A 143,870-nucleotide genomic window follows, 5' to 3' on the forward strand; every position below is an offset into this window, starting at 1 on the left:
GTTCAGGACAGAAAAGTAGGGCTGGGCTTGTAGAATTAGGACACACCTACCTAAGGATCATAGTCTGTGTAGGTGCTTTAACTCTCTTCCACTCCTGAAGGGCAAAGACCTGGTGTCTTATGTTAGCTTACTTTGCTCTGTACCCAGCACTTACTAATAGTGGGTACTTATTAAAATAAATAGTGAAGTCTTGTGAGCCAGCATCTGTAGCCAGATCGCCTGAGGTCCTGGGCCTAAGAAGCATCAAAAGCACTTTGTGCTTTGCAAAGCCCACCCTCTTTCTTCGAACACGCATATCTCTAAACTCAAGGAAAATGACTGGGTACCCTGTTAGAGGAAATTGACAAAAGAGTGTTTCAAAGATCTGTGGCTTGGTTGCAATATGGGAACATTCTACCGTAGATACATATTCCAACCCTTCTCTTCTTGGTCTGATAGTGGTTTTGTGTTGATGGATCCCCTAAAAAAATTCATTCCCTGGTGGTTGAGCCACTCCAAATCCTGGATGCTTGTACAAACGATACGTGGTCTATCACATAGCCCAGGTCAGAAAACTTTATAGCTTGGCAATACTAGCTAGAGTTTATTCTCTATAAGGACAGAAGGTCACTTTCATGCCAGGATGGGACAGTGCAATGAAACCTTGTTTTCTGCAAAAGCCTGGATTCTATAGAAGATGGCAAAACACACATACACACACACACACACACACACACACGCATGAAGGCACACACACTCACTCACCTCCATGCCCCCAAGGAAGATGAGATTAGCCAGTATCTGATGCCATATTAGCAAATGGAAGGAGAGGAGGAAAAAGGAAGATGCCAGAGTGTCTGGAAGGTAGATTTCCATCAAATCATCCATTTAGAGACTTCTAGTGAAAGCTTTTCATTTACTGTTTTGAAAATTCTCTTAAGCAACTTGCTCCAGGTCACACAGGTGGTAAAAGAGAGTCAGGGTTTGAACCCAAGGCCTGTGACTCAAAAGCTAGTGTTCTTTCCGATATACTATGCCACTCCATAAGATTCTCTAGCAGATAAGAATAGCCAGGCTTTGTAGAAAGCAGTGAGGTGGCACAAAGGATAAAGTGAATGTCAGGAAGACCTGAGGTCAAATCTGGCATCAGACGCTTACTAGCTGTGCGACCCTGGGCAAGTCATTTAACATTGTTTGCCTTAGTTTCCTCATTTGTTAAATGAGCTGGAGAGGAAAATGTCAAATCCCTCTGTATCCTTGCCAAGAAAACTCCCAAAAGGTCTCATGAAGAGTTGCACGTGACTGAAGACGACTGGACAACAACAAAACCAGAAAACTTCACCGAACCACCAAGCCTTACTGATAGTTAGCATTGGCGGGATGTTTTAAGGTTGATTATTATTAAGGGATTATCATCTCATTCCATCTTCACCATAACCCTGAGAGGCAGGTGCTACTATCTCTCCCATTTTACAGATAAGGAAATAGAGGTACATGCTCTATCCACTGGGACATTTAGCTAAGAGTTGTTTCTTTATGCCTTGAATCATTAATAGAAATAGAATAACTGAAGTCATCTGAAAAGGCAGTGGGGAAAGATAGGAAAACCCAATTTACTCAAGAGCCTCGGCCATAGATCTCCAGGGTAAAGTAAGCACTTTGCTGCTGCAGGTAACCACAGGAATCACAGAATTTCAGAATTGGAGGGGGCCTCGGGGGCTATGGATTCTAACTGAGAGCTGAAACAGGAGTCCATCTCCCTCATCTTACAGATGAGGAAATTGAAGCCCAGGGAAGATGACTGATCCAAGAACCCAAGGTCTCTAGATGAGGGAACTCAGCATCTGGCCTGACAATTCACTATGTTTGTTTCTGCCGGTGCTAAGTAACAACTAAATGTCTATTAAAGACACGTTTTTCTTCTGCCTAAAAGAAAAGGTAATAGTGCTTGACTGATGACTTGTCAGGGAGAGTGAAGGGTTCCTAGGAAGAATGGAACTGCTTCAAGAGGAAAAAAAGCAGGGAAAAAAACAGATTTGAGAGACAGAAAAGAAATCTAAACTATTGCAAGGAGTCCAGAAGAATGTGGAAGAGACAGAGAAGGAAAGAAAGCTGAAGGTAACAAAAACAGCCCAGTGAGGCCATGTGCTCTGCTAATATTGGGTTATACAGAAGACAGAGAAACATGCCCCAGGAAAGAGGAGATGAGCAGAACATTTGGGGCCACTTCACAGGCTTGCCACCTTCTCTAGGAATTGAGGTGCGCTTGATCTGCACCTTGAACAAAGCTTGGGGGTTTAAAATGAAAGGTGTTGGTGAGGGAGAGGGGGAAAACCCTTCAGGCCCATAGTACAACCTATTCTCCGGGATCCTAGATGTAGAGTTAGAAGAGATTTCAATCCAATGGGTAGACGTTACAGGAGGAAGATTTCAGGTAAATATAAGGAAAAACTTCCTAATTAATACAGTCGTCCCACACAAGGGAATAGATGAGGAAAGTAAGACCCAGAGAGGTCAAATGATTTGTCCAAGGCCACACAACTAGCAAGTGCCTAAACTGAGCTCTGCACTTAGGTTCATACAGTAACTATGGTGTAAACAACCAGCCTAATGTGCTCCACCTGTCAATGATGTTTAGTTTTCTCTTTTTCCTCAACAGCAACAGAGAGATGTTTAAGATGTCCTTGCTGGATGTTGAGCATGCCTCATTAGTGAACAGCCTCTGGAGCTTTGGAGGAAACCAGAAGAGCCTGAAGTTCATCCAACGTTGCATCCGGCACTTCCCCAGCTACTGCATTCTGGGGCCAGAGGGGACTCCAGTGTCCTGGAACCTAATGGACCAGACTGGAGAATTGAGAATGGCAGGAACCCTGACCAAGTATCGAGGGTTGGGCCTGATCTCCCATGTCATCTACCAGCAGATCCAGGATATGGACAAACTGGGCTATCCTACATACTCCCACATTGCTAGCGACAATCAAGGCATGCAGCGGATAGGCGAGAAATTGAAAAACAAGCTTGCACCCTGCTGCTGGCTACAGTGGAACTGTGAGCCCCTTGGGGCCTCTGCTGTCAAGGAGAGTGAAAGCCAGAGCAGAGGCTCAGGCTCCTCCTGAGCAGGGCACAGGCTCCTTCTCCAGGAGTATATGGGAAAGTGGTTGGATGGAGTGTTACGTTTTTTTAACCAACAGGCCTCTCACTGTAGAGCATCAAATTTAAGCCAACACATTGATTTCTTTGCATAAATCTTACCATGATAACAAGACGCTTGGCTCTCTTTTTCCTTGGGCACTTCCCTGACCCGCCTCCCACCTGGTCTTTCTGTTAAAAGGAGGTTTAGAAGTTCTGGGCACCTATAAAGGAGGGGGTGGGGAACGGTGTCTAGGGGGCTTAAGACGTCACAGTAAATACCCATCTCTTCCAGTTTTAAATGATCTCAAGTTGGTAACAGCAATTACCTGCCCTGGTACCCAGAGGGTAGGGTCTGAGACACCTTTGGACTCAGATGGCTGGAACTCTAGACCTGGTTCTGCTACCCACCTCCCTGGGCAGCCTAAGGCCAGGATCATAGGGCTGGGAGGGACCTCAGAGGCCATCTAAGTGAACCCCCTCATATTACAGACGAGAAGACTGAGGCCCAGAGACAAGCAGCCCAAGGCTGCATAGGTAGTAAATGGGAGATGTGGAACTGAAACCCTAGTCTTCTGATTTTCAATCCAAGACAGTTTGCACTGCTAATGTGCTAATGTACGGACCTCAGTTTCCCACTCTGTAAAGTGAGGAGCCTTGAAGATCTCTAAAGTGTCTTCTATGACTCTCTATCTCCCAGCCTTTTTCTTCTCCTGCTTATTTTACAGATAAGGAAACTGAGGAAAACAAGGTGAAAAGACTTGCCTAGGGTCACACAACTAACAAGTGTCTGAGGCCAGATTTGAATTCTCGAAGATGCTTTTTCCTGATTCCAAGCCTAACACTCTATCCGCTGTGCCACCTGGCTGCCCCTCTATGATGGAGGTGCTATTATCCAAATTTTACAATCAGGGAAACTGAGTCTGTCAAGCGATTTACCCAGTGTTACTTAGTAGTATCTGAGGTAGGATTCAAACTCACATCTTCCTATACAGATGAATTAGTATTATTATTAATTATTATTCCCTATTTTACAGATGGGGAAACTGAAGGTGAGAAATCAAGTGTCTTGCCCAGGGTTTCAGAGCTAGTAAGAAATTCACGTCTTCTGGTTCTAGGTCCAGCTCTCCACTCTATTACGTGTTTCTCTTGTGGCAGCAGCAGGTCACTGGGTATTCTTCCAAGTCAGGAGAGAGGACAGGCTGGAAATGCAAGGTGTGAGGGAAGGCGGTAGACACACTAGTTCTTGTAGCTTTGGACACTTAGTTTTTCTAATAGCTGTCGTCAAAGTCTCTGGTCCCACGCTTTCTTGACTATCCCAGGGATCCTCAAAACAGCTCTTTTTAATCCCATTCTCTCTTCTTTGGTACCAGGGCACCTCTTTGGTACCTTTTGGCACCTCTTTGCCCTGGGCAAGCCCACCACAAGCAGCTTCTGTCTTTTAGAGGGCTGGAGCTGGGGGTGGGGTGAGGCAGAGTCTCAGGGTGGAGCCCCCCTTGGGTGATGATTCTGACTGGGTTAGAGGACTGCTACTGAGATTTCTGCTCTGGGGACCAAGCTAGGAGGGTCCCTGATAAAATGAGACACCAGACCAGGAAAAGAGGACCTCAAAACCCCTCAGGGGATTTAGACTCCAGTGTAGACGCTAAGGTCTGGGTTTCAAACAACTTGTTCAAGTACCCCTAGCTCTGTTTGCGCCAACAGTACCCTAAGGCATTTCCCTGGCCACCCAAAGGAGAATCCCTTGAATTCATTCCAGCTACTCCTCACAGTCTGCCTTCCAATAGCAGCATCTGCCCAGGTTTCGCTTTCCCTGTCCTTCTTGACATTGGAGAAATCCAATGTTCTCAGGTTCTCTTTCTGTTGATTTCTTAAAAAGTCAAGAAAGTAGGCAGCCAGTATTTACAGTACTTCTCCCCTCACCCCCACCCACTCCCCAACTCTGGGATAGAACCAACACTTCCAGCTCTGACGCTGTGGATTCAGTTATAGGGTCATACATTTATGGCTGGGAGGGTCCTCAAAATAATCTAACCCGAACCCTTCCTTTCGCCAATAACGTGATGGAGACAGAAAGGCTGCCGGGTGATTCGTCAGCCTCCAGGTCCAGGATTGAAGCCCAATTCCTCCGAATCCAAATCCAGCTCTTTTGGCTGAATCTTGAGTAAAATGAGGTAAATTCAAATCTTGGCTTTCAATGCTCACCACCAGTTTGGCTTGGGGCAAACTATTCAGCCCCACTGGTTCTCAAAGTCTGCTCGTGGGGAATCGGCCTCTGTGCCATCCCAAGGGACAGGCCATGGCCCCGCTCCTTGGGTCCCTGCTGACCCTGCTGATGCCGTGGCTGGACTGTCTCCTGCCCGCCTTCTGGGCGCTGCCCAACGGCGGCGGTGGCTGGGACAACCTTCCCAGCGTGGAGCTGGGGCTGGTTTTGAGGCGCAGCTACTCCGGATGCCGCGTCACCAAGGACAGGGAGTACCTGATCCCGGATCAGGCGCACGTTGGTGGCCCACCGGGAGATCTCGCTGGAGACTCACTCTGAACTCATCCAGGACTGGCTCTCCTACATCTACGCTTTAGCCGTCCCTATCAACTCGGAGGCCTCCTTCCTTCCCATCCTCAACAGCAAATCCTCGGCCACCTGTCAGCTAACGAAGACTCACTACGTGTACGTCGAGATGGTCACCAGTCTGCCACAGGCCCACCACCACGTCTACTCGCTGGCAGCCCAGCCTTCCTGGACCTTGGAGGAGGTCTTCCGGCAGCAGATTCTTGACATCAGTGACCATCTGGAGGGCAATCACAGCCAGCAAGCCCGATACCAGGCTGAGCTCAGGCTGAACCAGGAATAAGACCAGTATGGGACTACTGGAGTACGTCTGCTGGTGACTCATTGGCAGCGCAGGCCAGCTTTACTTACACAGGCAAATCCACCGCCCCCAGTATCGGCACCCACGTCCTCACTGTGGTGGAGGCTGTGGCAGTCTGGTGCAGGAGGACCAGGTGAGGTGTGCCTTCCTGGAGAACAATGCCACCCAGAAGGTGAACATCACCGCTTCGACTTTGGCCATCTACAACCGCTTGCAACTGGGGACCAATGTGACCGTTTCTGAGCCAACAGTAGTGGGAGTATGTGAAGAACACGGTGACCTCCAAGATCCACAGCAAGAGCTGCCGACCCTTCTACCTTGGCATCACCCTCCAGAACTGGCAGGAGAGCATTCCCAACAGGCTAGTGTCCATCAGCCATTTCAGGACTGCCCCTGCCCTTCATCACTCCCGAGGCCCTGCCAGAGCTCCCAGTACCCTTGGTGAGGCAGCTGGCTCTCGGTGCAGGATGCCATCCATCAGGGCTATGCAGTCAACACCTACCTGGGCTGCTTGCAGCCCAGAACCTCCAATTTCAACTTCCAGGCCAATGCGGATGATGGCTCGTGCCAGGAGGCCTAGAACAACTTCACCTTCGGGGGCATCTTCCAGGAGTGACAGCCAGTGTCTGGGACGGACAGAGAGGCATTCTGTCAACTCTACCGTACCTAGAACCCCGTAACTGGTTGCAGCCTTCTGCCCCCAGAACTACACTGCGATCTTGTTGAACAGTGAGCAGTGGAACAGCGATGTGCCTAAGATGGAGGGTGGGCAGCAATGTGTCAGCTGCTATTGGCTCTTCAAATGCTGTAAGAACCAATGTGGCACCCACTACTACCTCAGCAGGGTGGCGTTTATCTGCCTACTGGTGCACTCCCACCGAGATGCCTGTACTCCCCAACTCTGGCTTCCTCTTTGGGGGATTGTACACCAGTATGCAGGGGAACCCACTCACAAAGACCCAATTGTGTCCCACCTACTTCTACCCCCTGCTGCTCCTTGAGGACCTGAGAGTGTGTGTCAGCAGCAACTTGAGATGGGAACAAAGGCTGCCATTCCCTTTGGAGAATTCCCTTCAGCTACCAGATGGGCAATCCTTTGACTGGCTTCTGGCCAGGGCAGAGCCCCGGGATCCTGAAGGAGCTCTTTTATCGGGACAGCACCACAGACTAACCCATGAAATGCCTCCCCCCTGGCTATAGCCAGCATAAGGCTTATCTCAGTGAAGGGTGCCAAATCCTCTATTGCCTTGAGGCGGGTAGGCCCTTCGTCCAGCAGTTGGCCCCTATTCACCTCCCTCCCTTTCTCCAGCCTCCTGTGCTAAATGAGAGCAACCCCAACACTGCCACCTTGGAAGACTCAGATGGAAGCCAGGTTTGGGTGAAGTTAGAGGACACCTCTGACCCCTGGCACCTTGTCAAGGGCCGTAAAGAGGCCTAATTCTTTGAGGACCAGGAGCCTTCAGGGCCCAGTGGGGGGGGGGGGCAGGGCATTGCTGGAGTCTGGATGTCCCTAGTGTTTGCGCTGGTGATTGCTGCTGGCAGAGTGGTCTGGGGTATCAGATTCTACAAGAAAAGGCAACATCTGGAATTGCAAGGAGGAAATTTGTGTTCATCAGGGAAGGAATGTAGAAGAGACCCAGATCAATAAGGCATGAGTTTCCCTCCCCCACCCTTACTTTACCCTTACCTTCCCCCACCTCCCAATCTCCACACCCACAAATTCTCCTTCATTCTCCTCCAGTCTTAATAGTACTTAGAATGCTTCTTTATCCTACCTGTGGCCCTGCACTCCATTTGCCTGGGGCAGGAAGTTATCAAAGCTTCAGATTCTTGCTGGAGGCACCTTAGTAAAGCAGAAAGTATGCTGTGGGGGACGTGGGCCTCTAACAACTTCTGAGGTCTTTAGGTGCTTTCTCCTTTCTTGGGTCTCAAGATAGACAGACAGACAGACAGACACAGACAGGCAGACAGATAGGCAGACAGATAGATAATTTATTGTTTCTGCCCTCGGGGAGCTTATATTCTAATGGAGGAAGAGAACACATAAAAGGGACCTAGAAAGGGGATATAGTGGGGCAGGGGTTTGGACAATGAAAGCGTGATTCCTATTTTGAAATGCTTTGGTCTTGAAATGCCTGTGTAGGACAGATACCCTGCTTGGGGCAAAGAAGGGCTTTGGGCTAGGTAGAGAGGGGTTTGAAGACAGATCATAAGGTTATTAAACCCCAGAATAAGTGATTCATGGAGACTATGGATCCTTTTCACTTTCAGCCTCCAACCCTGGGAGTTTTCTAAACTAAAGAGCAAACCTAATTTGAGGGTCGAACATAAGCTTAAAAGCACATGGAAAGGAATCCTGCCTATTCTTAACAAATGGCCAATCTAGCCTCCACTGGAAGACCACCACTGAGAGGAAATACAAGGCTGCTGAGGTGGCCCCTTTCATTCCTGGCTAGCTCTAATCTGTAGGCTGTCTTCTCTTGTATCAAGCCTAAATCTACCACTTGGGAACTTCCTACTTCTTCCCTTGGAGTCCAAGTAGAACAAGCCAGGTCTCTTTTCCGTGGGGCATCTCTGAGTACTGGAAGGCAGGTATACTGCCCCCACCCTTAGTTTTCCCCTCCCCATACCCAGTTCTTTCAGCTAATCCTTCTGTGTCCCTTCAGCACTTTTTAGTTTTATTAGCAATCCCCTCAAAATTAATACAGGTCTGGTTTTGAACAAGGCATAGACCATCTGGCCTCAAGGTCCCTTGAGATGTAAGGAATCTCATTTGTCCAAAGGGTAAGGCAATTTAAAAATAATATTTCATCTTGGTGAATGGCACCTCTGGATAGTGGTTTTAATTTTAGTGTGACTTTCTGTAGACCAATTCTGTGTCTCGGTTTCTTCACTTGCCTAATAGAATAATAAAGGGATTATGGAGAATAAATTGTACTGGAACTGGCAGCACCCAGTTAAATACATAGGCAGATCCAGTTAGCTACAAAGGGCTGTTTGGCAGGGTTATCCTATGAACTAAGATACCTGTCCTGGCTTTCTCTACCTCTGATTTGTGTTGGGTGTCTGAATCAAGTCTTCATTGAATTGTAAGTGGGTGAAATGGGCTTTGGGTCTCTTCTCTCCTTCCCTGCATTCTTAAGTAATAAGGAGTACCAAGACGAGAGGCATTGCTGCGTCGTTCTTTGATATCTAACGTCCCATCTCATCTAATTTCCACAGCAGAGTGATGCCATAGCTAACCTGAGCCAACAAGACCAAAAACCTTGTGTGTAAGGAAACTTGGACTTCTGGGGATGCTCACGGAATTTATGGGGGCTGAGAAGAGGCAACAAAGGAAGGAGAGTTAATTAAAACTCTCGGGGCTCAGGACTTGCCAGAAATCGCTTCTTTTTTTCAAAGCAAGTCAAAATTATTCCAGAAATATCTTAGTGAATTTAAATGCCTGAACTTGGTAGAAAGACCCAAAGGAATGTTCTTTCTTAGCTGAATTCCTTCTATAATCCTGTATGCTGTCATCTAATTTAAAATATTTTAATTCAACTCAACTCAATATTTATTGCATACGGTATTCAGAACCCAGTGCTGGGTGCTGGGAGGAGACATTGAGTTAAGGTAAGAAGTGGTCCTTGTTGTGGAGGTGATGGTCTAGAATGGGGACAAAACCGGAACACAGAGAAGGATAAGGCAAATCAGTTGGGCTAATTATAAACTTGGTATTTTCTGAAGACATCCATCCACATCTGACGATGCCCAGCACTGGGCTGGGGGCTGTGGCAGCACTGTAGAAAATTGTATGTTTTCCCTAAGGTTTATTGCGGGTTTCTACTAGTTGAAAGAGAAAATCTAGGCAGTCCATTAAAAATAGAACGTCAAGTCACCGTGGATTGGGTGGGGCCTGCTTTAATGAATCCCAAATGGATTTATCTTGAATAATTATTTTTAAGGACATTCATTGTATATATGTATGTGCATATAAATATACATATATATACACATATGTCTGTATAGAAATACATATTATGTACATGTGCACACATATATAAATGACAGTATCTCACCAAACCAAAGAATGGGCATGGGATGTGGAGTTAGAGGACTTGAGTTCAAATCCATGCCCTGCCACTTAATTACCTAAATAACCTTGGGGCAAGTCACCTTATCGTTTTAAGCTTCACTTTCCTTACCTGTAAAATGAACCAGATGGCCTCTTCTAGGTCTAGATCTATAAGCCTATGGTCTGTAAACGGGCATATAAAACTAGCTATAGCCCTTTATGACTGTGATGCTGTGAAGCGTTCTCAGTCCTTCTCATCACATGGCCTTGGGTGCCATTGATCCTCGTTGAAAATGAAGGATGAACAATAACCTTGGGTCCAGGTCTCCGTGTCAAAGACCTCACATTCTACCAAGAGTAGGGGCAAGAAGGACGCATGTAAGTGTAAGTAATGCTTGCGCGCGCGCGCGCGCGCACACACACACACACACACACAGCTACAAGGTGATGTTTTTCCCTCCCTTGGGGGAGGAATCTCAAAAATACGTCGAATTTACAAATTGCTTAGTGCTGTCTCACTGCCTTCCTAGTGTTACTTTATATTGCTGCTCTTCACACATTCTCCCCATCCAGCTGGCCGTCTAGCTGTTTCCTAAATAGAATATTTTTTTTTCTCCTGTGCCTTTGTATACAGGTGGTACATAGCATCAGGAACACACTCATCATTATCTCTAGGAATCCTTGGCTCATTTCTTGGCCTTCTCATGCTGTGCCCTTCTTGTTTTTAAAAATGTCTTTCAGTAATCTCTTTTTAAAAATCATTTTCATTTTTTTTAAACCAGTAAACTTTTTCAGGGAACAAAGATCTTTTTTCTCTCCCTCTCTCTTCCTCCTCCTGGAAACAAAAACAAAACTCTTCTAACAAATATCCACAGGCTAGCCAAACAAATTCCCACATTGGCCATGGCTGACAATGTATGCTTCCTTCTGCATCCTGAATCCATCACGTCTCAGGCAGGAGGCATATGGTCTGCTTCTTCTTTGGTCCTCTGGAACTAGGGCTGTGGACATATTGATCTGAGTTCTTAAATCTTTCGAAGGTGTTTGCCTTTATAGTGGCGTTGTGACAGTAGAAGTGGTCCTCCCGGTGTCTGTTCATTTCACTTGGCATCAGTTCATCCATTTCAGTAAATCTGCAGAATCCAGCCGGTATCATAGATTCTTGTGGGTACCAGTGCAGGAACTGGGCTGCTATCCTCAGTCTCACTCCAGCACTAGCCAAGTTCTTTTACAGATCATGAGGACTATCTCAAGATCTAAGAATGATTATGTTGTGGCCAACCCCTTTCATGTATATCAGTGGTCCCAGCTGTAGCAGCCTTAAGCCCTCCTTCTTAGAAGAGAGGGGGCTTTTCATTTCAGCAAGCATTTATTATAAACCCACTATGTGTTAGGCACAGGAATCCGATTTCATTTAATCACAGACAGAAGCCAGGCGATGCTTTTATTTGGAGAAGCTGGGATGAAGGGAGAAGCCAGAAAGGGTGTGTCATTCTTGAAATTCCGAGAATCTGCTGTTCTGGAGCTAAGTGTTGGCAGCTGGAAAAAAAAAAAGTCCCACCCAGGCCTTCTCTTTGTCTTCCTGAAGGCTGCCTCTGCTACTGCTATGTGTAAGGAATGAGAGAAGGGGTCAGAGAGCAAAAGGGGACTCTGGAGTAAAGAACAATTGAGTTCAGTCGTTTGAGCTATCTCAGCTTTAGTTACTTCATCTGTAAAATGGAGGAGGCAGGGTGATGTGCTGTGGATTGGATAATAACGTTAATGATAATTCAGTGTCCTTTGCTCTGTCTCTTGTAAAAGCTAGGTGATGAGGTGCCTAGCACACTGGACCTGGAGTCAATGAGACCCAAGTCCAAGTTAGATCTCTGACAAGTGACTCTGGGTGAGTCACTTAATGTTTGTCTATCTCAGCTTCCTCATCCATAGATTTGCAGAGATAATAATAGTACCTACCTCATGGGGTTCTTGTAAGGACAAAGGGAGGTACTATTTAGAAAGTACTCTGCAAATCTTAAAGTGCTATGTAAATGTTAGCTATTATTATTAATATTATATTTCAGTCTTTACAGTGACCCCTTATGCTCCATACTCACAATAATCAAGTCTCAAAGGATCTTCATTTTAGAATTAGAAGGAACTGAAAACTGATGGAAGCTTAAAAAGGTTTTACAAATACTTTGTTTTTATACCACAATTATTTGTGGAAGTATGTTCTCACACAATTTAAAATAGGATAACGAACCCTCTCTCATCACAAAGAAAGGACTACCCCATACAGGGACTGACTGACAACACCTCCAACATTCTGCCGTAGGAGGCCCTACCTCTCTGTGGAGAGGTGCCACTCTCCATTTTTAGCAAGGGAATGGGAATGGGAATGGGAATGGGATGGGAAGCAGAAAGGGAAGACTCATTTTCAGGCAATTAACATCTACTTGTGATAGAGAACATTCAGGGTGGTAGATGCTGGGTAAAGACAAGGGGGCAAGGGACTTAGGATCAGACAAAGAGAATGGCTAATGATAAGTAATTGCAATAAAAATAACCAGAGACATAAAGCATGTTACACACACATTGTTTCATTTCGTATGTATAGCAACTGTGTGAGGGGGATAGGAACTGAATCTGTGATTTCATGAGAACACCCAGGTGAGGAAACTCTCTTTAAACTAACGCAGGTCATCACCTTCTCTGCAATTTCTAGATTTAGAGAATTGCCCCGTGCACTGAGAGGTAAAGTGATTTGCCTACAGCTAGTGTGTGTGAGGGATGAGACTTGAATCTAGGTCTTCTTGGCTTGGAGGGTGGCTGGTTGTCCTTCGCTATGTCACATATTATCTCCATTTTACAAATGAAGAAACTGAGGATCAGAGATTCTAGGTGACTTGCTAATGGTCACCCATGGCTGGCGTCAGGAGCCATATTTGAGTTCAGATCTTTCTAGACTTCAAAAGCTACGGTTTTCTAAATGCCTTCTCTTTCTGAATTGGGGGAATGTGAGGGGAAGGGAGGAAGGAGAAAGGATGTCACTGTAAGTTGGAGTCATAGAGTCATGTGGGGTCAGAGCTAGCTGGGGCCAATGTTAGTGTTCCTTCTCCCATATTAACTTCAAATTTAAAGCCAGGACTTAGGTCTATGTTATATTTATGGGATAAAATCCTAGTGACTTTCTCAAGTTAGGAACTAGGTGGGATGGAAGATTCAGAAAAGTTGAATGTATTGAAATAGAATGGAATTGAAAGGATGGATGAATGGACATTAGGTTTGGAGTCCTGGTTCATTTTAGTCCCCATATTTTACAAGGAGACAAGAGAGAAAGAGAGTCTGGCAAAGAAACAATATATAAACCCTTCAGAAATCAGGCTGATGAAAGAAACTATCAAAGATTAAAGAGGAAAAGTCAGTTGAGGGACAGCCTCTTGTCTCTTCCAGAGACTGGGTGCTATCCTGGCTATAATGTGGGATCAGAGGTCAGGATTTTGGTTCTCACCCTAGGCACTAGCTGTGTGATTTTGGGACTTCAGTCACGTCCAACTCTTTGTGACTCCATTTGGGGTTTTCTTGGCAAAGATATTGGAGTGGTTTGCCATTTCCTTCTCTAGCTCATTTTTCAGATGGGGAAATGGAGGCAAACGGGTTAAGTGACTTGCTCAGGGTCATGCAGCTAGTAAGTGTCTGAGGCTGGATTTGAACTCAGGAAAACAAGTCTTCCTGATTCCCAGCCCAGTGCTCTATCCACCCCGCTACCTAGCTGATTTTGGGACACAGTGTCCTTGATACATACAATTACCACCTTGAAGGGCTGTTGTGGAGAATGCACTTTGCAAAGAAACTTTAAAAGACTTTATGAATATGTTACTTTTTTGAGTAAAATGAAGGTAAGTCCCCAGATCCACTGAGTAGCCACTCTTCCTCTCTGCCAAATGTAGCTTGTGGACATGGGCTTCCCTGGTAGCAAGTAGGACGGGAACCGTTAGGATGGCTCAATGATTCCGACAAGAGGGAGAGGTAGAAATTCAATTCATCTCAGCTTTTTAAGACAAGATGTAGCCATCAACCACTTGATCAGCTCAGGTGTAGTCGTATTTGTGAGGCTGAACCGGGTCATCACTCCAGATCCCTCTAGCTCTCATATTTTCTCTCCACTACCTTGTCTTTAAAATAAGCATAATACCGGCTGAGGGGCGCTGTACCGTGTGGCTAGAAAATCAGTCAGCTTTGGTGTTAGCAAATCCTAAGGACAAGTCCTTTCTCTGACACTTAACTTCTTGGTGTAATGCAAGATAATTGTTTAAAGTTATCATCTATAAAAGAATTGCTGTTCAAAGTTAGTGGAGGGATTTTTTCACACTGGGAATTCCTACACTAATAAAAATATAAGAATGGATCAGAAAACAAAAATATCAAGCCTGCTGAAGGTGGGTTTCCTGAGATTCATGTCAACTCTAAGACTTTTCCCCTCCTAACATCTGAAAGCCATAATTATAGCTGGAAATAACAAATTAAGATTTTTAAATGATTGTATTTGCTTAAAGTGAGGTCCACTTTCTGGAAGGAGAATGAATAATAACTGGGATCTTCATAGTGCTCTAAGGTTAGTAAAGTGGTTTCTTCACAACTCGTTGGGGAATATACTGCAAGCATTTGTTTCTTCATTTTATAAATTAGGAAACTGAGGCCCAGAGAGGTTAGATGACTTGGCCGTGATTGCAGCTAGTGACTGTCAGAGGCAGGATTTAAACCTTGGTCTCTCCTGATAGTAAGCCCAGCACTCTTTGTGAATGGTTAAGTTTCTTCATGGTTGTGGGGCTGCAGTCTCAGGTCTGTGTTTCTGAAGCGGGCATGAGGGGATAGATGGTGGGTGGTGCTCACTTGGCTGGTCTGAAAAGGGGAGACAAGTGGTGGGGGGTGCTTGGCAGGAGGGGGCATCTCATTGGCTTTAGATGGGGCTTGACTCTGTATCTAGTCTTTGGTCTGCTTTGTCTGAGCAACCACTGTATGAGTCCTTAGTGGAGCCCAGATGTGCGATCAGGAGCCTCACCAACTAAGAGGGAAGGAGGAGAGTGTGTGTGTGTGTGTGTGTGTGTGTGTGTGTGTGTGTGTGTGTGTGCGAGAGAGAGAGAGAGAGAGAGAGAGAGAGAGAGAGAGAGAGAGAGAGAGACAGAGACACACACAGAGAGATAGAGACAAAGTCCCTTTCTCTGTCTCTCTGCCTCCCTCTGTCTGTCTCCGTCTCTCTCTCTCTGTCTCTTTGTCTCTTTTTGTCTCTCTGTCTATGTCTCTCTCTGTCTCTGTGTCTCTCTGTCTCTCTCTCTTTCTCTCTCTCTCTCTCCCCTCTCCCTCCCTCCTCAGCCTTTTCTAGGGCTAAATGCCATTAATTAGGCTGGGGCGGCCTCTAGTGATCACAGGCTGAAATAGCCCAGTCTATTAACCACTGCTGATGGGGAGAGACACTACTTTTGTGTCACAGAACATAGTGTCAGAACTGGGACAGACCTTAGAGATCGTCTGGTTCCAACTCTCCAATTTTACAGATGAAGAAACCGAGGCTTACAGATATGAAGTCATTTGCTCAAGGTGCCACATCTAGGTAGTGGCAGTGGTAGGAGGGACACAGATTTTGAGGAAGCAAGGTTGTGCAGTAAATAGAATGTTGGACCTAGAGTCCAGAAGAATGGAATTCAAATTCAGCCTCAGACACTTAGCAGTTGTGTGACCCTGGCAAGTCATTTAATCTCTGTCTACCTCAGTTTCTGCATGTGTGAATAAGGGTGATAATAGCACCTGTTTCCAAGGATTGTTGTGAGAATAAAATGACATATTTTAAGGGGCTTTGAGAACCTTAAGGCTCTATTTAAATGCTCGCTAGCTTCATCCTCATCATCATCATTGTCACCATCATCTTTTGGTCCTCGCCCTTTCGTTTTACAGATGAAGAAACTGAGACTTCAAGCTATGAAGTGACTTGTCCAAGTCACACTGCTAGTTGGTGGCACAGCTGGGACCCTTGTCTAGTGCTTTTCACTACAATAAGCTGATTACTCTCTAGGGCAAGTGATAAGTGACTTTCTTAAGGTCACAGATTAAAGTGGGGCAAAGGTCAGGGTTGAAGCTCATCTATGGGACCAGCAGCATTCAGGAGTCAGGGATATGAGCTATTCATGACAAGAAGATGAACTAATCCCACAGAAAGAGAGGAAAGCTAAGAGCCAAGAAGGACTTATGCAAGACTTCTGGGCCACCCAGACCTAGTCACCAAGGGAGGGTTAGGGTAGGGGGAGAGAGAAAGCACATGACTTAATGACTCAGTAAATAGGGGATGTGCGTTGTGGACATTAGCAAGGCACCCATAATCAGAAGGTTGGATATGCTAATTAAAGAATCGTTTAGGAATTTGTAAAAGCTCAGGGAGAGGTTGGCTACCCTATGCCTTAGTCCCCCTTTCCCCCTCATAGCTGAGATTAGAACGCCACTAGATTTGGGTCTGAACCACAATGGGCCTCAGCTTGAAGCTACCCCTCAATAATGATTTTACGGCATCAGATTTTACGGTACAGATTAAAATCGTACCCAGGTCTAGGTTGGCAATTAAAGTTTTCAGTCTGAGGCTCAGGATAAAGGACAATATCCTGTAAGGGGGCAGGAGCCTGGGCTGGACTCCACCTGACAGGACCGAAGGGTTACCTGTGCTTCCCCTCTAAAGATGTCGCACCATTCGGACCTCAGGATAATGGTATAGAGACGCTCCTGTGTACTTCTGTTCTCATATGCGATTGATTGCCTGCTGTATTTGGCAATTTCCATTGTCCTTCATACAGTCATTTCTTCACAGATCTCATCGTGCCCCTAAAAGGTATGCTCCAGTACAGGAAGAGGCTGAATTACCATCTCCTAGGGCTCCTGTGGGTGTTGGGCAGAGACTACGAGCTTTGGTTCTAGGTTTCTGGTCCCAGGAATGCCATCTTCAGATTCCTTGTGAGGTCTTTCACAACTAGAAGTGAATGGACATTTGGAACTAATGATAATTAGTCCTTACTGTGCGAGCCTCTTGCACATGATACAGTACCCAAGTAGATATCAATGAGAGACCAGCCCAGGGAGCAATCCAGCATTTGCCTGATGGTTTAAAGAGAAGCCTACCCTTTCAGTGTCTTCCTAGGGACTACACGCTTGCCCAGCTGTGGACATTCTGCTCAGTGGTCTAACAGTGCTAATGGTTTGCCTAGTGCACTCAGATGATGCTATCCCACCCGACTCAATAAAATGTAACTCAGGGAACCCAATGTTGTATCACTTGTGAAGTTCCCTTGTCCCACCTAACACAGAAAATCAGGCTAGAAGAAAAAAAACTATTGTCTGGATCCTGTAGATGGAACCATCTTTTTTTTTAATTAGGAATCATCATCATCTCTAATTTTCCACACATCAAAGGGAGAACAACAGGTGAAACTGAACACATTACATACTATACATGACACACATAGAAAAAATTAAATTATTAAATAGAGTGTTTCAGGTCTCTGCTAGGCCTCATGGAAAATTCAGGGATTTCCTGTTTCCCAACCAGAGCAGGGAGATGGGCTCAGCTGTGGTGCTCAGCTAGCCTTAGTTCCAGTGCTTAAGGGTGATAAACCGTTTGACTTTGTTTCAGGAGGGCCTGAAACCATCCCACTACCTTTTAGAAGACATCCGTGTTTATGAGAAACTCTCATCTCCTTACTTCTCCAGTAGACAAGAAACCCAATACGACCCCTTTCATTTTCCAAGGGAAGTAACATCCAAAATATATCATTTCTGTCTTTTCTCTAATTCCCAAGACGCCCACAATCTCACTTGCTTATTTTTCCAAAGGAGACAACAAAATCATCCCACTTATTTTTCTTCCACACTTAAAAAATGATCTGCTACTTTTTTCTCTGATCCCATCATTCTAAGTTGCCCTCACAAGGTGATGAGGGTGGAGGAGGGGAGGAGGAGCAGGGAGATGATTCATCGATACGAAATCATTATAGAATGTCTACCAGACTTTTCCTATACTTGACACCAGAAGATGCAGGAAAGCTTTTTTCTTGCTGTTGATAACTCTATTCACCCAAAGCCTAGTGTCTATAAGATCATATTATGTTCATGATTAGGCCTTTGGACCTGGCCCTTCTTAGTCATCTTCTGAGGCCCATCCAAACAGATTAAGTGGTAATGTCTTGACTGACCCCTATAGCCCTCACAGGCCCTGGTGGTCCAAGGAAGGAGGGGCTCTTCCTTCAATTTGGGGGGAAAGTGGGCTAGAAATTAAGGTGCACAGAGATCCACAAAGAGCAGTTCACTTTTAGTGATTAGTCCTCACATTCTGGGGGTACATCCTACTCATAGCTTGTAGCACCCCATGTACAGAATAGACACAGTAATATCCAGTGATGCAGGCACTAAGATTCAGGCCAAGAAGTCATTCAAGTTAAGGAGTGTAAACAAAACTAACAAAACACACTCTACAATCAACTTTTTTTAGGTCATCATCAACTTCTTCTTCAGTAACCCAACCTAGATACATGCTCAGGAGACCTTAGAACGAAATCAACCTCTTCATTTTAAATATAAAGAAACTGAGGTTCACGTGACTTGACCAAGCTCACACAGGTAGTAATTTCTAGAATCAGAATTTGAAACCACATTCTCGGATCACAAATCCAATTCTCTTTCCACCGTACCACACTCATGCTACCCTATGGTTAGTTCTGTTTCAGGAGGCAATGTGGCATGGGAGAAGGGAGGGACAGGATTGGAATGGAGACCGGGGCATTAATTTTAAGCAGATATTTAACTCCTTGTGAGACACTGGGCCTAGTCACAATCTCTGTAGGCCTTAATTTTGTCCTCTATCAAATTAGAACAAACAGATGAGATTGATATCTAAGGTTCTTTCCAGTTCTAACATCCTATGGAAGGTGTTAATCTCATTCATTAATTTAATGCTGAAACACACACGCACACATGCACGTGCACACACATGCATATGCACACACACGCATGTGCACACACACACAAACACACCTTCAAGTCCTTAAAAAAAGACAAACCTCTTCCTTATCTACAGGTCTTCTCCGCATTTTTTTTTTGTGTATGTGTGGCTAGGTTGTAAAATCTTTGAAGGAAGCAGATTCTCTCTTATAGCATACATAAGGCAGGACATTGATTCATTAAAAGTTATCAGCACTACTGTGCTAAAGACTTTAAAAGATACAGAATTCCACCCTAGAAGAACTCGTGGTCTAGCACTGGAACACCTGCCATGCTCAGTATTTGCAGAGTAACATTTCTCCTTGGTCATCCTCTTGCCTCTTCTATTTTGCAATGAATTCCCTTGCCTTTCCAAGACCCCACTGTCTGGTCCAAACTCTGCCTCTCACCTACCACACATCCAAGATCTCTTTTATCCAGAGGCCATTGTAGACTTCCTTCCTGGTCATCTCTGCTGGATTTGCTCACAATCAGCAAGTTCAAAATTGATTACCACCCACTAAGAATTTCTAGTCATTTCCTTTTTCATTAATGGGGAAAGCTTTTTATGGACACACACACACACACACACACACACACACACACACACACACACACACACGGCTGTGGATATTGAGTGCCGGTGATGGTAACAAATGATTCCCTAACAGAAAATGGGAAAGTTGTAAACAGGAAATGAAATTAAATGGCCAAAATCAAAAGTTCATAGTTTGGCTCCCTCGCCCCACAAGAGGAACATAAAGGACTAGCTTTTTCCCTCCAATGTATAACTTCTGACTCCAGCCAGTTCGGTGTTCACATTGCCCCATGAACACATCAAGAGTAGTCTCATTTTGTGACTTCATATTAAAGGTTTTCCTCTGCCCATCCAAGGTCTGCTTATCTTTGGAGGCCAAACTGAAGTGTCCCCTCCTCCACGAAGTCTTCCCTGACCACAGGAGGATTCACTGATCTCCCTCCTCTCAGCTCCTATAGCCCGGTGAAGAGAAATGCATCATCTTTTCTCATCCTCTGCTTGCATTTCCAAAATTACTTATAAAATGTAAGGTAAACCCCTTGGGCACCAAGGTCTGATGGCTTCATCTCTACCCCTCAAGTGCTCAGTAGAGGTGGTAATTCATTTATTTTTGGACATGTTAGCCTTTGGCAGAAAGAAGCCTAACTCTATCCCCATACCACTTTTAGTTCAAATGGATAGCTGACCTGGTTAACCTCTGTCCAGAACTGAACCAGATGAAAGGAGCACTGACTTTGGAGTTACAGAACTTAGGCTCAAACCTCCCTCTGTAACTATTACTCAAGTGACTTTAGACAAGTCAGTTTCCCTCTCTTATTCCTATTTCCTCATTTGTAAAAGGTGCAGGTTAGTTGTTCAGTCATGTCTGACTTCGGGATCCCATTTGGGGTTTTCTTGGCAGAAATAGTGGAGTGGTTTGACATTTCCTCCTCCAGCTCCTTTTACAGATGAGGAAACTGAGGCAAACAGGGTGAAGTGACTTGCCCAGGGTGACCTAGCTAGTGTCTGAAGCCAGATTTGAACTCGGGTTTTCCTGACTCCCAGCCCAGTGCTCCATCTACTGTGCTGTCTAGCTGCCTGTGCATGTTAGACTAGATCGCATTAAAAGTCTCTTCTGGCTCTAAATTCTACGGTCACATCTTTCAGGGGTTAAACTATTTAGTCTGCTTTCAAAAGTACATTTCAGATTTGATGCATCCACATGATACTAGAAATACTCATCTTTCAGTCCATCCTAGCAACATAGTTCTGTTTCTTGGTCCATGTAATAAAAGTCTATGGGAAAGTCATGGAATTTCACAGAATTTAAGAGCTGGGAAGGACCTTGGAGGCCATGTTTTGCCACCAATACATAACAAGAATTTTCTTACCAGATTCCTGACAAGTAGATATCCAGCATTTTTCCTGAAGACTTCCAATGTGTGTTGGGAGCAAGGATTGGGGGTGGGAGGTGGAGGGAGAGGAGGAAGAAACTATCCTTATATCATTCTGAGTCCTATTGAGGATTCGTGATGATTCAGACATCGTATAGGGGCATTTCATAGAGTAGAAAGACAATTTTAAGTAAACGGCACACCCCAAGATGTCTTTTGCAATATAAAACTTGCATATTTCATCCATTCTAATAAATCAATTAAGTAATCTACAATATATACCACCCTCAGAAGTAATACAAGGATTTCTTTCCCAGTATTCTACAATTCATATTTTTTCACTAATGTGACAGGATTTACCACCACCCCACCCCCCAAGCCTTCCCTTACTTAATTTGTTATTTGGACTTGCAAGTGTTTCAGCATCACATTCACTGGCCTTCCTACCTTGTAACAGAGAATGCCTTTCCCTTGCCCTGTGACCCAGTCCATAAATATGGCAACTAAGGTGTGTCATAAGCTTTTCCATCTGAATAGCACACCATCTTTCACACATCAAAACATCTCAATTGTATTGCTCATAAGTATATTCGATCACCTAAAAAAGTCAGGTTATGTGGTTAGTATGTGCCTAACCTAGTGCTTAATAACTGTAAGCAACAGATACTTTATTAAGAAATTAGAAATATGTTATTCCATCACTCCAGTGAGTAAGGTCACAAGACTTGGAAGTCCTTTCCTGCAGGAGGCCAAAAGGTGTCTGCAGCTTTCCTCTGTTCCCTAGCAATGATGAGCGGTTCTTTGCTGCTCCACATCCTAAGGTCCTTGTATATTGTCAACAGGTTGAGTTGAGCAGTTGCACAATCACCTATACTCTCTTAATTGACCCAAGATATAGAATTATGCATTCATAACATGGGTCTCCTATCTCATGGGAACATGCAAATAAGAGGAAATTGGAGTGGAGTAAAGTGAAAGGGTGATCTTGGATATCTGGATTGCCTAGAGATCCCCATGATCCATTAATTTAGTGATATGGTGAAGAAAACTATGTGATAAAGCATTGTAGACTCAGGGGCCCCCATACGGAACCAAACATTGCTCATGGTTCTTGAAAGGGTTGGTACCGTACTCAGACAGAATGGACTTTTCAGCATGACATCCTTCCAAGTGTCACCAGGTTGTTTTAAATAAATAAAGGCTGTCAAGAGGATGAGAAAGATGAGAATTGCAGTGTGAAAGCCACATAGGCATCTCTTCCATGCGATGAATGCCACACTACAGAAGAGAGGAGAACCAAAGGGAGAAACTACATCTCCTGGGCCTCGGCAAGTTGTTGACTCCCACTGGCCGGGACTCTGTTCTGGCCAGGAGATGAGATCCAACGGAGGTCGTGGATGGACCTTACTGTCCACTGCATGAGCTCCTGCAGCACCTTCAAGCCCCACAGTTTCTTTTCCAAGAAGGTTCGGGGACCACCACCATCTGGCATCTTGTCGGTCTCTTGACATGGGGCCTGATGTCCCAGCAGTGCCATCAGCTCCTCTATCTCGTAAGCAAAGGCAGACACTTGGAGCAGGAGCCTGTGGATGTTCTGGTGGAAATCTCTTTCTGTGGGGGTGAACTGTACCTTCTGGTCCTCCAGGACTTTAGTCAGGAGCCTATGGAAGGTACGATAAGCTTGGAGATTTTCTTGTAGCCTTTCTGCTTCTGTCAGCTCATTCCATCGGTCAGTGCTGGCTGTTGGTACACCATCCACAAAATCCAGGTCGATATTCTTGTTCAGACCCTGATATTCAACCTGGGCAAGGGTAGGGAGGAAATATAGGGAAGCATTCAATCTTCTAAGCATAAGTATGCCCTTAAACCCGAAAAGAAAAAGTCTGTCTTGATAATAGATACCATTTGGGATAGAAATTAAAAGGAGGAAGTCCTCTATCTAGAAAGCCAGAGCCTATCTGTGCTCGTGAAGGTGGTGCCAGGGCAGGTGGTGCCAGGGCTCCTCAGAGGATATGATTAGGGGAATGGGAAAGTCCCTGAAGTCACAGAGAACAACGCGTCACATGAGCTGTTTTCACACGGATGACTTGAGAGGTTGTTCAGATTCTCCCTACTTAGGAACCTGCACAGCTTCTCAGGGATTTAGTACGTCCAGCTCTTCATTTAATCTCCTAGGGAGCCCTTCCTACAGCTAAATACTGGTTTGTTTGTTTAAGGGGGTGGGAGGCAGGGAGAGATGTGTAAGGCTTCAGCGTGCTAAGTCCATGACCAAACAAGAGAGGGATGTGCACTATCATCATTTGGGGGAGTCTGACTTGCTAACCTTTTTTAATTTCGTGCAGCTTTTTTCCAAATTAAGAAAAGCCACTCTTTCGCCTCATTCTACATATAGAAGACATTTAAAAATGCAACTGGAAAAAATGAACTTTAAAAACAAGGCTAAATTTGGAAGGCGTAAGCCACACCCCGGTACTTTATGTAAAATGCATTCACATCAATTCACAAAAAAGTTGGAAGAGGCACTTGTATCATCACACCTAGAGTTCTCAGGCCATTTCTTATTGGATAAGTCTCCTAAACAATTCTGAATTCACGGTAGGAGTAGGGGGACGGAGGAGAGAGAGGACATGATACAATGAAAAAAAACCCAATAGATTTGAAGTCAAAGAACCAAGGTTCAGACTCCCAAACTTGCCACTGCGTTACCTTCTGGCAAGTCTGCGGCTTGCTGGCCTTATCGTAAAATGAGGAGTTTCAACGATGTCTAAGGTCCCTTTCAAATAGGAAGTCTATGATCCTATCAATTAAGATCTTGGGTGAATTGAATCTCCTGTGACGTTTTCAGTTCCCCGTAGCTGCCTAGGCATATATCCCTAGAAGGATAAGAGGAAGAAATATTGTTCCCCTCACTTTTACATTCCCAGACATCTAGGTGTTAGGAAGAGGGTGGAAAAGGGCATTAAAAAGGAACACAGGAGAGGAATAACCCTTTAAGAAGGCATCCTCATTTACATCTCCTTTCCCTCAGAGCGCTGGCAGTCTCCATCCCTGCCTATTCATCACCTCAATAATCCCTGCCCCCCCTCCAAATCAGACCTGAACAAACCCTAGATACCAAGACTTCTAGATAAACCAATAAACTTTAAAACCACGGTTTGCATTGTTTTCTGATGTTCAGTTCAGTTTTTTGTTTTTTTAAACAGGCAGTGACCATGTTTTTCCTAACTGCACTTAGTAGTGTTTCAAGTTCTCAGTAACTGTGATGAGAAACAGAGACAACAGTAGCTGGTGTGGAAAGGAGCAATTCATTTCAGTTGGATACTTACGTAAGACTCCAGGAGGGAATTCAAGTCTGAACGGATCTTCCTTGCTAGCCAGATGGAACGGGTGCAGAGGTTCCGGCGGTGGGGGGTTAGCGGGGTGTGCTCTGTGAAAGCCATCCCTTTTAGCCGCAGTCTTCAGAAAACGGTGACCGAGTTTAGGGGTTACATCCGCATGAGCTGTGTCTGCAACCGAAGAGGTCTTTGCTCAGCTCGAATAACTACAGAGCCTTCTTAGCTTCTGGGAGTTGTTGCGGGGGTGGGGGGGGGCTTCCCCCAATCGTACACACAAAAACAACAAAGTCCTTCTGGTTCTGAGGTGGCAGCACATTCCTAGATACAGATTTCAGTCCCTACAGAATTAACAAAGGGCACTTTTTACCCCATCAGCCTTTTTCTCTGCCTTTGTCGTTGCTCCCTCCCAAAGAACTGCATGGCATACTGTTTTCCTGTTACTGTTCTCCCTTTTCACTTAGCAACAAAGTCATGATCACTGGAATCCTCTAAGGAAACTCCCGCCTGATGTAATTTATTTTATATAGATAGTTTATTTCATCAGAGGATTGTGTAGTTTTTCCAGCCTCAGTTTTTGTTTTAACACTCCTCAAAGAAACCAAGTTTCATTTTGAAATGGGCCATTCTTCACATACAACTCCTGAGTTTAGTTATCTTTAAAACCTAAGATTTAAATCCATTTTGGATACGAATCAATCAGAAGATGAGTCTGTGAATCTCTACCCTGTGGCCTTCACTGTAGCTTCTAAAGCACAAGGATCCTTTCAACATTGCTTGATAACATACTTCTAAGGCAGCTGCTGAAATAAGGAAAAGTAGTCTTGTTATTAAAGGTATTTCCTCCAGGTCCTTAGTGTTATCAGGGAGATGTGAATTTATCATGTGTGTGCACACGTGTTGACACTGGACACCATCATCTACTAGTCAGCTAAAGAATATGAAGTTTAAAGTCTGATTTCCAAATGAAATTCCACACCATCCACTCTAGGTCTAACCTTGCTTGGCATCATGCCAAAGGATCAGTACAAAATTGGCCAATTCACCAGGACAAGACCTCAACAGTTGGTCAGCAGCATCTGTTTCTCCTTATTGGCAAAGAAGATCATTTTTAGCTGAGATGTAATACAGATGCAGGGAGATGAGGAAGTGAAGGTAGTTACCATAACAGATAGCTCTCCCTGTGCTTAAGGCTTAGACCCTCAAATATATGACAGAAGCAGCATCGGGATCTTCCTTCCAATGCTTCCACATGGGGCTCCCAACCATAATGAAATATACTTCACCCATGCCCCTGGAAGTTTGACGATCCAAGGGGATTTCCTATAGTATTCTGGGCTATCAGCAAGCGTTAACAATCAAAAACCAAGATTCCAGTCAGAACCGAAGATTTAACAGTGACTCCCCCACGCAGCCAATAATCACTACTGTCCCAATCTCCACTCCCACTGCCACCCGAATGTTCTAACTTCTGTCAAGTTACTGCCTTCAACTTGATATAACCTTTTACCCCTGGGATCACTGCAACCCCATACAACCAAGGAAGACAAGTTGCTTCCATGAAGACAACTTTTATTTTTCTTCTTTATACATTTATTTTCATTATGCTTTACCTAGATTAAGAGAAAACAACAGAGTTGAAAAGCAGAGTATCCCTTTTATTGTAATTTTTTTACATAACTTTTCCAACCTAGGTTCAGTTAAGTACCTGTCTCTCCCATTCAATTGAGAAGGGTCCTGCGTATCTCAACAGGCAGAAAGAGAGGTCTTTGAGAAATAAAATATTTTAAATTGATCCATTACTGCTTTTTCCTTGAATACTACATCTGGGAGGAGGAAAGAGGACAAAGAAGGAGAAGGGGAAACATGTTTGTCCAATGCCTTGGGACCAGTTGTGTCCCTTCTATTCTTTGCCCCATGCAGGTGCAGAACTGGTACAGGTACTTCCACACCCTAAAAGCCCAGTTCCTCATGGCCAGTCACCACATCCAAACCTCTATCTGAACCCCATTTTAAGATGGTGCCTCAACCATATGAAAATGATTACAAGATCTCTCTCTTAACAAGGAGAAAACACAGCTCCCTGCTCGACTTGCAGCCTCACGTCAACCAGTCATCTGCTTCTGAGGTGCAGTGCAATGTGACGTGTCCATTCAAGAGGAGAGCACAGGGCTAAAATAGACACAATTTAAATATAACAGAATTGGATTGTTTCTGGACCAGGGGTAGATGTGCATGTAAGGCTCCTTGGAAGTGCACTTAAGTCAACTTTAAGGAGAGAGGGGATGGAGGAGAAAACATAAAGGGGGAGGATGCAAGATATTAGTCTACTTAAAAAAGAGAACAGGAAATCAACTCCCAATTCCATATCATGTGTTTTTCCCCAAATGTTCCCAAAAGGAAAAATAAAATAAAGCCCAGGAAAAATACAAAGTTTATTGCAAACTACTACAATAATTTAATTGAAGCAAACTGCATGCATGCGAGTGGTGGCAGAGAAATGGACAAGGAATGAGAGAAGTAGGAAGTTTCTAAGTGTTAGAACTAGTCAGTTGGGAGGTGAATCTGACACCGCTCTCTCCCTTTCCTCAGACAAGCTACGTGTGGAGTTTGCTTCTGGTGGGGTGGCAGTGGTATCTGTGCAGACACTAACCACTACAATTGAAATATATTGGGAAAAAGCAATGGGCTAAAAACAGATGAGGGGTGGAATGGATGCTAGCCAACGGTAGAGCCAATGTAGACTGGGCCTTCACCTGGGTGGCCCCATTTGATCAGGTTTCATGGCCTTTTCAAACGTTCCCAGCATACCAAGTCAACTGGCCACCCCCTAGGGCTTGAAGGGAAGCATATTCCCCATCGGACCCCATCCTCATCCCCTTTTACTCTCTACCCCCACAGTCAAGGGCCTGCAGATCCAAGAAACAATGGGGCATTTGAGACTTTGTCTACTGTGGGAGCTCCCTTCCCCATTCTCCTGGCAGGCCTGTTCTGGAACAAACGGCAAAGTCAAGCTTCCTTCAAAGATGGCATTTTGGTTCCATCCTTTTCTTCAAAGGGGTGGGAGGAAGGTGGGAGAGAAGGGAGAAGGAAAAAAAAAAAAGAAAAATCAAGATAGAAAATGGAAAACCTTTGTATTTTTAGTGTTCATGAAAAACAGTTGTTCCTCACCTTTTCCAACAAGCCTTCTTTTCCTATTTCTCACAAGGGTTAGAGCAGGCCTTCATACCCTAACACTTGAGATCACACAATAAAGCCTTTCTCAAGGACAACCACTGCCCTTCTTATGCTCTAAAAATAAGACTGGACAGGCAGTCTTTTGAAGGTTAAAGTTATACCAGACACTATTCCATAAAGCAGCATACCCCTGGATAGTACTTAGGGTACACAATTTTGTTAGAAGGGACAATGGAGGACCCTCTTCCCCCTGCCCCTAGATTCCAGTTCAAAATGACAGGTAAGTTGACTGTATCCCTACATCTGTTATAGCCTCACTCTTTCGAAGAAAGGGCAAAACCATCAGAGAGCAACAGAGCTGGGTACTTTTTTATGTAATCAAACCACAAGATGCCATGCTTTGCCCCCTCAAGTGGCAGTGTCTTGAGAGGGCACTGAAATGAAGCAGACAATGACAAAGCGATGATTAGCATAGCTATAATAGATGAGAATAAATGACCTAAGAATGTGTAAGGGAAAGAAGACAGACTTAAAAGATTCTTGTTTCTGCAGTTCATACCCTGAAACAGCCCTTCTCTCAAAAACACTAAAGCTCATTGCTCTAGAAATCCAAAGAGGGCACTAATTTTCATCAAGCCTTTCACCCTTCCCTGAAATGATCACTAGGCTATTGTAGTGATTCTCTGAGTGCTGAGGACCAGCTCTTCCTAGAGGCCACTAAAAAAACTATGATTTGGGGGGGCTGGCTATATATCTCATACCTTACAGTCTTGCCTCCAAAAGTACCTATTGTGGGAAGGATCCCAGGTCAGAACAGTTCACTTTCCTAGCCCCACAAAAAAATAACAACAAAAAATCAGACCTTTTGTCAATAAATAAGAAATTGTGTTTCCACAACACAAAAACACATATGTTCAAAGTGCAAATTTCTGTCATCAGTCTGGGACTCTTGTCTCTCTCCAACATGGAGCTCTGTTTTCCAGTCAGAGAATGTATAGAGGGCAGCCCCCTCCCTCTCCAGAAAACCTGCTGCCAAGCAAGTGAGCACCACTGAGAGCCATATGGAAGTGTTGGGAAGAAAGGGGAGGGAGGTGGAGATTCCCACGCAGCCTTTCTTTCAAAAGCTCAGTGGGAAATGAAAGGAGATGGGGATGAAGGATGTGGGCTGTTGGACAGCTCACCCTGAGGACGGGCCCTAAAGTGCCAAGGTAAGCTCCGAATCCAGGGGAATACAATAATGTGACGCTGACTACTGCAAAAGGGAAGAAAGAAGAATGACAGGGCTGCAGTAGAGGAGGAGGTAAGATTGAGAGGACAGGAATCTGTTAAATGAGTAAGAAGCCAAGCACATCAAAATGACAGTCTAGGAAAGGAACAGGTGGGGGAAGAGGTCTGCCAAAGGTCAGGAAGTCTGTCTGGCTTGAATTAGGTGTGAGGATTTCCCTCACTTTGCTTTGAGAGTTTCTTCTGTTTCTCACTGGCGAAAGCAGCATTACTTTCATAAAGAGGCCGATGGCGGAAGGATGGAAGGAAAGGGGGTGTGCTATGTTCCACACTGGGAGGAGCAGGCCCTTCAGTTACTTTTACTAGTATTTTAAATCTGTTTTAACTTTGTAATTTTTTTTTCCATTTTTTCCTTTTTTTAAATACAAAGTCTTAATTGTTCCAATGCCCCCTACGGTCCAGTAGAGTCTGAATCTTCAATCAGAACCTCTGTCGTGGCCCCGAGAATTTCCGTGTTCATGACCAGCCCTTCTGTGCCTCCACTGCTGCCACTTCCCACAAAGATCTTTCCATCTGCCATCAGGCTCACCCGCTCTGCCCCGCTGCAGAAAGCCTTGGGCATCCCTTCTGAATCTAGCAGGAGGCACTCTGCAGGGGCCGAGTTCCCCAAGGGCTCTGGAAGAAGGGGAAGGCCCTGGGCATCAGTGGGTTGCGCCAGGGACTCTGGGTTAGTGCCCAGGATATCTGTGCTGGTGATCAGGGCTCCAGCATTGGCAGCCAGAGCTTCAGCAATCAGCACCTCTGGGTGGCTTTTTGCTTTGTGGGCCACCACGCTGTCCTTCTTCTCAAACTTCTTGCCACAAATATTGCAAGAAAACTGGTAGAAGGAATCTGCATCATGCTTCTTCATGTGCCAGTTGAGGGAAGCCTTCTGCCTACAGGTGAATCCACAGATCTCACACCTAAGCAGAGAAGCATGAGAATCAGTAAGTCAAAAAGGGAACAGAAAAGAAAAAAATTGGTGCTTACACATTCTAGAAGCGATCAACAACTGAGATCTTAAGTGAAAAGGGAGAATGTTGAATCTGATTTGTGGTCTAGTCCTTTACTTCTGAGGGACATGACAAAACAGAGGAAGGATGATGAGGAATTAATTCATCAGCCCAGAAAATGACCACCCTGCAAATAGGCAGTCTCAATATGACCGGCCAGTGGCACATTTGCAAAGAAGGCCGACCCACATGAATACTAGCCCTTCTGAGCATGAGGTTGGCATCTTTTACTCAGAATTGCATTCACTTACTGTAATGGTTTCTCGCCAGTGTGGATCATCCGGTGAACTGCCAAGTTGTGGGAGCTCTTGAAGGCCCGAGCACAGTATTCACAAATATAATCCCTTTGATCTAAAAGGCAAAAAAGGGTGTTGTGCATGCTACTTCACATTTGGAGTCAGAATGCTAATTTCTTTCATTTTTTTTTCTTTCCTACTCTCCAACATTCCCTACCCAAGTCCCAATCCAAAGCTTCGCTATGGTATAGCAGTGACTTTGGATTTTCAAAGGTTATGTCAGGAGAAGGTAAGTGTTATTAGGTCCTACCTACCAGACAGAATGAATGGTTTAAAATATGGGACAGCAATTTGCTATCCAAAAAACAGCCCAGATAAATTCAGAAAGCTCATTACCTTAAATACAGCCACAACAACTCAATGTATATTCAAAACCATGGAGGCACTAAGTTGGGATTTGGGTTCCATACCAATAAAATCATGTACTTTTCAAAGTCTGCATTATTCAGTACGAAAGAGAATGTCACTTTTGGGGCAATTACTTATCTAGAAAAGGTCCATTTAAAGTAAAATCCAGTGAGAAAGTATTACAAGCTGAAACAAATTGTCATCCAATAAATTTTACTCTATCACATGGTAGCAAAGAATTGGAATCTTAGTCTCAATCCTACTACTAGGGTTGTGGACAACTGGGTGACACAGTGGACAGAGGGTTGGACTTGGGAGTCAGGAAGGCCTTATGTTTGAATCTGGCCTCAGAAATTTGCCATCTGCATGACTCTGGACAAGTCATTGAACAGTGGTTGGCCCGAAGTTCCTTATTTATAAAATGCAGATAATACAATCACCTACCTACCAGGGTGGTTATGAAGATAAAATGAGATATTACTTGTAAAGTGCTCAAAGCTCTATATAAATGGTATCATTATTATTATTATTACTATTAATTCTAGTCTTAGAATTATTTATGTCCCCAAGAAAGCAGTCCCTATTCTAGGATCTTTTTTTAAAAATTGTAATACTTCTCAACAAAATTAGAAACGTGAATGCAAAGAACTCTGAAGCACCTTGGCAGGCTGTTGCTCTATGCAACTAAGAGGAAGTGTTTGGGGTTTTGGAGAGTTAGTCCAATGTGCACTTTTAAAGACTCAAACTTCGCCTGGCACTGAGTTTGCAGTCAACATCTTCTCCCTATACTCTCTCCTCCCAGTAAGCCTCAATGATTTCGATGTTTTTGGTGACAAGCTCTAGAACACACACCCTCACAGTTCCTGGCTCCGTCCCCCGCAAAGCCTCGCAGGTATCAGGCAGGGCCTTAGGGCCATGTGTCACACGCTATTTTTAACAAGAATAGTAAGTTAACGGTGGTGTCAGCTATATTTTAGAAAATAAGATCACACTGGTAAGTTGGTTTGGGAACATGGGGACTTAGACTGTAGGCTGTCTTACTTGGAATAGTGTTTCCATCAGTGCCTAACACAATGCTTTGCACATAGTAGGTGCTTAATAGTTGTTGGTTCCATCCATAAAAAAAATGGCTTTTAAAGAGAGATAATATAGGATTATTGGGTAGTACTCAAGTTATGACATGAAACATTATGACTATATTTTAACCTAAATCAATCAATTTTCTGCTTTCTTCATCAGAAAGAAAATTTCAGCTGCAAGATGCTGTCCTGCTACCTGTGTGATGTTTGGCATGTCGCAGCAACTGCTTCTGGAGCCTAAAGAGTCGTCCACAGGAAGGATGAGGGCATACATATTTCTTCTTCAGCATATGCTGGTATTTAATGTGGTGCTAAAGAAGGTAAAAAGAAACAGAATGGATGAAAATGAAGAAATTTTTCTTTGAATGAAGACACTCAGTAAGAGTAGATCATTTTTTAAAATATGTGCCATGCAACAAGAATTTAGAGGAATTAAAACATAAGAAGGCCAGCATAGTAAGAGTGCAGAAGTGTCCAGAAAACAGATTTTCAGTTTCAATGTCAACCTGACTAGGAAATTCATGTAGTCAAGTCATTCTCTGAGAATAATTTTATCAAGCAGGTGATTCCAAAGAGTTTAGTTACTTGGGAAAAAAAGCTGCTCCATAAAAATCCAAGTCTTTTTAGTCATGCATGGCCCTGACACAACTCTACTGATGGTGACAATCAAGCCTGACACACTGAAATCACTGATGAAACAGAGGAGAAAACTTCCCTGGGTTTAACTGAAGGGAATATCTCAGCTCTCTGCTACTTACTTGAAGATATCGGGGGTGAGCAAGAACGGTTCCACAGCCTTCCATCTCGCAACGAACGTACTGGATTGGAGGTTTCTTCCTGTTAGGAGAATTAAGGAAAAAAAAAAAAAAGAATGGTGCCATCAAGGGATGAAAAGTTGGGGCATGCTTGTAAACAGTATCCACACAATTCTTAATAGAGATAATAGAAAGCTCCCAAATGATTAGCAGGATTTGTACAACACAATGAACTAGGAGCCCAAACAAGCTTAAGAAGAGTTTATGAAAATATCAACCTGAGTTTCAGTGATCTATGAGGCTGCTGTTAAACTGCTTTTTACCAAGGAATGATCTAAAAAACTGGTGGATAAATTATTTTACCTCCTTTTGGGTAGCCGTGGGCTTTTGTCATCTTTTCGCCTCCTTCCTCTCCTGAAATTAGAGACAAACAGAATGATTTTCAATAGATTCCAGAATAAAGCTGAAAAAGTATTCTCATAGGATCAAGGGAGTCTGAAGACATATAATCAAGAGTAAAAGACATGTGAGACATGCTAGATAACACATATGCAGCAAGAAAAACAACTCACAAATCAAATGATCTGCACAAATTTTGAAATTTCTAGTAATGTCGGAAAGGGTGGTGGTGGTTTTTCCCCTAAAAGGCTTCATTCTAACCTCGCTATAACAAAGTTCTATTTCTAGAAGTTAACAACTCAATTTCCTCAATAAAGGGATGCATTTTAAGAAGAGTTCTCATTAAAACAAAACAAAAAGGGCAAATCTCACTATTCCAACAGACTCCAATTCCAAATGCCCCAAATCCCAGGACTCAGTGTCCCCTATGCTCACAAAAGCACAGCATTACTAGCCTTGTAGTGAATTGCATTTTTTATACATACATTTCTTCAGAAGAGAAACTGGTCAATCTATTAGGATGAAGGGGGTGGGAGTCATACGGAAGAAAAATGGACAAAAGTTTTGTAACAGAACAGTCAAACAAAACAAAAACAAGCTTCCCTGGGAGGCAATGAGTTCACCATCACTTAAATTATTAAATGGATTTATGTTTCAGGTGGGGCAGGATAAGATGAACGCTAAGTCCCTCACAAAACTAAGATACTAGGATTTTATTATTTCAACGACACAAATTAAGTTATATCCTCAGCATGTTATACATTTCCTGTAAGCACATCACCCTGCCATGAAAGGTATACAGAAAAGAACAATTTGTCAATACTTCAGTGAGCTATGATGTTGTGGGTGTAGGTATGGCTTACACTGGTTGAAGAAGCCAAAATGACAACACGGTGGGTAAAAAATTCATTACGTACAACCAAGCTGGTGATAACACCAAATCTAGTTAAAAAAGCAAAATGCACAGAAGAACTGAAGTACTAGTGACTCCAGAGGACACTTAGTTTTATTAAAATTGTGACCATAGCTCATACTTTAACATGAAAACTTTTCCTTTCAGGAATCTAGTCCCAGCTTATTCAAATCATGCCTACTTGGCATTCAATAGCAGAAATTCTCACTTATTTTTTCTTTGTAATAAGAGTCATTTGGCATTTCTCTATTACTTACAGACCATGGGGCTACTTTAGAATACTCAGAGCTACCAATACAGAGTATCATAGCTTTCTAAGTATAGGGCAACTGACTATGTTCACTGTAAGAATAGGCATGAACACAGATCCTCATCCATTATTTACAAAATTTACTAAATTTACTACTGAAACACTTAGTACAAGCCCCCCAACTTCCACCCGGCCTCTTTATAGTTCTACTGTATAGTTTATGGTATTTTAAAATTAATGGCATGGAAAGGTAAAGTGCTTTCCCCCCTCAGCGCTCAGAGTGCTGGTCCTGACCTCAGACACTCAGTAGATGTGTGACCCTGGACAAGACACTTAACCTATCTGCCTTGGTTTTCTCAAAACCATAAAGTGGAGATAATAATAGTACCCACCTCCCAGGGTTCTTGTGAGGACTAAATGACAGAATATTTGTACAGTGCTTAGCAAAGTGCCGGGCACATCATCGATACTTGCTTTCTTCCTTTCTCCCTAACGGAAAGGGACAATTCTCACTCTAGAATACCACATCTTTGATGCTCACATAGACTGTCAGAGACAGAGGGACCTGAGCTCATCTAGTCCAATTCCATCCAAGCTAATGGCCGAGCAGAAGAGCACGGCCGAGACGAAAGTCCAGCTCCCAGCTGACTACCTGTGCCGCTTTCCCATGTGCCACCCTACCTTGCTGAATTCTTCCTTCAGATGTGGAAAGAACCAAAATCATATCATTATATACTTTTATCACCTTGTAGGAAAAACTTCACAACTGATAAAGAGTCTTTATAGGGATGAAAGTAGTAGTTCTAAATCCAGAGGGGGAAAGGATTAGAAACACCCTACCAACCCACTGAGGAAAAAACGGGCAATATTAACCAAACTCTCACAAGAATAGTATATTCCTCTACATGGCTGCGCCAGCTACTGGAAACTCCATTCTACTGGTAGGAAGGTTATAAATTAAGGTCACCATACCATTGACCTAAAAGATATTCTTTTGAGCAGTCACCAAAGTCAGAAGTAAAAAAAAAAAAATTGTAGAGCATACATTTCAATTTTCACCCCAAATTTCAGGCTCATATATTTTAAAAAAACCCACAGGAAAAAGAAATTCCCCCAAGGCTTCAAAATTTTCAGTAATTTTACATCTCTAATTATTATCTCCTACTCACTTCCTAGGAGGCTCCTCATCTTCCCTAATTTCATTTTCTTCTTCTTTGACCTCCACCTCCACTTCCACTTTAATTTCTTTCTTTTCTTTCTCTTCTTTCACCTTCCCTGATTTTCTCCGTGGCTTTGGGGCTTCCCTGAACACAAATACATGACAGTAAGGGACCATTTAACGGACCATCTCTAGGAAGGGGATGAAGCTTAGTTCAAGATACTATAATGACATACTGTCTTCCAAAGAACCCTCCTCTAAATTCTGGGAGTTCTGTATCACCTTCTTCCTTTCCTCCCAATCTCCTACAATATGTATTCTGTCCAATACGCTTAGTAGTTGCCACAACAGCCATTTTATAGACTTGCCTTTAAGACAGGCACAGGGAAAATGCTTTGCAAACCTCAGTGTTATGGAGATGTGAGTTATTATTTTTCTACTATCTTAGCTACTATGAAGGTTGCACTTGGCACTACTCTGAGATGTCCTCAACAGAGAAAAATCTCACTGAATAAAGTAGTGAAGGAATCATGATTCTGCTAAGTGCCGAGGCAGTTCACAACATTTGATTAGGTAGCAAAGGTGTGGACAATGCAAATGGGGGTCAGGCTTATTCTTGAAACAATCTGAATGAAAGACAAGATTGGGAAGGGGTAAAAGAAGAGAAAATGGATATGTAAACAAACAAGTGTGTGTGCATTCATTTGAAACTAAATATATGCCCATACACTGAACCAACATGATAAAAGACAATTAAAAGCATGCAACATATCAGACAAGGCTTCTCAATTATTTCACATTAAAAAAGGAACAAAACATCACTACAGTTCAAATGGAATTTGAAGCATGCCTTTCTAAGTGGGGTTTGTAGGTCTCATCTCTTGGGTCGTCTTTGAAGGGTATCTCCTCTTCGCTGATCAACATCTCCTCTTCCTCCTCCTCCTCATCACTACTAAAAGGAGAAAGTCAAACAAAAGAAGTGATGGAAACTCTACAGGTGTATTTAATTTCTGATCCCTTAAAGGTCACCACTCAACAAGCCTAATTATTCAGACAGGCTTCTAATTCTGGTAATCTAGACAAAGTGAAATCTAGTCAGCTGTTTTTTTCAAGGCCTTACTTTTGAGATGAAATTAGAAAAAAGCATAAAAGCATGTGATATATGTGTATGTATGTTCTATATAAATAATATGTATAAAAAGACAGTTTAAAGTCTTTTGCAAAACTAAAATGCTTGAACTCAAAAAGGAAGTTCCAGGAACTGATGAACTCTCTCCTAACTTAAAAATGGGTATCTCAAAAGTTTATGGAAGAAAAATAGTTGAGAATCTGGGTACAGTATTGCACTCTCCTAAAAGATTAAATTCCCTTTCTTTTTAATGATTCCCAAGCATTTCAGAATTCTGACTCCTTACTGTGTTGAATGATGAAATGACAACTCTTGTCAACAAAATAAACATAATAAGCACTTAAAAAAATGAAATGAACTGTTTTTGAGAATTGAGACACCCCCTTTGTATTATTGGAAACATTCTAGGGTTAACACCAATTAAAGTAAAATGGGGAAAAGGCTAAATCTCTTAAAAAGACAAATGATGATGTCCAACACATTAATCTTTTATGTTTTCCTGTACCATCTCCTAGTAGGCAAAAGAAGTTGCATGGTTGTTTTAAGAAAAGCTTGAGAAATGGCTTAAAAAATATTGAAATTAAATTTTCCAAGAGTGAGAAGTCCCTATTCCAGAAAACAACTAGGATCACAGGATCTTAAGGGATTTAGTTCAAACCTCTTGTTTGGTAGACAAAGAAAATGAGGCTTTAGATACCATTTATCAATTAGTTAAGAGCAAAAATGAAGAAAAACAAAATCTGAATTAACATAAACATTTAATTCTCACTGACAGCTAAACATCCTAGCAAATAGAAAACAAGCTTCTGAATTATTTAATATGACTGTATTCCAGGGTCACAAATGAAATAAAAGTGTATCCAGGGAGTTTCCTACCTTACTCCACCAGGAGATTGATGTTCTTCTGTGATCTCTGGAGAAAAAATACGTACATGCCATTAGTTCTACCTCTGCTGACAAAAGGACCACAAATTATCATTTCAAAAGAGCTAGCTTTTCTTTTTCTAAGTTAAGCTACTTTAGCCAATATTCAATGTTATACACACTTGAAATTATCTGGCAATTAGTTATTCTACAACCATTTCCCACTTTCACTATACCGTATTCAAGCTGTTCTGTATTGGGTTCTGATTTGCAGATCAGCTGCAAGGAGCCAGTCTTGGACCTTGAACTTCTTGTATTCTCTGTATCACACTGGCGTGAGGCAGCGGTCCTGCTGCTGCTGCGCCAGCCCCGGCTGGGCCGAGGAGCAGCAACAGGAGCTTCCTGGGCAAGGGGAGAGTTGTCTTCCTCCTCCTTCTCTTCCTTGGGATCTTAGATAAAAAAAGACACACGATATTTTTTGGTGAGTTAAAACATGAAACACAGTCATGATGTCCGATAGCATTTTTACATCCAATAAAGGCAAGATAAAAATGAGATGTTCTGCTTTTTAAAAAAGATCATTTTAGTCATCATTTGGTCTGCTAAAAAGATGCCACACTATGAGAGGGATGGAAAGAATCAGGTGTAACTCAGATTCTTTTATTCTAACCTTTTCTGGACTATCAAGACTAGAAGGAACCAATAATTAAGTGGTGATTGGAGGAAGATCATAAATGAAAAAGGCTCTTAAAATTATCAATGAAAAACAGGACAGGAGCCCATTTTTCTTTTTCAACAATTCAATGATCTTAAAGCCTATCTAATATATTTGTAGGCACTTAATAAAGGCTCACTTATTGATTGATGTGCCCACCATGGCATTCCATTATAAAGCCACAAAGTATAGTTTTAACTTTGCTTCATATATCCTACAAAGTCCTAAAGGTCTGTCAGTCATTCAGTGACATCCTCCAAAGGCAGTTTTATAACAAGATTCCATGTCTATTTTAGCACAGAGAATAAGGAGCTTGCCCAGGGTCATGTGGCTAGTGTCACAGAAAGATCTACAACTTGAACTTTGTTTTCCTGATTCCAAGTATAGCACTGTTATCTCCTATGCCGTTTTGCCTCAATTTGAAATACCAATAGAGAAAAAAAAAATAGAAAAATGTTCAAGAACTTGAGATCTGAATCTAAATGCAAGACCACACTGATTCATTGCCAGTTCTCCTTTCTCCCTCCCTGCCTCTTTATAAATGCTCAAGATAGCTATTCCTAAAAGAAGGAAATCGATTATTTCGAAATATGAACCCAGAGGTATTCAGCTTAGAGCATGACAGTGGGACTTTCATAGTCCTGGCCACTAGCTCTTTCTTAATGCAACCTGAGATCCCAGGGTTTTTTCTGTTGCTACACTATCCTTTTCTTCACTTCAAATCTTAAAAGAATCTGAACTTTACATTAAACGAGCACTTCTACAGACAAAGCAGAGAGCCCATGCAACACAAGCCTGTTGCCACAAACACTTGTCTTCTCCCACCCTACACCAAAGAACAGGTTATTTTCAAAGCCACATGCTTGTTTGGGTTGCCAACTGACTTTGCTGCTCCTTACTGGACATTTAAAAAATAATCCTTTTTCCTCTATTATTTTAAAATAATAACCTTTAATAATTCTTTTCTAACCTTTCTCTTTTTGCTAATCTTATTGTTAGCCTCCTGTCCTCCCACTGAAGAAAAACAAAACCCTTCTATTAAACATACAGATGAGGAAAAAAACAAACACAAGGACCACCTTTGAAAATGTTTTAATTGTGCACTGTCAGGAGATGCACATGCATATTCCTCAATGGTATTCTGGAATTGTGGATGGTCATTCCATTGATCAGTACATAAGTTTTTTGTTTTTTCTTCACATTGTTGCTATTTTAAAATGTATTCTCTAAGTTTTATTCACTTCATTCTGCATGCTTTTATAAGTTGTTTTATGTTTCTCTGAAGCTGGTCCTTTAATTGTTTTTCACTGGCGTATTTATTATTCATATACCATACTTTGCTCAACTATTCTTCCACTGATGAGCACAACAAGCCACTATGAAGAACTGCTATAGTTTTGTATACATATATTTGTATATAATGGGGGTCCTTTTCCTCTTTCATTGATCTTTGGGCTATGGGCCTAGCAGTAGGGTCAAAGGGCTTGCATAATTAAATGACTCTTTTGGATAAGATCTTGTGCAATCCAGAGACACCGGCTCCCTTACTGTTCTTTGCACAAAACCTTCCATCTCCCAATTCTATGCATTTTTACTGGCTGTCTCCCATGCCTGGAACTCTCCCTTTTCTTCTTTTCCTTCCAGTCTTCTCTTCCAAATCATTTCATTTTTCCTTAAACATCTCCATGGCTCCCTTTATCTCCCCCTCTCAGCTGAGAGAAATCTGCTCCATATTTATATGAAAAACAAAACAAATAAAAAAACTTGAGGCTATTTGCCATGAGCTCCTACTTCGCTCCTCCTCACCTCATCATTCAGATGCCTTCTGCTACCATATCCAATACCCCTGTTTCACATGAAGAGGCGGCCTTTCCACTAAGGCAAAACCCTCTATCTCCACAAATGATCCTGCCCTACTCCATCTCTTCCATTACATCATCTCCTCTATTATCTTCACTGTCTCATATATCTCCAATCTCTCCCTGACGACTGGCTGCTTTCCTAAAAACAAGCCCACATCTCCTCCATCCTCAAAAACCCCTCAATTTATCCTTCCATTCCACTATTATCCCATATCTCTCCTGCCTGTTGTGGCTAAACTCCCTGAGAAGGCCATTTACAATAGGTTCCTCTACTTCCCCTCCTCTCTCTTAAATGTCTACAATCTGGCTACTGACCTTATCATTCAATCAAAATTGCTCACTTCGAAGTTACTAATTATCTCTTAACTGCCAAACCAATGGCTTTGTTTTAATCCTCATCTTTCTTGACCTCTCTGCAGCCATTGACACTGTCAATCACTTTCTTCTCTCTATGCTTTGCTTGACACTGCTCTTCTGGTTCTCTTATCGATCTGTCAACTCCTTTTCAGCCTCCTTTGCTTATCTTTGCCCAGGTCATGCCAGCTAACCATGGATGTCCCACAGAGCTTAGTCCTGAGCCCTCTTCCCCTGTACTTGATGATCTCACAATCTTCCACGGATTCCATGATCACCTCTATGCTTATGACTCTTAAATCTTCTTACTGAGCCCTAATCTTTCTGCTGACCTTGAGTTTCAACATCTTCTACCACATATTAGACATTTCAAACTGAATGTCCCATAGACATCTTGCCCACTCAACATATCCAAAACCAAACTCATCATCTTTCCCCTGCAAAGGCTGCCCACCTTCCAAACTTTCCTATTACTGTCACCTCTACCCTCCTGGTCTCCCAGGGCTTGGAACCTAAGTGTCATCCGTGATTCCTCACTATATCTCATACCCATATCCCACCTGCAAATTCCCATTCACACCTAGACCACTACAATAGCATTGTTGGTTGGGCTACCTGCCACAAGTCTCTTTCCACTCTACTCCATATTCCACTCAGCGGCCAAAGTGATTTTCCTAAAGCACAGGTCTGATCCTTACCACCTCTAGGACCAAATACAAAATCGTATTTGGTGTTCAAAGTCCTTCATGATCTAGGCCCCCTTCCTCCATTCTTCTTATATCTTCTATGCCATCCCACCTCTTCCCCCACCACAACACACACATACCCTTTGATCCAGGGACAATGGCCTCCTTGCTATTTCCATCTTTTAGCTCCAGGAATCTTCTTTGGTTGTTCTCCATGTCTGGAATGTTTCCTGTCTCATCTCTGTCTCCTGGCTTCAAGTCCCAGTCAAAATTCTACCTTATACAGGAAGCCTTTCCCAATCCCTTTTAATTCTAGTAACTTTTCTCTTTTGATTATTTCCTATTTATCCTGTAGATAGCTGGTTGTATGTTATTTCTCTCATTCGATTAAGAACTCAGAGTAGGACTGTCTTCTGCTTTTCTTTGTATGTCCAGCACTTAGCACAGTTCTGTACGAACTTAATGCATGCTTACTAAGGGGGGTGGAGGGTGGGGGAGCCTCAGCCAAATTCCCAGCTTAGGCAAGAAACTTTTCCTAGTATTACTTAACCTTAGGACCTTCCTCTCAGACTACCCTCAATTTATCCTGCATGTGTTTGTATGTATATGTGCTTTGCATGATGTCACCGTCATCATATTGTGAGCTCCTTGAAGATAGGGACTGTCTTTTGCCTTTCTTTCTACGCCCTGTATACCAGGCACATAGAGGATGTTTAATATTTGTTGACTTGACTTTACTTGGGTGTAGTTCCAAATCACTTTCTAAATGTTGGCTATAATTTGGAACTATGCCCAAAGGGCTATACAAATGTGCATACCGTATCTTCGGCCCAGCAACATCACTTCTTGGGCTGTAATCTGAAGAGATCATAAATATGGAAAAAGGAATATACAAAAAATTTATGGCAGCTCTTTTTATGGTAGCCAAGACCTGGAAATTGAGGGGATGCCCACCAATTGGGGAATGGCTGAACAAGATGTAGTACATGAATGAAATGGAATACTATTGTGCTGTAAGAAATAATGAACAGGTGGACTTCGGAAAAACCTGGAAGGATTTGTAAGAACTGATGCTAAGTGAAGTGGGCAGAATCAGGAGAGCACTGTACACAGTAAACAGCCATCGTTATCAATGGCTGATTTTGATAGACCTAGCCCTTCTCAGCAACGCAAAGACCTAAAACAATTCCATAGGACTCATGACGAAAAATGCCATCCACATCCAGAGAAAGAACTATGGAGTCTGAATACAGAGCGAAGCAGACCATTTTCTTTTGTTTTTTCTTTCTCATGGTTTCTCCCATTCGTTATAATTCTTCTATACAACATGACTAATATGAAAATATGTTTAACTGGAATGTACATGTAGAGCCCATATCAGATTGCAAGCTGTCTTGGGGAGGGAGGAGGAAAAATTTAAAACTTAAGGAAGTAAATGTTGAAAACTAAAAATAAAGAAAAAAATAATAAATGTTGGCTATGCCAACAATGTATCTGCATGCCTGTTTTCCCTATTTTTGACTACTTCTGTCACAGTGGAGATTCTTTTTCATACCAATATTTTTCAAGTATTTCCTCTGAGATCTTGTAATTGTAAAGCCAATTTTAAATATATTTAAAATACACTGCAATCATCCTATGTGTCTCCTGTTCATACTTTTAAAAAGAACGAGCCACACTTGTCTACCATTTCTGTGCTCACCTCCCACTTATTCCTCAACCCCTTACAGCCTGAATTCTAACTATACTACTCGTGAAAATTTTCTCTCTAAGGTAACTAATGATCACTGCTAAATGTGATCTTTCTCCCCCTCAATTCTCATTCTCTTTGGCCTTTCCATAGAACTGCTGATACTGCATTGTGTTTGACACTGTTGATAGAAAGTGGGTGACACTGACACCTTCTCTCTGCTTCTGAACATTTTCTGCAGTTCACAAGATACCACTCTTTTCTGCTTCTCCTACCTATCTGATCATTCCTTCTCAATGTCATTTACTGGATCACTGTCATCTATTTTCCAATCATTAAATGTTGGGTGGGAAAGTCTGAGTGGATCCTTAAGGCATTCCTAAGGATCTGTCCTGGGCATTTTCTTTTTTCTCTATAATCTCTACTCTTGAATTCATCAAGTCAATTGAGTTCAATTATTTCCTACATTTTTTATGTATATATATATGTACACACACACACACACACACACACACACACACACGTAAAAAATCCTAATCTTTCTCTATAACAATCTCCTGAATCCATTACCAGCCAAGAGCCCCCTCCCTCGGTCTCCCCTCTCCCACCATGGCCACTACAGAATCCAGTGCCTCATTCCTTCTTGCTTCAACTCTTGCAGCAGGTTACTTGGCCCCTCTCTGGTTCTAATCTGGCCTCTCTCCAGTCCCTCCTCCACAGGATTGCCTGATTATTCCTAAGACACAGGTCCAACCTTGTTAGCTCCAGTGCCTTATTAATGCCTAGGTTTCTGGCATCTACCCTCTTCCACATTCTGGGTCCCACCTATCTTTACAGATTTACTGTTCTACTAGCTATTTCTTGCTCTTGATGTTCCATTCCTGATTTCTGCATCTTTGCACATGGCATGTCTGAAATGCATTCCTTACCCCTACTTCTCAGAATCCTTAACTTCCTTCAAGGCTAAGCTCAGATATACAACATAGAAGTTGATTCGCCTAATATTTAGTGTTTACTCTTTCCCTTCAAATAATCCCATATTTACATATACCTGTGCATATACCACTTAGTAAAATGTTAGCTTCTTGATGGCAGAGATAATTGTTTTTGTATCTCCACTGTTTAGCACCATGTCTTGGACAAGCAGAAGCTTAGTATTTGTTGAATCAGATCTTATATGTCAGAGCTAGATAGTACTTCAAGAGATCTGGCTTGAAGGAAGTAAGGTGTTTTGACAATGAGATCTCTGGAGAACTGTCATGCCCAAAGTTGTAATACTGAGAAGCAGAGAAGGAACCAGAACCCAAACTGCTACCAAATGACAATGTTCTGGTTCTAATTCTGGTCTAGCTAGGTCCCTGCAGTCACTGTGCAGTGAGAAATCCTGCCAAGTCCCCCTGTAGGGGTTATAACCCTCCCTTGTCAGGAGACACAACTACCAAAGATACAGGAAACCGTGTTCTTGGCCCTATCAGATGGTTTCAGCACTGGAAATGACATGAAGGGAGACAAACAAATTACCCAAAGACTACGGACCTTCCCCATCTGATTTGTAGCTGAGATTTCTCGTATGGGTCATTTCTTGTATATGAGCTCCCCAGGACTTGGCACAGTACTGCGTACAGGAAGCACTTAAATACGTTTTCATTCATTCAAATTGAATGGAGCATGGTATAACAGAAGGCTTAGCCAGCTGAGGTTTATGAGATTCAAGTTCTAGCCTCAAAACAACCAATAACTAGTTGTCTGACCTTGGACAAAACACTTGACTTGAATCTGTTTCCTCATCCGTAAAATAAGGTCATAACAGACTATCTAGACGGTCTCCTGTTCTTATAAAGCCATATTTCTTAACAAGCTAAAATGTGCAAAGCAGAGGGAGGGCACCAATTTTTCCAATTTAGCACTTGGCTTAATTTTATCCCTGAAAGAACCACATGTACCCACTGAAATGAAAATACAACATGACTTTTAATGTCTTCTGCAATAATACTCCCATTTCAAGGCTAGTAAAATGATGTGCCGTTCCTTGCCTCCCAGAACAAGTAGTTGTGGTTTTCCCCCTCTGAAAATAATAAACAGGAGGACTTCAAGAACACATTCTTTCAAGGATTTAGAAAGGGATAAAAATGATTTTCTAAATCTTGACAATGTCTACCCATTTTGAAATCAGTATCAGTAGATCTCTCCGAACTCTTCTGTCTGTTTACCTGTATGTGTTTGAGACCTCACAAGATCATTCAAACCAACTCCATTTTAAGAGGAGAAAATCAAGGTCTTAAAGAAGTAAAGCAACTTGTCCAAGGACACAGTTGTTGTACTCATCGAGCTATGTTTCCTGGTCTTAGCCCTTGCTTTCCATGTTTTTTTTTAACACCTAACCCATTTCACTTCTTTGGAGTTGTCTGCAGGTATGTCTTCTCATCTACACTTCACCCTCCCTGAGGGAAGAGGCCAAGGCTTCCTCTGGGTTTCTAGTGAACAAAGTGTTGACACCTCAACAGGGCCTGAATGAACTGCAACAAGGCTGATTTAGATATCAATGTATCAAACTTTGCACACCGCATGAGCTCAAATGGTTGTTGAACTGAATCAGTAATTCCTTTTTAGACTAATTTTGAAGCTCCAACAAAATACCAATGTTAATTAGTTTGCATATTTTTTTAAACCAAAGTTAACTAAAAAAAAAGCTTTTGTTGTTAACCTCTACTTTTGAAGTCTTGCCATGGCCACATTAGTATATACAACTAATGTCCCTAAACATTTAACTTGCTTTATTTAAATTCAACAACTTTATATATATCAAAGGTCTCCCTGTCTCCCCTCCTCCACAACAGAAGTCACTCTACTCCTTGCTCTGCTTCTGATCACATGGGAGGTCCTGGCCAAGCGACTTTGCCCTTGGACAATCAGTTTCTTCATCTGCAAAATAAGAAGGCTGGACGAAATGAACACGAAGAGAAGAGCTTTTCCTGCTCTGCATCTACAATCTTATGACTCAGAAACACTGGAAAAACTTCAAATATGAGCCTAGTTGTGGATGAGAAAGTCTGTTGTTTCAATTGAAAGGTTTCTGGCCACAGAAACTCCCAATATATTTAAGTTACAAAGGGACTGTGATGTGGAAGGCGCATGGAATAGTGGGACAAATGCTGGATTTGGAGGCTGAGGCCATGGGCTCAGACCCTGGTTCTGCCACGGCCTCCTGAGGGCCCTGGGCAAGTCAATGAATTTCTCTAGGCCTCAGTTTCTTCGTTTGTAAAGTGATGCATTGGAGCAGCTGACCTCTAATGGCTCCTTCAAGCTCTAAATCTATAATCATAGGAGTATCCATAATGATGATATTATAGTCAATTATTGAAGTACATTTTTTCCTAACTGTTTTGAAGAAAACAAACATATCAAATACAAATATAATTCTTTAGACATAATTATGAAATGATTATGTGTGAAAAAATAAGGCCAGTTCTGTTAGGTAACTATTAATAAATTTAAGATCCATTATTTTATTTATCTTCCCTTTCCTATATATTTGCTTTTAAAATCTTTTAGCTCATGCAAACTCTACTTTTTGAATATTTTAACTCTGCATTTAGAATTTTTAAAAAGAAACATTAGAGGATGACTGATGGATCCTTTTTAAATAGCTAAGGATTAACACACACCCTGCTACTGGTTCCTTGGAACACTGGCCAGAGAATGATCTCAAAGTGCTGTAGCATGAACTACTGGTAACCTTTTAAAAAATGTTTCACATTATTGTCTCAAATAGTATAACCAATACTCATTCCATGAGCTTCAGCATCTTATTGTTTCATTTTATAAAAAGGATTTAAAGCAAAAAAAAAAAAAAACAAATCACATTAAGACAATGCTAAATTTTTGGTGTTCCGTATAAGAATGAGAGCTGTTAGGGAATCCAGATGCTGAACACAACCTTCTAAGTTACAGGACAAATGTCATCAGAAAGTAAAGGAAACAGCCCTATTTTAACCCTGGATCAGAAAATACTAAGTCTGTTTTCGATGCCCTGTTAATTAACAGTATCAAAGAACCAGTCATTTTCAAAATGCCAAAAAAACAAAAAGACATTTGGTCCACATGCCAAGAACACAACAGACTGATTCAGAATCAATGGCAACAACCATTCCAAGAAGGAACCCAAAAACCAAATATAATTCTCTTTCTTATTTTTCCTTACCTCTTCCCATAACCTTTTAACAGGTGCTCAGAAAAAAAAATACACTTTTATGTATGTTGATTTCAGTCTTATACTAAAAGAAACAAAAACAGTCCTTAGTAGCCAATTAAGAACTATCAAAATATACGGAAATAACTGTCTCCTCAATGTAGGCAATTCAAGGGCCTGTCCTCAGCCTTCTTTGTCTCTCAAAACTTGACCCTGTGGAAATCTCCCTCACTCCCAGAACTTTAACTTCGAACTCTAGGCTCCAAAATGTTCCTCGCCAGTTCTGACTTCTCCTGATGACAGGCTCAAGGCTCCACATTGCCAAGTGGCTATAGCACACCTCCACACTGATTTCCAACTGGTACCTCAAATTTAATAAGCCTTACCTTTTCTCCTCCCTGATTTCACCAATTCAGTTAGTGGTGAATATTCATTCACCTAGCCTCCCATGTTCACAAACTTGGGGTTTTCTTTCATGCTTTGTTCTCCATCCAGGAACCAGGACCTATCAATCCCATCTTTAAAACATCCTCCTTCCCCCCAATCCCTACTGCTATCACTCTAACACAGGTTTTCCAGCTTGATTTAGTCCTCTAGTCAAGTTGGCCTTCATATCACTTTCAGAACAATCTTTCTTATACATAAACCCAGTCACACCATCACTCTGAACTCAAAAATCTTCAAGAGATTCAACTATCTATGAAGCCTAGTTCAAACTCCTCTGCCTAGCAGTCAAGGTCTTCCACAACTTATTCCCACCCTACTTTTCCAACCTTATCTCATAATGGCCTCCTCCACGTGATCTATATAAGTCAAAACAGACATCTCTTTGTCCTGTTATCATGGTCATAGCTGATCAGCTCCCAGGACGGCAATGTCCTCAGCTCTGCATCTTTATCTAAATCAATAAACAATCATTTGCTAGACCCCTTTACTTTTTAAAGCCCATCTCAAATACTACCTTCTCAAAAATGTCCTTCCCTGACCTAAAAGGAAAGGAAGACTAACAACCTTTCCAAATAGAGCTCAGTGGTGTTAGTGTGATTAAAGATCTTCCCTGCCCATTCAAAAGGGCCTTTACTTACACCCTTTACTTACTAGGTCCCAGTCCCACACCCTTTTGTTAATTAGGTCAGGAGAAGTGTGAAGCTTTCAGGGCCCTAAGGAGAGGGGCTAAGACCAGAGCCAACTGTATGTGTGCTAAGGACAGCCCAGAGCGTGAGAGAAGCAGAACTGAGAAGCAGACATCAGGAAGACACTGAGGCAGCAAACATCAAGATGGCATTGAAGACACTGAGAGAGAGCCAGTGTGAGAGAGACTGCAGAGTGCAGACAAGAGAGTTGCACAGATCAAAGAGCTGAGAATCTATAGCATGGAGAGATTGGAGAACTGAGAATCCAGAACACTGCAAGGGCTTTCAGAACTGTGGGAGAGGATGCAGGCACGCAGACAGTTAGGATTCGTGAATGATTGTTTACAGGAAGGCTCTCGCAGGGGGAAAGGTTACAGGATGACTTGGTTCCTTGTTACAATACTGTGTTGTAACTTCCTCATTACTACACTGAGGTAGGCTTACTGGTTTTGGAATATAATTACTACTATATCGAATTGGGGTTATTGGTCTTGGGATTGGATCCTCTGGTGTCTAAATAAATGTTATACTTCCTCTGCCTTCTACCTAGAGAGTTTTTCATACACTGCAGTTCCAAACCATACAGACAAGTTCATGGTCATCCTCGAGATCATGAATCTTGCCTTACTGATACAAGCTCATACATCATTTTATTATTTTAACTCTGATGCATGCATGAAATACTATGTATTAAAAGCACTGGTATCTCACATGTCCTTACTTGATAAGAAACTGAGGAAAGGATCACCTCTTATCTAAACTGCACTATACACACCCTTAATCAGTTTTTTTGTTTTAGATCTTATCAAAATATCTTAGGCATTATACTAAGGCTCAAATCACACCTATCTTCTTTTAAGAAAAAATCCCCAATTTGATAGCCACCTGCCAGTTCAGCTATGACAACAGGAAAACAGGAATAACTGCTTGTCCTAGAATAAGTGCCAGAGTTTTCCAACTTCAATGCTTTTGTTCAGAATGTTCCATTCTCTTGGAATGCCTCTTCCTGGGCCTCTATCTAGCTCCTACTTTTATTAGGTGTCCACTATGTGTCAGTCATGGTGCTGAGTGCTGGGAATATAAACAAGGTAAAAGACAGTTCCCACACTTACGGTACTTACAATTTAATGAGGCAGGGGAGGGAGGGGAAAAAACTTGGAAACAAATATATTCAAAGTACACTATATACAAGATGAACAGGAAATAATCAGAAGAGGGAAACCCCTAGAATTAAGATGAGTTAGGGAAGGCTTCCTGCAGTGAATTTCAGTTTGGACTTAAGGGAAGCCAGGGAGGTTAGGAGTTGGAGTGGAGGAGGGACAGCATTCTAGATACGTGTGGCAGTCAGAGAAATACTGAGATGAAATGTCTTATTCACAGAACGGCCAGGAGGCCAGTGTCACTGGATCAAAGAGTATGTGGTGGAGAATAAGGCGTAAGAAGCCTAGCTTTCAAAATACCACTGTGACAAAGCCTTTCCTGATTCCTTCCCCTATTTCACCATGGGACTTTGTACCACTTACTGCACTTTTACAATGTACCTTGCATTATGGTTACTTGTGTACATATCTTATCTCCCTACTACTGAGAGATAATATATAACCTCCAGGAGGGCAGAGACCAAGTCTTATTTTTATTCTCCTTAGTGATCAGGACTCAGGATAATTACTTGCTGTATGAACAGCAAAGATCAGAAAATCACTCAAAGATCACATAACTGAACGCAGTTATAGCTTTCTATAGTACTTCTACCAACCCCCTTTGGTTTTTACAGATTGGGAAAAAAATTCAAAGTTCAAAGAATATCCTCACCTCTGCTTCTTTATCTAAATCAACAAACAATCATTTGCTAGACCCTTTACTTTTTAAAGCCCATCTCAAATACTGCCTTCTCTAAAATGTCCTTCCCTGACCTAAAAGGAAAGGAAGACTACCAACCTTTCCAAATAGAGCTCAGTGATGTTAGTGTGATTAAAGATCTTCCCTGCCCATTCAGTAGGGCCTTTACTTACAAGTAAGTGGGTCACAACACTTCCTAAGAAATTATATTATTTCTGTGTATGTATTTTAAATAGACATTTGAGAATTCCTCAGATATTTGCATAACGCTCATGCTGATAGTCTAAGTTTATTCTATCCCCACCCCCCCACCTCCCATGGTGAAAAATGATGATGCTAGATGATTTTACTATTTTTGGTGAACTAAGCTAACAGTCAATTTTTCAAATGAACCTGTCCTAAAAAATAAATGTTAAACACAAAGAGGAAGAAAAATAGAAATAGGTTATATATTTTTAACAGTCAACAGACAACTATTAAATACAGTAACAGACTAAATCTGTTTACCGGAAATTTAAAAGAGCATCCCCCTTCTCCCCTGCTCCTTTACAGAGCAGGCAAAGGATATTTTCCTGCTTAAAAACTGTTGAGTAAAGTGGTTGATTCTGTGGGGCAGGGGCAGCGTGAGAGAGAGATGGGGTACTGGGTCAAAATCAGGCTGAAGAGAAGTCAAAGTAATTTACATTTCTGGTCTATTCCAAATTCTCTGGCAATCTAGGCTTTTGTGTGAATTTTAGTTGCACTAAGATACATGTACCAGTCACATGCTTTTATGAACACATCTCCTATCTTTTAAGCCTCATTCTGATAACTGACAAATGTAGAGGCCACCCAAACCTACACATGAGCATTATACGATCAGCACTAAGTCTGAGCAGAGCATCATGCAGTTAGGGAGCTGACAAAGGCAGACTTGGTGGCTCCAGAACCTTTGGCTTTCAGAGTTGCTTAATGCTTTACGCATGAAGATAAAATGAGATATTGGTAAAATGCTTTGCAAATTGTAAAACAGTATTTTTACAAAGGTATTATCATAAAATAGCTGTAAATAACAATTCTATAAAGAGAAAAAAATCCCTAAACAATTTCAAACTTCTTTTTTAGTTAAAACAGTATCTCCAAGAGACAGACCCTGAAACAGGTCTATAAAATTCCTTAGATAACTTTCGTCATTCAGGCAAAAGAGGCACAATCACCAGGAAGAATTTTATACTTTCATGGAAGTTTACTGGCTCAATTAAGAAAAAAAAAATTCTTCAGTTTACTTCCTTCTACTAAACTGCACTAGTTAAAGCAATGAATCAATCATTTAGGAAAGGTGGAATAAGGGAAGTATTGCCATAGATTTTATCCATCAGTAATTTGAGTCAATGCTTTGTTGCTGTTACTCTGCTCCTCTTAAGTGCCCTATTTACAGAGTTTACAAGACATGTTTTAAATTATTCCTGTTGGACCCTCTGAAGTTAAGGACTAGAAATTTCAGAAAACAAACCTTGCACTTTCTCTTTAATTTACAATCTTAGTGAGTTGCACAGAGCATAGAGAGTTTAAGTGACTTGCCGTGGGTCAATCAGTATATGTCTGTATGGGACCTGAATCCAAGTCACTCTGGCTCCCAGGCCAGCTCTCTATCCACTGAGTCATGTTTGTCTGAAATTATCACCACCTCACCACCTAGTAACTATTTAGTATCTATACAGAAGTCATGGGAGTGTTACTCCAAGTTCTCACTGGAAGCATCAGCAGAGTGCCGACTCTAGCACGGTCCTACATGAAGCTGGAGAGGTGATATGTTCAGAAGCAAAGAGTGAACTAGTATAGCCAGGGTTAGGGATGGGCATCATCAAAAGGTTACTAGGTAAAGAAGTTGTGGGACAGAGCAACTCAAGAAAGCTAGGGTTTGGAGAGATTCTGGTTTGCAACCTCGCCAATATGGAAATCCAACATATACAGAACTGTTACATCTCAACTGGAGACCTCCCTCTGTAGATGTACATATCTGTCTATCTACACATCTACGAAATACTCAGAGAAGTGCTTTTTCCTCCTTTTGGGCAACAGCTTTAGGGGGAAATATACTATATGTCCATAGCTCTACTCAGTCTGTGGCAAATGAGAAACACTAAACTACAAACCAGAATTGTATGAGAGTACACATAAAAAAGGTGAGGGTTCAAGACACACAGGGAAAAGGAATCATTTGTTCCAAGAGATGGTAGTACTCAGAAAGACCTCAAACAGGTTCAAAGGGTTAAGTAAGAAAACAGAAGAGATACAAAGGCAACTGAACTGGAAAATGAGCAAGAAAAAGGTAGGGACTTTGGTTTAGCAGGACAAGATAATCTGAATGGAACTGTGTGTAGTAATGGCAAAGAAACCAGGGAGAATACTTCTGCACGTACTAAAGACTGGCTTCAGGAACTACGAAAAGGCTAACTAGGATACCAGGGAGACAGTATTTTCAAAACAGACTAGAGCCTGCAAAGATTCTCAGGTTTTTGCAATATTAAGATTCTTGATTATAAAGCTAAAGGAGCCAGATGGAAGGGAAGGAGAGAAGAAAGAAAAACCAAGGGCAGTGCCATCATCATATTTACTTTAGAACACAACTTACCTGCGGGGAGTTGAATGACAGCTGTACATTTATAGTAGATGAAATCACAGGAATAAAAGAATTCCCCAAGATTCTAGAGGTAAAGAGAGATCAGGGAAAGGGACTGGGAGTGATCAACGGAAGGACAAGAGTCTGTGAGAAGCTGGATCTGAAAATTGTTCTGGTCTCACCCTATCTGTCTATGAGACTCAAGAGTTATTTCCTTTTTTGGTAATGTACCTTAAAGAAATAAGGTAATGACAAAAGATAAAAAAAGATGTCACTGCCATACACTCATTTGCTTTTTAACAGGGTGTTCACTACATTTTCAATGCTCAGCAATTCACAAAGTACTTGAAAGTATAGTTTAAAATAAATCATGTGATAATGTGATACCTAAATATTAGCTATTACTTTCAAATGATCCCTTATAGGACTTGATGTTGGCTGAAAAACTATCGAAGATTTCCTATTTTATTGGGTATATGCATAAGTGGGGAAGCAGGATTCCATCTGCCTTGGATCTGAGCCGTGGACTATGGACAGACACGTCAGAACTGGGTCTTCAAAAACAATATTTGGGGACATAAATTAGTTGGGTCTCGAATTAGCATGTAGGCAGGATCAGAAAACAGGGCAAGGTTTGAAATCGTGAGCTGTGGAGGCTGAAAGCTGGGGTCTGAGATAAGCACCACCAAGAGGTTCGAAAGGAGCTCAGCTATTTACCATTTTCCACTCGGCTCTGCTCTGCTCCTAAGCAGTGACTTAATACTCACTTTGATAATGAAGGTTTAAAATAGTTCCTTCTAGAGAACTGTTAATGTAAGCAATATCCTTATTACCTAATGCTTTCCTTAGTTTGAAAAGAAACACAAAAAGTAAAGATTAATGATGTGAGGTAGGGATCCCACTTGAATGTATTGATAAAATGTAAATCAGTGAAAAAGGGAAAAGTGTAAATGCTTTTTCGATGATGACAATGAGCTGTAGTTGCAAGGGTAGTATAGAATCAAAACCGAAACCAGAGTATGATAGATAAATGCTAATAGAGGTAGGTAAAGGACCCAGGTTCAAGTTCTGCTACTGACAGAACTTGCTTACACAGAGAAATTTAGTTATCACTGGTCCAAACCCTCCATTTACTAATGAGTAGACCTGAGGTCCAGAGAAGGAAATGAAGATTACAAGTCAAAGTTTCAGGAGTTTTGCAAAGGTAGAACCTAGGAGGCGAGAAAACGATGCTGTTTTTGCCACTCACCATCCTAATTCTGTAATCCAAAGAAACTTTTTCATCCTGATCATCAGGAAGGCTTTGGAAAAAGCTTTCCATAATCACAAACACCTGTAAGTGTATCTGTATACATGCTGAAAATTAGAAGTAAGCAACTAAACTAGATTGTTTTTCTATTACATGCACATATAGAGTTAAGAGAAAACAGCATTCTCTTGTGAAAAGTGAGAGGGGGAGCACAGTGCAATGCTAAAAGAGCTGGAGCTGAAGTCAGAGAATCCCAGTTTGAATCCTGGTTCTGTCACTTATTACTTGCATGACACTTGGTAATTCATTTAACCTTTCTGGGAATGTTTCCTTCTCTGTAAAATGAGCAAACTGGGCTAGATAATCTCTAAATCCCCTCTTCCAGCTCAAAACCTTATAAAGCTTCATACCTTGGCACATTCAAAATAATCTGAAAAACATCTTAAAATGTGTAATATGGGACCTTTCAGGGAAAAAAAATATTCAAATGCCTAAAGAGAACTCTACTTTGTAATCATAAAAATCTGTCCTAATCTAAACAACAGGGATGGGATGGTTCAGTCCAAACTAAGCACAGAGGAAGAATGATGATTGTTTCTGAGGCAAAAAGCAATTTTCTAAAGCTAAAAACAACAGGGAAAATGGTCATGGGATCATTCCTTTATAACTTAAAAGTTGTTTTTCAGTATGCACTTTTTTTTAATCCTTCTTGTTGCAAAGTTTCAACAATTCAAGCCCTACATTTAAGCACCTACTATGTTCAAGGCACAGTGTTAGACACTGGGAATATAGATAAGAACAAGAAAGTTCTTGCCCTCAAAGACCTTCCTTTCTACTGGGGAAATGAAAACAATACATACAGAGATAAGATGATCAGATGCAAGAGATATTGAAAAAGTAGAACTAGAAGACTTACCAACCAATTGGCTACATGGCCTGATGGAGAAGGAAAGACTTACTGATGGCTCTGGTGTGATAAAGTGGGGTAACATTAGTAAATACTATGTATATATTTATTTATGGGCATATTAGCTTCCTGGTAGAATGTAAGCTCCTTGAAGGCAGAGACCGTCTTAGTTTTTCTTTGTATTCCCAGAACTTAATATAGTGACTGGCACATAGTAATCATTTAATAAATACTTAACAATTAACTTCTTTGGTTTCTGCTTTTTAAAATGGGAAGAATTCCTGTAGTACCTAACAGGACTATTATGAAGATTAGACGAGACAATGCAAATTAACCACTTTGTAAACCTTATGTTGGCATTATATAAGCTCTTTGAAGGCAGGGACTATCTCACTTGTGTTATATCCCTAACATCTAGTACACTTCCTTGCAGTAAAGAATTATAACTGCATTATAAATTATTACAGTAATAAATGATTCAGCTTTTATGTGGTTATCTATTGATATCTGTGGCATTAGAAATTAAAATGACTCATTATTATAAAAGTAGTTTTGATCCCGTGGATGTAATGGCAATATAAATTTGAAGCTCTTTCTAATAGGCCCACATGACCTGCTTATGTCACAGGAAGCCTATGTCACATGTGGTGGGAGGAGTTTACTGAAAGAGTAGAAACTGTAAGGGCAGAGCAGGAAATGCTCAGAGCAAGTCAGAACCCCGGGAGGAGGACACAGGCCACTGAGCTAGGATTTGTGAGTGTTTGTGGGAAAGGGAGAGAGGGAAACCTAATGAGATGGCCAGGTTCCATGCCTGTAATATTGCATCTTGAGTTCTTTGCTGCCATGAAGTGGGCTTACGGGTTTTGGGATCTGGTTGCTGCTTGGATGGGTTGGACTTACTGGTTTCGGGATTTAATTCTTTGGTGTCTGAATAAAATGTTTTACTTCTTTTACCTTCAATATGGATAGTCTCTTATATTTTGCAATACAGAACTACACAGGCATATTCACAATTATTGTCAATGTTGTGACTACTGCCTTGCTGATACAGTGGACCACTACTACACTCTGAGAATCACTCTGCTAACTTTTTAGAACAGAAAAGGATTTTAAATACTTACTGGTTGATAAGTACATGTATATGTGCATATCTTTTTATTCTTTCCTTATTCCTCAAATTACATTTCTAGTTCCAGTTTATACTAATGTTGAGATAGCCAACATAGCAACTAGAAGATTAATAATTCTTCAAATAGGTCATAAAAGAAAAGGAAAGTGCCATCCATATAAGAGATAAGTTTTCCTACCAATGGTTACTTGGATGATTACTGTCAAGGGAGGAGTTTCATGTCTAAATGTGCAGGGCACCTGATTAGCTACCAGAGCACAAAGGATACTTTTCAACTAATAAGCAAAGGCATTTAAATGAAAACTGAAATGAACTGTTATTACACTACTTTCTCTCATCTTACAAGTTAATCCAAGTAAAGCACCCATGGAGAGAGGGATAATAAAGCCTTACCTTTACCGGTCGTCACTACTTTTTCTGAGTATCTGAAAGAAATGAATGATTAAATGTAAGTGGAATGTTTTCAGCACTTCCTCATGTATAATATTAATATATTACACTGTCTTAGGATCCAAATAAAAATGTAATCCATCTACTATGCAGAAGAAAATGTCACTGATTCATAAGTAGTTGGTTAACTTATCCCTTTTCGATAATTCAGAAATATCTGAGTACAGTTCTCACGTGTACAGATAGACTCAAATATAGATGGCTCTTTACAAGCCATGCAACCAGAGAGGATCTCTTATAGTACTGTGCATGTGGTACTTTAAACAAATGCAGATGAGACGTTTCTAAAAAGTACTCAGTTTTATTTTTTTTAAATGCCAATATATTCAGCAAAAATGAATGAAAATTCTTTTATATTACAAACAAATTCCTGAAAAAGAGAAAAATCATGACATAAGCAAATTCCATTTTGCTTTAAGAGAGTAGCTGGATAATCATTTTGTGCTTATGCGGACCTAAAAAGGCCTTTTAACACATTTCAGAAAAGTAATCAAGATAGTGGCTGCTATGTATCTCTATGAAGACATTAGTCACTGACTCAAAAAATCCCTATGTACTTATAGTGATGTTACGTTAAAATTTAAAGCATTAAAATTTTTTTTTTAAACCAAAAAGTTTCAAGAATGGTTCAATGCCTACACCACCAAAACTGTATGTAAGGATGGGCAAGAGATCTGAGGTTGCATATTCATATATATGAAACAACTTTTCCCTACAGCAGCCAAACCATGTTTTTATAATTTAGGTTTTTAAATGTCCTTCACCATTATCATTCATAATAAACACCACTTTCTGATATAAGAAGCAATAAATCATAAAACCACTTATGGCCACCAACAACATAGCTCTCCTCCCAGAACAAGTAATATCCCACAAGTAGTAAAGAGTGTAACATTATAGTTGTGATTTTGAAGCTACATTACATATTTTTAAAAGTTTATATTGAGCAGGGTTTCTTACAGCTCAATCTCTCTCATCTTTATGCAGATTACATTATTTCTATAAACCTCTATTAATGGAAAAGTTGTATTGTAAGCATTTACAAGTTCAAAAATTACACGCAGAAAGGCCAAATCTCTAATGCTAGTAAATAAGATCTTTAACAGGTGACACAGGCAGGCAGGTGGCATAGTAGATAGATCATCAGGCCTGGAGTCAGGAAGACTCACCTTAATGAGTTCAAATCTAGCCTCAGACACTACTAGCTTGTGACCCTGGACAAATCACTTAACCTTGTTTGCCTCAGTGTCCTCGCCTATAAAATGAACTGGAGAAGGAAATGGCAAACCACTCCAGTATCTCTGCCAAGAAAACCCTAAATAAGGTCATGAAGAGTCAGACAAGACTGAAATGACTGACCAACAGTAGGTGATACTGAAGAAAAGGCTAGAATATTGAGCCCAATCTATTAAGATGAAATTCAGTAAAGACAAATGTCAAGTCCTTCATTTGGTATGTAAAAAGAGTCACCTTTACAAACCAGAAGAAGCCTGGAGACCACAGTCATTCTTAAAAAAAAAAAAAACACACCTGAGATTTTAGTGGCCTGCAAACTCAGAGTCAGCAGTAAGATGGGGCAGCCAAGAAAGCTCAGGGGGCAAAGGACTTCCAAGAATAGTGAGTTGAGAGTATCACTGTCCTCTACCCTCCTCAGATTCTTTAGAGGGCCATGTATGGTTCTGGGCAACACTAGAAGAAAGATATTGCTAAGCTGGAGAATGTCCACACAAAGGTAATCAAGATGGGGAAATGCCTTGAGTCCATGGCATATGAGGATACACTGAAGGAACTGGACATGCTTAGCTTCAAGAGAAGATCTGGTGGATATAATGGCTGTTTTCAAGTACTGGAAAAGCTGCCACATGCAAGAGGGATCAGACTTGTTGTTTGTCCCCAGAGGGAAGAATCAGGAGCAATGGGTGAAAGTTGCAAATAGGCACATCTAGGCTTGATGTCAGGAAAACAATTCAAGCTGTCTAAAAGTAGGTGTCACCTCGAAGTGATGGAGTCACCCTTGCTGGGAGGTCTTTCAGCAAAGGCTGAGAGCGGAGATTCCTTTCATGAAGGGGCTGGACTAGATGGCCACAGAGGCCCCTTGATGAATCTAAGTCTGTGTCTTTAGGACCCTAAATGAATTAGGAAGCACAGGGAAGAACTACTGAAGGGGCATGCAAGCAGGTACATATTTGTGTACGTATTGTATATAATGTTTAACTTTGTGTTGTTTGAAAAAGACAGTAAAAGACCTACAGTTTTCACAAATAGCTACAGCTGGCCCTGCTTGACCTGAGGGTAAAGGTCAAGCTAAAAGCAAATGCTTTTCTCAGTTTGAGTACTCATAACTAACTTTGGCTTGATTTTCTACATTATAACCTTGCTAAATCTGAAGTTTATAGCTCTAGTAATTCCTACATTGCACAACACAGAGAAAATACTGGGATGATTTTGCACCACGAGGGGATACAACTAAAACCAAGCAAAAATTTTGCACAATTTTAGCTCTAAATGTTAATTTCAGATACAAAAATTAAACATTTTCTCTTTGAAATTTCCTTCATCTTTCACCTATTAAATATTTATTATATTTGGAATTGTAGAGTATGTTAATCCAATTCTTTAGAAACGTAATATGAAAGCAAAAATAATAATCAAGACAGCAATGGAAAACTTAAATACCATTCAATTATAATAAAAACTGGTTAATTATGCATTCCTAACAACCAGAAGCCTCCATTCACTGGTACTCTAGGTTAAGATTTGTAGTTGCAAATTCTTTACAATCTAGTTTTAATGAAAGGAGACAAAGAACATAAACAAGCTGATATTTAAAAATGGCAAATTCCCCAATCTTATACCTACAATTGATTTTCATCATGATTTAGAAGTGCTGAGAACTTTTCTGAACAAAAGGATTAAATTATATTATAGTTAATGTGGTCTAATTGTGTGAACTGAATGTGGTATATAACCTTCCATTAACCAAAGTTCCTGATTAATCAGAACTCTCCTACTCTACCCAAGAAACCAAGGATTTCTATTACATGTTAACATTATGATAATTAAGATTTGTCTTAGTGGAAGGACTTTTTACAAATGTAAACATTTTAAGCACAACTCTTTGCAGATTAACTCTGGAGGCTAAAATAATGTAGAAAGTATGTACAGGTATAACTCCTTTCTAATGTGATGAGATAGTGAATTAGAAGAGGGAGATATAAAGAACCACAATAGAGGATACTCCTCCTTCCCTTCTGGCAATATCGAGCACAAGAAAAAGCATTACACAATCCAGCTTTAGCATGACAATCAAATTATACTATTAGAATCTTTTGAGTAGAAAAACAGTTCAAAAATTTGGCTGCAGCATCCTTTACTAAAAGAAATAGATATTGTGGCAGTGGATAGTTACCACTCCAAAGTTACTCTGGGACTGGCAGACTGCAAATACTGAGAAGTAAACAATTTGTTTTCCTTGATTATAAATCTTTGTAATGGTTTTGTTTTTCATTTGTTTTCAAATAGGAGGGGGGGATGAGTTGAGAAGGTAGATTTTTTCTGATTAAAAAAATTAAGTTTAATTTAAAATGAATTAAACAAATACATATTTTGTGGCAGGAAAAAGGCAACACCAATAATTTCAAGAAGTGAATGGGAAAGGCGACAATGTTGAAAAGGATTGTTTTTTATTTTTTTATATTATCTGCCTCAAAAACCAAACTTTAATTGAATGAAGACAATTCTCTGAGGGCAATATGGTGGATTTGTAAAGTGGACATCGCTGTAAAAGAGGGAAGGAAGGAGGTGGGAATTCCTCCTACCAACTATCATGCCATCCATTCCAAGAGACTAAAGTAGGAGCTATAAATCTCTTCTGACTACCAAGTGAAAACTGCAACTACATCCAGCAAGATGTTCATTCTTGTATATACTACCAGCATAACAAGTCTATTTCTGCACCAGTAACTTAGCTATAATTCTCTGAATTATTTCAATTGTTTTTTAAAGAGGGATATGAAGTATATCTTTTCAAAATCATTTCCTCATATTTCAGAAACAGGTCTGTATAGAATTTCTGATTGAATCTGATACAAAAGGTCAAAAATAACTGTACTTACTAGAGTAAATGGTTATGCCATTCCAAAAATAACTTATGAGTAGCTGATGAAGCACTTCCATTAATTCAGTGACTTAAAATCTGCCCTAATTTTGGAAGCAAATATATTTTTCTTTTTGCACTAGATTGGTTTCTGTCTAACATACTCTCAACTACTACCATTCATAGTTTTGGTAGTATGAAGTATTTAATTGCTAAATAAATATTGCCCAAGACTATATATTTTCAACTAGTTAATTTTTCACTCTCAATTTTTTTTTCTTCAGATCATAGGTTTTGGTAGCTGAAAAAGAACCAGGAAGTCAATTTAGTCCAACCTCATCATTTTTACAGAAGAACAAAGTGAAGCCCAGAAGAAAGGAAACAAGTATTTATTAAGTGCCTATCATGTGCTAAGTGCTTCGCAAATAGTTAGCTCATTTGATACTCGCTACAACCCACAGGGGTAGATAATATTATTATTCCCATTTTACAACTGAGAAAACTGAGGCAAACAGAAGTTAACTTGCCCAGGGACACATAGCTACTAAGTGTGAGTACAGCTCTGAACTAAGGTCTTCCTGACTCTAGGTCTAGCATTCTATTCCAACCAGCTAGGTTAAAAAACTTTTGAAAAGCTGAAAATGGCCATGGAAAAAAAATAATTCTGATGTAAAAGGATGGGGATTATTCCAATATAAAGGTATTAATTGTGACATTTAATTGCTTTTGTCTTGTTTCACGGCATCATTGCTTTAGTTTCTAGCTAATTAGGAAAGCAATTATTTTAAGAGTAGTTTACACACTTGGAAATAACCACTTGAGTTAAAAAGAAAAAAAAATTAAACATTAACACCCACTTTATTTTACAACAATGTTTTAAAAAATTCTAAGTCAGAATAAAAATGGAACTACTTCAGATAATGGTAGGAGTGAAGTGTTTATTGGGAAAAATCTGAAAAAAATCAAATAATCATGTACTAATTCAAATGGCACCTACACAATACACTAAGTAGTGTGGCTATCAAAAGTTGGAGATATGGATACCTGAGGTTTAAAATAAGGTGAGAAAGCTGAGGTCAGCAACGTTAAAAGATGGTATACAAGGGTAAATTCTGCTATTAAGGACTGTTTTCATCTTTGTACTTGTATCTCCAAGTGCCTGTCGCACTGCCTGGCACCCAGCAGGTGCTTAATACTTGACTGATTTCCGGTGCAATACTGAAAAGGCTGTTAAGATTTCACGGAAGAGAACTAATGCTAAGGTTGGACACCAGAGTGGAAGGAGAGAAAAAGAAGGCACGTGGTAGTAAATTTGGAGTTATGGGAAGGAGCGATCAGGGTCAATTCAGAAGGGAAAGGACAATGGGTCGAAGGTGTAAATATTGGGGAACGGGTTTCTTTTCTCAGGAGTCAAGGAACCAGTCTGGTGTTGAGACCTGGATTTAGAGAAGGGCCTGAGTTCAAACCCTCCCCCCTCCCATCACATACTAACTGTGTTACTTGGGGTGAGTCACTTGGTAGGAGTAGAGTAGCTCTGCATTTTGGAAAAGGCCCTGGACTTGGAAGCTGGGGGAGTCTTAATTGGTCCATAAGTTAGGGGACTCCTTATTAGCTTCCAAACCCTGAGGAAGTCACCCTAATGGGGCCGTTTCTTCGCATCAGTAAGTACCCACAGTAAAACGGAGATAACACGTGCACTGCAGAGCATCTGAAGCATGTTAATGCGAGCTATTATTCCTAATTCTCCGGGTACAATGACAACATAAGCGGTGCCACTCACCTCCAAAGCCAGGAGTTTGGACTACGGAATCCCCGGGGCTGCCTCAGCAGAGAGGAGCCCCAGGCCGCCGGCACACCGCCCCCCGCCCCCCAGCTGTACGGGCGCTTTTCCCTTTCTCTTCCGAGCCCCGTCTCTCTTTGCCTGTGGCACTGTCCCCACAACAGTGGCTATAAGGTCTCTGAAGGCAGGGGCCGCTCTCCCTTTTGTCTTTAGGGTCCTGCTACTCAGCACCCAGCAAGCACTTAATAAATGCAGGCAGAAGAGCTTGACACGGGTTAAGTTAGCCCCGCGCCAGCAGGGGGCAGACACGGCACGCCGTCACGTGGAGCGGGCCCTACGGTGGCCGAGAGGGAGGGGGGGGGACGGCCGCGGTGACAAGGGGAAGGGGGAAGGAGGGGGAGCGTCTCAAGCCCCGGTTACTCACGAGAGTCGAGAGCTCTTCTTGGTCGGGGCCGGCTCCGCCGCCGAGGTCTCCTGCTGCACCTCCGCGGCGTCCCCTGTCCGGGCGCTGGGGCTGCTCCTCCGCCGCCGAGGGTACTCCGCTTTTCTCCGGCGGGACGCGGCGGCAGCAGCCGCGGCGGCTGCTGCGGCCCGGCCCCGCTCGCGTCCTCCCCTCAGCACCCGGCAGCCGGTGCCGGCCGCCGCGGCTGCTACCGCCGCCGGGGGTGGCGGCGACTGCTGCTGCTGCTGCTGTTGCTGCTCCTGGTCCGGGGCCGCCTCGGCCGCCGCCGCCTCCGCCCCTTCCTGCTCCGGCCGCTGCTGCTCAGGCTCGGGCTCGAGCTCCGGCTGCTGCTGCTCCGGGGGTCGCGACTCCTCCGTCCCCCCCGGCATCGAGGCTCGCCCGTCCCCGCCTGCGGCCCTCCTCAGGCGGCGGAGCCGGCCGCGCCGCTGCCCCCTCCCCCAGTCCCTCCGTCCGTCTGTCAGTCCGTCCGTCCGTCAGTCCACCCGCCCGGCTCACGCTCGGCCCTTACTTCCCCCTCCCGCTCCCGCCCCCCGGGCCAGCACCACCACTCACGGCCGGGCCGCCGCCAGCGGCGCGCGCGCGCCCGCCCACCGCCGGCCAATCAGCGAAGCTCAGTTGCTCCCCGGGATCCGCCCCCGCGAGGAGCCCCCTCGCGCCCCCCTGCCCCTCACCCAGCACTTCTCCTTTCGGCCAATCAGGAGGCGGCTCCAGGGGAGCGCGCGAGGTTTCCTTCCCCCCGCGCACCCGCTCTCACCGTTAAACGGCCGCGTCTCGCGACAGTCCCAATGTGACTTTTTTTTCTTCCCTCCCCGCGTCCAGAGGCCCCGCCTCGCGCTCTCCTTCCTCTAGCCCCTGGAGGGAGGTTGCGCGCGCAGCCGTCTCGAAGCGTTTGGGCTGCTCGTGCTACCGGGGCCCTTTCAACCCCTCCTTCCCCTCACTTCTTTCTCAGGCCACGGAAGTTGTCCTGGGTAGGCCTTCGGTCCGGGCCTCGGGCCTCTCTTCCAGTTCTCTGGATCTTCCTGCCCTCAGCTCTGCCAGATCTGGCGAGGAGATGGGGGTAAATATTTTGAGCTGTCGCTTCTCCTTTAAGAAAAAAAAAAGGCTCTTCGGCTGGAGGATGAAAGTCCGTATCAAAATGGCGGCGGCACCGCGCGGGGCGGAGCCAAAGAGGGTCGGAGCCCGCCTCTCAGCTAGCGCATGCGCTCAGCCGCCGTCTCGCAGGAAGCCTGGGGCCTGTAGTTCGGAGGTGGAAGTCTCTAGCAGGAAGCAGTACAGGAAACCCGGGCCTGTGCGGAGAATTCTGGGAGTTATTGTGTGAAGCGTGACATCTTGGGAAATGCAGTTCGCTTCCAGAGGCTTTTTTCGGGCGGAGCTGCCCGGGGATTGGACACGGTTACCGGGAAGTGCGGCTTCCGTCGCCCCTCGCCAGGGTCGCTTTTTGTCGCCCTTTCCTTGCCACAGAGGGTCGTCGCTGGCCCGCGTGGATGGCAGCGAGCGCGACGAAGCGGGAGGAAGCCGTAGTTACAGCAGATAAGGGACGCTGACGTTGGCGAGGGCGGGGTTCTGCCATCGTTATCCTCTGCTAACTGAAGATTTATCCACAGAGGTTCAATACCTGCCTCAATCTCCGGGCTACTAAGTGTCCTAGGCGAGATTGGAACCCAGGCCCGCCAGCATCCACTGAAGTCCCTTCCTTGCCATTTCTGCCCGCTCCACTTCTGCGGTGAAATAATAGTGACTACCAGAAGGCTCGCAAAGTGCTTTACGAAGATTATCTCGTGCGATGGTCACAACAGCCCTGGAAAGTGGAGTGGTGGTGTTTAGTCGTGTCCCACCCCGACCCTCAGTGACTGCTTTTGGATTTTCCTTGGCAGATCCTTCAGTGGTTTGCCATTTCCTTCTCCAGCTCATTTTACACATGAGGAAACTGAGGCAAACAGTTAAATTGCTTCTTTGGGTTCACATAGGTAATGTCTAAGGCCGGATTTGGACTTGGGAAGATAGTCTTTGGGATTCCAGGCCCAACACTTTCTCCACTGTGACTCTAGATACAATCATTATCCACATTTTACAGATAAGAAAACTGAGTCAGAGAGAGGTTAAGTGACAAAAAATGCTTTGCATTGTGGTGCAGGAGAATTAGTTCTGGATTGGGACTTGAAGACCTGGGTTAAAATCCTGGTTCTGTCTTGTCAGTTTTCCCCATCTCCAAAAGGAGGGGTTTGGATGAAAATAAGCGGCCAGGGTCCTTCCAAGCTCTGTATTTATGATGGTCTACTTGCAGCCTTTTGATTGTTAGATAGCCATATTGTCTTCTCCAAGACTCAGTTTACTTTTCCACTGTCTCCCATCCTTGGAATGTCTTCCTCATAGCCATATATGCACTTCCTTGGATTCCTTTAAATCCCAAATAAAATCCCATGTTTTACAAGAAGACTTTCCCAATCCCCCTTAATTCTAATGCCTTCCCTATGTTAATTATTTCCTGGTTATCCTGTATATAGCTTGTTTTGTACATACTTGTTTGAATGTCATCTCCCCTTAGATCATAAGCTTCTTGAGAGCAGTGACTGTCTTTTGCCTCTTTTTGTGTCCCTAGTGCTTAGCAGAGTGCCTGGGACATAGTAGGCATTTAATAAATATTGATCGATAAATAATATGTGTATAACCTACCCCAAAAGGATATAGGAGCAGTACTTTGGAAACCCTAATGTGTCTCAGACCTGAGAGGTGTTTGCTGGTGACTGTGCTAGACTCAGAGCCAGGACAGGAGTTCATATTGGGGCTTTGAAGAGTGCTTCATACATATCTTGTTTGATTTAAGCACTCTGTGAGGCCACTAGGTGGAATGATAGACAAGGGATCTGGGCCTGATGTCAGGAAGGCCTGAGTGCAAATTCTACCTGCAATGCTTACTAGCTGTGTGACCCTGGGCAAGTCACCTAACTACTATTTGCCTTAGTTTTCTCAACTATAAAATGGGGATCAGAATACACCCATCTCCCAGGGTGGTTGTGTGGACCAAATGATATAAAGCTCTTAATGCAGTACTTGGCACGTAGGTCTGAATAAATGCTACTCAGTACTATTAACCTCATCGTCATTCTACTTCATGGATATAGAGCTGAGAGGCAACTTGACCTAGTAGAGCAGGCCTCAGAGCCTGGAAGACCTGGATTCAGTATCTACTGAACACTGGCGAGTCACTTGACCTCTCAGCACATTAGGAAGCCGGCTTTGAGAGGCTTAGGTTGTAGAGAAGGGAGGAGCCTACATTGGGGTTTGCTCATCAAGGAATTCCCTCTGCCAATGAAATCCCAGGTCCTGGCTGGATACTGCTCTGGAAGGGGCCTTGGAAGTTACTGAGCCCAGCTCTTGAATTTGCGGATGCAAGTGGAGCAAGGCCAGAGAAAGGGCCTTGGCCAGGGTCCCCCAGGCAGCTGTGGCAGTCTGGGGACCCTGTGATGGGAAATACAGCATTTTCCCCATCACACCATGCTGCCTCCTGGGGCACTGTGGAAGGAGCCCCAGATTTGGCAGCAGAGGGCAAGGGGTGGGGTGGTGGTCCCCACTTAACAAAGTTTCACTGGCACTTACTCTTTGTGTGTGACTCCACCATGGCACTCATCCTTTCTGGGCATCTGCTAAGTGAATCAGTCCGATTAGGTCACTTGAAATTCTTAATCTTTAATCCTGATTTTTCCACTGTCACTCTGCTAGCAGAGCATGCAACTCCAGCCCCTGACTTGTGGCTCTGTATGCAGGCTCTCTGTATTGCCCTGTGCTGGCCTCTACTTGCCTTTGTGACCTTAGGTTTGGTTTATTTCTCCTCTTCAGGCTTTTCTCCAACTTTAAAATGAGGTAGGAGTTAATCTTTAGATTTCTTAGTTGCATAACTCCAAGCAACCCAGTTCACCTCTGAGCCTCAGTTTCCTCATCTATAAAGTGGAACTAATACCAGTATTACTGTTTATAAAGATTGCTATGAGGGTATAGGAGTTCTTATATGTTGTAGGGACCCTCCTTTAATGAGAGCTGTACTCTGCCTAGGTATTGGGAGATAGCTCTTGATCACTCAACTTCGGCATTACTTAGGGAAGGAAAGAGGCACCTGGAATCAAGTTTGGATTACAGGGTGTAATATTAATTAAGGTGGGATTTTTTTTACTGTTTTCTCTTTTGGAGCACTTATTTAATCAAGTGCCCTTGATGAGTCCGGCCTTTGTTTCTTTGATTAAACTGGGAGTCTTTCATGACATCCTTGCCTCAAGGGAAAGCCTGGTTTGCATGGGTCTGAGTGAAGTGTTTGTGACACCAGAGGCTTTTAGGACGTGTGGGTTTGAGTCCCAGGTTTGTGATGCTTTTAGGTCATGTAGGTTTGAGTAGCACATTGTGATGCCCTTTGACCCTGAACAAGATATATAAACCCAGAGGTTGGTATTCTCCGTTGGAGCTCTCAGTCACTGGAAGAATGACATGGGACTCTGGGCAGCCATTTTAAGAGCCCCACAGCTTGTAAACCCAGATGTTGATGCTTTCCTGGTAACTATGAATTGTAATTTGGTCTGTTTATATTGTGTATGTTTGTAATTAGTACTTGCTCTGAAGTTCAGGTTGCTGGCTTTTCTTCCTGAACTAAGTGAATGATATTTGTGCGTTGGATTAAAGTGAAATTGTTAATGCCTTAAAGTTACTTTCCTAAGTAAAACAGATCAAAAGAATCTGTGCTAGCTGCTCTTGTTGCTGGTCTGGTTGGGTCTTACAGTCCCACAGCAGCTGCTAGCAAGATTGTTGCTACACAAGGATAGATGTCATGGCATCTTGCAGGAAGGCACCTGGAGTTAGGTCTCCCTCACAGCCCCTCCCCTCCTCCTCAGCTTTTCTCATCTCCCAGGAGCCACCTGTTTCTGTGGTTTTTACATATCTGCTTTACCGGAAAGCAGTCTGAGGAGCTGCTTGCCAGAATCATCTCATGCAGGTGTTTTTGTCAAGCCTGAGTTGCCCAGTATACCAAAACAATTTCCATTTACTCGTCTCTCAGACTTAGATTTTCATGCCTTCTATTCTGCAATCTTGGCCCTTTGCTAGTTTTATCAACAAAAATCTAATCAGAGAAAGAAATTCTTGAACCTTTAAGGGATGGAATCAAAAGGAAATGAAGCCACAGGACCAAGATAGACCATTGAAACAGTATCTCAGAATACAGTTCTGGGTTTCACATAAATCATTCAAATTTTGGACCAGATCTGAAGTTTTAGAGCAAACACCAAAATTATCTTTTTCCTTCCAGTATTTGGGACTACTCCCCTCCCTACCAATATGTTAACATTTCTTCATTCTTAATAAATGCTTCCCCTTCCTGCTGAATTTCCTTGAAGCTCTTTGGAGCAGTACTGACATCCAATGGTTATTTAGAGTAATGCAAACTGGGAATCCCCAATTTCCTCAGGTTCTATCCCTTTACATAAAAACTTCAGCAATAGTAGATCATCTATTCTTTGCATTTTAGTCCTAGTGAGGTGGAAAGGGAGGAGCAATTGCTCTCATGAACTAAAGATCAAAGTGGCATAGAATATTAGACTTACAAACAATAATAGTACTTTACATGTAAACATGCAAACATTGTCAGCGATTGAGGTTTTGCAGCACTGGAAGAAAGCTTTTAATGGGGCATGACTTCTCGAAGCATATAAATGTGTCATCCATTTCCATGGAATCCAGCCCAAGTTTTCTGCTTGTGGTCTTGGTCATTGGTGACCCTCGCCATGGTTCCTCAAGGCTCCAGAGTCAACCTGTCAATCAGGGCCATTTGACCAAATTAGCTCTCTCTTTCATCAGTCACATTTTTTTTTCCAGATATTGCTAACCATACTTTGAAAAGTACGTGACTCATAAAAAAAAAAGAAAAAAAACCTCCCTAAATCGAATCAAAAGAGAGGAAGTGCTAAGCAAATACAGGAACTAAAAGAAGATTTAGAGAATGCTTCATGCAGTCTCACTCAGTTGCTTTTATGACGTGTTAGAGTCTACAGAAGCTTGGGTTTGTGACCATGGAAGACCTGGGTGAGTGGGGGCTTCTCCATGAAGAAGCAAAAAGGGAATGAAAATGTGGGTTCTTTCTGTGGATGGGCTTATTTGAAGGCTAATTAGGTTGTTCAGAGAAGCTGAAAGATCTGATTTTCACTTCTGTTCCCCACCCTGGGAGCAGGAAGAACTGTTCACGTTGTGTTGGGTATCCCTTTTGTCTGGGTGGGTCAGCCCGAGGACTTAGATTACTTAAACTGCCAAGCATTTTTTGAGTGAAGTGGAATTGAAATATATCAAAAGGATGGATGTTTCTTGGAAGGTGCTTGAGACTTGATTTTCTACCCATTTCCCTGGGTGGATAATTAATGGGTGAGAGCCTTGTACAGGATGGCTGAGATTGCTGCATGGATAAAAGACAACAAAATGGGAAGAATAGTAGTGATGTTAGTAAAGAAAAGAAAAAGAAAGCAATGAGAGGCGGCATAGTGTAGTGATTAGAGGACTGTCCTGGGACTTTAGGAAGGTCTGGTTGCCTCTAATACACATTAGTTGTGTTACTGTAGATAAGTCACTTAATTTTCCATGTCTATAAGTTAGCGTTGTATTGTTGATCTCTACCAATGGAGGGAATTTCCACACTGGAAGTTCTCCAAAGGGAGACAGTCTGCCCTTCTCATCGCTCCCCACCCCCATCCCCTCCAAAAAAAAGAGAAAGAGAAGAGGAGGATTTGCGTCTTCACCTCCTTCTTCTGACGTTTTCCACCTATGTGACCGTGGGCAAATGACTTAACTTCCCTGGGTCTTAGTTTTCTCATCTATAAAATGCTACAAATTGTACTCAGTGGCCTTTGAGGTCCCTGCTAGTTCAAAGTCCATGATCCCTTGTGTAATGTGGAATGAACCTTGCAGAGTTGTGATGTTCATGCCAGAAGACCACATACTATCTTTAAGGCTGGAATCTCTAGGTGGGTGCTCCTTCCTTGAGGGCCAGTTGCATCCATCTTGGGCAAATCTTACCTCTCTTTTCCTCGATCTCCCATAGATAATCTGCTCTTTGTTTGGGAGGCCTTCCTCTTTGCCGGCAGGACTGGATGTCGTGAGGACCAGCATAACTCACAGGCTGTCTCTTTGCTATCTCTCAATCTCAGTTCATGATCTGCCCACTTCCTTTGCTAGCACCCATAGAGCCTGATGACATCCTTTGTGCTCCTCACAGATGGGAAAATGCTGCAGCTAATATATGCTCTCTGGGCCACTCTCCATCACTTTGTAGGTTACCAGCAATTTTTGATTGCTATCGTGGCATGGTACACATAACAAACATGTAGATGGTCTAATGGAACTATAGATGTTTAAAAAAAAAACAACCTAAACCACCATGTGCTGCTACTGATGAGACCTCAAGAAGCTCTGGGTAGAATCAAGTTCTAGTGTTCAGTCTATGACATATCACTTCTCTCCCCCAACCTACCCCCTTCCTGCTCCCGCCTTCCCCGTTGCTCAGACTGAAATTAGTCATCCTGAAATTATGAAATCCGGCAAGGAACACGAGAAGTGACATAGAGGAAAGCAGAGTGACTGAGACCTACTAACTGGGTTTAATGAATTTGGGGGCAGAGGTAGGTTTTGAAGCTCCCTGTTTTCCACTTTCCCCCCCTCTCCCCCAGTCACAATACTGAGCTAGCTACCTAGCATACCTGGGTTGGTAAATGCTTTTACAGGGTTATTCTGGCTTCCATTGTTAATAAAAATCTGTCTTGAGGCCAGGAATCACTAATATGTCATTTAAGCAAAGCTGAAGAATTGAAAGAAGGGAGCTATGATGTTTGAAGAGCCAGGGGTTAGGGACTCCAGCTGTCATTTCACTGGCATGAGGAACTCTTGGGTGGGGAAACTCCCTTTGCTAGTACTTAAATCTTAGTGTTGTTCAGAGCACGAGTTTAGTGAAGGGCCCAGAGGAACAAGGCGACTCTGCATCAGAGACTTGAAACCCATGTGTTGATTGGCTTAAGAATAGGAAAAATGGGCAGGATTGACAAAATAACCATGACCCTTCCCCCACTTTGGCTTATTTTGTCCATTTGACTCCTGGGAAGAAAAATGAAATGCCATTCTGCTGGGATCACCAGGTTGTCCCTATCTAGAAGAGATCTCAGCAACCACCTAGGCCAGAGCTAGAGGGAGACATTTTTGTGCTGGGCTTGGGGACATTGCCTTGTGGGAGGAGGAAGAGTCAAAGATCCCAGGACTTTGGCTTGCAAGGCTGCTGTTGGGGGGGAGGGGAGGAGAAAAGAGCAGAGCACAGTGGGATAGGGAAGTTTGCCCAAAGCCTGCCATCTGGAAATTTGCTATTTTAATTATCCTTGCTAACTAGGTGCTAAGCTCTGTTGTTCCTGCTCAGCTAAAGGCCCAGAGTGTAATTACCACCTGGGGCAAAGCCTCAGTCACCCTTCTCTAGTTATAGTTCCAACAGTTTCCAAACTCCTCAAGCTAGTAAAGCTTAAAAGCACGCTAAGACTTTTGGGACACCCTGTAGCTAAGAAAATGGAGGTACCAAAAGGGAATGACTTGCCCAAGGTGTCTTAAAGTAAGTGATAGAACTAGGATTTGAACCCAGGTCTGAGAGTCCAACTTAGTGCTCATTTCTTAATGAGGTCATGGAATATAATAGTGGAGCCATATATAGAAGACAGGAAGCAGCCACACTCTGCACCAAGCATTGCCAATGTCCACTCTGAAGCAGTGCATATACATTGAGATAGAATCAAGGGATGCAGAAGAGAAGCATTGATAAAGTACCTACTGTATGCCAGGCACTGTGCTAAGCACTTTGTAAGTAGCATCTCCTTCTATAGGCAGCACAATAAGTAAACAGTAGAAGCATAGACCAGAGAGGGGCCTGGAAGTTTCTGCTCTAGTGAGAGGGGTCATATGCTATTTGATGTCTTTTGTTCCTTATTCTTTGGTGGTTCAGATGCTTTGTTGGAAGAATTGGAGCGTTCTTCCCTAGGGGAAAGCAATGAGGATCCCGAACCTGTCCTGCAGCCCAGCAAAGATGGGAAGATGGCCGAGACAGCCAAGGCCCAGCCAGCCCCAGACGACAAACAGCCCATGCCAGTAAGCTTTTCCTTTGGTTTTCTGTGCGTGTAGGGAAATGGCTGCATATGCATGGCCATTAACAAGTCTTCCTTGGGGGCCTTGATAGATTATGGCCATGACTTTGAGTTCTAGCAAAGAAGAAGCTATAGCCAGGTCTGTCAGGCTCTAGATTGTGAGCCCTGGCTCCGTGATGAACTGTGCACCTGTCACCCTGAGGACTGAGAAGAGAGCCCCAGCCCCAGGGGCCCTGGCTACCAGTGACAAAAGCTGTCACTCATTGCTTTAAGCTGTTTGACCCCATAAGGTGGGGAGGAGTTGCATTGTGCTGTGGCGAAAGGTATAGTGACATAAGTGAAATCACAAATCTTTGAAATACTGCTCAGAATATAGGAGCTTTTCCAATATTGGCTGTACCCCTGAAGAGAAATAGATATAGCTAAATATGCACACTGAATTTTTTAAAATCTCATTTTCAATGAAAGAAACTAAGTACTTATTTTCTTTCCCTTCACACTATTTTAAAATGTAAGTAAAGCCATTATAATTAAAATACATAATAAAGCAAAACAAATTCCCAAATTGTCCATGTCCAAAAATGTATGTCTCATTCTCTCCCCTGAGTTCATTATTCAGCTGTCTGTCAGGAGCTGGGTAGCTTAGATGAACAATCCTCTTGAATTATGGTTGAGGAGTTCTATGGTCATTGTTCTGAAGTTGTTCAAAATTATCTTTACAGTGGTGTTGTTACTGTGTAAATTTTACTCCTGGTTCTGCTCATTTCACCCTGCATTAGTTTATATGTCTTCCCCTATTTCTCTCAACCCAGCACTGATTATAGGTTACACAAGGAATTTCTATGAGCTATATTGGATGGAGAAGGAAGAGCAATCTATGTGTGGGATAACATACACAATGTATGAAAAGCATCATAATTTAGTAAATATCAAACGGTTATCACAGTCAAGAAGCCATGGGTTCATGCCCTACCTCTGACCTATAATGGTCATGTTAACTCTGGTTTACCTCTCAGGGCTCCCAAGCAGATCTCTAAGACTAGATGTTTCAGTGAAGGTTCTAGTCTTCATTGGTAGGAGGAGTTTTCTCATTAGCAGTTCTTTGAACTGTTATGATCACAGATGTGTACATAAAAACACCCCCCCAAAAATAAAAACCAAAAATATAGAATTTATATGCATTTATCTGAGAAAGGCATCCTGTATCTTAAGAAGAAGTTAACAGTTCTCAAAGATTGTTCTCTGTGGTTGCTAGTCACAGGACTAAAACGTTGATAAATTTGTTATAGAAAAGTAAGCCATGACTAACTGCCCTATGATTCTAATCTAGGTGGCTATAATGTTAATTAAGATGGGTAGAAATGCTAAAGTAATCAAATGCCTTTGACTAAGCTTACTTGGTGCTAAATCCCAGGCCCACACCCTTTTGCTAACTAGGTATGAATCCTTTGAGCCCTGAACAGAGTATAAAAGCTTAAAGGTTAGCATTCTGTCTGGGGCTCTCACTCCTGGAGGAGTGTTGATGTGGGGACTCTGGCCAGCCGCTCAAAGAGCCTACCAGCTCGTCAACCCAGATGTTGATGCTTTCCTGGTAACTGTGAATTGTATTTGGTCTGTTTATAATGTATATTTGTAATTTGTTTGTATTTCCTCTGTAGTTCAGGTTGCTAGCTTTTCCTCCTGAGCTAAGTGAATGATATTTGCATGTTGGATTAAACTAAGATTGTTAACCCCTTAAGGTTATTTTCCTTAATAAAGCAGATCAAAGAACCTGTGCTGGCAGCTCTTGTTGCTGGTCTTGTTGGGTTTTACACCTCACAACAGCTGCTGCTAGCCAAATTGTTGTCACAGTGTTACAAGATAGGGATGAGCAGACTTTTTTCCTCCCCTTCCCTTCTTTACTCATCTAAATCCTGCCTAGAAGGAAGGGCTTTCTGTACTGGAATGGGTCTCCTTTGAGTTATAGAGGACTCTCATAGGAGAGAAGCATTAGTTGGTTCCCTTATGAAATCAGAACCATAGCTACAGGTTGATCTCAGTCAATGAATACCAAAACGATGGAGGTTTTTTTTCACCACACTTCTTTGTCTTAGGCACAGCTGATATATACTACAAAGATTGAAGAGGCCAATGTCTACAGGTATTGTATTTTCATTGATCTTTTTATTCAATTTTGGTTGCCATGAAGGTTTAGCTTTATAATGATGTTTGTGATTGTAAATTTATCACAGTCTCACCACCATTTCTCACCTCTGAGCAGGTCTAGGTTGCAAATTTCCATAATGCTAAGTGGTCACCGTTCTTTTCTAGATCTAGAAAAGCAGAGGTAACCCTAGAATTCACTTGGCCCTGCCCTGCCTAGATATTCCCTTCTCTTTTGTACATTTGGGCAAGCAAGCAGAGAGAAACTGATTTGCCCAACAGTATGAGAGCCAAGATATATAAACTTAATATTCTTGGATCATAGCCTCACTGCCTGACTATGTCACCTATTGATTGATCATGTCTGTGACGCTGCTAAGGTACTTGATCAGCATGGCGGTGGAAGCCTGCCCTGGAGTTGGAGGCAGGTGGTGGCACTGGAAATGCTGGACCGTGATCCCTTGATAAGGTTTACTTTACATTTGTTTGAGTACCTGTAGTAGCAGAAGAGATACTGCTATTTTTACTCTTAATTTTCCACCCCCTTTTTTTAAGGCTGAGGGAACTAAGGCTCAAAGAGGTTCAAGGTCATGGGGGAGATAGATAATAGAGCTGGGATTCAAACCAGGATCTTCTGACTATTCTAAACTTCTCATTTGATCCATTCCACTGTGCTGTCTTCTTTGGCCCCAAAGATCCATTGGTCATTTTCCTTTTTATTTCTTCTCCATTGTAATAAATGAGGCTAGAAAGAAATGTTGGATTTTCTTCCCCATCCTGCATCTGTTCAGACAGGTAGCCACCCACCCCCTTACCTGTGAGACAGAAAAACAAATAGGTGAATTATTTTTCTTTTTAGTTAAGAAACAGCTATTTTCCCTAGTTATCCCCAAATCAGAGGTAACAGAAATAAGGTATAAAAAAGGGCATAGAAAGTTTTGCCATCATTTTAAAGACAGGGACTATACTAGGCTGGTAGTTTTCTACTTGCATCTATTCACCTGCTTTTCTAGGGAATTTTATGTAGAAATATAAATGAATATGTCAGTTGTAAATCAGCCTCTCAAATAGATACTTTTTTGCATGCTTAGATTCAGTACCAATTGATGAAGGATTAATAGTAAACTATTCTTAATAAACTAATTCTAATTTTAAAATACCCACCTTTTAAATTCTCTGTGTTCAAGGGACACAGTGAAAATATATTTGGTGAAAGCATTAGTGTATTTGGCTATATTATAGTTTAATACTTTTATGCATGTATTTGAGGTTCTCCACAGGATATATGGTCTTCATGTGGTTCTTTCAGGTAATGGTGTTCGCAAAAGCAAGTTCCTACTCACATAGCTGTGAGAACACCTTCCTTTATAGTTTCATCCATTGTGTTTAACTTAGCATGCACCCCTCCTCTGTCATGTGGTGCTTGTTAGGTTAGCCATTAGGAGTAAACTTCACTGGAAGTGTTCTTGTTTTCTTCTTATAAGATCAAAGAGCCACACTGTTCAGCCCTGTGCAAAGAGAGGGGCCATATTTAGTTATTGTTATGTTAGTGATGTCAAAAGAGAGATTTAGAGCAATTTCTTGTATTATATAGAGTATTGATGGCAGGCTTGGGATAGTGATCAGAGCTCAGTAGTACCATGTGTCCCATGTCCTAGTCATATATCTGACTGTAAGTAAGCTTAATGAAGCCAGGTACCATGGCTTCTAGAGATGTTACCCTCCCACCTGTCCCTAACCTAGTGCTTGGCACACAGTATGTACTTAATTAATGTTCATTGAATCAACAAATGAAAATGTCAGAAAAGAGAATAAATATAACAAATCGGTAAATCATTTTTCCTCAAGGAAGCCGTTTTAAGAGGACTGTCCTTTAAAAGGTCCCTTCAGTCCTACTTAGCACTGGTAAAAATGGGCCTTTAGAGTCTGAAGCTTAGACACTTTATACTCTCCTGTGTGAGACTGAGAACTATTTATATTAGTGGCAAATGGAGACCAAAACCAAATAAGCAGAGGACAAAATATCCATACTGCCTTTAGATAATCTTTTTTCCTTTTCCTTTTTGGAAAATTGTTTCTATTTAGAGTTCGATTGTTGAGCTAAGGAAGGGGCAGTTAAAACTGCAATTTGTAGTAATTCGGGCACTGGGGGCTTTTACTGACATGTTTTGTACTTTTTCTCCTTTGTAGTGATATTCAGGAGCCAGAGGCCAGGCTGCAGCCTCAGGCCACTTCAGCCGCAGCACAACTAGATGAGCTCATGGCTCACCTGTGTCAGATGCAGGCCAAGGTAAGTGTGTTCCCTGCCCCACAGGCTTTCACAAAGAGCAGTGATGTTGTACATAATGATAAAAGAAAGTTTTCTGTTTAGGACCTCTATAAAGATTCTGGTCTCCATTCTTCTTCAGGGAATGACTTGCAGATTCCTGTGCCACCCACTGTTTGTCCCAGGCTAAAATCAGTTCAGTTATCTTGGATTGTATCCCTAGAACTGTGTTAGACACCAATGTGCTACAAAAAGAGACTGTGATTATATCCATGACCATTAAGAAACATGGAAACATATTAAAAATTTCCTTTTAATTCAACTTAAAATATCAAGAAATAAATGTTTCTCTAGTCTAAAATCCTTTCTAGACATTTCCTTTCCCTTTGGGAAAATGTGTAGAAGATTAAGAGCAAAAACCTAAGACCTAAGTAAGGCAAAAAATACCTCATGTCCAATCAAGATTACTACCTTCTTTCTCCCCTGAAAGTACTAGCCCTGTGACCCACCTAGAGGTGGTACTGGCCTTTCTGTTCAGAAGAGTTTAGAGCAACAGTTCTTAACTTTTTTTGTGTCATGATCCTTTTTGGCCGTCTGAAGCCAACGGACCCCTTCTCAGAAGAATGGTTTTAAATGCAGAAAATAAAATAAAAAAACCGTTTTGAAATATAATTATCAAAATATTTTATAAAAGTTCATGGACCTCAGCTCTTGGACTAGGATTTTGGTCACAGAGAATAAGAAGGCCTTTTAGTCCTTGAGGTAAGTGGTCAAGGAAGTAATTGAATAGCTTTAGAAGATTAAGATGCAGTAGAATGTTAAACTCAAACTGTATTTTTACATAGGGTCATTTACCTTGCTCGAGATTCCTACAAATGTTGCCTTAAATTTTAAAAAATATTACCAGTTTTTATTACTGTCTTATGTTTTCTGTATCATTGTAGTTTTCCCCAGTTCCCCCCACCCCCACCCTGAGAGCCATTCAATATAACAAATAGTATTTTTTTGAAGGGAGGGAGGGAGGAAGGAAGGGGAGAGAGAGAGAGGGGGGGGGAGGGAGGGAGGGAGAGAGAGAGTGTGAGAGAGAGAGAGAAGGAGGGAGGGTGGGAGGGAGGGAGGGGGAGGGACAGGGAGAGGGAGAGGGAGGAAAGGAAGGAAAGAGAAGGAGAAATGGAGAGAGAAAATGAAGAGGAAGAAATCAGTACAATCAACAGCTTGAAAAAGCCCCAAATCCTGTACAGTGTCTAACATCTGAGGACAATCTCATCTCCATGAAGGGGTGGGTTGAGGTGTTGTCTCATATCTCTTCACCTGAGTCCTACCTGAGCTTTACAATTTTGCTACACTTACTTGTGATTTTTTGGTATGTGTTTTTCTAATTTGGGGGGGGTGTATGTTTTTTCTATTTACCTTGTGCCTCTTATTTTCTTGCTTAGTTCCTCTGTATCAGTTTGTGTTTTTCCCATGCTTCTCTATATTCATCACACACATCATTTCTTAGAGCTAGTAATATTCCATGACATTCATGTACCAGTTTGTTTTGCCATTCTCCAATCAATGGACATCAACTTTGTTTATAATTCTTTGCTATCACAAAAAGTGGTGCTATAAATATTTTGGTGTCTGTGGTAATTTTCTTCTCATCGATGGCTTCCTTGGGGTATAAGTCTAGTAATAAAGTTTCTGGTTCAAAGGGTATGAACCAGGAGTGGCCTTGAGGCCACATGTGGCCCTCTATAAACATTTTAGTCACTTTGCATAATTTTAAGTTGCTTTTCATGATGGTTGTACCATTTCGCAGCTCCACCAACAATGTATTAGCGTACCTATTAACCCACAACTCTTTCACCATTGACTATTGCCATTTTTTGGTCATTTTTGCTAATCTGCAATGTAACCTAAATTGTCTTGTGGTAGAGAAATGTCCAACAGTGTTGTGGGGTTAAGGAGGGGGGAACTATCAGTTTGGACATTTCTCTTTCTGAGGTATAACAAGTAACAAGCATTTATAAAGCACCTACTGTTTGTCAGATTGGGGAATAAAATAAAAGGGAAAAGGAAACACAGCCCTTGACCGTAAGGAGTTCATATCCTAATGGGAATGATGACATGCAAACAACTATGTATAAATAAGTTATATGCAGTGTGAATGGGAGATCATCTCTGAGAGAAGGTGCTAGAAATTCTTGGATTTAGAATTAGGTTAAAGTAACAAAGTTGTTTCTGGCAGACTTGTGCCCAAAATGAAGAAAAGTTTTTTCTTTGACAGAAAGCTATGAGACAGTAGGGGAGATAAAGTCGTGTCCCACATGAAACAACTACAATACTGGCAAATGTAGTGTCATTTCTCATTGTGTGAACATGAAATATTTATTGGATAAATAAGTATAAGCCCAGAAAAGTGAGATATTAGTGATGACAGGGCCAATTGGGCAAAACCTGTCTGCTGAATCCTCAGTATTGAAAGGCTCTCCGTAGCAATTCCATTTCTGAACAGACATCGTGTCCACGTTTCTAACCAGAGGTCATCGAGCCTCGGTTCAAAGACCTCTTATGCAAAGTGTAGACTTGAGAAGAACCCAGAAGGTTATGCAGGATTTGGAGTAGAAAAAGCAATAGAAAAGATGCCTGGAACCAAGAAATGGAGTATATTGTTCAGGAGGCCTGCACCATTAGATCAAAGAATACATGGTGTAAGGTGTAAGAAGACTGGAAAGGTGGGAGGGGCCAGGTTATAAAGAGCTTTGAACATGAAACAGAGGATTTTGTATTTGATCCCGAAGGTCATAGGGAGCCATTGGAGTTATTGAGTAAGGGGACTGACATGGTCAGACCTGTGTTTTGGGAAAATCACTTTAGTGACTGAATGGATGGTGGAGTGAGGAGAAACTTCAGGTAGGCAACCTCACCAGGGGGCTACTTCAGTAGTCCAGGTGTGCGGTGATAAAGGCCAGCACCAGGGGGTGTCAGTATCATAGGAAAGGAAGAGGTGTGTTTCTGAGAAACAGGTGAAATCAACAGGTTTTGGTAACAGTCTGGGTGAGTCTGAGGGGCTGGGAGAATGGTATTGTCCTTGATAGTGATAGGGAAGGTAGGAGGAGGGGAGGGTTTAGGCGGAAAGATAAGGAGTTTGGTCTGGGACATGGTGAATTTAAGATGTCTGCTGGACATCCAGTTCAAGACTTTCAAGACTTCTGAAAGTCAAGTTGAGGTTGTGAGATTTGAGGTCCTCAGAGAGGTTGGGGCAGGAAAGGTAGATTTGAGAATCACCGAGATAGAGGTGGTAATTAAGTCAATGGGAGCTGATGAGATCATCAAGCAAAGAGACGCGACTTGTCCTGGCTAGGAGATATCAGGGCCAGGAGACCTCTTGATTTCCAAATCCATTGCACTTATCCCTACTACCTCCTGGTATCTTAGAGCTGGTGAAGGGGGAGAGGGCATCCAGTGATACCTTAACCTCCTTGGGGATACCTGCCTTACAGGTGGTCATCTGGCATCTCTGAGAACACTCCCAGTGTTGCAGAGACTCCTGCTGCCTGCTTGCTGGCTTCATGGTTGGGCAGCATTTCCCTCATATTAAACTGAAAGGTTTCCTGCTCCAACCACTAACCCTTGGTCTGAGTTCTGGGATCCTTCCAGACATTAGAAGATACTTGTCATGTTTGCTTTAGTTTTCACTTCCCCAAACTACACATCCAGCATCTGACTTGACTGGCTGGGCTGCCTGGCTGTCATGGTAGATTGTTATGATGAGGTACTTTGGGATTGTGTGTTGCATGGCTTATTGGGAAGTCATCAGATCAGAGAGCTAGAGCTGAAAGAAACCTCAGGCCTCCTTTTAGAGAGGGGCAGGCAGATGTCCAGCAGAGTAAAGTCACCTTGGTAGTACAAGTTATAGGTGGGATTTGAACCCATGTCCTCTGACTCCTGAGCCAGTGCTCTTTTACCTTTACTAGTATAGAACACAGGCTCATAAGAGATCAGGGTTAGAAGAACCCACTCAGTCTAGGCACCTTTATTTTCTTCATTCTTCATTTTTTTTTTTGGTGAGGTAGTTGGGGTTAAGTGACTTGCCCAGGGTCACACAGCTATTAAGTGTCAAGTGTCTGAGGCCAGATTTGAACTCAGGTCCTCCTGACTCCAGGGGCACTGCACCACCTAACTGCTCCAAGTCACTTTTATTTTCAATACTTTTCCTGGATCATAGCCTTTCCACCAGTTCTTATGCGTAAGCAACAGTGGGATCTGGATGTGGGATGGACTTATGGACATGAAAGTATATGAGGCTGCTGATTTTCATGCCTTTTAAAATTGTTCTTCCTGCTGACAGGTCATGGCGAAGTCTGATGGCTCCAAGGAGCCAGTGCCAAAGAAGAAAGATTCCAGTGCCTCTTTGGACACTATGCTTGGGGGATTGCAACAGGACTTGCAAGACCTTGGCATTGCCACCATCCCCAAGGGTCACTGCGCTTCCTGCCAAAAACCCATTGCTGGAAAGGTGGGAAGGTCCAGGCTTGGCTCTTGAGCTGTGTGTGTGTGTGTGTGTGTGTGTGTGTGTGTGTGTGTGTGTGTCTGTCTGTCTGTCTGTCTGTATGTATGTATGTCTGTCTGTCTCTGTGTGCTACCAAGGACTGTGCTTTCTCTAAGGTAAACATTTTGGGTTATCCTCATTTTGATTTCCTTTCTTATGATAAAAAACCTTTAATGGCTATCAAAGATATTCAGATAAACAAAAATAAAGATAAATATATATGTGAACCATGAAACCAGGGAGTATATGTCAACTTAAGCCAAATATTGACATTCTTCTAGATTTGCTTTTCTGTCCCTTTCTGATCTTCTATTTACATCATCATATTTTGCTTCTGTTAATTATTTTTGTATATTGTTACTCCTTGAATGTTTTCCTTATTCTGGATCACTTTATCAAAAGCTTCCATGTTTCTTTGTATTCTTTATATTTCTGATTTCTTATAGTACAATAATATTACATCACACTGATATACCATGAGTTATTCAACATTCATCAGTCACTGAACTTGTGAACTGATTGTAGTTTTTGCTATTACAAAAAAATCCACTCTGAATATTTCTGTGTAGATACTGCTTCCCTCCCATTAGTAACATCCTTACAGTGTAGACCTAGTACTGTGACCTCTGGGTTAAAGTGTGTGATCTGTTTTATAACTTATTGCATATTGCCAGATTCCTTTCCAAAAAAGATATATGAATTCAAATTTAATTTTTTCAATTGGATAAAACCTTTTTCTTTTACCTCCCCCCACCATTGGGAGGGGTGGGGGAAGGGAAAGCCTGTATCCAAAATTGTGTTAATTCACAACTCCACCAACGATGTAATAGTGCTTCTTATTTCAGCACCATCAGCATTAGGTGCCCCTTACATACATCAAAGTGACAAGTATTATTTAAATAATAAAATTCATTTGTTTTAATTTGCATTTCCCCTCATTCTTAGGTAATTATAGCTTGGTTTTTCGGTGTTAATTCATTTTTAATCAATAATTAAGTATTTTTGTTGTTGGTAAGTCATTTTGGTCATGTCTGACTCTTCGTGACCCCATTTGGGGTTTTCTTGGCAGAGATACTGGAGTGGTTCTCTGTTTCCTTCTTCAAGTATTTATTGAGCCCCTGTTCCATCTTCAGCCCTATGCTAAGCAATGGGGTTACAAAGAACAAACAAAAGAAAAAGTCCTGTTCCTAGCCCATGACCATTTATCCAGTGGTTATGTAGAGGTTTTGAATGTCAGCTTTTTATCAGATATATTTTACCGCCCAAAATTTCACCGATATGTTCCTTTCTTTATCGAGTGCATTACTTTTTTATTGTAATAAAAGTCTATTTTTATGCAATCCAATTAATTTTGTCATCAACAATTTCTTTTGTTTGGTAGATATGACTTTCCCTTCTTTCCACAATTGGGATAAATATAGCATTCCTTTTCAAAAATTGTGGTATTTACTTAAGTATTAAGACTTTTGATCTCCTTGGAATTTATTACAGTCCCATTATCCATTATATATCCAGTCCCATTTTTTTGCTATGCTGCTAAATAATCTCGGTAGGTTTTTTTCCCTGAATAATGAAGGGTTCCTCCGTACCGTCCCCCACCCCAGCCATGTTTTGTAATTTGAGGTTTCTCAAAAATTAATGTTCCTTGACTTTGATTCTATATTTGGCTTATTCTTCTATTGACCTGTTACTTTAAAAAAAATCCCAGATACTTTTAAAAATGAGTACTTTACATAATGTAAATTGAGATTTGGCAATGAAAATCCTCCTTCTTTATTAAAAAAATCCATAGTTTTCCTTTTTCTTCTTCTGCATTTGTTCTCCCATGTATATTTTGTCATCATTTTTTCCAATTCTGTGAAGTGGTGACCTTCTGAGGAAGTTAGGTGAGAAGGGTAGCCACCAGTGATCACAGGATCCTTTATTTTTTTTGAAATTTTTTTAAATTCAATTTTGTTTTATTTTCAGTTTTAGGTTCCCTTCATTCCTCTATCCTCTCCCTGCCTCTCCACTGAGAATGCAAGAAATACCAAACCCATTACAAATGTGAAGTCATGCAAAACAAATTTCTTCATCAACCATGTTCTGAAAAATAAAATAAGAAAAAGAGGAGGGAAAAATATGTTTCATTCTTCCCCCTGGGTGCGTCAGTTCTCTCTCTGGAGATAGATAGCGTTTTTCATCATGAGTCTTTTGCAGTTGTGGTGGGCCATCGTGCTGATCAGAGTTATTAGGTCCTTCACATTTGGTTATCTTTATAATACTGCTGTTACTGCATAAATTGTTCTCTTGGTTCTGCCCACTTTACTTTGTGTCAGTTCCTGTAAGTCTTCTCATGTCTTTCTGAAACTATCCCCTTCATTCCTTATATCAAAGTAGTATTCCATCACACACATAAATCATAACTTGTACTGCCATTCCCTCAGTTCCCAGTTCTTTGTCACCACAAGAAGAGCTGCTATAAATATTTTTGTTTTTAATAGGTCCTTTTCCCTTTTATTTGATCTCTTTGGGATATACACCTAGTAGCAGTTACTCCTGGCTCAAAGGGTATGCACAGCTTTAAAGCTTTGGGGGCATAGTTCCAAATTACTCTCCATATGGTTGAACTAGTTCGCAGTTCCACTAATAGTATGGTAGCATAAAATTCCTTATTTTCCCACATCCCCACTGGCATTAGTCATTTTTTTTCTGTCATCTTAGCCAACCTGATGGGTACCTAAGAGTTGTTGTAATTTGCATTTCTCTAATTATTAGTGATTTAGAGCATTTTTCCGTATGACTGTTGTTAGCTTTGATTTCTTCCTCTGAAAAGTTCATATCACTTGACTGTTTATCAATTGGGGAATGTCTCTTATTTTTATAACATTTACTCAGTTTCCTATACGCTTGAGAAATAAGCCCTATTTCAGAGAAATTTGATGCAAAGATTTTTTTCCTATTTTCTTTGCAGGACCCTTGACTAGATCCCTGCATGACTCATTTTCCTTCACTGTTTTGAAGGACTGTGTTAAGTGGAGTCTCTAGGCCAGGGGTGGGAAACCTGTGTCCTTAAGGCCACATGTGGCCTTCTGAATCCTTAAGTGTGGCCTTTTGATTGAATCCAAATTTTACAGAACAAATCCTCAAGGCCACATTGGCCTTAAGGCTCTAGGTTCCCCACCCCTGGCCTAGGCCTTAGAGGAGGCTCAGTGGTTATTTTGGGTCTCAGCTCAAGTGCTACCTCCTTGTGAGCCTGTTCCTGATGCCCCACTAATGGCGGTTCTCTCTCCTTAGCTCACCTGTATTTACTTCGCTGTGTACACGTCACATCCCAGTAGAATAGAAGCTCCTTGAGGGCCAGGCCTGTTTCGTACTTCTCTTTGTAACCTAGTGTTCCACACAGTGCTTCTCACATAGCAGCATTTCATCTTTTATATGCCGCTGCAGGTGATCACAGCTCTAGGGAAGACCTGGCATCCAGAACATTTTGTCTGTACTCATTGCAAAAAGGAAATCGGCTGCAGCAGCCCCTTCTTTGAGCGCAGTGGCTTCGCTTACTGCTCGAAGGACTACCACCAACTTTTTTCCCCGAGGTGCGCATACTGTGCTGCCCCCATTCTTGATGTAAGTACGAAGGCCCCTCCAAGCTATTCCAACTGGGCAGACCTGGGTTGTGGTGGCACTGTCACATTCTGACATGGGCGTGTGTGTGTCTCTTTTGCAGAAGGTGCTGACAGCAATGGACCAAACCTGGCACCCAGAGCACTTCTTCTGCTTCCATTGTGGGGAGGTGTTCAGTGAGGAAGGTAGGTATGGCCCAGGAGATTCCTCCAGACATTGGGCATATGTATGGAAGAGGAATGGAACATAGGTGTGCCTTCATCCCCATCACATGCTGCCCAAGAGTACCCATGTGCTAGCTCCTACTTTGGGCCTGCCTGGCCTAAATCAGTGCCAGATTTGTTATCATGATGAGCCCAGTAGCTCAAGTTCATCCCTTCCCAGATTCCTGCAGGTCACCTGCAGTCTTGACCCTAGCCTGTAGCTAGCTCCTTTCCTGGACTGGGCCTCTTTTAAATGGAGAGACCATTTTCATTTCTGTTTGGGGTATTTTGTTCCTTCAAGAATCAATAATAACCAATTTGTGAATGGAGGCTTTTGGCCACAAAAGGCCTGTTCATGAGTCAGAGCCCTGCCTGCCCCACCACCACCTCCAGCCCCTTATTGTGAATGTCTGATTCAGACCTGCCTACAGGAAGATTACCCTGAGCTAGAGGCTCTCTACCTTTTGGTCACTTTAGCAGTGGAAGCATATTTTGTTTTACCATGAACAATGCAGTTCTTTACAGTGACCACTTGACTGTTTAACCTCTGGAGAAATCACTTTCATCTGTACTTTTCTACATCCCTCAAAGACTTGAGCTTTCTCTCCTCTCCCTCCCTGCTGCAGGTGCTGTCCCCTGAGAGCAGGCCCACAGTGAATCCTTGTCTTTCTTTTTTCAGTCTCCCTTCCTGGCCCTGCAGGTGCTTGCTAATTTCCCTTGTGGCTCACAGTCTCAGCTGAGCATCAACACCCCCTTCTCTGCTGTGGTACTTTTAATTTTCAGTGTTTCTCATCAGCCCTCCAGAGGTAATTGGCCCCAGAGAGAGCCTCAAGGGGCTGAGTGCTGAAACTTTCTCAATTTGCTGTATTATTAAATGGAGGGGCATCACAGAAAGTTTAGCTTATTAGTTTTGATCTTTCCTCTCCTGAGACTCTAGTGATTTGAAATGGCTGTTGTTACTTCTCTGCCTCTTTCTTGGGACTCCTGGGCCCTTCTTTTGAGCAGCTACTTTTCAGAGGGTCATTCCTGGGTCATTTGGCATGACTGAGTCATTACTTTCAGAAGCCACATTAAAAGTGGCTTTATTCACCCTCATAGTCATTTACCAGGCTTGGTTACTGCTTAGAAGCCCAGTGTGATGATAAGCAAATTTTTGTGGCCTCAATAGCAGACCTCAGTGAATTTAATGGCCTATGTTAATAAGACTAAGGCCATGTGAAATTTATGGAATTCTTTGGTATGATGGAGGGGAAGAATTGAGCTTCTCTCCTGTATCTGCAGTAAATACCAGGAGAAAGAATCTTATGAGACAGTCATTCTTCTATCCAACAGACACTTATTAATCTAAGAACCAGCATCACTAATAGGTAACTAGAAGAAAGCAAATCTTTAGATTGTATTAACTTATCTGCTGTGTTTTAGCAAAGCCGTGTCAGTTGGGTAATGTGAAATACGTCAGAGAATGACCCAGTGGATAGTTCAGGCACTCTGGGAAGAAGAGAGGGTCTCTACCCAAGACTGTAGCTGGCCCTTAGTAACTCTACCCACTTCTGTCCAGGAGATTTGCTAAGAGAAAAAAAACCTGCCATTGGTGGGTTTTTCCTCTCAGTGGAAAAGGTGAAAATGAGAAAAGAAATCTCCTCAACTCTCATTTATACAGTAAGAGCTTGGAATGCTGTTGACGTGGCTTTCTTCCAGTAGAATTGGCAGAGAGGTCAGAGAATATAAAGGGGTCTACTAAGTTCGTTTCTGATAATCCTTTCAGGTTAAGGGCAAGAGAGAATACCTATTGTGAAACTTGAAGCTCCGAGTTTCAACCTGATATAGTGTGCATATGTAAGATGGACACTGGGTCTGGAGACCAGGGCTCAGAATCTACCCTGGACACTGGCTGGCTTTGTGATCACAGGTCTGTTACTTGTCATCTTGGAGCCTAAGGTTCCTCATTTGTACAAGAGGGCTCTAAGGCACACCCTACCCCCCCCACAGAGGGGCTTCGTGCCTCAAGCTCTTTGCACAGGGCCGGCAGCCTCCACACTGTCTGTCATGTCCATATTTGTGACTGTAGTTTTACTCTTATACTTTTTGTTGTTCAGTCAATCAATTCATATTTATTAAGGACCTACTGTATACCAGGTAGTTTGCTAAGTGCCAGGGATACAAAGAAGAGACAAAAGATAATCCCTGCCCTCAAGGAGCTCACAATCTGCTAAGACAACATGCCAGCAAATAAACATAAACAAGCTATTTAAAGGATGGATAGGAAACATTAGCTCAGGGAAGGCAGAGGAATGAAGGGGTGATAGGGCAGCTTCCTGCAGAAGGTGGGATTTTAACTGGGACTTAAAGGAAGCCAGAGGAGGAGGAGGGAGGGCTTTCCAGGCATGGGGAACATCCAGAGAAAATGCCAAGAGATAGACTACATGGAACAGCCAGGAGGCCAGGGTCACTGGGAAGTAAGGTGGAAGAAGACTGGAAAGATAGGAGGGGTTTGGTTACTAAGGGCTTTGAATGCAAAATAGAGCATTTTGTATTTACTCCTGGAGACAAGAGGAAGGCACTGGAGTTTATTGAATGGGGGAGGGGGGCAGGGTGCCATGGTCATAGCTGTGCTCTAGGAAAATCATATTAGTGGCTGAATTGAGGGGAGAGGTATGAGGCAGGCAGACCAACCAGCAGGCTTTTACAACAGGCCAGGTGTGAGGTGATGAAGGCCTACACCAGGGGGTGGCAGTGTCAGAGGAAAAGAAGGGGGAGTATTTGAGAGATGTTGCAAAGGTGTAAACAACAACCTTGGGAAGAGATGGATTTGGGAGGTGAGAGAGTAAGGAGTCCAAGATGGCTCCTGGGTTGTGAGCCTGAGGGCCTGAGAGGATGGTGGTGCCCTCTATGGTAATGGGGAAAGTAGGAGGAGAAAGGAGAATGAGTTTGGATTGGGACGAGTTGAGGTTAAGGTGTCTACTGGAATCTAGATGTCTGAAGGGCATTTGTTATCCTTTCAAGAGCCAGGGAGATGGCAAGTGAGTCCCCATAGTGGGGGAGGGGCAGGCAGTTCCCTTGTCTCTGATGAACAGCAGACCCTTCTAGACCTAGGTAGCAGGTATCCAGTGTGATTTTTCACTGCCAGAGGAAAAGGTCTCTTCCCCCAGCCAACTGATTTTGTTTTGAAGAAGTTAACCTGGTCTCAAGGCCAGAGACAATTTTGATTTTTGATGTAAAGTGGCTCCTTGGCTCTCTTTCTCTAGGATTCCATGAAAAGGACAAGAAGCCGTACTGCCGGAAAGATTTCTTAGCCATGTTTGCGCCCAGGTGTGGAGGCTGCAACCGTCCCGTGTTGGAGAATTACCTGTCTGCCATGGACGCCGTCTGGCACCCTGAGTGCTTCGTGTGTGGGGTCAGTTAGCCGGGGGCCTTAGAGAGAATTAGGTGGCATTGGAACTAGTAAGCGGGGCTCAGACACCGCCTCTGTGACCTGAAAATCACCAGCTTTGTCTGGGTCTCATTTTCTTCCTCTGTAACGTGAGGGGGTTGGATTATGCCCTTGTCCAGATCCAGAGCTCGTGATCCCACGACTTAGAGAGCAGTCAGTGTCCCCCCCCCCCCCCCCCCCCGCCCCCACCCCCCCCCACTGCATTCGAGACTGAGCCCTCTGAAAGAGAATGGGCAGACAGTGTCCTTGATGGGCACCTAGGTGACACAGGGAAAAAGACCTGAGTGCAGATTCGTCCTTTGGACACTCATTAGCTGTGTGACCCTGGGTGCACCCCGTAAGTGCTGTTTGCCTCAGTTTCTTCAGCTGTAAAGTGGGAATAATAATGGCACCTACTCCCCAGGGTTGTTGTGAGGATAAAATGAGATGATTTGTACAGCAATTAGTGTAGTAACTGGCACGTAGTAGGTGCTACCTGAATGCTTATTCCCCACCCCACCCCCACCTTTCCCTAGTCCTGGCCTGCCTCAGCTGTATTCTTCACACCCTCAACTCTATTGCCCAAGTACCTAGGACAGCAATTCCCCCAGAGGCTTGTGGCTGCCATTTTCTGGGGATAGTTAAACACGGTTCCTCAGCATCTGCATGTTCTTTCTCTTGTTGTCTCTAGGACTGTTTCCAGCCTTTCTCCACAGCCTCCTTCTTTGAGCTGAACGGGCAGCCTTTCTGCGAGCTGCACTACCATCAGCGGCGAGGAACCATCTGCCACGGGTGTGAGCAGCCCATCACTGGCCGCTGTATCAGCGCTATGGGGCACAAGTTTCACCCGGAGCATTTTGTGTGCGCGTTCTGCCTGACACAGCTGTCCAAGGGCATTTTCCGAGAACAGAATGACAAGGCCTATTGTCAACCATGCTTTACTAGGCTCTTCCCTCTCTAACTCCAACCTACTCCGTGGGACCCCCTGATGCCAGCCAGGGCTAGAGAGGAGAAGGGGCTGTGAAACAGCCTCTCAGCATCCTCTTCAGATCATCTCAGCAGGCTGGTAGGGAGGGCCAGGGGAGTCAGGAGACTCTTCTCCACATGGCAGGTGCATTTAGTTTTCAAGATTACCCATGTGGGCTGGACTAAGTCAGGCAATGCTGAGCCTTTTCTATGCTTTCTCATCCTCGTAGAAGGTAACCAGACCCTAAAAGGGCCAGTTACTCTGAACTTCTTCCTTACTAAAAACCTGAATTTAGAGCTCAGTTCTGTTGCTCTCTGTGTACTTATTACGTGCCTACACACACACACACACACACACACACACACACACACACACACACATGCACAAACATGTATACACACACTGCTGCTCACCATAAGCCTGCTTTTTCTCATTTACCTTACTTTCTTTTATATTGCTACTGGGGTTGCTGGAATTCTTGTACATACTCAAAAGACTGTGGAAGCTTAAAATTCAAACATTGTAGTTTTTTGGGGGGAAATATTTTTTAACTACATGCTTTTGAGTACTGGTCTCATTGAGAAATAAAATAGTTATGACTCTTTTTTAATACCCAATTACATTCCCTCCTCCCCCCACTCCCTCTGTTTCATATAGTATAAAATAAAGGAAGAAAAAGGGAGTAACACATTTTTTTTTTTGCATGGCAGGAAAGTCCTTTAAAGATGAGAATAAAGGAAAAAGTCTACACTAGATAAGTTTGGAGATAGGCGGTCATTTGGGGCCCTATTTTAGACACATCTGCTATACTGCATGACTATCTACAAAGTATTGTGACTCAATCTGAAAATTTCCTTTGGCCATTTAATCAATCAACCAACCAGCCTGTTGGGTTGCTAAGGATACAATGACTAGGAGTAAGTATCTGCCCTCAAGCAGTTTACAAATGCGATGGGGAGGGGAGTGATTAGAATATTCACAGGTAAGTAAATTCAGGACATAGGCAAGTAAATGAATTCTGGGGGTTCAGGGGCACTTGTGAATCTGCTACAAAGTACACTATTATTATGGCCCTTACCTAATTCCATCCCTATGTTGTGCAGTGGTCATGAGTCATCTGGAAAGCCTCCAATTTTCCAGAAGCTGCTGACCCTCTTATGAAGAAAGGTATTTAGAATGGGATTGATAGACTTGTAAATATAGCAAATATATACATAAAGTGTCCCAAAAATCTCAGTTCAGTTTTAAACCATTGGACTTTTGAGGTACCCTGTCTATGCACATATGGATATGTGGTTTTTTTCCCCTTTTCTTTTTACATCTGAGTCCGTAAGTCCTGACTCTTTTGAATTTACTTCATTTTCAAAAACAAAGTATGCTTCGTAGGACTCCCACTGAGCTCTGTGTGAGGTCTGTTAGAACTCGGGAAACTGGGAGGTGAGGTTTGTTTGATTGCACTGTTCTCACAGTAGACTAATTAGAGGAGCTTACATTTCTGTAGTACTTTTGGGTTTCTGAAGCGTTTTACAGATTTTATCCCATTTAATTTTCACCACATCCCTGTGAAGTGGGGCCTCTCGTTAGCCCTATTTTACACATGAAAAAAACTGAGGCATCAAGTGACTTGCTCTAAGTCATAACTGGTAAGTGTCTGAGGCTGGATTCAAACTCTGATCTTGATTTCAAATCCAGCTGTTGCTGTTTGGTCGTTTCAGTTGTGTCTGGTTCTTTGTGACCCCGTTTGGGGTTTTCTTGACAAAGATACTAGAGTATCTTTGCCATTTCCTTCTCCGGTTCATTTTTCAGATGAGGAGAAGGAGGTGACTTGACCAGGGTCACACAACTAAAAAGTATCTGAGGCTGGATTTGAATTCAGGTCTTCCTGAATCCAGGCCCAGTACTCTATCCACTGAGCCACCCAAGTGTCCCAAGTAAAGCACTCATCTCTAGTTATTACTCCACCTAGCTGCCTCATGATAAGATAGTAGAGGAAGACTCCTTCCTTGGGTTATTGCACCTATTATTCTTCCATACTACCCAAAGTAGGGTGTTGCCTCTAGACAAGATCTATAGGATTACCTAGTTCATTTCTTCTCTTTAATACCATCCCAACCGTGCCAGAAGCACAACAGGTCTGTGAACAGGAGACTTGAGTATATTTGGACCTTTGCTTGGTCAGTTTGATTAGACTAAATTCCAAATGATCCCAGCATTCTGTGTGTTCATTTGGGTACAAATCCAATATGGTGACCTCCACCAGTGGTATCACACATAGATAAGTGCTAGTGTGGTTGTAGCAGTGACTTCCTTGGTAATTTAAACTTCCAGTTTACCAGGTTTGTCATATTATCTCCAAAGTTGGAGAAGGGCAAACGTGCCAATTAGAAAAAAAAGGACATACGTCAACTGCAAACTTTGCCTGCAAGTGACCTTGACTTTAATTCCTGGCACAATTGTAAATGCATTATTAAAAGGATCATTTGTAAACACTTAGAAAGGTAGGCAGAGATCATCAGAAGTCAACCCAGCCCTCATCAAAAACATGTCAGCCGTATCATTTCTTTTTTGGCAGGATGCTGAGACAGAAGATGAAGGAATGTTTATCTACAAAGAATACTTCAATTTTAGTCCATCATTCGACAAAGTCACATATTCTTTTTGGGGATTAGATGGAGAGAGATGAGTTAGGTTATACAGCACCTGTCCAATGAGGATGATGCCTGTCTCCCACCAAATTGAATAGTAGGGGTGATAATGGACATCCTTGTTTCACCCCGATCTTATTGGGAATGCATCTAGCTTATCCCCATTACAAATAACACTTGTTGATGGTTTTAGGTAGACGCTATTTATAATTTTAAGGAAGACTCCATATATTCCTATGCTTTCTAGTGTTTTGAATAGGAATGGGTGTTGTATTTTGTCAAAGGCTTTTTCTGCATCTATTGAGATGACCATATGGTTTCTGCTAGTTTTGTTGATATGATCAATTATGCTGATAGTTTTCCTAGTATTGAACCCACCTTGCATTCCTGGAATAAATCCTACCTGGTCATAGTGTATTATTCTCATGATAAGTTGCTGCAATCTTTTTGCTAATATTGTATTTAAAATTTTTGCATCAATATTCTTTAGGGAAATTGGTCTATAATTTTCTTTGTTTTGACTCTTCCTGGTTTAGGTATTAGTACCATATTTGTGTCATAAAAAGAATTTGGTAGTACTCCTTCACCTATTTTCCCAAATAGTCTATAAAGTATAGGAATTAATTATTCTTTAAGTGTTTGATAGAATTCACATGTAAAACCATCTGGCCCTGGAGATTTTTTCCTAGGGAGTTCATTGATGGCTTGCTCAATTTCTTTTTCTGAGATGGGGCTATTTAGGAATTTTACTTCCTCTTCTGTTAACCTGGGCAATTTATATTTTTTTTTAGATATTCATCCATATCCCTAAGGTTGTCAAATTTATGGGCAGACAATTGGGCAAAATAGTTCTTCTTCATTGGAGGTGAATTCACCCTCTTCATTTTTGATACTGGTAATTTGATTTTCTTCTTTCTTTTTTTTAAAATCAAATTGACCAAAGGTTTATCAATTTTATTGTTTTTTTTCATAAAAGCAGCTCTTGGTTTTATTTATTAATTCAATAGTTAAGCTGATTTCAATTTCATTAATTTCTTCTTTGATTTTCAGTATTTCTAATTTGGTATTTAATTGGGGATTTTCAATTTGCTCTTTTTCTAGCTTGTTTAGTTGCATGCCCAATTCATTGATCTCCTTTTTCTCTATTTTATTCATGTAAGCATTTAGAGATATACAACTTCCCCTAAGAACTGCTATTATTACATCCCAAAAGTTTTGGTACATTGTCTCATTGTCATTCTCTGGAATGAAGTTATTAATTGTTTCTATGATTTGTTCTTTGGCCCACTCTTTAGAATTAGATTATTTAGTTTCCAATTAATTTTTAGCTTATTTTTCCCTGGTTCTTTATTACAAATAATTTTATTGCACCAGATGCTAATTCTTTTCCCACAAATTGTCCTCTGTTTAGTTTGTGAACACTTGCAAATATATAACGTCGTTACTCCAGTTGAATGGTAGGCTCTTTGGGGGCCAGCATGATCTCACTTTTGTATTGAATTCCCATTCTCTAGCACAGTGCTTAACTCATAGAAGGTTTTTGACTAAATGATTGATTGTTGACTATTTAGAGGAGTGGGGTGATCTGCATGTAGTGTCAAATATGGCAGAGAAGGCGAGGAGAATGTGGCCTAACCAAGTAAGATGGATCCTATAACACACTGGGATCTGTTTTCATGTTATTCTTAGAAAACAAACAAAAAAGCTTTCAGATCCCAGAAGGAAAACTGATAAAATTAATACCAATAGATTAGAAATGAGGTTGTGAGCTTGAGCCTAAAATCTCCCACTGAATCAATATATTGAAAAGCAGTGCCCAGGACTTACTGGTTTCCAGAACTTATGAAATCTCAAGCAATCTGCTTCCTGAGGGCTGGCCAAGAAAACAGCCAGTCTGAATCAAAGAGCTGTGGCATCTCTCCACCTGATTTGTGTGCCAAGGTTTTCTTAATGCAATGGACTTTTCCAGGGACAGAAATGCTAATGACTTACTTTGGGAAGTGAGTGGGAAATGAAGTGGAAGAGATGAAAGCTGTGGTCCTTGGGCTTCAAACATAAATGGGAGTCCCAAAAGTTGCTGAGAGATGGAATTTTGAACCCCAAGACCACAAGCATCCATAAACAAGCAGCAGTCTTTCTTATTAATTATGACAATTTTTATATACAATTCAACTGAGCAAAACATTATTTAAATACCCACAGACCCATAAGGGAACCTGTGCTCCCTGCTGGAGATATGGAGATAAAATTAACACAGTCCCTACCTTCAAAGGGTAGCTAGGTGGCACAGTGGATAAGAGTGCCAGCCCTGGATAGCTCATCTTCCTGAGTTTAAATCCAGCATCAGAAACTATATAACCTGGGGGAAGTCACTTAACCCTGTTTTTCTCATTTTCCTCATCCATAGAATGAGCTGGAGAAGGAAATAACAAACCGCTCCTGTGTCTTTTCCAAGAGAACCCCAAAAGGGGTCACAGAAAAGTGACTGAACAACAACAATGAGAGAAGATGTCTAAATAATATGGGATGAGGAAGAGGAGAGAAGAGGGAGCTCTTTGTGAATACGTCATTTTTTTCCATGAAGTATGCAGCAAGGTTCTGAGCTAAGAGTGGGGAAGAGAGTGCACAGGAAGCTTTAAGAGAAAAGAAAAGGTTTGCATCAATTGCTATGGTGAGTAGGATAGTTAATGAATTAGGGAGGAATAGTAAGATTGCCTTGCTGTAGGGAGTACCCAGTTTTTAGAGACTAGAGAAAATTTGTTGTGGGCCAATTCTCGTTTCTTCCAGTTCAGTTCAGCAACAAATGAGCAGAAGTGAAGGAGGCAGATGGTGGGAGTGATCCAGTTTTGGGGTCTGGTGAGGTGTGACGTCATGAGAACAAGGAAACATGATTCTAGAGTAGAATATAGTATAGAATTAAAGTAGTTCACCAACTGGTTAAGATTGAGGAGGGTAGAGAGTATAACAAGAGCAAATGTGATGATCTGGGATAATACTGAGGGATTAGAAGTTATGGTGAGGACAAAGAGTTCATTCAGGACTGAAGCATAAAAGAAGGATGGAAAGATAAAACACGATCAGATGAAGAAAATTAGGAGTTCTTGAATATAGAAATGGAGAATTTTTGGAGGATGGAAGGACTAAGTGGTATGACCATCCCTGTGTGTATAGCTGAGGTAGGGGGAGGAACTGGTGTTTTCCAGAGAAGCAGCAGACCTCAGTGAGGCCCACTGAAAGAAGGGAGAAAGAAGGTCTAAGATGAAAGGCATAACCTTGCACTTAGTCATCTTATGTAGTTGTTATATTCCCCAAGAACATAAGTCCCCTATGTTTTTTGTTTTGTGCTTGTTTCTTTGGTATAGTACCACAGAAAAGTAGGTACTTTAATGAATGTTTGTTGAATTGGATGAAAATTTGCGTCCTCCTTCCCTATTGTTGTTCAATGTCAGTCATGTGGACTCTTCCTGACTCCACTTGAGATTTTCTTGACAGAGATACTCAGGTGGTTTGCCATTTCCTTCTCCAGCTTATTTTACAGGTGAGGAAACTGAGTCAAACAGGGTTAAGTGACTTGCCCAGGGTGACATGGCTAGTAAGTGTCTGAGGTTGGATTTGGACTCAGATCTTCCTGAGTCCTATCCACTAAGCCATGTAGCTGCCCATCCTCTCCCCCACTTCCTCGTTATCATTTATATCATCATAAAGTTGTTTGGGACGGTGAGAAATTAGGTGACTTGCCTATGAACACACAAGTAGTTTGTGTCAGAGGGTGGATTTTAAGTCAAGCCTTTGAAGCTTCTGTTTACTTCATTCTCTCTCCTCATAACATAAAATGTTAGAGCTGGGACTTTAGAACAGAGAATGTTAGAGATTGGAGGCATGTTAGAACATGGAACATGGAACATCAGATGTGTGAGTCATCTCGAATTATAGGGTGTGAAAGCTGAGGGACCTTAGAACATAGGACACATCATGTCTGAGCTGAAAGTAAGTCTGGAATATTGAGTGCAGAAGCTGGAGCTGGGAGGAACGTCTAAGACCATCTGGTTCAACCACTTTCATTCAGCCAAATGCCCAATCTAATGGTACAGTGGAACCCAGGCCCTCCAGATTCCTTTGCTTCTCCCTCCTGGACCGTTGTGTCACTGAGGACTTTTAGTCAATTCTAGGATGGAAGAATGTAACATAGACGTCCTGAAATGACCACATGAGGGCAGCATTACTTCAGAGATGAATGCAACAAGTAAAGCATTTGGAGCTGTCCAATGACAATAATCCTTCAACACTCACTCCTTTAACTGGTGTGAAAGCCGGGGACTTTCTTATGGAACTGGGAATGGGCTTACACCGTCCTCTCTCTCATCTTTCTTACTTTACTGGCTAATTCCTTTTTATAAACATGCCCAGATCTCCAGCATCCTTAAAAAACTTTCACATGACTCTGATATTTCTTCTAGCCATAACTTTCTTCCTTTTCACTGTCAGACTTCTTGAAAGTGTTCTGTGCCCCAGAGGCATCAAATTTGGGTCCCTCCACAAGCCACAAACCTCCGAGGCAGCCCAAACCATATTAAAATGTAATTGGGAATCTTTAACAAAACAAATAAAACTATAACACCACATAAAGAATGTTAATTTGTCCTTTTCTATGTCAATATGCAGTCCCCTCCGTATGAGCTGGACACCACTGCTTTGACTCACTATCTCTACTTAGTGATTCAGAAAGAAAACATTGGTGTTTGGGGATAGTAGGAAAAATAAGTCTGAAGGTTGGAGTCATTGTGGGAACAATAAAAACCAGGGGAGAGACTTTTCACTTTAGCTTATAAGCAATGGGGACCAATTGACTATCTTGAGAGGGTCGGGTGATGATTTAATAGTATTTTTTCCAATTACATGTAAAAATAGTCTTCGCGGAGTGATGGGCACAGTAACTCTGCTTTGTGGATACAAAAGCAGATGCTGAGAACATAAACCCAAAGAAATTTTGCCCAGCCTGCCATCACTTCCTCTCCTGTCCCCTAAAATTAAAGATGACAACAGCAACATGACAAGAAGTTCTTAGTCTGTACCGCAGGATTTTCAGGCTTGCAAGGAGGTGGCATGCAGCATCGGGGCAGATGGAGGACACTATCAGAGAAAAGCAGTGCATTACAAATGAAGCCAGAATGTTCCAGAAAAACAAAAATCTTACAGATTCAGGACTAATTAAACAATGTATAGATGAATGCACAGCAAGAATTGAAATCGGATTGCATTATCAGATCCCATATCGAAGGCCAATTCACCTGCTTCCAATAGCCCTCACTCCCCTATGGACTTCCATGGACTTCCCCATGGACTTCCAACCCAGGAGAAGCTAAGGACACTTTCCAAACCATTGCATCTCAAGTCTCACAATGAAGTTTCTTAATCCAAGAAATAGGTTCTCTGTATAAACTGTGAGCCAGGCAGAGCCTGAGCACAAAATAGATAATGAATCTTTTCTCCTTGACTTAAGTCTGGTCAGAGAAAAGAAAGACAAGACTATAGAGTGTTTGCTGTAATTTCTCTTAAACACTGGAATATTTGGGTCCCTAATTTAAGTAACACTAATTTAATGTCCTTGAATTTATCAGTATCAATGTATTGATAGGACTCGATAGGAACATGCTAACTCCTAAAGACTATTCCTAATCATGATCTTAGTAACATCTTAGAGGAAAGTCTGAACATAGCAAGAATCAGGTTTAAATTTAAATTTTAAAAATTAAAATTGATTGTGGAAATAATGTAGCTGCATACATAGAGAAAGCTGCACAATAGAGACATGGCAGTACTTGTCAGCAGCTTTCTTGGAAGTTCTTAAAATTACTGTGATAATCAGATGCTAACCTCAGACCTGTAAATCTCTGTGGGCCTTATTTTGTTTTGTATTTTAGTTATGGATGTTTTTAAAATAAGACCTTTATGTTTTAGTTGTTCTCCAGATATGCTTTTTTGACTCTCTTGACTCAAAGATAAACTTTTCAGGAATATTCAAGTAGGCCAGTTTTCCTTTACCACATTAGAAGAGTCCATCGTATATATTCTACTCCCATCATCCCCTTAACTGTTAGTGGAAGATATCATAGTATCTTAGGGGAATTTTGGGGAGGAAGAAAATATCCCAAATTTTCAGGAACTGATGTAATGTATTTAATTCTATCCATTAAATGCATACACTGTACAAACAATTTCTAAAGCATGTGACTTAAAATTCTGGCCTCAAAGCCTCACTGTAAACTCATACTACAATAGGTAAAAGTAATCACTATTTCTACTTGACAACAAAATTGGAATCTTACAAGCAGAAGAATATGCTGTATAACTTATAAGGCTAGGCTGATTTGAAATTAGGTACAAATAGGAAAAGGAAAATCTAGATAAAAAGGAGAAAGGACTGTGCCTTTGTGATAAGCCACTGAGAGTCACTGTACGTCAGTGTTTTCTTTTGTTTTCAAAGATGATGAAAACCTTCAATAAAAATTGTTCATGAGAAAAGATAGTTTTCAACATTCATTTTCATAAGATTTTGTGTTCCAAACTTTTTTCTCTCTCCCTCCATCCTCTCTCCCTTTCCCAAGATGACAAACAATCCAATACAGGTTAGACTTGTACAATCATATTGCATACATTTCCACGTTATTCATGTTGTGAAAATAGCACAACAGTATTCTATTACATTCATATATCACAACTTGTTCAGCCATTTATGAATTGATGGGCATCCCCACAATTTCCAATTCTTTGCCACCACAAAAAGAGCTGCTATAAATATTTTTGTACATATGGGTCCTTTCCCATTTTTATGATATGTTTGGGATACAGACCTAGTAGTAGTATTGTTGGATAAAGGAGTATGCACAGTTTTATATCCCTTTGGACATAGTTCCAAATTGCTCTCCAGAATGGTTGGATCAGTTCACAAATCTACCAATAATGCATTAGTGTTCCAGTTTCCTTGGGTGATGATTTTTAGGAAGATTCCTTTGATCCCATGTCAAACTACATAGAGAAGTCAGACTCAGAGTCAAAAAGAATTAGGCTCAAGTCCCACCACTGATAGATTTTGTCATATGAACCTGGGCAAAGCTCATAATCTCTCAGTGGTACTCTCAGTCAGCTCCTTAAGATTCTAAGTTGAAGAACTGGTGAAGACTACCATTGTTAAAGGAATTTTTCTCACGGAGAGTGCCTTACGCAAGTGAAATTACAAGTCTATTAAAAATTGAAGTCATATTTTGCTAATTTTGAGCTATGCGTGCTAATCGTATAAGGTGACCCTGGTAGGAGAAGCCAATTTTGAGGGAAAGATAATGAATTCATTTTGGGACATTTTGACCTTGAGGTGATGGTGGACTATCTAAGTAGAGATATAAATAAAAACAGATAGAAACATGGAACTTGAACTCCAGAGAGAGGACAGAGCCATAGATGTGGATTTGTGACCCTGGCCAAGTCAGTTTCCTCATCTGTAAAAATGAGCTGGAGAAGGAAATGGCAAACCCCTCCAGTATCTTTGCCAAGAAAACACCAAATGAGGTCACAAAGAATAGGACATGACTGAAATGACTGAACAACCACAGCAACAGCAACAACAACCAACCTGAAACTATAAAAATGGATGATGTCTCCAAAGGGGAAGGTATGGGTGGGGAAGAACAGAGGCCAAAGGGGATTCCTATTCAAGTATGAATTGGACTGGATAGGTCCCTTCCAATCAATCGTGAATTTTTGTGGTCTTGGGACCTGGGGAACATGTAAGGACAGAATAAGGAGGGTCATATAGAGATGAACTTAATCTATATAACAGGAAAACAGACTCTAACCTCTCCTTTCAAAAAGAAATCCTCTCTCACTTTTTCTACTTTGATAGGGTTGGAAATACTAGGAAAGAGTCTTGCTTTGTATTCACTGATGTCACCAATACACCAAGTTAGTTGACTAGCTGGCTACTCATTTCCCCATTAGGAAAACACTATATAATTCTACGGAAAGAATTGTAAGTTACAGTGAAGGAAGTCCATTACTAGGAGCTCCTTACACCCAAGAAATCATAAATTTGGTTTGAAAAATTACAGATGAGGGAACTGAGATTGAGATAGGATTCTACGGATTTAAAGCAAGAAGACTTGGTTTCCAGCTGCAGCTTCCCCTTTTGTCACTGGAAGATCCACTGTAGAAAGTGAGATGATAAGGAATGTATAGTAGGGTTGCCTAGCAGCAGGGAGAGCCTAGGTGAGATTACATAGTAGATCATGTCAGAATGGCTGAGTAATTTTGTCCACCTTCCTCCAGTAGAACATGCATAGGAATGAAGGCAACAAACAGCGGTAGTGATCCAAGGCTGAACTTTGCCTGAGGGTAATCAGGGGTATTAAAAAAAGGGCTAGGGATTCAAGAGATGAGGACAATGTAGAATTGAATTGCTTCACCAAGGAAGGAGGAGAGATTGGCTAGTGCCGGGGAGACAGCCTGGGAGACAATTGGTGGGTCAAGGAATTGGAGGTTATGTCATGGATGAAGAGTAGGATTATGTAAAGAAAGACTGAGGGAGAGGTAAAAAGTCAGTAGATTATTGGTTGGGTAAGGGGATTTCAGAATTCTTGAAGAAGGATGTGGTGCATTTTTGGGTTACAGCCAAATCAAAGTATGACCACTTTTGTGTGAGGCAGGGTGATGGAATGGCTAACGGGAGGTGATTAGATTGAGAAACTGAGTGGTTAGGATATTTGAAGGAGAATCAACATGAATGTTGAAATCCTCTGACATGAGGTGTTAGGGGCGCTCTGGGCCTGGGCCCCCCGAGAGGGTAGTGAGACGCCAGGGAGTCTGGACCTGCTGACGCGGCAGTGCCCGTGTGGCTTCCACCACGTCAGTACCGGGGCGGCTCTTACTGGAGGAGCTCCACCCTCGGGGAGGAACTGGGGAGGAGCCAACCCAAAACACCCAATATAAGGCGCTCCCCAGAGAGGGTCAGTGGGATTTGTGTGAGATTTCTGGTACGCCATGCAATAAAGCTGCTTGTTGACTCCGGCGTACTGCCTGGTGATTCTCCTCTCGCATCCCCCGAGAGGAGCCGGAGACGTCCGAAGACCCGAGGGCAGGGTGAGTGATAGGCGGTAGTCGGGGAGTACGGGGTGCCAAAGTGGGGCACATCCCGTCCGGCCGCCGACAGCTGGCGCCCAAACGTGGGGCTTGACCAGTGAGGCCGCTCCTGCTCCCCATATACGGGGGAGCGGAAGACCAGGCAGCCTCAAGGGACAGGTTGAGCCCTTGGGAAGATGGGACCAAAGGTCTGTGAAGCCCGTGTTGAGCCGGAGGACAAAGGCGTACTCGCCTGCCAGATCTACAAGGTCTGCAAAGAACAAGGCGTTAACAGTTACATAAGGACATGTAGAGAGTGGGTGGAGAAGATCTGGGTGGTCAGCCCGTGGCTGGAGCACACCGGGGTGGATCTGCCCGTCTCCGCGGCAGGCGGAGTGCTTAGGAACCGCCACGGATCAGGCCACATTCATAAGACTCATATGCAAGATGGCCAAGATCAGGGGTGTACAATCACTCCCCGAAGTACAGATGTGGCTACCGGAACAGAGCAAGAGGAGGAACTTGCACACTTGGTAGACTCCAAGGACAAGATACCAGAAAAAGGAAACAATGAAGTAAAGTTCTGAAGAAGTTAGTCCCAATAAAGCACGGCACCTGGCCTCCGTTACATCAGAGGGCCAAGCAATTTGTGCATAGGATTCAAAAAATCCTCTCTGTGTTTTTTGTCTCTGTGTCTGTGTGCTGTATCTGTGTTTCTGTGTGTGGTGTTTCTGTGTGTGTAATCTGACACCCTGTAATGTCCACTATCTCTTTCTCTCCCTCCCTGACTCCAGTCTCTTCAGAGGAGCGGGAGGGCGGGGGGGAGAAGGAGAGAGGAAAATGTCTTCTTGTTTAACGGTTTATAGTTGTTGGAAATAATGCTCTTTCTTTCTCCCTTCATCCCAAATCTGGCCAATTTGGGATGTGAGAAGAGATAAGAAAGGAGGCGGGGACCTTTTCCCTGAAATTCAAATGTGTTACTCCTGATTTGATGCTTAAGATAAAGTCAGAATTTCTCATACCATTTGGCACTAAGGCAGATTCGGAAAATGCATGAATCTCTACTAAAGAGACACTTTGAGCTCCCCAGTGTGAGGAGAAAGGGACATGGTACCACTGGATTTTTTCCAGAGTCCCACTCACCTTAGACTGGCAAATTCAAAGCTCTCACTTCCAAAAAAGTTTTTAAGGAGTGAACACAGAAGTAAAATTTACTCGAGAAAAAATTAGAACCATTAAGATCTTGATTTAGCAGATTCTGTTAACCATAGATAATCTGGTGAAGTATATAAAACCTTTTTCAAAATAATAATGCATGTATGAATGTGAAGAAAAATCAGTTTATATGACAAAAGATATTCTGTATCCCCCTCCAATCCGTAGACTCCTTGGGGGGTTAAGAATTCCAGCTCTATGTCAGAAGTATATACAAAGATGTTTTAATTCCTGTGTGGTGAATGAGAATCACCATGAGACTAGTATAGATAAAAAAGTTGGAAAATATTTAATGACATAACGGTATTAAATCTATAGAGTTAATAAGTACTTTTCAATATACAACTACAGAGATCCTTATGTGCAATTTAGTGACCCTCATTCCTGTTTGAATTTGAAACAAGTGGTTTAAAGCTTCCAAAACAGAGAAATGAAAGCCAAACGTGAAAGCCAATCTGAACATAGTGTACCCAAAGGACTGTTACTGACTGTTACTGTAGTCCTGAGAAACAAAAATACTTCTTCGGATAGGAATTATCTCCATAGATATAACCCAGTCCGCCTGGGTGAAAACATTTCTAGCTCGCTGTGATTTTCCTACGTTTGCTACTTGGAAAGTTTAAAAAGTGATTCGCAAATATACAATAGAGAGTTGGCTTCTTTTCAAAATAATTGCCCTGTGTACAAGCTGCTTTTTCTTATTTAGGCCCTTTTATTAAAGATCTCTCAGGGACCCTCCTCAATGATTCCTTAGACCTTTAATTCAGGTGCTGGACTCTGCAGCTTCCCAGCACCTTCCCCCCTTTCAGTCCACAGCCAGGCTCTGCAACTATGAGGAGAAGAAAAGCCTTTATGCTTGGTAAGCCTAATGTATGTAATGATTTGGGAATGCAGTTAATGTCATCTGAAATTTTTCTATTGTACTTCTGAATTGTAGTAAAATTCTCCTACGTTGTAAAATTTAAGTGACTAGATATGAGATTAGACAAAGTGATCTTTAATTTGAATTTTGGTGAAACTACAAAATGAAAACAATTGTGTAAAACTGGTTAAGTTACTTTCTCAGCCTTGCTAACCCTACCTTGTTAAGATCACAGCTAAAACACTTCTGCCAGCACTTAGGAAACTTGTAAGATTGTTAACTAGGTTATTTGGGATTACTGTTTTAGTGTTAAAAACCAATTAAGTTCTGAAGAGATAAAAGAAATTATGTCACCCACCTTTTGACCTAGATTTGTGGGTGGGTTCTATTAAATTTTATACGAATATTGATTAGGGTAAAGATGTTGCTTATTATGAGTTGTTATGATTGCTGTTCAATTAATTATAACTATATAGCCCCAAGAAAATTCTATTTACTGTAGTTTGCTGTTCAATAAGGGAATGGTGGTGGAATCCATTCCCAGGGATGTTACAAAGATCGCATAATTGTAATAAGATACATGCTATTTAAATGTAAACTGTTTTAAGTTAAAAATAATTGCTTTATATTAATTTTATGTGGATTTTCTTCAATGTGAAGTTTTGGTAATGAGATGAATGATTCTCTGTCTTAAGCAATTTGGGGTCATATCTGACTGCGGTAAAGCCACCAAAATGGAAATTAATTGGTCTTGGTTTTCAAGTTTATATGGATGATAATTATGGTTTTTTGATATTTTATTTACTATGGTGAGTTTAGTTTTTCTTTTTTTAATTATGTGGAGAAGGTGGAAATTAATAATATCAGGATAAATTATAAGCTGTCTGAGAAAGAGAGATTTTTTATGAAGGAAAGTTTTGTGCACTCCTTTGCATAATTTTTGGTAAGACTCGACCTTGAATAAGTTTGCTCAGAGGAACAGCAACAGATAGCACACAGAATTCTCTATGTAACCCCTTCCTAGAGACCATGTTGCTTCTCCTTATTTTGTAACATTGCCAAGGCCCTTGGAAACTCTCTGCACTCTCTGCACGGGCAAGGTCATCAGCCCAGAAAAAGAACTTGTTTGAGTTATGTGGGTCCTAAACAATGCACTTGGCTTGCTGAGGAACTGAAAGTTTATGTACAATAGATAGAAAGGATTCTAATATTTAGCCTTTACACCGGGACAAGTTTCACGTAGAGAATGAAAGATGTTTAATTAAATCCCTTATGTATGTGAGTCCTATTGTCATAAAACAAAAAGGGGGAGTTGTTAGGGGCACTCTGGGCCTGGGCCCCCCAAGAGGGTAGTGAGACGCCAGGGAGTCTGGACCTGCTGACGCGGCAGTGCCCGTGTGGCTTCCACCACGTCAGTACCGGGGCGGCTCTTACTGGAGGAGCTCCACCCTCGGGGAGGAACTGGGGAGGAGCCAACCCGAAACACCCAATATAAGGCGCTCCCCAGAGAGGGTCATTGGGATTTGTGTGAGATTTCTGGTACGCCATGCAATAAAGCTGCTTGTTGACTCCGGCGTACTGCCTGGTGATTCTCCTCTCGCATCCCCCGAGAGGAGCCGGAGACGTCCGAAGACCCGAGGGCAGGGTGAGTGATAGGCGGTAGTCGGGGAGTACGGGGTGCCAAAGTGGGGCACATCCTGTCCGGCCGCCGACAATGAGGTAAGAGTTGAGGAGGAAAGAAAAATTGTAAGCCAGGTACCAAACTCTTTAAGGGAGGAGAGGGAACACCCTGGGAATCTGTAGACAATAGTTCTAGGACTTTGACTGGGTGAAATGAATAGCATGAATCAGCACATATCACCAGGCTGTGAATTTTGGTTGCTATCTGATACACTTTGTAAATTATTCTCCTCTGATTTTGTGTGACTTCCAGGTTCCCCCTTGCCAGTCTTATTTCCTCTTTATATTGGCTCCTTCTAAACTTACTATATTGCCTGAGGTGGGGGAGGGGACTTTCAGAGGACCACAATAAGATACAATTTTCACCCAATTCTCTACATCCTTGTCGAGAGAGTGGGCTGCAAGCAGAAGGCAGAAATTGCCTTGTGCTGGTACAGAGGGAAAAGGTTGCTTTGGGGGAGATGGGAGGGGTCCATTCCCCAGCAGCCTTTGCTCAGGGACACACTGCATGCAGCAGGAGATGGAAGGCTCAGCATCCTACTTCATGAGGTGGGGGTGGAGGGACTGTGTTTGAGGTCTTTTCACCTGAGAAGTCTGGTGATGAGGGGGTAACAAGAAATGCTCCCTTTGAAGACAAAAGACAACCAGCCTGGCCCCAGCGTCCTCTATTACTCCTCGCTTCATGAAGTAGGGGACAAAGAATCCCCACTTGTCAATAATGGTGGACTAGGCTCTTTCAGGCCCCTTGCCATGCAGAGGGGATGTGACTGTGCATACTGCTTGGATGAACCATGAGTCACCAACTACATTCTTTTCAGTAACATGGAGGGACACTCTGGCTTGCCAACTCACCGGCTAGGATCTCATAGCAGCCTCTGTGTCTTACCTTCTGTCTTGCTGTTCCACCCTACAGACCTCTTGGGACTCTTATCTAACCTGTTTATAGACCTCTAAGACTTCCAGGCCTTTCTGGATGCCCTTCAACTGAAGTGTCTAGTATGTGTTGCCTACCCCAACTAGAGTATGAGCACTTTGAGAGCAGAGATGGTTTTACTTTTTCTATTTCTATCTCAAGCACTTAGTGGGGTGCTTAGCACATAGTAGGCACTCATTAAATACTTCATTCATTGATTCATTCACTCATTCATTTATCATAGAACATGGTGAGTGGAAAAAAGTGGAAAAAGTGGCCCCACAAGAGGCCATTTTCCTCATGCACTTCCTGTATTTTTGTTCACATGAATCTTCACCACCATTCTGTGAGCTCAGTGTCAAGTTGCTTCTTCTCTCGCTCCCTTATCCTAAAACTCTTAATATTTCTCACAGCAGGCAGCAGGGGGGAACTTAAGGACAAATAGCATCACAGGTAAAATTAGGCTATTTATATATACATATACATACATACATACATACATACATACATACATACACATATACACATATACACATATATACATATATACATATATACATATATATATATATATATATATATATATATATATATATATATATATATATATATATATAAAACTTTGTCTCACAGGGCTGTTGTTTTGCTGTTGTTGTTCAGTCATGTCTCACTCTTTGTGACCCCATTTGGGGTTTTCTTGGCAGATACTGGAGTGATTTTCCATTTCCTTCTCCAGCTCATTTTACAGATGAGGAAACTTCAGGCAAACAGGGTTAGGTGACTTGCTCAGGGTCACACAGCTAGTCAGTGTCTAGTCTGGATTTGAACTCAAGTCTTCCTGGTTCCAAGCCCAGTGCTCTATCCACTGAGCCACCTAACTGCCCGAGGGTTGTTACTACAATCAAGAAATGAAGAAATGGGGTGTGAAAGGAGGAAGTCAGATGCATTGCCCAGAAGATTAGGTTTAGTGGCAGAGACTAGAATTTGGGTCCTGAAATTCCACCTGGCTGTGTGACTTTGGGTAAATCATCTGTCTGGGTCTCATTTTCCCTATCTGTAAAATTAGAGGTTTGGACTAAGTGATCTACCTTCTTAATATTCTCTGACTATATCACATACAAAGTGCTTTGTGGCTGTAAAATGCTGTATAATTTTAATCTAATGGACTTTAAGCATCTTCCTTGGACATTTCATTTGTTGGGGATGGAGTTAATTCTACTAAACAACTGAAAACCAGTTGATAAAAGAGTTCCTTCTTGATATATCCTGATTAGCGATTTTAGAGTGTGGAGAACACCAGACTAACTATGTGCCTATGAAGTTCCTTCTACCTGTGCCTCAGTTTAGTCCAGAAGCCTGGACTAAATCAATATCAAATGTCCCTTCCAACTCAGATCACAGAACATCAAACGTCAGAGCTAGAAGAGACATTAGAATACAGAGTGTGTGAGCTGGGAGGGACTTAGGACATGGAATGTTGGAGCTGAAAGGGAGCTTAGAATAGAAAACATAGCAGGTAAAAGGACCCTTCTACCTCTAAGGTCCCATGCTCCAAGGTCCTTCAAAGTTCTATTATTTCATATTTTAAGGCACATTTGGGTCTAACACACTATGACTGTGATCATATGATTCTCCCTGGTTCACACTATGCTTTTCAGTGTCCCTCTGTGCCACAATTAGGGTTCCATCACCCCTCACCCTGAGAAATAATAGTTTAATTGCTTGTGCTAATTGTAAACAAAACTCTAAACCTGGAGACTCAACCATAGGAGACCTTTGTCCCAGAGGACTTGAGCACATATACATGTGCAAGTTTCTGTCTGATCTAAACACCCGTGATCAGCGGGATGTGCCTTTCTTGTACTGGAAACTCATGGTAGGCCCTTCGTAGGTTCCAGCATGACACCTACCCCCCATAGCAAGTGGGTTTAGATCAAAGTATCTTCCTAGTACAATCTGTGAAAATACTTGGATATCTGAAACTTCCTGAGGATCAGAGGCATACTGATTTATCTGTACCAAAAATCCAAATTCAGGGTCTGACAAGGAACTTTCCTTTTGCAAAGATGATTATTATGTTTTTAAGATCACTTTCTTTTCTTGACCTCAGAAGCATCCTAGAAAATTGAGACATTTGCCATCTGAGAGCCATGACTCTAACTCTTTGCTTGGCATAGATCCATTCAATTTAATGCCAGCAGGTGGAGGCAGTTGTAAATGAACCATCACAGAAAGCTCTCAGATCTTCATGGAGCCAGGTATGTATGTCCTAATAACTAAGTATTAGTGTGCAGTAGTCACAAGCTAGGGAGGAGATAAAGGAAACTTCCTGGGAGACAGAGGCTCTTAGAGGGGTATAAAAAGATTCCAAATCCACACTTTTCAAAAATTGATTTTTTAAAGAGTTAAATAGTATTTTAATTTTTCCCCAAGTACATGTCAAGAAAATTTTTAGTATCAATTTTTACAAAATTGTGAATTCCAAATTTTACTTCTTCCCCCTCTCTCCTCTCCTATTCTGAAAATGGTAGACAGTTTGATAAAGCTTATATATGTGCTATCATGTAAAAATACTTCCATGTTAGTCACAGTTTGAAAGAAGAAACAGATCAAAAGGAAAAAAAGACAAAAAGAATAAAGCTAAGTTAAAAAAATTGTGTTTTGTTCTGCATTCAGAGTCTATCAGTTCATTATCCATATACAGGTAGCATTTTCCTTCCTGAGTCCTTTGCATTTGTCTTAGATCACCGTGTTGGTAAAAAGAAATGAGTCATAGTTGATCCCAACTCACTTTTAAACAAATAAAGTGCAGGCAGAGCATTCCTAGGGCTAAGCAAATTGATGCCCACAAAATCCTGGGATCTGGGGCAATCGCCACTGTCCTTCTCCTGCCACTTGGTAGATGGGAGGCAATGAGGACCAGGGGGGAGAAGGAGATGAGTTTCCCAGCTAGCACTAAGAGATCTAAGGGCTCATTTCTGTGATGGGGGCACTGGTGGCAGGGGAATTTTTGTCTTTGCATTCAATGTCTTGGCACTTAGTAGACACCCAATAAATACTTACTGAATTGTCCAATCACATAATTTTACAGATATTAAAGCTGAAGCCAAGAGAGGAGAAGTGACTTCCCCATGGTCACACATCCAGTTAATGACAGAGACAGAATTAGAACACAGGTCTCCTGACTTCAAAGTTAAGGCACTGTACCACAGATACTTCTTGGACTTTCCTTCTGTAATGGGTTCTTTCTTAACCTGGGGTCTGTGAATATATACACATACATATACATATATGTATGTATATATGTATACATACATACACATATATAAAACTGTATTTTATTATAATTGACTTTCTTTGTAGTCCTATATATTTTATGCATTTAAAAACATTACTCTGGAAATGTGTTCATAGGCTTCATCACATTGCCAAAGGGGTCCATGACACAAAAATTTAAGAACCTCTGTTCTATAGGGTCCCACCCCTGTACACTCCGCCCTCATTCCAAAAACTCATACAATGATCAGCTTAAGGTCATCTTTCAAATTCCTGACCTCACCCCCCTTGGAATGGCTGCAAGTGTAAGTAAAAGTCTGGGTACACAGGGTGGAAGGATTTCTGGATAATTTGGAACCTATCTCACATTATAATCTTGTCATAATTTCCTTTACATCATTTGTCCCTTTGATAAGGCTCATGTCTGGCCAATAAATTCTGATCAGAAAAAAACATATTTCACCTGTCAAAGATTTGAACTCAGGTACTAAGTCCTCAACCACCCAGGCATATTCCCATCCAACTTCCAGCCCCACTTTATTAGTTCAGTTATGGCATGATCAAGCTCTTTTTCTTAGATGGGTTATAGATTCTCCATTTCCTGAGTCTATTTTGAATTTTGAATATTTCTTGAATCTGTTTTTTTTGGACAAATATGCAAGCATTTTTATTATCGAAGTTTTCTTTTTTGTAAGATGTAAAATTAAGAAAAATAGCTTGAAACAACTACTTTTATTTTCTCTTCATCTTTTGAATTTTATCTACCTTTTTTGATATTGTTAATTTCCTTTGTTTCTATGAAATTAGCTAACAGTTTACCTATTTTATTAATCTTTTCAAAACAATGGCCAATAGTTTTACCTACATATGCCAACTTGTTTTCAATTTTGTCATCTCTTTAATATTCAGAATTTTTATTCTTGTGCTTATTTTTTAAAATTGTACACTCACTTCATTCATCTGTTCTCTCTCTCTCTCTCTCTCTCTCTCTCTCTCTCTCTCTCTGTCAAATGTTAAGACATTTTCCCTTCAGTTCTATTTTAGTTGCTCCTCATCTTTACCTCCTGACTTTCCTGGCTTCCTTCAAATTCAGCTAAACTCCCAACTGCTATAGGAAGTGTTTCCCGATCCCCCTTAACACTAGTGCCTTCTCTCTGTTGAGTATTTCCAATTTAACCTGTTTGTACATATTTGTTTGCATGCTGTCTCCCCTACTAGACTGTGAGAACAGGTATTGCCTTTGGCCTTTGTTTCTAACCCCAGGGCTTAGCACACAAAGTGTCTGGCACATAGTAGGCACTTATGAAATGTCTACTGACTCACTAACTTCAGACTGAATGACTCTCAGTATCTTTTCCCTCTGAAGACTGACTTTGATATCCATTAAGTTAATTTCACAAGTATTGAAAACATTGGTGCTATTGGGGAAATGCATAATGATTTCAATTGGAGTCTTAGCCCACATACAGATGGACTTTTAAAAAAAATCTTAATATCTGCTAGTAAAGCCATTTCTTTCTCCCCCTCTAGTGTCTTCTTGGAATCACTACCCAGATTTCCCTCTTCTGGTTTCCATTTGAGATCATTTATTAATGCAAAACAGAATGAAAATAATTTCACATCAAGAAAGCACAGAGAGTAACATGGATCAGGGGCCTTTAATATTAATTGTTGTGGATGATGATAATCTGAGGTGGGATAGTTCGATAAGGTGAATCCACGGCAGAAATGTGCCTTTTTTTTCAATTGATTAGATCACAGGCACTTCAGTTAATGTGTTAAAGTGGTCACTTTCAGCTAAGGGAAATTGATGGATTAAGTGTCAAGGAGAATCTTGGAAACCCCTTCCCAATGCACACAAAATTAGCTTTTTGGATTTCTTTGAATATCTCCAGCCCAATATTCCTGCCCGACATTTGGGAACGGTGGCTGTGGTGATGAGATATCTGTTGCTGGTGTGAAGAGAGGAGGCAGGATGTCTCCTCTGAGCATTTTTTAGGCACTGAGATACCTTAATTAATCACCAAAAAGTGACAGTATAGAAAAAAGTTACAGCAGAAAGAACACTGGCTTGGGATTGGGAGGCCTTACTCCTGTCCCTTAAAAGCTGTGTGACCTTTGACAAATCCCTTACTCAGCCTATTCCTCAGTTTCCTTAGCTGTCAAATGGAGGTGCTGTCAGTTGCCCTACCTAGCTCACAGCTATTGTGGGACTCCAACAAGACAATACCATATACTTTCAGATTCCTTCCCCCTTTTATACCAAGGGGCTTGCATTGTGTATTTCCTAGAGGTCTTAAAATGAGAAAAACTGGGTTCGAATTCTAGTTTTGCATCTTACTAAGTCTCTTCTTTCTGAACTTTGGATTTTTCTACAATAGGAAAAATCTTCTAGTTGTATGAGACACCACTCTCTTCTAGATCTAAATCCTGTAAGCCTTTATTGGACAACCTCAATAAAATAGACAGAGACTCTCAGATTAGACTCTTTCTGAGTATCTATAGCCTTCACCCTTTTTATGGGAGTCTCAGAACCAGCTTAAAATCTCTCTGGCTCTCCTTCCCATCCCACTGTCATTCCTTTCCTAATGTCCAAAGGAATGAATTTTCAAGGGTCCTCTTTCTTGGGGGCCGAATCAACCCTAAGACTAGCCATCCCAGCACTTGATTTTACCCAGTTAGTAAAAGCAATCATTGTGCTTCAGACAGCAGGAGAGGGGAGTTCACCTGGAGTGTAACCCTGGGGAAGCTCCCTCCTTTTCATTCCCTCTGAGGCTCCTTCTTGCTAGTTGGGGAGGAAGAGCATTGTCGTTATCAGGGAGAAGCACCATTCGGGGACACTTGGGATTTCTGCACTGCCCTGGCAGTTGAAGTAAGGGCTGGGGAAGAATTTTACGCTTGGATGTTCTTGCCTTGTCCCTATAACTTTTCCACCATGACCCCCACCCTGCTTACAGCTCTTCCGATGTATCAGCATAGATATACTCAAAGAAAAGACATAAATCCAAGGGAAAAATCACATAGAAAATAAAACTGTTGAAAATACATTTTTTTGTTTTGTTTTGTTTTAAGTAGGAGTTAGATCTTTCCCTGATCAGTTTATCCTTCTCTGGGGGGTGGAGCTTAGACCACTGGATTTTCTGAATGATTTCCATGCTACTGTTATATGTTTCATAGAATAACAACCGGGTAGAGAGCCAGCTTGAGGTCTGCTTGAGAATAACAGCTAACATTTATATAATACTTGGAGTTTGGCAAAATAAATATTGTCTCATTTTTCCTCAGTTTTCATTTATGATTTTTTGAAATATAGCTCTGAAAATAGTAGCTGTTTCTCTTTTGGCCTTCTCACCCAGTTTGACTTCTTTTTTATTAAATGGGTTATCTCTTGATTCCTTTCTTTTTTTAAAAAAAAAGATTTATTTATTTTCAGTTTTTGACATTCACTTCCATAAGATCACGAATTTTAAATATTCTCCCCCTCACCAAGATGGCATGCAATCTGATATAGGCTCCACATATACATTCATATCAGATATGTTTTCACATTAGTCATGTTGTAGAGAATTAGATCCAGTGGGAGAAACCATGAGAAAGAAGAAACAAAAAAATTAGAGAGCAAATAGTATGCTTCGATCTGTATTCAGACTCCATATTTCTTTCTCTGAACATGAATGGCATTTTCCATTATGAGTCTTTTGGAATTTTCTTAGATCCTTGCTTTGCTGGGAAGAGCTAAGTCTATCAAAGTCAATCATCACACAATGTTGCTGTTACTGTGTAATATGTTCTCTTCTGCTCATTTCACTCAGCATCAGTTTATTTAAGTCTTTCCAGGTTTTTCTGAAGTCCACCTGCTCATCATTTCTTGTAGCACAATAGTATTCTGTTACATTCACATACCACAACTTGTTCAGCCATTCCCCAATTGATGGGCATCCCCTCAATTTCCCATTCTTGGCCACCACAATAAGGGCTGCTATAAATGTTTTTGTACATGTGGGTCCTTTCCCTATATTTATGATCTCTTTGGGATACAGCCCTAGAAGCGGTATTGCTGGGTCAAAGGGTATGCACACTTTTATAGCCCTTTGGGAATGGTTCCAAATTGCAGAGGTTAAGTGACTTGCCCAGGGTTACAGAGCTAGGAAGTGTCTAAGGCAAGATTTGAACTCAGATCTTTCTGATTTCAGGCCTGGCACTCTATCCACTGTGCCACCTAGCTGCTGAAAACATTTCAGCCATAAATGAATAAAATTCTTGTGAATCCAATTGTGCCCAATAGTTTAACCCCATCTCTTAAATGACAATTGTGGATTTACCAATGGTTCTCCTCTTCCTTATAATTTCAGAAATGAGCAGAATCTAGACACAGAGAAAGCCATATCGATCTCTTATTATATGAAGGTACCTGGTGTTTATGTTTCTCTTCCTACTATATATTTTACCTACTTTGTCTAGATTTTGTATTTATTCATGTGTATACATGTAGTTGACCCCAATAGAATGCAAGCTAAGCCCAAGGAGGACAAGGGTTATTTAATTTTGCTTCTTGTGTCCCTAGCACATAGCATAGCAACTGGCACATAGTAGGTGTTCAGTAACTGCTTGTCAAATGAACCAATGACTGCATCCTGATTTCGTTCCTTTTTTCCCCCATAGGTAGGAGAAATAAGAAGGAGCCAAATGTCATGGGAAACAGTACTGAAGTGACGGAGTTCATTCTCTTGGGTCTGACAGATGACCCCAAGCTTCATCTCCCATTCTTCCTGGTATTTTTGTTCATCTATCTTCTCACCGTTGTAGGGAACTTGGGAATGATGGTGCTGATCCATTCTGACTCCCGCCTCCACACTCCAATGTACTTTTTCCTCAGTAATCTTTCCTTTGTAGATCTGGGCTACTCCTCAGCTGTAGCTCCCAAGGTGGCAGCTGCCCTCTACTCAGGGAACAAGGTCATCTCCTACTCAGAATGTGCTGCCCAGTCCTTTTTCTTTGCTGGGTTTGCCACAGTGGAATGTTACCTTCTGGCTGTCATGGCCTATGATCGCCATGCAGCTGTATGTAAGCCCCTCCATTATACCACCACTATGACAACGAGTGTGTGCATTTGTCTGGCTATTGGGTCCTACGTCTGTGGCTTTGTGAATTCTTCCATTCACACAGGAGATACCTTCAGCCTCTCCTTCTGTAGCTCTAATGTGGTCCATCACTTTTTCTGTGATATCCCTCCACTTCTAGCTCTCTCCTGCTCTGATGCCCACATCAGTGAATTGGTTGTCTTCTTTGTTGTTGGTTTTAATGTATTCTTTACTCTCTTGGTCATCTTGATCTCCTACCTGTTCATTTTCATTGCCATCCTAAGGATGCGGTCAGCTGAGGGACGCCAGAAAGCCTTCTCTACCTGTGCCTCTCATCTTATTGGAGTTTCCATGTTCTATGGGACAATCATCTTCATGTACTTGCAACCTGGCTCCAGCCACTCCATGGACACTGACAAAATAGCTTCTGTCTTTTACTCGGTAGTCATCCCCATGTTGAACCCCCTGATCTATAGCCTGAGGAACAAGGAAGTCAAAAATGCCCTTAGGAAAATGATCAAACAGGTGAGGTTTTCTAGGAATGTTTAAACTTTTCAGCAAATAGGGCCACTTCATCTCTAGCATTACTAGGTGACTTTGACTGAATGGACCCCAGTTTTCATCAATAAATTGGAGTGGTATTGGACTAGATGGCCTCTAAATTCCTTTGTAGCTCTCAATGGATAGTTGTATGAATCTTGGGGTGTCACCTCACTGAAGCAAGAATGAGAAGTCCTTCTGCTGTCATAGATTTGTAAATCATAACCAGTCTAAGGCTTAGTTGTTAACTTGTAATGTTTTCTTTTCCTGGGGCAACATGGAGGTTAAATAACTTGCTGAGGGTCCAATATCAAAACCAAAGCCAACTTTTCTGGACTCTAAGCCCTACCTTCTATCTGCTACACTCGACTATCCTTACATGTAAGATTAGCTAGGAAAAAAGCAACAACTGAACTCAGCAGACCTTCCCAACCATCCGCAGCCTTGTGGCCTGAACTTTCTGCACTCTGTGCTCTAGCAAAGAGTAGAGTAGAGACAGCAATAAGCCATAGACTACAATGGGGTTATATGAAGCAATAAGAAGAACAGTTTATGGAAACTCAAGAGGAGCATTCAGCTGTGTCCAAGGCTCAGTGCAAGGCAGTACAGGCTAGCAGTGTGGGTGTGTGTTCAAAGAAGAAGAAAATGACCTGGGGCAAATACATTAGTAGAATCTCTGAATTATCATTGCCATTTATATTCTCCAGTGAGTGCACTTTTGAATCCAACTCTGCCAGGATCTGTACTTCTGATATTAGGGTTAAATGTCTTTGGCACATGCCAACACAATGTTGCTTCAGACCCCTATACAACTCTTCCTTATGACTTCAAAGGGTCTGACCAGTGGCTATGCCTGCTTTAAAACCTCATTTTAAATCCCCATTCAGAGTTTGGTATCTGGAGTAAATCTCATTTTCCTCTGCAGAAAGTCACCTCAACTGAAGTTTCTACTGGTGTGTTTAGCTGTGGTTGGGATAAGGGTAGGGAAGGCTGTTTCTTGGACAGGACCTTTGTGGGCTAGAACACTAGGGGCAAATCTAATTAACTGCCAACAATAATAGCAAGCAAGAGTATATAATGCTTTGAAATTTGCAAAGTATTTTCCATTTATCTCATCTGATCTTCCACTAACATTCTGTTGTAGGTGCTTTTATTATATAATAATAGTATCCAATTTAATAGCGATAAATATCAATAATAATTAGCTCTTTGAACAGTTCTCGATATTCTAGAAAGTGCTTTATAAGCATTATCTCGTTTTGAGTCTAGCAAGTTTGTGAGGCAGAAGTTAGGTGCACTCACAACCCCCTTTCCTGCTAATTATTCTCATTTTACCTATGAGGACATAGAGACTCAGTAAGTTCATAGCATTATAGATTTAGAGCTGGAAGGAATTCTAGAGGTCATAAAGTTCCACCCCACCTCCAGTCTCAAGACGGAGAAATTGAGGCTTAGAGAGGTTAAGTGATTTGAACATAGTCACACAGCTAGAAAGCACCTGAGACAGAGTCTGAAACCAGACCTTCCTGACTCCAAATCCAGTGCCCTGTCTGCTATGCCAGCTTCCCCTTGTCTCCTTCTCCTTCTTCTCTGCTTTTGATTTTACTGGTCCACAACACTCCACTCCCTCCACAGATGTAGATCAGCCAGTGTCTGCCACTCATTGCCTTATAGAGAGCTGTCTGAGGTCAAGCATCTGTCCAAGGGGAATCTGAAACCTGATTTTCCTGACTTTGATATTTTCTCTTTCCATTGCAACATGCTGCCCATCATGATGATTAACAACAATAAAAATGCAAATATCCCCATATTATAGATACAACCTCCTAAATTTCCTGAAGAGTAATTCAGCCAATCATCATGACTACAATTTGAGCATTAGAACAGAGAGAACTATCTCCCCAAATGCTCACACAAAATATTGACTCACAAAGATGTTAAGGATGATTTAAGGAAGGGTGAGGGAGAGGTAAAAAGCCAATCAGTTGTGGTTGCATAAGGAGATTTCAGAATTCTTGAACATGGAGTTGGTACATTTTTGGGTTTTGTGTGAGGCAGGGCAATGGAATGGCTCATGGGAGGTGATTAGGTTGAGAAACTGAGTGGTTAGGATATTTGAAGGAGAATCAACATGAATGTTGAGATCCTCTAACATGAGGTAAGAATTAAGGAGGAGAGAAAAATTGTAAGCCAGGCATCAAACTCTTTAAGGGAAGAGGGTTATTGATCTGGGAATCTGTAAATGGCAGTTCCAGGAATTTGATAGGGTGAAATATCATGAACCTTAAAGAAAGTGAAGTTACTGAGTGTTGGAGAAAAGAGGAGAACCTGGGAAGTGGCAATGAGGAGCAAAGAACATTCTAACTCCCTTTCCTAGTGAGCTGAGGAGAATGAGAGAAGGTGTAGCCAGTATTGTAAATAGTAGTCAGAGAAGCTGTGTCATAAGAGGGAAGCCAGGCTTCAGTAAAATCTAGTATGTGGAAGGAATATTAGAGGAAAAGATTAAAGATAAAGGGAAGTTTGTTGCCTATGGAATAAGCAATCCAGAGGGCAGTTAAAAGGTTAGGTGGAGTGAGGATGAAACTTCAGGGTAGAAGGGTTAAGAAGTGTGGTAATGAGGACTAGGATAGTAGGGGGGTGTGGTATATGGTTTGGATGATGATCTATAGGAGTTCAGAAGTCACTGGGAAGTTAAGGTTTTTCCAAAGTGTGAGAATCATCCTCATTGTATAGTGAAAACTATTCTGTCCTCCAAAACAGGCACAACCTGTTAGGATGTCTGAAGTCAAAGAGATGGTTGCTCTTCTTTGCACTGAAGGGTTCTCAGATTGATAATGAAATTATGAAATAGGATTAGTCAAGCCCAATTCTTTGGACACTAGCCAGGAAAGCCTGTGGGGAGTGGGGTGGTAGGTACTGAGTCAAAGTGGTAAAGGAATGGGGGGATGGAATGGGGAATAGTATCAGGAGGGGGAAGGGCACACCATATCACTCATAGAACCATGGATTAGGGTTGGGAGCACTTTGCAGCAAGGACTTGATGGGGATGAAATAGTCCTTGGAGGGTAGGAGTTTGAGGTTTCATTTTTGTAGGGATTTCCGGGCAAGAGATTAACTTTTCATCTATGCCACCTTGGGTTAGCTCATTAACATACTCCAATCATCTCCAAGTTGTTGGTAAAACTTAAAAGTTAATTGCCTGCATCATCTCAAAATTATCAGCAACTTTTGGTATTCCGATGGTCTGGAAGTTGTGTGGAATTTGCTTATCATAGGACCAGAAAACTTGAGGAGCAGCACCTAGATGCTTTCTGCTGATTCAGCACATATTACCAGGCTGTGAACTATGGTTACTATCTGGTACACTTTGCAGATTATGTTCCTTTGATTTTGGGAACAGTTTATATGTGACTTCCAGGTTCTCCTTTGCCAATCTTTTTTTTATTATTTAATATTTTTAGTTTTCAGCATTGATTTCCACAAGATATTGAGTTACAAATTTTCCCCCCATTTCTACCCTTCCCCACTCCAAGATGGCATATATTCTGATTGTCCTGTTCCCCAGTCAGCCCTCCCTTCTGTCGCCTCACTCCACCCCATCCCCTCTTCACTTACTTTCTTGTAACATACAATAGTATTCTATGCCCCATTGCCTGTATATCTTAATTCCCAGTTGTATGCAAAAACAACTTCTTTTTGAACGTCTGCTTTTAGAACTTTGAGTTCCAAATTCTGTCCCCTCTTCCCTCCCAACCCACCCTCCCTAAGAAGGCAAGCAATTCGACATAGGCTACATGTGTATCATTATGCAAAACCCTTCCACAATGCTCATGTTGTGAAAGACTAACTATATTTTGCTCCTTCCTATCCTGTCCCCCTTTATTCAATTTTCTCCCATGACCCTGTCCCTTTTCGAAAGTGTTTGCTTTTGTTTACATCCTCCCCCTATCTGCCCTCCCTTCTGTCGTCCCCTCTTTTTATCCCCTTCCCTGTTCTTTCCTATGGGGTAAGATACCCAATCCAGTGTGTATGTTACTCCCTCCTCAAGTCCAATCCAATGAGAGGATGATTCACTCATTCCCCCTCACCTGCCCCCTCTTCCCTTCCAACGAAATGCTTTTTCTTGTCATTTTTATGTGAAATAATTTACCCCATTCTATCTCTCCCTTTCTCCTTCTCTCAATATATTCCTCTCTCATCCCTTAATTTGATTTTATTTTTTTAGATATCATCGCTTCATATTGAACTCGCCCTGTGTGCGTTCTCTCTCTCAATCTCTCTCTGTCTCTCTGTCTCTATCTCTCTGTCTCTGTCTCTGTCTCTGTCTCTGTCTCTCTCTCTCTCTCCATATATATATATATATATATATATATATATATATATATATATATATGTATGTATTCACTTCAGCTACCCTAATACTGAGGTCTCATGAATTACACACATCATCTTTCCATGCTGGAATGTAAACAAAACAGTTCAACTTTAGTAAGTCCCTTATGATTTCTCTTTCTCGTTTACCTTTTCATGCTTCTCTTGATTGTTGTGTTTGAAAGTCAAATTTTTTATTCAGCTCTGGTCTTTTCACTGAGAAAGCTTGAAAGTCCTCTATTTTATTGAAAACCCATATTTTGCCTTGGAGCATTATATTCAGTTTTGCTGGGTAGGTGATTCTTGGTTTTAATCCTAACTCCATTGACCTCCAGAATATCATATTCCAAGCCCTTCCATCCATTAATGTAGAAGCTGCTAGATCTTGTGTAATCCTGATTGTGTTTCCACAATACTCGCATTGTTTCTTTCTGGCTGTTTGCGGTATTTTCTCCTTGATCTGGGAGCTCTGGAAGTTGGCAAAAATATTCCTAGGAGTTTTCTTTTTGGGATCTTTTTTAGGAGGCGATCAGTGGATTCTTTCAATTTCTGTTTTATCCTCTGGCTCTAGAATATCAGGCAGTTTTCCTTGATAATTTCTTGAAAGATGATATGTAGGTTCTTTTTTTGATCATGGCTTTTAGGTAGTCCAATAATTTTTGAATTGTCTCTCCTGGATCTATTTTCCAGGTCAGTGGTTTTTCCAATGACGTATTTCACATTGTCTTCCATTTTTTCATTCCTTTGGTTCTGTTTTATAATATCTTGATTTCTGATAAAGTAACTAGTTTCCACTTGTTCCAATCTAATTTTTAAGGTGGCATTTTCTTCAGTGGTCTTTTGCACCTCCTTTTCCATTTGGCTAATTCTGCCTTTCAAGGCATTCTCCTTGTTGGTTTTTTGGAGCTCTTTGGCCATTTGAGTTAGTCTATTTTTTAAAGTGTTACTTTCTTCAGTATTTTTTGGGTCTCCTTTAGCAAGTCATTGACTTGTTTTTCATAGTTTTCTTGCATCACTCTCATTTCTTTTCACAATTTTTCCTCTACTTCTCTTACTTGTTTTCCAAATCCTTTTTGAGCTCTTCCATGGCCTCAGACCAATTCATACTTCTCTTGGAGGCTTTTGATGTAGGCTCTTTGACTTTGTTGACATCTTCTGGTTGTATGTTTTGGTCTTCTTTGTCACCAGAGAAAGATTACAAAGTCTCAGTCTAAATCTGAGTTTGTTTTTGCTGCCTGTTCATGCTGCCAGCCAACTACTTGACCCTTGAGCTTTTTGTCAGGATATCACTGCTTGTAGACAGTACTTTGTCCCAAGCTTGAGTGGCCGTGCTGCTGTTTTCAGAGCTACTTCTACACAGCAAACTCTGCCACAGCAGCACTCCTTCTCCCCCAAGAACTGCCAACCATGTTTGTGGTCCAGATCCATGCAGGGCAAAGCAGGCTTTGTACTCCCACTCTAATCTGATGCTTAATTCCTCCCACCAGGTAGGCCTGGGGCTGGAAGCAAGTGCAGCTGTCACTCTGGAAGCAGCCTCAGACCTGCACCACCTCCATAGCCCCCAGGGCAGTGGCCAACCATGAACTCTTTTCACTATGTCCCAGCAGTTTTCCCCCTTAAGCTGGTCTGTTGTCTTTGACGTTTGTGGGTTGAGAAGTCTGGTAACTGCCGCAGCCCACTGATTCAGGGTGCCACAGCCTGTTCTGCCCGGCTCCCTGTCTGGTTGGTCATGGCATGGCCCACACTGGCTCCGCTCCCAGCTCCGTGCAATAGACCCTTTCCAGTGACCATCCAGACTGCACTCGGCTGGAGGACTGCTTCCCTCTGCTATTTCGTGGGTTTTGCAGCTCTAGAATTTGTTCAGAGCCATTTTTTATAGGTGTTTGGAGGGACCTGGGGTAGAGCTTAAGCAAGTCCCTGCTTTCCTGCCTCCATCTTGGCTCCAGGTCACCAAGAAAATCCTCCTTTGCCAATCTTATTTCCTCTTTATACTGGCTACTTAGAAACTTACTATATTGCCTGGGGGGTGGAATTCAGGGCTGGAAGCAGGAGGTATGTATTGCCTTGTGGTAGTAGAGATGGAAAGGGTTGCTTCAGGGAAGATGGGAGGAGCCCAGTCCCCAGCAGCCTCTGCTCAGCTATACACTGCATGCAGCAGGAGATAGAAGGCTCAGGGTCCTAGTTTATGGGGTCGGTGTGGGCTGTGTCTTAGATCTTGTCACTTGAGAAGTCTGGTGATGAGGAGAGTAACAGGAAATGGTAGATTCCCTTCATCCTGGTTCAAAGTCCAGTGCTCTATCCACTGAACCATCTAACTGTCCTAGGGATGTTATTAGAATGAAGAAAGAAATGGGGTGTGAAAGGAGGAAGTCTGATGCATTGCCCAGAGGATTAGATTTAGTGGCAGAGACTAGACTCAGGGTCTTGAAACTCCCCTGACTGTGCGACTTTGGGTAAGTCTTCTGCTGGGTCTCACTTTCTCTATCTGTAAAATCAGAGGTTTGGATTGTGATCTATCTTCTTAATATTCTCTGACTATATCAAATTCAAAGTGCTTTGTAGCTGTAAGATGCTGCATAATTTTATTCTAATAGCCTTTGGGCATCTTCCTTGTATTTTCATTTATTGGGGATGGTGTTAATTCTACCAAAGAATTGAAAACCACTTGATAAAAGAGTCTTTCTTGATACATTCTGATTAGTGATTTTAGAGTGGGGAGAACACTGGACCAACTATGTGCCTTTGGAGAAGTTCTTCTACCTGGGCCTCAGTTTCTCTTGCAAATTGAGAACCCTGGACTAAATTGGTATCAAAGGTCCTTTCCAGCTCAGATCACAGAACATCAGATGTCAGAACTAGAAGAGACCCTAGAATATAGAGTATGTGAGCTGGGAGGGACCTTAAGACATAGAATGTTGGAGCTGGAAGGGAGCTTAGAATAGAAAACATAGCAGGAAAAAGGAGCCTCCTAGTTCTAAGGTCCCATGTTCCAAGGGTCCTTCATTGTTCTATCATTTTATATTTTAGGGCACGGTTGGGTCTAGCATGCTATGACTATGATCATTAGATTGTCCCTGGTTTGTCTATGTTTTTAAGCATCCCTCTATGTAACAATTAGGGTTCTAAAACACCTCACATGGAGAAATAACAGTTTAATTGCTTGTCTAATTGTAAACAAAGCTCTGAGCCTGGAGATTCAACCGTAGGAGACCTCTGCCCCAGAGGACTCAAGCACATAAACATACACAAGTTTCTGTCTAATCTCAGCACTTTTGATCGGTGGGATGTACCGATTTTTCACTGGAAACCCATGGCAGGCCCGTCTTCACTTCCTCAATGACTCTTATGCCCCATAGCAAGGTCAAAGAATCTTCCTAGTACCAATTGTGCAAATACTTTGGTATCTGAAACCTCCTGAGCATCAGAGACATATTGACTCATTTGAACCAAAAACCCAAATTTAGGGTCTAAGAAAGAACTTTTCTTTTGCAAAGATCATTTTTATGTTTTTAAGATCACTTTCTTTTCTTGAACTTAGAAGCTTCCTAGAAAATTGAGACTTTATCATCTGAAAGCCATGACTCAAACATTTTGTTGGGCATAGATCCTTTCAATTTAATACCAGGAGGTGGAGGCAGCTGTAAATGAACCATCACAGAAATCTCCTAAATACTTATGGAGCCAGGTATGTATGTCTTAGTAACTAACTATTAGCGGCAGTAGTCACAAGCTAGGGAGGAAGAAAAAGAAACTTTCTGGGAGACAGGCTCATACATGGGAATAAAAAGATTCTCAACTCACTCTTAAAGTACAGAAAGAGCATCCCAAGGGCAAACCAAATTGATGCCCACAAAATCCTGGGATCTGGGACAATGCCCACTGTCCCTCTCCTGCCACTCTGCAGATGAGAGGCAGTCAGGAGCAGGGGCAGGAGATGAATTATCCAGCTAGCTCTAAGAGATCTAAGGGCTCATTTCTGTGATGAGGGCACTGGTGGCAGGGGAGTTTTTGTCTTTGCACTCAGTGTCTTGCACTTAGTCAGCACCCCGTAAATACTAATTGAATTGGTCCAATCCCATAATTTTACAGATGATAAAGATTTGGCCAAGAGAGGAGAAGTGACTTTACACATCCAGTTTATGAGATAGACAGAATTGGAACCCAGGTCTCCAGACTTCAAAGCTAGGGCACTATACCACAGATGTTTTTAGATTTCCCTCCCTCTGTAATGTGTTCTTTCTTAACCTGGGGTCTGTGAATTTAAAGTTTTATATCTCTATCTACACATAGTAATAACTATATTTCCTTATAATTGGCTTTCTTTGTAGTTTTCTATATTTTATTTTATACATTTAAAAACATTACTCTTGAAATGAGTTCATAGATTTCATCACCTTGCCCAAAGTGGTCCAGGACACCCAAAAAGATTAATAATCTCTGTCCTATAAGGTCCTACCCCTCTATCCTCCACCATCATTCCAAATGCTCAGCCAATGATCACCTTAAGGTGATCTTTCAAACTCCTGACTTCACCCCCATTGCAATGGCCACAGGTATATGTAAAAAACTGAGTACACAGGGTGGAAGAATTTCTGGATAATTTGGGGCTGATTTCACATTATAATCTTGCCAAACTTTCATAGATATACTTTGCCCCTTTGATAGGGCCCATGTTTGCCATTAAATTCTAATCAGAAACAATGAATTTCACATGTTGAAAACCTGAACTCAGATGTTGTTGTTTGCCCTTCATTCTCAAAGAGGACCATAACATTAGGAAGATGATGCCATGACTTGTAAGAGAATTGGATTTAAATGAGGGAGAATTGCGCCAGGTCACCAGGTCACCACTTTCTTCTCTGGAGCCATCTGGGTCCAGTGGCAAGATACAGAACAGGATAATTTGAGATGGCCCCAGATGCAGTGGGAGACCTTGGCCTTTTTAACCTAAGGTCTTTCCAAGGTCTCACTTTGACTAAGGCAATGGCCATTCAGTGACTAGGGCTGATTGAGAAGTGAGACAAGGAATGGCCCCTTTTACCTAATAAAAAATCCATCTGAGAGGGGAAGACCACCTGGGTTTCTGGCCAAAACAGAAACAATTACTATTTACATTCACTTGGAACCACCAGGGCCCAAATTATGACCACTAAGTGGTGCTTGGGCTAGGACCTATTTTGACCAATCAGTGAGAGCCAGAATGAATTGGCTTTAAGCCATGGTTTATAAGAAAGAAATCTAGCCAGTAAACTAGATTTCAGGCATCAAAATTTCCATTCTTTTGGGCAGAGCACCCTCAGGTGAAGGCATGATACCCTATGTGGACAGCGGGAAATGAAGGAGAGAAGGGAAGGGAAGGAAGAAGGAGATAAGAGGAAGGAGGAAAGAAGGAAACTGAAGGAAAGGAGCAAAGAAGGAAGGAAGGAAGAAAAGTAGGAAGGAAGGAAGGAAGGAAGGAAGGAAGGAAGGAAGGAAGGAAGGAAATAAGGAAGGAAGGAAGGAAGAAAGGATCAGAGTTGTCCAACTGGAAATGGCACTTGGGTCCCCATCTTGGACTACTTCCAGGTTGTTGTTTGTTCTTTGAAGAGGACCAAGACAACAGGAAGAAGATGCCATGACTTGCAAGTGAATTGATTTATGTGAGGGAGGGCTGTGCCAGGTCATCTTCTCACTTTTTCCTACAGAGTCATCTGGGTCCAGTGGCACCAGCTAGATCAGGATGACTGGATATGGTCCCCACTTGAACTTAGATACTAAGTCCTGAATCACCCAGCCATTTTCCCTATCCACTTCCAGCCCCACTTCATTAGTTCACTTATAGTATGATGAAGCTCTTTTTCTTATATCAGTTATTAATTCTCTATTTTGTGAATCTATGTTGAATTTTGAATATTTCTTGAATTTGGATTATTTTTTATAAATATTCATCTCATGTTATTATCAAGACTTTGGTTGTTGTAAGACAAAATTAAGCAAAATATCTTGACACAACTACATTTATTTTCTCTTTCTCTTTTGAATTTTATTTAATTTTTGATATTGTTTATTTGATTTGTTTGTATGAAATTAGCTAACAGATTGCCCATTTTATTAATCTTTTCAAAACAATGACAAAAATTTTACTTACAAATGGCATACTTGTTTTCAATTTTGTTATCTCTTTAATATTCAGAATTTTTGTTGTGGTTATTTATTAAAATTGTACACTCGCTGCATTCATCTGTTCTCTCTTTCTCTCTCACCATATATATATGTATATATACATATATGTATATATACAAAATGTTTAGACATTTTCCCTTCAGTTTTATTTTAGCTGCTCCTCATAGTCATCTCCTGATTTCTCTGGCTTCCTTCAAATTCAGCTAAAATCCCACCTTCTATAGGAAGCATTTCCTCATCCTCCTTAACACTAATGCCTTTTCTCTGTTGAGTATTTCCAATTTATCCTGTTTGTACATCTTGTTTGCGTGTTGTCTCCCCTATTAGACTCTGAGTGCATGTCTTGCCTTTTTTCCTTTTTTTGTAACCCCAGGGCTTAGCACACAAAGTGTCTGGCATACAGTAGGCACTTATGAAAGTCTACTAACTCACTGACGTTAGGTTGAATGACTCTCAGTATCTTTTCCCTCTGAAGACTGACTTTGATATCCATTAAGTTAATTTCACAGGTATTAAAACATTGATACTGTTGGGAACACCCATAACAATTTTCCTTGGAGCCTTAGACCATATACAGAAGGACATTTTTTAAAATATTAGTACCAGCTAGTAAAGTTAGCTTTGTCTCACCTTCTATTTTCCTCTCATAATCACTACAGAGATTTCCCTCTTTTGGCTTTCATTTGGGAACATTTATTAATGCAATATGCAGTTGAAATAACTTCATATCAAGAAAGCACAGAGAGTACCATGGGTCAAGGGCCTTTAATATTAATTCTTTTTGAATGATGCTGACAGTCTGAGGTGGGATAGTTCTATAACATGAATCAATGGCAAAAATGTGACTTTTTTTTCAATTGATCAGATCACAGCAACTTCAGTTAATATTCTAAAGTGGTCAATTTCAGCTTATGGAAAGTGGTCAATTAAGAATCAAGAAGAGTCTTGGAAACCCATTCACAACGCACACAAAATTAGCTTCTTGGGTTTCTTGGAATATCTCCATCCCAGTATTCCTGCTGGATATTTGGGAATGGTGGCTGTGGTAAATCTATCATGAGATATCTATTGTTGTTGTGGAGACAGGAGTCAGGATGACTCCTCTTAGCATTTTTTTAGGCACAGAGATACCTTGATCAACACCAAAAACTGTGGTGTGGCTACGTAGAAAGAACACTGACTTGGGATTTGGAAGCCTTATTCCTGTCCCTTAAAGGCTGTGTGACCTTGGGCCAATGCCTTAGCCAGCTTGTTTCTCAGTTTCCTTAGTTGTCAAATGGAGATGCTATCAGCTGCCCTACCTACCTCACAGCTATTGTGAGACTCCAACAAAAAATACCATATATTTTCAGATTCCTTTCCCTTTTCCCCCAAAGGACTTGCATCATCTTAAAATTAGCCAACCTGGATTGAAATTCTAGTTTTGCTACTTACCAAGTCTCTTCTTTCTGGGTCTTGGTTTTTTCTACAATATGAGGAAGATTCTAGTTGGACTAGGCACTCTTTCCTAGCTCTAATCCTGTAAGCATTTTCTACTAGAAGCAGTGTGACTTAGACAACCTCCATAAAATAGACAAAGAATTCCCTGAGGCTAGTCTGCTAAGTGGAGGTTTTTAGGCTAGAAGGGCACTGTGGCTGCTTCCGAGTATTTCCAGCCTTCCACCCTTTCCAAAGGAGTCTCAGAGCCAGCAGAACTTTAAAATCTCTCTTGCACTCCTCCTCATCCCACTGTCATTCCTTCCCGGATGTTCAAAGGAATGAATGTCCAAGGGTCCCTTTTCTTGGGGGCAGGACCATCCGCCAACTTCATTTTTAGTCTGTGAGTAATAGAAATCATTATGTCTCAGACAGTCGGGGGTGGGGGGAGCTCACCTAGAGTGTAATCCTGAGGAAGCTCCCTCCTTCTCTTTCCCTCTGAGGCTTCTTCTTACTAGTTGGGGAGGAAGAGCATTGTAGCTATCAGGGAGAAGCACCATTATTGGACATTTAGATGTCAGCCCTGATAAAAGGAGAGGGAGCATGCCCTGGCAGTCTTCAGTACTGCTGGTAGAAGTAAGGGCTGGGAAAGAAGTTTACTCTGGGAGGTTCTTGCCTTGTCCCTTTTTAATTTTCTGCCTTGGCTCCACCTTGCTTTCAGCTCTACCTAGGGATCATCACAACTGTAGTCAAAGAAAAGGCATAAATCCAAGGGAAAAAAATCACATAGAAAATAAAACTCTGTCTAAAATGCCTTGGTTTTAATTAGGAGTTAGGTCTTCCCTAATCAGTTTACCCTCCTCCTGGGAGTGGAGCTTGGAGCATTGGCTTTTCTGAATAATGTCCATACAACTGTTAGATGTTTCATAGAATAACAACCAGTTAGAGAGCATGGACCAGAGTCAAAGAGGTCTGCTTGAGAATGACAGCTAGCATTTATATAATACTTGAAGGCTGGCAAAGAGCTTTATACATCTTCTCTCATTTTATCCTCTATTTTCGTTTATGATTTCTTGAAATATAGCTCTGACAAAACAGGCTTTGATAAAGCCCATCAGGATTCAACTTGAGCTACTTGACTGTGCCTTCAAACCCTAATCACTGTGGCTCTCACTGATTGGTCAATAATAGGCCCCAGCCCAAGCCTCACTTGCTCATTGTTTGGGATTGGAAGGCTCAGAGTGAGTGTAAATAGCAATTGTTTTGGTTCTGGCCAGAAACACTAGGGATCTTCCCCTCCCTCATTGATTATTTTGAGAAGGCAAAGTACACCCTCTTTTGCCTCCATTCTTACCTATTTTTGACTCACTAAAGGGGTGTTACTTCAGACAAACCGAGACCTCTGAAAGATCTTAGGTTAAAAAAGAGAAGGTCTCCCACTGCATCAGGGTCATCACCAGTCGTCCTGACCTATGTCTTGCCACTAGACTCTGGTGGCTAAGGAGGAGAGAGTGAGGCTGATGACTTTGCAGAGCTCTGCCTCACTTAAATCCAATTCAATTGCAAGCCAAGACATCACCAGCCTAATGTCATTGGTTCTCTTTGAGAAAGAAGGAGGTATGATAGCAAGAAATATTTTATCCTCATAAGAATCCTGGGAGGTGAGTGCTACTATTATCTCTGTTTTATAGATGTGGAAAGTGAGACAGACAGAAGTTAAATGACTTGCCCAGGGTTACACAGCTAGGAAGTATCTAAGGCCATATTTAAACTCAAATCTTCCTGACGTCAGGCCTGCCTGGTGCTCTATCCACTGGGCCACCTAGCTGCTGGAAAAACTTTAGCCATAAATTACTAAGCTCTTATGAGTCCAGTTCTGCTCAATATTTTTACCCTTTCTCTGAAATGATAACTGTGGATTGACCAATGATTCTCCTCTTCCCTATAAATTCAGGAATGAGAAGAATCTAGATATACAGAAAGCCATATCAACCACTTATTACATGAAGTTACCTGGTGTTTATATCTCTCTTCCTACTATATAGTTTATCTACTTTGTCTAACCTTTGTATTTATTCATATGTTTACATATATTTGACCCTCATAGAATGTAAGCTAAGACCAAGGAAGGCCGGGGGCTATTTAGTTTTGCTTCCTGTGTCCCCAGCACATAGTGTAGCAACTGGCACATAGCAGGTGTTCAGTAACTGCTTGTCAAATGAAACAATGACTGCCTCCCGATTTCATCCCTTTCTTTCTTCCCATAGGTAGGAAAAATAAGAAGGAGCCAAATGTCATGGGAAACAGCACTGATGTGACAGAGTTCATTCTCTTGGGTCTGACAGATAACCCTAAGCTTCATCTCCCACTCTTCCTGGTATTTTTGTTCATCTATCTTTTCACCCTTGTAGGGAACTTGGGAATGATGGTGCTGATCCATTCTGACTCCCATCTCCACACTCCAATGTACTTTTTCCTCAGTAATCTTTCCTTTGTAGATCTGGGCTATTCCTCAGCTGTAGCTCCCAAGGTGGCAGCTGCCCTCTACTCAGGGAACAAGGTCATCTCCTACTCAGAATGTGCTGCCCAGTTCTTTTTCTTTGTTGGTTTTGCCACAGTGGAATGCTACCTCCTGGCTTCCATGGCCTATGATCGCCACGCAGCTGTGTGTAAGCCCCTCCATTATACCACCACTATGACAACGAGTGTGTGCATTTTTCTGGCCATTGGGTCCTACGTCTGTGGCTTTGTGAATGCTTCCATCCATGAGATACCTTTAGCCTCTCCTTTTGTAGCTCTAATGTGGTCCATCACTTTTTCTGTGATATCCCCCCACTCCTGGCTCTCTCCTGCTCTGACACCCACCTCAGTGAGTTGGTTGTCTTCTTTGTTGTTGGTTTTAATGTATTCTTTACTCTCTTGGTCATCTTGATCTCCTACCTGTTCATTTTCATTGCCATCCTAAGGATGCGGTCAGCTGAGGGACGCCAGAAAGCCTTCTCTACCTGTGCCTCCCACCTTACTGCTGTCTCCATATTCTATGGGACAATCATCTTCATGTACTTACAACCTGGCTCCAGCCACTCCATGGACACTGACAAAATAGCATCTGTCTTTTATACAGTGGTCATCCCCATGTTGAACCCCCTGATCTACAGCCTGAGGAACAAGGAAGTCAAAAATGCCCTTAGCAAAATGATCAAACAGGTGAGGTTTTCTAGGAATGTTTAAAGTTTCCAGCAAATTGGTCAATTTCATCTCTGGCACTACTAGGTGGCTTTGACTGAGTGGGCCTGTTTCTTCATCTCTAAAATGGAGTGGGATTGCACTAGATGGGCTCTGAGATCCCTTGCAGCTCTCGATGAATGGTTTCATGAATATTGGGGCATGACCTCACTGAAGCAAGAATGAGAAGTCCGTCCACTGTCATATATTTGTAAATCATAACCAGTCTAAGACTTAGTTGTTAACTCATAATGTTTTTTTCCTGGGACAACATGGAGGTTAAATGATTTGCTTGGAGTCTCATAGCAAAACCAAACCCAATTCTTCTGAACGCCAAGCCCTGCCCTCTATGTGCTTTTCCATTCACACTTTCAGGCCAAACTTTAAGCTGGGTAAATATCAACACTTCTAGACCTTTATGGCAGATATGACAATGCTTTCCAAGAATGATTCTCCAGGAACATGCCTGAGAATACATGCTTCATATAAACCTGTGATCTCATACCACCTGGAATTAGCCAGCCCTATTCTGTATGCACACAGTGGCTTGTGGGACTCTCTTTGGCCTCATCCATCAAGAATTCTGTTCACTTCCAGATCCCTGCTGCATCCTGATGTTGTTTGCTCACTCTGCTTAGCTACTTCAAAGAAACAAAGGACAGCTTGGAAAAGTACCTGCTTATTAAGATAGTAATAACTTGGTGATTCAATTCCCAAGTCCTGCTACTGTACGGCTCTGATTTTATACTTGGAAGGATGTGAATATACGTTTTGAGTGAGTTAATGCTGAATTTTGCATCTCATTTATCACTTGGCTGATGGATTCCAATTTATCTCTAACCACAAATATTTGGTGATTTCAATAGTAGAGGAATAAGAGATTAATTGTTATTTTTAATTGCATACAACCATGAGAAACCACTTAGGGTTCTAATAGAAAAGAATCAGAAGACTATCTTGGATTTGAGTCTTGTCTCTTCCACTGAGACAGTGTCTGTCCTTAAGCAAGACCCTTCACCTCTCTGTGACTCAATATTCTCATCTGAGCCTTGGTTTTCCCAATGTGCCAAACAATGATAATGCCTGTCCTACCTACCAACCTCATAGGATCAGGCAAAGGTTAAATAAAACAAATGTATTTGAAGCATTTTATGCTTTTATTCTTCTTGTCGAGAAGGCTGAGATTCCAAGTTGGCATTTTCAGTAGTGGGATTTTTAAAAGCTTTTCTGTGGTAGCAGGATTGATTGTGTGTGGTGAAAGTATGCCCAGGAGAGAATAGAGAGCCCCATGGTATTGAACAGCAGGTTTGGAAAGGGGGCTTTTTTTATTCCCTCAGCCTTTAAGAGCCTTTAAGGAGACTTTTCAGGGGTACTACAGCTTTAAGCAAGGGGTCTTGCATATTTTGATGCCTCTGCAGTCCAGCACAGGCCCCATCACCCTCTAAGGTTCATCACCTGGAGTGTAGAGAAGCCACTTTAATACAGGTAGGAAGTTTAGTCTGGGTATCTCCTATATTCAGGATGAAATGGAATGTCTAGTCAGTCAACAAGCATTTATTAAACATATGCTATACATAAGTACTGGGAATACAAAGAAAGACAAAAAAAATATGTCCACGTCCTCAAAGGAGCTCACCTTCAAAAGGGGAAGACAATAGACAAACAAATATGCACATATAAGAGATATACAACGTCAATGGGAGGAAATCTCAGAAGGAAGATACTAGCAGAAGAAGAAACTGGGACAAGTTCCCCTTGCAGATGGTAAGATTTGAAGTGAATCTTGCAGGAAACCAGGCCAGGCAGGAAGCAGAGATGAGGAAGGAGAGCATTCTAGGCTTGGGGAACAGTCAGTGAAAATGCAGTCAGAAGAAGCCAGAGAGGTGGAGCAAGATGGCAGAGTAAAGGCAGGGACTCGATTGAGCTTTCCCCCAAACACCTCTAAATACTTCAAAACAAATTCTAGAGCAGCAGAACCCACAAAAAGATAGAGTGAAGCAATTTTCCAGCCCAAGACAACTTGGAATGTTGGCAGGAAAGGTCTGTTCCACCAGGGTGAGAGAGAAGCACAGTTGAGGGGAGGCTACACCAGTGCAGACTAACCCTCAGCAAACCAGGAGTAGGCCTTGGGGTGACTAAATCAATGGTAACAGTGGTGGTTTCCAGACTCTCAGACCACAGACCCAAAAAACAACTTGAAAGGTTAGCAGGAAAGGTCTGTGGCACCTGGATGAGAGTGGAGTGCACTCCAATGCAGCCTTAGCACCAGTAAACCAGGAGCAGGACTTGAGAGTCACGGAATCAGCAGTTGCAGCAGGTGCCTCCAGAGCTTTTAGTCCACAGATGGTAGTAAGGAGGCCAAACAAATGGTCAGAAGGAGATCACAGGAGTCTCTTTGCTAGCACTGAGGCATGACTCTGTTGCTTTGTCCATACTTGGATCTGGGTTGCAGTCTTGGATGGCATTCCCAGGGTGAGGAGGAGCACTAACACACCTGACCTTGCTGCCACAGTGGATCAGGGATCCTCCTAACAGTTCCAGGGCAGAAAAGAGTGCTTGTGGTTGCTCATAGACCAGAGCACAGCCCAGGAGAGGAGTAAAGACATCTCTCCTTAGACCATGCACCTTAGAAGAACTGAAAACTTATAGGTCCCTAGAAGTTTCTCTGAAAACAGCTGCACAAATGCCCTGAAGCTTGGGACAGTGTGCCCTTCACCCTGGAAACAGAACCCTACTTTAACAAAGTGGTAAAATTTGAATAATAAGCTAGGGAATGAATGAGGAAACAACCAAAAAAAATACTGACCATAGAAAGTTACTATGATTAGAAGGAAGATCAGAACACTCACTCAGAAGAAGACAAAAAGGTTAAAGCTCCTACATCCAACACCTTCAAGATAAATATGAATTGGTTTCAGGCCATGGAAGAGCTCAAAAAGGATTTTGAAAACAAAGCAAGAGAGGTAGAGGAAAAATTGGGAAGAGAAATGGCAGTGATACAAGAAAATCATGAAAACCAAGTCAACGGCCTGGTAAAAGTGACACAAAAATACTGAAGAAAATAACACCTTGAAAAATAGACTAGACCAAATGGCAAAAGAGGTCCAAAAAGTCAATGAGGAAATGATTGCCTTAAAAAACAGAATTGTCCAAATGGAAAAGGACATACAAAAGCTCACTGAAGAAAATAATTCCTTAAAAATTAAAATGGAGCAAATAGAAGCTAATGACTTATAAGAAATCAAGAAATGATAAAACAAAGTCAAAAGAATGAAAAAAATTAGAAGACAACATGAAATATCTCATTGGAAAAACAACTGACCTGGAAAATAGAGCAAGGAAATTATTGGCCTACCTGAAAGTAATGACCAAAAAAAGAGCCTAGATATCATCTTTCAAGAAATTATTAAGGAAAACTGCCCTGATATTTTGAATCAGAAGTAAAATAAAAATTGAAAGAATCCAGTGATCACCTCCTGAGAGAGAGCCCAAAATGAAAACTGTCAGGAATATTATGGCCAAATTCCAGAGCCTCCAGGCCTAGGAGAAAATATTGCAAGCAGCCAGAAAGAAACAATTCAAGTATCTTGGAGCCATAGTCAGGATAACACAAGATTTAGTAGCTTGTACATTAAAATCTTGGAATATGATATTCTAAAGGCAAAGGAACTAGGATTACAACCAAGAATCATCTATCCAGCACAAATGAGTATAATCCTATCTGGGGAAAATGACTATTCAATTAAATAAAGGACTTTCAAGTATTTCTCATGAAAAGACCAGAGCTGAACAGAAAATCTGACTTTCAAATACAAGACTCAAGAGAAGAATAAAAAGGAAAACAGGAAATGGAAATCATGAGGGACTTAATAAGGTTAAATTGTTTGCCCTCCTACATGGGAAGATGATACTTATAAATATATGTATATATGCATATGAGTATGCATATATACATACACACAGACGGCAAAAGTGTGAGTTGAATATGAAGGGATGATATTTAAAATATGAAAAAAATAAAATTAAGAGTCAAGAGAGGAATGTACTGGGAGGGGGGAAAGGAAGAGGTAGAATGGGGTAAATTATCTCACATAAAAGAAGCAAGAAAAAGCTTTTACAGTGGAGGGGAAGATGGGGGAGATAGAGAGTGAATGAACCTTACTCTCATCAGAAATGGCTCAAAGAGGTAATAAATTTCACACTCAATTGGGTATAGAAATCTATCTTATCCTACAGGACAGTAGTAGGGGAAAGGGAGAATAGAAGGGGGAGGGTCATAGAAAGGAGAGGGTAGTCAGAAGCAAAACACCCGAGGAGGTAAAGGGTGAAAGGAGAAAGAGAATAGAAGAAATGAGGTGGGGAATAGAATGGAGGGAAATACAGTTAGCAAGAACAACTGTGAAAAAAATTTGAAGCAAGCTTCTCTAATAAAGACTTCATTTCTCAAACATATGGGGAACTGAGTCAAATTTATAAAAATAAGAGCCATTCTCAATTGATAAATAATGAAAAAATACAAAGTTTTCAGATGAAGTAATCAAAGCTTTCTATAGCCATATGAAAAAATGTTCTAATTCACTATTGATGGGAGAAATGCAAACTAAAAACAATTCTGAGGTAATACCTCACACCTACTAAATTAGCTAATAGGACAGAAAAGAAAAATGATGGATGGTGGAGGGGATATGGAAAAAGTGGGATGAACAGACAGGACTTTTCATAGGAACTTAGGAAAAGGAGAGTTCAGGGTTGGTCCATGGTGGGGTGGAGGGGAGGTGAGATTTGGGCTAGGCTTGAAGAATGCGTAGGAGTCAAAGGACAAGAGAAGCTGGGGCAGGCAAGTCTGGCAGAGAATTGACAATCCAATTTCTTCAGAATTCACATTTATGGAACGCTGGTTGGATGAACTTGGGAGTAGGGAGGAGGCTATTAAGAGTGGCCCACTCTGACAGGAGCCAGATGATCAATACATTTCTCAATATATTACTTTTATAGGTAATTACACATTTGTTGCCTTCAAACTGAACCAAGCTGAAAGTTGTTTCTCTCTCTCTCTCTCTCTCTCTCTCGAGAGTACCCAATGACTATGTCCCTATGGAGTTACAGTGAATTTTTACAGAAAATCTGGCATGATCCCAGCAATGAGACTGAACATAGGGATTCCATCTTACTCCTGCTGTTGTGACTTATGCAAGCGGAGCCTTAATTATGGGAGCCATAGCTGTGTTGAATTAGGCTATGGGACATCTGGTAGTCCTTGAAGTTTTAAATATGGACAGGATGGGCCCAGGCTCAGCGGATCTGTTCTGCCAAACTAATAACTAACCAATGAGGCCAGTTAGAAGTCAGCCATGTCAGAAAACCCTAGAAGTCAGGTCTGATTGTGGGAATTTCCATCTAAAGCCTTTGTAAAACACCCATCCAAGAGAAATTATGGATATTATACATAATTGATGTGATTTCCTTCCAGAGAGATAGGAGAGGATCAAATATCCTAAGCAGGTGGAGTTAATAAATGGCTGAAATTCTATTCTGAATGATTATGTTAGGGTTAGAGAGAAGCCAAAGTACACATTTTAGAAGAAGTTAAGAAGTTCACAATTTGGTGTTTTTCTTGCACCCATATATGTTAAGGCAAACTACTTCAACCAAGATTTTTGGCCTGTATTTTGTTGACACAAAGCCAATATCGTGACAGGCTAGAAAAGTGGGCTTAAGTTAACAAGATGGAATGTAATAGGGTTAAACACGGAATTGAAATTTTTGGTTCAAAAAAACCATTTACATACACAAGTAGGTCAATGTCCTTAGAAGTTTATATGAAAAAGACTGTAAGCCCAATGAGTCAACAATGTGATATGGCCATCCAAATCTTGAATGCAATCCTGGGCTATTTTGAGAGGTATAATTTCCAGGGATAAAGAAGGGAGAATATGACTGTACTCTTCCCTAGTCTTATGACATCTTGAATATCACAGAGACATCATATTTTAGGAAGAAGATCGGTAAGCAAAAGCATATCCAGAAGAGCATAATTAGGGTGGTACGGGGCCTTGAGTTCACATCACATGGAAGGAAATGGAAGTATTTACCTTGGCCTCAACTTTGGTCTCCCTCTCCCTCAGCCCTACTTTCCTCTGACTTAGCCAAAGGAGGACTTTGTCACTTTTATTATTTTGTCCAGCTCAGTAAAATAATTTTTTGGTAGTTCGATTGGTATGGCACTGAATAGATAGATTAATTTAGGTAAAATTGTCATTTTTATTATATTAGCTCAGCCTAACCATGAGCAACTGATATTTTTCCATTTATTTAGATCTGATTTTATTCGCGTGAAAAGTGTTTCATAGTTATGTTCATATAGGCCCTGGGTTTGTCTTGGCAAATAGACTCCCAAATATTTTATAGTGCCTTCAGTAACTTTGAATGGAATTTCTCTTTCTATCTCTTGCTGTTGGGTTTTGTCAGTAATATATAGGAATGCTGAGGATTTATGTGGGTTTATTTTATATCCTGCAACTTTGCTAAAGTTGTTTATTATTTCAAGTAGTTTTTTACTTGATTCTCTAGGATTCTCTAGATAAATCATCATATCATCTGCAAAAAGTGATAATTTAGTTTCTTCTTTTCCTATTCTAATTCCTCCAATTTCTTTTTCTTCTCTTATTGCTACAGCTAACGTTTCTAGTACCAAATTGAATAATAGGGGTGATAATGAACATCCTTGTTTCACCCCTGATCTTATTGGGAATGCATCTAGCTTATCCCCATTACAAATAATGCTTGTTGATGGTTTTAGGTAGATGCCATATATAATTTTGAGAAAGGTTCCACTTATTCCTATGCTTTCTAGTGTTTTTAATAGGAACGGGTGTTGTACTTTGTCAAAGTCTTTTTCTGCGTCTATTGAGATGATCATATGGTTTCTGCTAGTTTTGTTGATATAGTCAGTTATGCTAATAGTTTTCCTAATATTGAACCAGCCTTGCATTCTGGAATAAATCCTACCTGGTCATAGCGTATTATTCTCGTGATGAGTTGCTGCAATCTTTTTGCTAATATTTTATTTAAAATTTTTGCATCATTATTCATTAGAGAAATTGGTCTATAATTTTCTTTCTCTGTTTTGACTCTACCTGGTTTGGGTATTAGTACCATATTTGTGTCATAAAAAGAATTTGGTAGGACTCCTTCTTCACCTATTTTCCCAAATACTCTGCAAAGTATTGGAACTAGTTGTTCTTTAAATGTTTGATAGAATTCACATGTAAAACCATCTGGCCCTGGAGATTTTTTCCTAGGGAGTTCATTGATGGCATGCTCAATTTCTTTTTCTGATATAGGGTTATTAAGAAATTTCACTTCCTTTTCTGTTAGCCTGGGCAGTTTATGTTTTTGTAGATATTCATCCATATCTCTAAGGTTGTCAAATTTATGGGCATACAGTTGGGCAAAATAATTCCTAATTATTGTTTTGATTTCCTCTTCATTAGAGGTCACCTCACCCTTTTCATTTCTGATACTGGTAATTTGATTTTCTTCTTTCTTTTTTTTTAATCAAATTGGCCAAAGGTTTATCAATTTTATTGGTTTTTTCATAAAACCAGCTCTTTGTTTTATTTATTAATTCAATAGTTTTCTTGGTTTCAATTTTATTAATTTCTCCTTTGATTTTCAGTATTTCTAATTTGGTATTTAATTGGGGTTTTTCAATTTGCTCTTTTTCTAGCTTTTTCATCTGTATGCCCAGATCATTGATCTCCTTTTCCCCTATTTTATTCATGTAGGCATATAGGGATATAAAACTTCCCCTAAGAACTGCTTTTGCTGCATCCCATAAGTTTTGGTATGTTGTTTCATTATTGTCATTCTCTTGAATGAAGTTATTAATTGTTTCTCTGATTTGTTCTTTGGCCCACTCATTCTTTAGAATTAAATTATTTAGTTTCCAATTAGCTTTTAGCTTATTTTTCCATGGTTCTTTATTAAAAATGATTCTTATTGCATCATGATCTGAAAAGGATGCTTTGACTACTTCTGCTTTTCTGCACTGGATTGTGAGGTTTTTATGCCCTAGTACATGGTCAGTTTTTGAGTATGTGCCATGTACTTTTGAGAAGAAAGTATATTCCTTTTCATCCCCATTCAGTTTTCTCCAGAGGTCTATCATATGTGCCTTTTCTAAAATTCTGTTTACCTCCTTAACTTTTTTCTTATTTATTTTGGGGTTAGATTTATCAAGTTCAGAAAGGGGGAGGTTGAGGTCTCCCAATATTATAGTTTTGCTGTCTGTTTCTTCCTGTAACTCCCCTAACCTCCCCTCTAAGAATTTGTATGCCTTACCACTTGGTGCATATATGTTAAGCAGTGATATTTCTTCATTGTTTATGGTGCCTTTTAGCAGGATATAATGTCCTTCCTTATCTCTTTTAATTAAATCTATCTTTACTTTTGCTTTGTCTGAGATTAGGATTGCTACACCAGCTTTTTTTACTTTAGCTGAGGCACAATATATTTTACTCCAGCCTTTTACCTTTACCCTATGTGTATCCCCCTGTTTCAAATGCGTTTCTTGTAAACAGCATATTGTAGGATTATGGTTTTTAATCCATTCTGCTATCTGCTTCTGTTTTGTGAGAATGTTCATCCCCTGCACGTTCAGGGTTATGATTTCTATCTGTGTCTTTTTCTCCATCCTAATTCCCCCTGTTTATGCTTTTATTTCTCCCTTTCCCCTTCTCCTCCTCAACAAAGTTTTGCTTTTGACCGCCGCCTTCCTCAGTTATTCTTTATTCCCCTCCCTTATCTTACCATTACCCACTTGCTACTTCTCCTCTTCCTTCTGCCCACCCCCCTCCCTTTTTCCCCCCTTCCCCTCCTACTTCCCATAGGACAAGTTAGATTTCTAAACTTATCAGGGTATGTTATTCCCTTCTTGAACTAGATCAGATGACAGTAAATCTCAAATACTGCTCTTCTCCCTCCCTTCTTTCCCTCTACTATAATATGTTTTTGTGCCACTTCATTTGGTATCATTTACCCTTTTCTACTACCTCCTTACCACTTCCCTCATAGCCCTCCCTTTAAATCTCTTACTTATATTTTATATCTTTACATCAGTTAATGTATACAGGCATTCACAACCTATGTGTATCCCTTTTAATTGACATAATAGCTGTACCATTCTCAAGAATGACTTATATATGTATAAAACATACATAAGATGATATAATCCCACATAAAGATGTAAACAACCTGCCCTTATTGGTTAATAAGGTTATAAGGTTTGTGGGGTTTTTCTCCCTGGTTACCTTTTCATGTCTCTCTTGAGTTTTGTATTTGGAGATCAAATTTTCCGTTGAGTTCTGGCCTTTTCATCAGGAAGGTCTGGAATTCCCTTATTTCATTGAATGTCCATCAACTTGCCTGGAAAATTATGCTTAGTTTTGCTGGGTAGTTGATCCTTGGTTGTAGTCCCAGCTCCTTTGCCCTTCGGAATATCATATTCCAATTTCTCCTGTCTTTTAATGTGGAAGCTGAGAGATCCTGCGTGATCCTGACTGTAGTTGCACGATATTTGAATTGCTTCTTTTTGGCTGCTTGCAGTATTTTCTCCTTGAGTTTATAGCTCTGAAATTTGGCTATAATATTTCTTGGTGTTTTCAGTTTGGGATCTCTTTCAGGGGGTTATCGGTGAATTCTTTCAATGACTATTTTGCACTCCGGTTCTAGGACCTCTGGGCAGTTGTCTTTGATAATTTCTTAGAAGATACTGTCAAGGCTCTTTTTTTCATCGTGGATTTCCGGTAGACCAATAACTCTTAAATTGTCTCTCCTGGATCTATTTTCCAGGTCAGTTGTTTTCCCAACCAGATATTTCACATTTTTTTCTATTTTTTCATTCTTTACGTTTTGTTTTATTACTTCTTGGTGCCTCATAGATTCATTAGCTTCCACTTGCTCAAGTCTAATTTTTAATGAGTTAGTATTTACATTTTGCTTTTGAGTCTCCTTTTCCTATTGGTTGATTTTGCCTCTCAGGGTGTCCTTTTCTCTCTCTAGATTCTGAATCTCCGTAGCCATTTCGCCAATCTTATTCTTTAGGGACTTGATTTCATCAGTGGATTTTTTTTCCATTTTTTCCATATTTTCTTTTAGCTCCCTCATTTGGTTTTTAAAATCCTCCTTTAGCTCTTCCAGCAGTGCTTTTTGGGCTGGAGACCAGTTCATATTACCTTTTGAGGTATCTGATGTATCTACAGTATCGTTACTTTCCTCTTGCATATTTGTATTTTGATCCTGCCTGTCTCCATAAAAGGAATCTATTGTCCTCGGTTTTTTTGCGTTCTTCTTCATGTTGGTTTGCCTTTTGCTGTCTTTACAACGAATTTCTACCTTTGGGCCTCAGGGCTTTCTGTCCCAGCTTTCTTATTCTGGGGGTTGTGAGTCTAGAATTATAACCTTCAGTTTCCTGAGGTGTGGGGGAGGGGTCTGGCTCCCTGGAGTCTCACTCCCTATGGGTGCTCTCCAGCACTTGCTTTTCAGCAATGGTCTCAGCTGTTTGTTGTTTGAACTGATGTCTGGCACTTCCCCTGGGGGAGCAAGGTTACGTCTGGGCTCCTGGTGTTGACCCCTGCCGACTCTACCCCTCTGGGACTAATGAACTTCTACTATTTGACCACTGAAGCCCCACTACTTTCTGCTCAGTTCCAGCGTTCTTTTTTTTTTCCTGAGGAATTCTCTGGGTGGGGAGGGGAGGGATTAGAGCTGTTTATCTGGCCATTAAGCCTCTCGGAAGTTTAAGAAGCTGCTGCAAGCCTCTGGAGTCGGTGTTTCACGGCTGGTGGCGTTGCGCTGCCTCTCGCTGCTTCCAGAGACTGCCGTCCTGTGTTGGGAGGCCTGGAGATCTCAGCCGGTTTTGGGCACCCAGCTTTCTCCCAGCCCATCTCCCACGTGGATTTCCCGGCTGGCCGCTTCCGCCTTGGTCTGGAGCAGTTCCGCACCGAGCACTCTCCGAGCCTACAGATTCGTGCCTCCGGCCTTTCACGCTCTCCCGGCTTGGAAATTTGCCCCATGCAGACTCCTCACGGTTTCTGACTCTCTCAAATCTGCTCAAATTCACTTTTTTATAGGAATCTGACAGACCTTGTGAGAGAGCTCCGGTAAGACGCTGCCTTCATGTGGCCATCTTGGTTCCGCCCCCACTTTGTCTGTCACTTTTAAAAGAGGACTTTCAACTCCTAATTGGTATCTTAGCATTTTCTGTGAGAAATCATCAGCTGGTAGCAGTCTTTTTTGAAGCAAAACTATACTGGAAATTGAGATAAAAAAGCCTGTGCCATATCCAAGGGAAACTTCCTGAGCACTCCATGAAAGGACGAAAAGGACTTTATGCAATGAAGAATTGTGAGTTGCTTCTTTGCCTCATATGTTCTCTAAGCCTGTGACTACTTTTCTTTGGACTCTCTGAGTACTTGTGGAAGAATATGTCACAGATTTTCAGGGGAATATTTTGTACTGACTATTCTTACTATGCTAACTTAGTAAAATATTCCTTTCTAAAAGCTAATTTAGATTAAGTGATATCAACTGATAATCATTAGAGGAAGCACACTGATGGGGGCTTGTGAGCAATAACCTTAAGAAACAACCCCTCAGAGCTAACCCTAGAGCCCCGGGGAGACATAGTAGCTATACTTTAAGACTTGACTCGTCAGAGTGAGTGTGAACTGGGATAGGAGTTCCAGAGCATGTGCTATATGTATGAGAAAAGTTAGAGTTCAATATAATATAACAGATGTCAGAAGCAGAGTGATACTAACTGTACAAATGAAGGTACAGAAAATAAGAGATGGAAAAGCTACTTGAACTAAGATGATTATCTTTCACAACAGAAGTACCAATGTGATTGATTGAAGGAGTGAAGACAACAAATGGAGTAATCCAATGTTGAGCCTTGGCTGACATAAAAGGGCTAGAGATTCAAGAGAGGAGGTCAATATACAATTGAATTTTCTCACCAAGGAGTCAAGATGGGGGGAAGAGGAGAGATTGGCTGGGGCAGGGGAGATGGCCTGGGGGAGAACTGAAGGGTTAAGAGATTGGAGGTCATGATGTGAGTGAAGAGTAGGATTACATAAATGAAGGCTGAGCCAATCTATTACAGTTGGATAAGGGGATTTCAGAATTCCTGAAGACAGAGGTGGTATACTTTTGGGTTATGGTAAAATCAATGGAATGACCATCTTTGTGTGAAGCAGGGTGATAGAATGGCTCATGGGAGGTGATTAGGTTGAGAAACTGAGTGGTTTGAAGGAGAAGGAGAATCACCATGAATGTTGAAGTACTCTAGCATGAGGTAAGGTTGAGGAGCAGAGAAAAATTGTAAGCCAGGCATCAAATTCTTTAAGGGAAGAGGGTGATTGATCTGGGAATCTGTAGACAGTAGTTCCAGGATTTTGATTGGGTGAAATGAATATCATGAACCCTAAAGCAAGTGAAGTTACAGAGTGTTGGAGAAAGGAGGAGAACCTGAAAGTTACAGTGAGGAGCAAAGAACATTCTAACTCCCCTTCCTCAACTAGTGAGCTGAGGAGAATGAGAGAAGGTGCAGCCAGTATTGTAAATAGTAGTTAGGGAAGCTGTGTCATAAGAGGGAAGCCAGGCTTCAAAAAAATCTAGTATATGGAAGGAATGGGAGAGGAAAAGATTTAAGATAAAGGGAAATTTATTGCATATAGAACAAGCATTCCAGAAGGCAGTTAAAAGGCTAGGTGGAGTGAGGAAGAACTTTGGGGTAGAAGGGTTGAGGAGGATGGCAGTGGGGTTTGGATGACAATCCACAGGAGTACAGAGGTCACTGGGGTATGAAAGTTATTACCAGGTGTGAGAATGATCCTCATCGAGTGGAGAAAACCACTCTTCTGTCCTCAAAAAACAGGCACAACAGGAGATGGGATGTCTGAAGTCAAAGGGAATGTTGCTCTTCTTTGCACTGCAGAGTTCTCAGATTGATAATGAAATTGTGAAATAGGATTAGGCATGCCCAATTCTTTTTGTGCTAGCCAGGAAAGCCCACAATAGCTGTGGAAAGTGAGCTACAGTTTCTGAGTCATAGTAGTGAGGGGATGGGTGGGGGGATGGTATGGGGAAGAGGATCAGGATGGGGAGTGGCAGACAATATCACTCATAGAACCATGGATTAGGGTTGGGAGCACTTGGTAGCAAGGACCTGATGAGGATGAAAGGGTCCTTGGGAACAGGAGTTTGAGGTCTCATTTTTACATGATTTTTGGGGGGAAAATAGACTCTTACCTATGCCACCTTGGGGTTAGTTAATTAACATATTCAAATCATCGCCAAGTTGTTGGTAAAACTTTAAAGTTAGTTGACTGCATCATCTCAAAGTTATCAGCAGCTTTTGGTGTTCTGCTGGTCTGGAACTTGTGTGGAATTTGCATATCATAGGACCAGAAAACTTGAGGAGCAGCACCTAGATGCTTTCTGCTGATTCAGCACATATTACCAGGCTGTGAACTTTGGTTACTATATGATAACACTTTGTAAGTTATGTTGATTTGATTTTGGGGATAGTTAATATATGACTTCCAGGTTCTCCTTTGCCAATCTTATTTCCTCTTTATACTGGCTACTTAGAAACTTACTATATTGACTGGGGGGGGGGTCAGGGGAATCAGAATAAGATACAATTTTCAGCCAGTTCTCCATATCCTGATTGAGAGATTGGGCTGGAAGCAGGAGGTATGTATTGCCTTGTGCTAGTGGAGATGGAAAGGGTTGCTTTTGGGGAGATGGGCGGATCCCAGTCCCCAGCAGCCTCTGCTCAGATATATACTGCACGAAGCAGGAGACAGAAGGACAGGGTCCTAGCTCATGGAGTGGGGGGTGGGCTGTGTCTGAGATGTTCTCATCTGAGAAGTCTGGTGGGGGGGGTAACAGGAAATGGTAGATTCCCTTCATCCTGGTTCCAAGTCCAGTGCACTATCTACTGAACCACCTAAATGTTCTGGGTTGTTATTAGAATCAAGAAAGAAATGGGGAGTGAAAGGAGGAAGTCTGATGCATTGGACAGAGGATTAGATTTAGTGGCAGAGACTAGAATCAGGGTCTTGAAACTCTACCTGGCTGTAGAGTCTTCTGTCTGGGTCTCACTTTCTCTATCTATAAAATTAGAGGTTTGGATTAAGTGATCTACCATCTTAATATTCTCTGACTATATCACATTCAAAGTGCTTTGTAGTTGTAAAATACTGTATAATTTTAATCTAAGGGACTTTGGGCATCTTCCTTGTATTTTCATTTGTTGGGGATGGAGTTAATTCTACTAAACAACTGAAAACCAGTTGATAAAAGAGTTCCTTCTTGATACATTCTGATTGGTGATTTTAGATGGAGGATAACACTGGACAAGTTCCTTCTACCTGTGCCTCAGTTTCTCTTTTGTAAATTGAGAAGTCTGGACTAAATCAGTATCAAAGGTCCCTTCCAGCTCAGATCACAGAACATCGAATGTCAGAGCTAGAAGAGATCTTAGAATACAGAGTGTGTGACCTGGGAGGAACCTTAGGACATAGAATGTTGGAGCTGAAAGGGAACTGAGAATAGAAAACATAGCAGGTCAAAGGATGCTTCTAGTTCTAAGGTCCCATGTTCCAAGGGTCCTTCAATGTTCTATCATTTTATATTTTAAGGCACATTTGGGTCTAGCATGCTATGACTATGATCATTAGATTGTCCCTGGTTTGTCTATGTTTTTAAGCATCCCTCTATGTAACAATTAGGGTTCTAACACTCCTCACCCCGAGAAATAACAGTTTAATTGCTTGTCTAATTGTAAACAAAATTCTGAGGCTGGAGATTCAACCATAGGAGACCTCTGCCCCAGAAGACTTGAACACATATACATATGCAAGTTTCTGTCTGATCTCAGCACCTGTGATCAGCGAGATGTTCCTCTCTTGCACTGGAAACCCATGGCAGGCCTCTCTTAGCTTTCACCATGAGCCCTGCCCCTCAGAGCCACTGGGTTTA

General features: G+C 41.6%; 6 protein-coding genes and 1 pseudogene across 12 annotated transcripts in view; 5 read left to right on the forward strand and 2 right to left on the reverse strand.

Moving 5' to 3' along the window:
• The window catches only part of LOC118852626 (glycine N-acyltransferase-like), an 11,831-nt gene extending 8,715 nt beyond the window's left edge, over positions 1-3,116 (forward strand). The window contains exon 5 of the mRNA XM_036762288.1: positions 2,639-3,116. Within this exon, the coding sequence (XP_036618183.1) occupies positions 2,639-3,095 (457 nt within the window). The 3' untranslated portion in view covers positions 3,096-3,116. The remainder of the gene's footprint in view (positions 1-2,638) is intronic.
• Positions 3,117-22,249: 19,133 nt separating this feature from the next.
• On the reverse strand, positions 22,250-24,380 carry CNTF (ciliary neurotrophic factor). The gene is made up of 2 exons (XM_036762451.1): positions 24,267-24,380; positions 22,250-22,741 (listed from the first exon to the last, which is right to left on the reverse strand). The coding sequence occupies exons 1-2, from the start codon at positions 24,378-24,380 to the stop codon at positions 22,250-22,252; spliced, it is 606 nt and encodes a 201-aa protein (XP_036618346.1).
• A 1,529-nt stretch (positions 24,381-25,909) lies between these two features.
• ZFP91 (ZFP91 zinc finger protein, atypical E3 ubiquitin ligase) lies at positions 25,910-62,464 on the reverse strand. Of its 3 annotated transcripts, none has more exons than XM_036763034.1 (11): positions 62,023-62,464; positions 55,666-55,697; positions 37,154-37,366; positions 36,930-36,966; positions 35,775-35,873; positions 34,935-35,069; positions 32,567-32,617; positions 32,207-32,285; positions 31,645-31,759; positions 29,977-30,076; positions 25,910-29,635 (listed from the first exon to the last, which is right to left on the reverse strand). In XM_036763034.1, the coding sequence occupies exons 1-11, from the start codon at positions 62,427-62,429 to the stop codon at positions 29,125-29,127; spliced, it is 1,779 nt and encodes a 592-aa protein (XP_036618929.1). In that variant the 5' UTR covers positions 62,430-62,464; the 3' UTR covers positions 25,910-29,124. The 3 variants fall into 3 exon arrangements, with proteins under 3 accessions (XP_036618929.1, XP_036618928.1, XP_036618931.1); XM_036763033.1 differs by having other exon boundaries at positions 35,775-35,876; positions 62,023-62,463; XM_036763036.1 differs by lacking the exon at positions 34,935-35,069 and having other exon boundaries at positions 35,775-35,876; positions 62,023-62,462.
• Positions 62,465-63,322: 858 nt separating this feature from the next.
• On the forward strand, positions 63,323-91,098 carry LPXN (leupaxin). 5 transcript variants are annotated; one of them, XR_005010743.1, is made up of 10 exons: positions 63,323-64,028; positions 71,063-71,205; positions 73,295-73,341; positions 75,534-75,633; positions 79,943-80,110; positions 83,573-83,749; positions 83,850-83,931; positions 87,195-87,343; positions 88,050-89,242; positions 90,898-91,098. XR_005010743.1 is itself a non-coding variant. In XM_036765529.1 (9 exons), exons 1-9 carry the CDS (start codon positions 63,845-63,847, stop codon positions 88,317-88,319), a joined length of 1,320 nt encoding a protein of 439 aa, XP_036621424.1. In that variant the 5' UTR covers positions 63,323-63,844; the 3' UTR covers positions 88,320-89,933. The 5 variants fall into 5 exon arrangements, 4 of the variants coding, with proteins under 4 accessions (XP_036621424.1, XP_036621425.1, XP_036621427.1 ...); XM_036765529.1 differs by lacking the exon at positions 90,898-91,098 and having other exon boundaries at positions 88,050-89,933; XM_036765530.1 differs by lacking the exons at positions 63,323-64,028; positions 90,898-91,098 and adding an exon at positions 68,063-68,124 and having other exon boundaries at positions 88,050-89,933.
• A 4,905-nt stretch (positions 91,099-96,003) lies between these two features.
• LOC118852595 lies at positions 96,004-96,383 on the forward strand (annotated as a pseudogene).
• Positions 96,384-112,715: 16,332 nt separating this feature from the next.
• Positions 112,716-113,654, forward strand: LOC118853776 (olfactory receptor 1444-like). Its single transcript, XM_036763977.1, has one exon. It carries the CDS (start codon positions 112,716-112,718, stop codon positions 113,652-113,654), a length of 939 nt encoding a protein of 312 aa, XP_036619872.1.
• Positions 113,655-127,890: 14,236 nt separating this feature from the next.
• On the forward strand, positions 127,891-128,825 carry LOC118853647 (olfactory receptor 1444-like). The gene is given in 2 exon segments (XM_036763831.1): positions 127,891-128,359; positions 128,362-128,825. Coding segments are annotated over 2 exon segments (933 nt in total).
• The last annotated feature ends 15,045 nt before the right edge of the window (positions 128,826-143,870 follow it).

The sequence above is a fragment of the Trichosurus vulpecula genome, chromosome 6, assembly GCF_011100635.1.
Source record: "Trichosurus vulpecula isolate mTriVul1 chromosome 6, mTriVul1.pri, whole genome shotgun sequence".
Lineage (NCBI taxonomy): Eukaryota > Metazoa > Chordata > Mammalia > Diprotodontia > Phalangeridae > Trichosurus > Trichosurus vulpecula.

Bases quoted from the DNA above. Each gene is read 5' to 3' on its own strand.
- LOC118853776 (XM_036763977.1), top strand. From the start codon at position 112,716: ATGGGAAACAGTACTGAAGTGACGGAGTTCATTCTCTTGGGTCTGACA.
- CNTF (XM_036762451.1), bottom strand. From the start codon at position 24,380: ATGGCTTTCACAGAGCACACCCCGCTAACCCCCCACCGCCGGAACCTC. The intron at 22,742-24,266 runs GTAAGTATCCAA...ACCCTTGCCCAG, and splicing joins ATTCCCTCCTGGAGTCTTAC to GTTGAATATCAGGGTCTGAA.
- ZFP91 (XM_036763033.1), bottom strand. From the start codon at position 62,429: ATGCCGGGGGGGACGGAGGAGTCGCGACCCCCGGAGCAGCAGCAGCCG. The intron at 36,967-37,153 runs GTATAGTGAAAG...TTTTTTCTCCAG, and splicing joins TACAGAACAGCTTGAATACG to AGATCACAGAAGAACATCAA. The intron at 35,070-35,774 runs GCATGCTTCAAA...ATTTGTGTTCAG, and splicing joins TACAAACCCCACTTAGAAAG to GGAAGCCCCAAAGCCACGGA.
- LPXN (XM_036765529.1), top strand. From the start codon at position 63,845: ATGGTCACAACAGCCCTGGAAAGTGGAGTGGTGGTGTTTAGTCGTGTC. The intron at 64,029-71,062 runs GTAATGTCTAAG...TTGGTGGTTCAG, and splicing joins GCTTCTTTGGGTTCACATAG to ATGCTTTGTTGGAAGAATTG. The intron at 80,111-83,572 runs GTGGGAAGGTCC...ATGCCGCTGCAG, and splicing joins AAAAACCCATTGCTGGAAAG to GTGATCACAGCTCTAGGGAA.